Source organism: Mustela nivalis (assembly GCF_964662115.1).
Source record: "Mustela nivalis genome assembly, chromosome: 4".
Lineage (NCBI taxonomy): Eukaryota > Metazoa > Chordata > Mammalia > Carnivora > Mustelidae > Mustela > Mustela nivalis.
The window spans coordinates 58,351,038-58,460,322 of record NC_139023.1 but is presented as its reverse complement, the minus strand read 5'-3'; the positions used below and the strand labels follow the sequence as shown (position 1 = coordinate 58,460,322).

Here is a 109,285-nt window from a genome sequence, read left to right as displayed (position 1 = left end):
ATATCCTTCAGGAACACAGGCTGACAGGGCAGCCTCCCTCTCAGACATTTCTGGTGGCTGTGCCATGGGGAAAATGAGCTTAGGAGAGCCTCCGGATGACAATCAAGTGCCCTACCCCAGAAGTGACACATGTCACTTTAGTTCAAAGGTTGTTGGCCAAAACTTGTCACAGGGACCCATCCGTCAATAATGATACCATGTTCTTAGAAGAGAAGGAGGAGTAAATATTTGGGGAAATATGGATGGGGTATCACAGAGCAAGTGTGAGAATGTACTGAGGGAAAGTGCTTATCACAGTGCCTGGTACATAGAAGGCACACCACAATCTATGACTGTGACCTTAGAGTCTGGTGGGGAGGAGGTAGAGATGAAATTCATTTCATGCCCAATATATAGCTCAGTGACTAATAGGAATTTCTTTAATTAGCTGAATAGTCATTGATTAAATTCACTGAACTCTTACTATACTTCAGACAATAGATAGCTCTTGCCTTCAAGAGCTCATAGGGGAAAGGGACATAAACATGGATGATTTCAACATAGCTCCACTCCCGTGAAGGCATTATTATATGCCTTGGGGTTACAGAGTAGAACCAACGGAGAGTCTTTGCCCTCATTCAGCTTATACCCTAAGGTGGGATGAGGAGGCAGAGAGTAAAACTTAATCAAATACGTAAGATCATTTTTTAGCTTAGTATCAACAAGGGTGTTAGTTGAGGCAGTCAAGGAGACCTACCTAAAGAAAACTTAGGAATAAGAAGAAGATTGCTGCAAAGAATCCAAGCAGAGACATCAGTAAGTACAGAGAGCCAAAGGCTGGAGAGAAAGAGCTGTATCTAAGGATTAGGAGCAAAGTCAGTGTGATGGGGTCCAAGGACACAAGGTGGATGCATGGAGGAGGAAGGAATGAAGAAGGTCAACATGGTCCTGTAGGCTTATGTTAGGAATTGATATTTCATCTGAATTCTCGCAGAGAGCAAGTGCAAAGTATGTGGGATACAAATTGGGAAGCGAACAATAGTGTTTTAGCAACCTAGGTATGATTTGGCTAATATCCAAGCAGGGTCATCAAACAGCAGTTGGAAACCAAATCTGCAGTTCAGAGAAGAGATTCAGACCAGAGATACAAAGCTAACAGTCAGTAACAAGTAAAGTCAGAATATGGTATCTTTTCAGAGAACATTGACTGGCTTCTCTGGAGATGGTACTGCCAGAAAGTCAATATGTTTGAAATCAAATAATAAGAGATGTTGCCATTAAGAAGATCATTCCTGGGCATGTTACTGCCAAATCAGATGCTGCTGGTCCAAATAGTAATTGTAGAATTTTGAAGGAGTAACGTGAAAAATGATGACTACGGTCTTATTGTGAAAATATGTGAATTTCACAAAAGAGAAAATCAGTAATCTGAAAAGGCACTGTATCAGTCAAAATAAGCTAGGTTCTGCTGCTATAACCACCAACATCAAACTAATAGTGATTTAAAGCAGCAGAGATAAATTTTTTGATCACACTGTATATTCCTCAAGAATCAGCAGATGGTTTTGCTCAACAGAGCCACCCTGGAGGCCAGGCTAATGGAGAAGTTCCTATCTCAGAGTAAGAGAACATAGTAGGGGGTCTTACATAGCAATTGAATACTCCAGCCCAGAGGATATATACATCTCTTCCACTTACAACCCCAGGTCATCTTCAGTCACAAGAAGTTTAATCCTACTATGAGCCCATTTCCAGCATTTCTGCCTATTGCCTCCTCCTGCCACCATTTAGATAACCCTCAGAAATTTCAGAATGGAGCAACTAAAAAAAAAAAAAAAACTCATGATTATTTGGTTCACAACACTCTAATTCTCATTTCAGCCCCACCAATTAGTTTTTATCCTTCCCAATGAGCAGATGTGGAAATGGGGGCACAGACATATTCTGTAGCATGCAGACACCATGACGAGAAGACAAAGATTTTAGGGCAGGCACAAATGCAAAGCCACTCCCATCCTTTCCACAACCCACACTACCATTTACAGCCCTACTTTCCCTTTCAAATAAGTTGGCATTTTCATTTCGGGTCCATCCTGGCCAAACCGAAAAAGGAGAGGGCGTACTTAGCAAAATATGTTTAATCAGAGAGAAGGAATAAGGGTAGTGAATGCGGAATTGGCTCAATTTTCTTTGGCCGTCTTTGTCTTTTGTGAGTGGATGAAGAAAGGAAGGGGCATTGAACACAGAGCAGATCAGAGGCTTCTGATAATCCCAGAGAAGTGTATGCTTATTTTTAAAGATTCTACAGGGATTCAGGCATGTGTACACCAGCCCCATCTGAATCTCATGTTTCATGGAGTTGATTCCTTATGAACCATAAAACAGTTTTCACTTGTCCACAGTGTTATTTGTAGAAATATGTATCAGAGAGATCAGAAAATGATTATATAGTCTCTTTTCAAATGGCCCCAATAAGCAGCCGATTGTATTTCTCGGTTAGGACAGCGGATTCAGTTGTTACGAGTTCCTGCCATTTGGGACCGCCTTCATGCAAAGATTTGCACAAGTTTAGTTTTCAGCTAGAACACAGAATCCATGTCATTTCAAGGATCTTATTTAAACTTTCTGTAATTCAATGGGTTGAGTTTGTTGTACTTCTTTGTGAAATATCTTCTGACACCTTGTTATACCTTGTTACTTTCTACCCCCAATTACAACCTGAGTCCTAAAGGAAAAGCCTGACCCATTGGCCTGAGGCCCTGTGGAATATTCTGCTGTTTCATTAAAAAAAAAAAAAAAGCCCCATTTCTCAAGGCTCAAAGATACCACATTCTAAAACAAAAGCTACCAAGAAATGGCAAACCCTTAGACCAAAAAAGGACAGAATGTAGAAAAGAGAAACATAAGGTTATAAAGCTTTAATTCATAAAGACTTTAAACTTCCAGAATCATTCCAGAATTATTTCCAATTTACATACCAGTAGAGCAAGGCAAGAAAATGAACGAGCCTGGACTGGACCCCTCACCAAAGGCAACTGGCTTTGCATGTTCCACAAGGCAATTTATGAAACATACCTACCAGGGGGTTGAGCAGAGAGAAAGTGTCTATATAGTATGAGGGTTGATCCACATGTCTCCCTCCCATGCTAAATGGAGGTCAAATCTGAAGAGTCCACACAAGTCATCCCCATGTCAGCAATGGAAGGAGCCTTATATACTATCACATCTCACCTTTTCTGGCTACACAGAGCGAACTCGGACCCACTGACATGAAACTAAGTCTTGAGCTATGTTGGCTTGCTAATTACCCAGCTATGCCTGAATTTATGCCTTTCCTGAGGGTTTAAATGAGCCCCTACTGGTTTCAGTGTTAGTTCTCAGTTGCAACTGACTGCCAGTGTGGCCTTGGATGGTTCCCAGCTCTCTCTGAGCCTAGATCCCTCATCTGTAAAATGAGGATAGTAACATTTACCTGCAAGGAACTGATGGGAGCATTAGAGGAGGTTATATTCCCATAATAACTCCTCATATTGCTGACAGTCCACTTTGTGAGATCACAGAAAATGAATGTATTAGTCTCTGTTCCCCACTCCTGACACAGGATTCCTAAAACCTCCATAATTCCTAAATCCCTTGGAATTTCTTGAGTTTGAATGAGGTGACTCTTGGTGGGATCCTGGATGGGGGCTGGTCATTAACAAGACCAAGCCATGATTAGGAGAAGCCAGCAAGAGGAGAAGGGCTGGAAATAGAAGTTAATAATCGATCATACCTATGTGATGAAGCCTCCATAAAAATCCCAAAAGGATGGGACTGGGAGAGCTTCCAGGCTGGAGAACACGTGAAGGTGCAGGGTGAGCAGCATGCTTGGAGAAGTCATGGGAGCTTTGTGCCCTTGCTACTTACCTTGTCCTATGCATCTCTTCCATTTGGATGTTCACCTGTATCTTTTATCATAATCTTTAATAATAACCATAAACAATAGGTAAACCATTTTTCCTGAGTTCCATGAGCCCCTCTAGCAAATTAACTGAACCCAAGGAGGGGGTAGTGAGAATCTCTGATTTATATCTGCTGAGTCAGAAGCACAGATAACCAGCTGACTTGGGACTGGTGTCTGAAGTGGGAGAGGTCTTACAGGATCTGACATTTTTATCCTATGGGATCTGATGCTCTCCAGGCAGACAGTTTCTGAATGTAGTGAAATTGTAGGACACTCAATTTGGTGGGGAAAACCCCCACATCTGGGATCACAAGTATTGCCGATATCGTAGCAGTGTCAGCAGAAAGGAGAAACATGGGGGGAAGTGAGGGTTTTCCCATCACACGCTTAAAATTACATTGGTCTGTTGAGTCTCTCTACCCTACTTGACTAAGAATAAGTCTCAGAGAAAGGCCTCCGTCTTGTTCCTTTTTGTGTCCCCTGTGCCAGGTGCAATAAAATATTTGACAGATAAGTAATCCATTAATGACATGTGTAAATTGCATACTCCAGGTGTCCTCCAGCTTTTCTTCAATGCCAGCGGAAGGTCCATCGCTCTTTGCACTATATTATTCTCATACCTAGCTGGAAATTCCACCTGTATGATTGGCCAAAAGCTCTTTCCACAGTGGAAGAATAAGTTTATATTTAGTCTAGAATTAAATAAGCATTTAATATAGATAAATGTAGCATATTCTTTTAATTTAGTAACATTCAAAATAGATCAATCTAATTTATGTATTTTGAAATTACATAGCATTTACTTTCTGTCTTAACAGTAATAAATGACCACTGCATTCCTCATAGTCATCCCTGCAAAGGGCTCTTTTCTACTACAGCTTTCCCTGTCTGGGAAGTCATCTGCCCTCCTGCAATCCAAGTCCAAACCATTTAAAGATCCAAGTTAAGCCAGCCACCTAAATCCTCTAGGTCAGATGGGCTTTTTTCTGTAGGAGTATTAGCTTATGCCCCACAACTACCCAAGTCTTTATACATTCATTTTCCATTTCTTTGGATCCTACTCAACTCACATAGGCCTCATATATCAAGCCAGCTTCTAAGTTTCTCCAGGTCAAAGAAGTTTCCTCCTCTGGGGATTAAAAAAAAAAAAAAATGGGAAAAAATACTCTCAAACAAATGGTGTTGGGAAAACTAGACAGCAACATGCAAAAGAATGAAACTGGACTGCTTTCTTACACCATAAACAAAAATTATCTCAAAATGGATTAAGAACTTAAATGTGATATCTAAAACCATAAAAATCCTAGAAGAGACCACAGGCAGGTATTTCTCTGACATCAGCCATTGTAACATTTTTCTAGATATGTCTCCTGAGACAAAGGAAACAAAAACAAAAATAAACTATTAGAATTAAATCAAAATTAAAAGCTTCTTCAAAGCAAAGGAAACCACAAACAAAGCTAAAATACAACCTAGTGAACTGGAGAAGGTATCTGCAAATGATATACCCAGTAAAAGGTTAGTATCCAAAATATATAAAGAACTTATACAACTCAACACTAGAAAATCAAACAATCCAATTAAACAGCAGGCAGAAGACATGAACAGACAATCCACCAAAAAAGACATCCAGGGGCGCCAGGGGCACCTGGGTGGCTCATTTGGTTAAGCATCTGACTTCAGCTCAGGTCATGATCTCAGGGTACTGGAATCAATCCTGTGTCAGTCTCGGTGCTCAGCAGAGAGACTGCTTCTCCCTTTCCCTCTGCCCCTCTCCCACCTGTACACTTACTTCCTCACACTCTCCCTCTCAAATAAATAAATACAACCTTTAAAAAAGACATCCAGATTACCAATAGACACATGAAAAGACGCTCAACATAACTAATCATCAGGGAAATGCAAATCAAAAACCACAATGAGATATCACCTCACACCTGTCAGAATAGTTAAAATCAAAAATGCAGGGAACAACAAGTGCTAGAGAGGATGTGGAGAAAAAGGAACCCTTGTGCACTGTTGGTGGGAGTGAAAAGTGATGAGGCCACTGCAAAAAGACAGTATAGAGTTTTCTTGAAAAATTAAAAACAGAACTATCCTATGACCCAGTAACACACTGTTGGGTTCTTACCCAGAAAAAATGAAAACACTAATTTGAAAGGATATGTGCAGCCCTATGTTTGTTGCAGCATTATTTACAATAGCCAAATTATGGAATCAATCTAAGCGTTCATCAATATGCAAAAAGATAAAGAAGATGTAGCATACATACACAATGGGTCATTTCCCAGCCATAGAGAGAATCTTGCCATTTGCAACAACATAGATGGAGCTAGAGTATATTATGCTAAGCAAAATAAGCCAGTCAGAGAAAGACAAATACCATATGATTTCACTTGTATGTGGAATTTAAGAAACAAAACAAAACAAAGAAACTGAAAATCAGACTCTTAAATACAGAGAACAAACTGATGGTTACCAGATGAGAGGTGGGGAGGATGGGTGAAATAGGTGAAGGGGATTATGAGTACAGCTATCATAATGAGCACTGAGTAATATAAAGAATTGTTGAATCACTATATTGTACACTTGAAACTAATATAATGCTACATATTAGTTACACCGGAATTAATTTTTTAAAGTTCACTCAAATGGAACCAGAAGTCAAGAATATAACTCAATTATAGTCATTATCCCTTAACAACCAAGTTGGAAGCAATATTCAAAAGAAGGGAGGGGGAATCTAGTAGAATTCTTTAGTACCTGACTTTATCCAGTTAACTGTGTAAAAATATGGGAATTTTTAAAAAGCTCAAGGTTCTTGGTTTTTTTCTTCAAGAAAAGTGGCAAGAATATCCACTGGGAGAATCAAGTCCCTCAGAACTTCTCATCTTACCACACCAGTATTCTAACAGATTCCCCTCCATCCTGACAATGAATGCCTTAGTCAGCCTCCCAACAGAAAAACCAAGCAGGGAGAAGACAGAGCAGGGCAAGGACACGCTCTTGCAAGTCGAAATTTAAGCTGCTCTGAGTGTGTGCTAAGTGAGTGATCCCAGTGACGGAGCACAGAGATGGGAGCCTCATGGCCCCACCCTGGACCAGGCAGCACGCAGCCACTGTAGGCATCCAGCCCAAATCACTGGGTACTTCACTCTGTGGGTGAGACATTCCGTCTCCCCAGAATGAAGTGCTTGCTCTCAGGGGAGCCCCCAGCTCTGCCCTGCATGTAACTAGATACACTCAAATTTCAGTTCCTCGTTTTGCTGGTGCAACACTTTATACTTCAACTGTGAGAAACTGAATTATGTAAAAAGAGATTTAAAACAGGTTATTTCCTAAAGAAAAACTCAAAAGAAACAATGTCCTAAGTGAAGACTTTTCTAAACAGTCCTGGAGTTTTGTTTGTCTCCAAAGGACAAAGGGATTAACTTCAGCTATCCTAAAAGGGGGTGTAGTCAAGAGGCTTAATTAATGCGTGAATCAAAACTAAACATAACTACCATTGATTGGTCTTTCTTAGTTCCAGGCACCATGTCAAGAAGTTAATCAACATGCTTTTATTTAGGATGGCAGTCCCATGAGATAGTTCTTATTACCATCCTTTTATAGATGAAGGGTCATCTCAAAGAAGTGAGTGCTCATCCATGGTCATACACCAGGGCCAGACAAGGGTAAGGAAAGAGAGGCACCTAAATACAGTACTTAAGGAAGGTCTTACTTTCAAGCTTATATAAGTGCAGGGCTGCCACTGGAGTGTCACCTTAAATCTACATCCTACGAGCCTCCCTTGCTTCACCCTAGGCCTCTCATGTGCAACACAGCAGCAGTACACCTTGTATTCAAACTCAGGTCCATTTGGTTCCAAAGACCTGGATCACACCACTCATCCTGCTGTGGAGACGAGCAGCTCTATGCGTGATACTTTGTTCTAAAAGATGAGTCTCCACATAAAAACTGATATCACTGAAATGTGGTGTCAGCCCTAGGAACCCAGTAGAGTACCATGGGGCTGTGATATGTGCACACCTACAAATAAACACACACACTCCAGCATCACGAAAGGTCCTTGAGCACTATAAGAGAACCAGCCCCTCAGTCAAGCTGTAATCATAAAGTAACCCAATATTCTAAAAAGAAAAACCATTTGGTAGCTTTTCCCAATATGAAACAGGAGAGAACAAAAAATCTGCAATGTCTATTTGGAACCTAAATTATTGATCAATTTGTTCTGGAACAGAGGAGGTAGTGCTTATTTTTCATCAATGTAAAAACCAAAACCAAATTTATGATTAAATAACTATGGCCAACTCCCCAGGCCTGACTCTACCCTGCTCCCTGTTTAAGCCATAAAACTTCTAATTGCTCACCAGGGGGTGAATAAAACATGTTTCTGGAGGGCAGTAAGCTTGACTGCCATGAAGCTCACCGTCATCACTATGGGCTAGGAAGGGGAGAGTAGCTCAGACATTTGCTTTGTAGAAAATACTCTTTACTTCACCTGTTTTTGGTGGAGAGGATGTGTGGAAATTCTACAATGTCCAAGTTTTCAAAGTTACTTCAATTAAGACAAAAATTACTCAAAATGTTTTTTCCCTTGTCAGGCACGATTTCCCATTGTAATTTTCATTTTCCTCTGAAAAGCACTTTTTCCAAAAATAAAATGGCATATTTAGATTGAAAATGGGTATCAGGGCACCTGTGCCACTCAGTTAAGCCTCTGCTTTGAACTCAGGTCTGGATCCCAGGGTCCCCACTGAGCGGGAAGCCTGCTTCACTCTCTCTCTCTGCCATTCTTCCCTCTTGTGCTTTCTATCTCTCTCTGTCACATCAATAAATAAAATATTTTAAAATAAGAAAGGAAGGAAAATAATGGATATCATCCAGGTAGCCCACCAGACCAAAATGAGTTGGTCTGATAGGCATCTATCAGAAACCACCAGCCTCAAGACTGTAATAGGTTGTGAGGAGTTGGCCCACAAGAGACATAAGGAGAAACTAATGTTTTGATACTCCACACAACACACAACCTAGAAAGGTTTTCTTTGGAGCAGCAAAATGCCAAAGATTTAGCCTGGCAAAACTGACAGAGTATTGGCCCATCAATATCTGGTGGTATCTTTAACTTAGAGAAAACAATGAAATCATGATATTTTAATTCTGGTTTCCATCCAAAGAATCATAGTTTTATCTCCTCCAGCAAAGGAAAAGGAAATGGCGAAACTTGCACCACTTGAGATTGGGGATGAAGAGCAAAGTGGTAATAGAAGTAACAATCACTATCGTTATCACTGATGAAATGCTTCCATTAAGCCAAAGCTATGCCATGTTCTTTTCCCTATATTGTCATTGCAGTAACCCTGAAAGGAATGAATTTCACAGATAAGAAAGTTGACACTCGAGAAAAGCAAGTAACTTCTCAAAGCTCACTATTTAATCAGTGGCAGAGCCAAGTTTCTATCCCAAGTCCCTCTGACATCCAAACCAATGTGTTGCCCACTGTCTTTGGTTATACTTCAGCCTGTTCTTGTGATAAAGGACACACCAACTTTCTAGAACTCCTTGGATTCCATGATGTGGCTCCTGACCTGCAGATAAAATGTCACATCGCTTTAGGTAGTTCTGAAAACTTTCCTCTTGAACAAAAACCTTTAAAACTCCACTAGAGGTAGACAGTATTAAATAAATAAATAAATAAATAAATGTCTGCAATCCCCAAAAGTTACAAGCCAAGAACATACTCAAGATATTATAAACCATTAAATAACATTTAGTGGAGAATGAGCACTTCATTGCATTAATCCACTGAAAATTGTCCTTCTCAGCATTCCACAAAACAATGGTATCACAGTTATTATCACTGAGAAGATCTCTCATCATTAACAAGTAGAAATAAGCTCTCAAACTCTAGCCTGACCCTCAGACCATGTACTTTTCAGGTGCCTATTTTTTTCTTATTATTTCATTTTTTAGAGCAGTTTTTGATTTACAACTAAATTGAGAAAACGGTACAGAGATTTCCCGTATGCCCTTCTGACCCTACACATGCAGAGCCTTTTCCATTACCAACACCCCCACCAGAACAGTACCTGTGTTGCCACTGCTAAACCTACACTAACACATTGTAATCACCCAAAGTTCACAGTTGACCTTAGGGTTCACTCTTGGTGTTTGATATACGTGCTATAGGTTTGTAGAATGACATGTATCCACCATTAAACCACTATCATGCAGAGAAATTCCACTGCCCTAAAAACCTCCATGCTTCATCTGTTCATACTTCCCTCCCTCAACCCCTGACAACTGCTAATTTTCTCTTATTAATTCCATAGTTTTGTCTTTTCCAAAAAGTCAGGTAATTGGAGTCATACAGACTGGCTTCTTTCACTTAGTAATATGCATTTAGGTTTCCTCCTTGTCTTTTGATAGCTGGGTTGCTTATATCTTTTTCATGTTAAATAATACACCATTATCTGGATGCACTCTAGTTTATTTATCCATTCACCTACTGAAGTATATCTTGGTTCTTCCAGGTTTGGGTGACTATAAGTCAAGCTGCTCTAAACACTGTGTGCAGATTTTTGTGTGGACATAAGTTTTCAACACTTTTGGGTAAATACTAAGAAGCACGATTACTGGATTATATACTAAGAGTATGTTTAGTTTTGAACTAAACGGTCCTCCAAAATAGTGGTACCATTTTGCATTCCCATGAAGGTATCTCTTTTCATTTTATATCCCTTGTTCTTTACACCATAGCACATAGCCAACACCCAGCAAACAGCAAGTACCCAATAGATATTTGTGGAATAAACAAAGAAAGAGTTGTTGTATAGCTTTTTTTTTTTTAATCACCAAGCACTTACTTGTTCAGCAAATATTTATAAAGCACCAATAAATTCAGACTAGGGGGTAGATATTAGAGATACAAGAATGGAAGATACTAAGTTTTATCTTGTGTTTTCTAATACTCAGAATAACACAGGTTTTGGGTCATACAGATACAGAGGCTCATCCTGCCTCCGTCATCATGCCAGCCTCTACCAGTCTGTTCCATCACCTATTGAATAATGAAAAAATGAATTAATTTCTTGGGTATTGGGGTGGAATAAATGAGATAATGTATAATGTATATAAAATGACAATTACATGCTTCTCGCATAGTATAAGCTCCAAAGTAGTAGCTAGGCTCATTGTTACCATTTGTTTATGATAAAAGATTTTCCTTTTTTTTTAATCTTTAAAAAAAAAGTCCATATTCTTCACAAATCCACTCTTTTCTTGAGGTGAAGTCAGTTTCATGATGGCCTTCCCTAAAAGGAATAATTAATTGGGAACTCCAAGCAGAAGAGACAGGCATCTCAAATGCCACCCAGAAATCCTGGATTGAAAGCAGCTTTGGTAGTTTTGGGGAAGCCCAACACCAGGTTAAGTGTGGGGAGAGGAGCGTGCCCCCTTTGCTACAGGTGGAACCTCCTGCCATAGGCCTAGAGTAACAGATCTTGTCTTGTAGCCCTCACAGAGATCCACCACCTCCCAGAGAAGTAAAACTCATATTTACTATGACATTATCACAGTGGGGGAGGGAATTTTTTTTTACAACAGTTGATGGGTGTGACTCTGCAAGTGGACTACCTTACTAGACATATCTGAAATGGGAAACTAGCTAAGTCACTTGCTGAGAGAGTTCTGACATCTTCTCTATACAGCTTCCTCAAAAAGCACCAAGCAAAAATAACAACCCTAGGAATCAAGAAAAATGGCCACCAGGAAGTAGCCTCAGTCCTTCCTTGGCATGGTTTTAATATGCATGTCTGCCAGTCCCTGGGGCTTCCTGCCACCCCACACAGCTGGGCATCTCTCTGCCTTATCAATATTCACTGTTCTCAGGGCTCCCCTAAGCAAGTTTCAAGAGGCTCTGATGTAGTGCTTTTGGATTATTGTACAAATAAACCGAGACAGTTTCTTGTGCTAATTAAGAGTATGTCCTCTGGCATTATTCTGGCTGTAATTCTCATTAGCTAGGACACCTTGGGCAAATTACCTACACCTTTGTGTCTCAATTTCACCATCTGTAAAATGAGGATAATACAGTATCTAGTAATAGCATCATTTTCAAGAAGATAAAAAAAAACATAACACAAACATAGGGTGCATAGCTTCAAAGCTTTTTCTAACTCATTATTAAGTTGGGGACCAACAGGTTGTAAAAATTATTCAAAGAACATTTGAGGGATTGAGATTTTATAAACACTGAAAAAATTATATCAGAATAAGACCATTAGATTTGCTATAAAGCTGGTTAAAATACTGTAGGCAATAAATCCATTATCTTTGGAGTTATCTTGTCTATTATACATCTCTACCAAACAAAACCTACACGTTAACAGCTGATTTGAAGAGTGTGGACCCTAAGTAACAAGAAACATAAGTGAGATGACCTAGAACCACACCATCAAATATGGTAGCCACTAATCTCATATGGCTACTTAAATTCAAACTTAATTAAAAATAAATAAAATTAAAAATTCAGTATCTCAATAGCCACATTTTAAGAGCCCAATAGCCAGATATAGCTAGGGACTACCGTGTGGGAAAGGGTAGAATAGAGCATTTCCAATCATAGCTCAATGTTTTAGTGGATAGCAGCACCCTCAAAAAATCTTGGGTGGCATTGTTAGCTTCCTATGGGTGCTGAAACTAATTACCACAAACTTAGTGGCCTAAAACAATACAGGGGCTCCTGGTGACTCAGTAGGTTAAGCACCTGCCTTCGGCTGGGGTTGTGATCCCAGAGTCCCTGGATCAAGCCCTGCATCAGGCTCCCTGCTCAGTGGAGAGTCTGCTTCTCCCTTTGCCCCTCCCCCTGCTTGTGTGCTCTCTGTCTCTGTCAGATAAATAAATAAAACCTTAAAAAATAAAAAAAATGTGAAAATAAAAATTAAAAAATTAAATAACAAACTTATTATCTCATGATTCTATAAGTCTGTAAGTCTGGCTTAGCTCAACTGGTTTCTCTGTTCCAGGTTTCCAAGGCCAAACCCAAGGTGCCAGGCAGCTGGGCTCCTACTGGGGAGCTGTGGGGAGATTCTACTTCCAAGCTCCATTAGGTGGAAAGTAGGACGGAGGCCCACTCCCTTGCTAGCTGTCAGCCAGGGGCTGTGGTCCTTCTGCTGCTTTCCATGTGGCCCTCTCTAGCAACACAGGTCAAGTCCCTCGGATGTCTCCAATTCCTCTTCTGCTGTATCTCTCAAACTGACAACAGCTGGAGAGCAGTCTCTGCTTTTATTAAAGCCTCCAGTGATTAGGTCATGCTTTCCCAGACAATCCAGTAGAATATCTCTATCTGAAACCCTATAACCTTAATTACATCTGCAAAGTCCTTTTTACCACATGACATCATAAATTCACAGGATCCAGTGTGGACACCTTCAGGGAGCCAATATTCTGCCTGACACAGTGGGCTTGCTAGACAATGTTCAGTATGATCTCAAGAGAATATGAAATCCAACTTTTGTCTTGTTTCCAAGCATTGGGTGTTCCCAGAGTTCTCACTAGGATTAAATATATGACCCACCTAATGTGCCTAAAACAGGGCCTGGTGTCAAATAAGAGCTATAGAAGTGTAACATTAAACCTTCTGTGCCTCAGTTTCCTTACTTGTTAGATTTGAGTAGTAACTGTGTCTTCAGCATGAGGTTGTTGGAAGGATGCAAAGGCTAAGTTGTGTTAATAATTAAGCACAGCGCTCTGTACAGAATGCCCTTGGTCTTAGTGAAGAGACAAAGGGGACAGTGTTGGCAAACAGCAGTCTTGCTCCTGTGGGGTGGAGGAAGAAAGGTCTGGCTCCTCCCCTGCCCACGCACCCACTGCACCCTGAATTTCAGGTACAGGTGGAGGGACAGTAACCAAACCCCCAGAGGCCCAATGAGGACAGCTCTCCCCTTCAATGAGCTGTCTGTCTCAAGAAAAACACCTTAGGCTTCCTCCTGGGATCACAAGGAGAACAGGAATCTGTAGAAGTGTGGGCCAGAGAGGACACAGGGAGTGGAGACGAATGGCCAAATGCCCCCTGGGTCCCTCTGTGAAAGCCAAAGGAGCCACTGCAGGTTTGAGTCCTCCTCTCTGAAACCTTTTGGAGTGTAAAATCAATGTGAAAAGAGCAGATTTTATTGGTCTACTGTTAAAAGAAGAACTCAAGCGCTTTGGATCTTGATCTTGTGTTGTCTGTGAAACTGCTCCTGCCTCCCCACCATTGGGGGGGGGGGGGTGGTGGCACTATCCCTCCCTCTTTTGTGTCTGCATTGCACCCCAATGGGAACTTAAAGTGGCAGCAATTCTGTCACTTCCTTGTATTCATTTTTGTTTCAGGTACAAATCTCATGAGGGTCATGCACACATACACACAAGAAACGTGCCTCTCTTTTTTGGGATTCGATGCAGTGGTTATGCTGAACCCCTCTTCCCACAGGAGGCTCATGTCAGTCCATACAGGGTGTCCCCCTCCTCTGCCTGGAGCCTTACACACAGCTTGAGGCTGACATAGAACCAAGGCTGTGGAAGCCACACAGGGCAGGGAGGATGGCAGGGCAGCTGGTCGTCATAGCCATGAAGCCCCACCCTTAGTTAGCACGCCCAGCATCGGGAGGACTCTCAGTGGTCAGTTCCTACAGGACACTCCTGGGCCCATAAGAGTGGCTTTCCCATAACCCTGTGCTGTTCCACACACACAGAAGCATCTTGTGACTGCTCAGCCAGCCATACCGGCTCTACAGTCCAGAGCCATCACAGATGGATGTGCCCTGCTTGCCCTGCCGTTGACATCTGATTCATGCAGCTTTTTCCTGAAGTAATCTCCCCACACAGGTACACACCTGCAGGCAGCCCTCCTCAACTCCTGCTTCTTCTCCAATCAGGGGGTGGCCAGCTAAAGCCGCTTCCCCAGCCCCAAGGGGTGAGTGCCCCCAGACTGGTCACATGGATAATCACTTAAAACTAATTACTCACTTGTGTCAGAGAGATGGCCTCCAAACATCTGGTTTGGATAATCCTCCTCTCCTCCCCACAGCCCAGCCTGAAACGTTCTACCAAATGTTGCAGGAAAACATACAACCTGCACAGCATCCCAGGTGTCCATGGCCAACTGTGCAGGCCAACCCTTGGGAACAAATGTGTACCCGGAAGAGAGGCTCAGATTTCAGTGTGGTCATTTTCCACAATTCAGGACAGAATGCACCCATCCCTTCCCTCTCTATCACCCCAAGAGAGGAACTTCACCCTGAAATCAGACTCTAAGACACAAAGTTCCAGGGCTCTGTGATGCAGGCATTTTACACTTTCAACGCAATCCATCCATTCATTTATGTGTTTATTCAATAAACCTTTAATAGACCTAACTAGACCCAAGGTGCCAGATAGTAGGAAATCCAGAGAAAGTCTCTGAGATCACCTGTTACAAACCTCTCTTGCTAGACAGTGGTCCTGGAGAGGAGGAGGTAACACCCAGAGCCCACAGCCACTTCAGTAGGTTAGCCTGGACTACCGCCTACTGCACTGATCACAACACCCATGGGGACAATGAGGCCTGAGGCTCCTGAGCACAGCTGGTTGCAGAGGTCAGCTCAGACATGGAGACTTTCTCTCCTTCCTCTTCTCTCCATCAGCCTCCCACACCACGGAGAAAACATCAGTTTGGTTTCATGCTGTCTGCTGTTGTTGCTACAACAACTTCATTCACACCAGCAAAGAGATCCTTGTTATTCATCAGGTTGCTATACAAAGGAATTTAAAGCTTTCCAGAACCTTCAGGGCATCTACTATGTTGAGATCTGTCTAAGACATATAAGAAGCTGTCACTTCGCTTCTCTTCTGTGAGGAGTAGCTTGAAAAGTCCCTCACTGTTAGAGATGTCCCAACACTGGGGTAATTCCATGTGGCTTTTCCCAACACTAGAGTTGGTCAGCCCCCACTTCTCTGCCTGTGGACATGGAGAGCTGGCTCGAATCCCACCTCAGCCCATTTCAGCAGCTCTCCAACTGACCTCTTAGCTTCCACCCACCGCTGTCCCTGGAATGATCTCTTTAAAATACAGAGCCAATTAGGACCCTTGTCCCACCCACCCTACTAAAGTCATCTTCATGGCCTCCTAAGCCAGAAATAATTTTGAAGAACTTCATTGGCAAGACCTTACACGATCTGACAGCAACTGACCTTACCAGCCTCATCTTCCAGCACTCTCCACATCCCTCCTCCAGGCCCTGTGATCCAATGACACCAAACACTACACTGTTCCCCACTACCCTGTTTATTGTTTTCATACCATTCCACACCCTGAATGCCTTTCCCGATACCTCCACCTGGAAATCTCCAAGTCACCTTCACCCATTCAGTTGTCAACACATTGGTCAATTATTCACCATTGTCCTAACAAAGTGAATTGTGGCTTTGTCTATTCCTGTGCTACTTTCCACATTTATCTACCACGTTATACTTTGTTTGCTAAACTAAACACTGTACACTGCTTAGCACAATTATTTTAATAAATCAACATCAAGACATATTTTTAGTATCTCTATTTCTAATTCCTGATGTAGTGCCACGGCATAGAGTAAACACTCCAGTTACGTTTGACAAAGAAAGGAAAGGAAGGGAAGGGAAGGGGAGAGGAAGGGAGGGGAAGGAGAGAGTTGGAGAGGGAAGAGGAGGGTTGGGGAGGGAAGGAAAGAGGAGGGGGGATGAGGGGGAGGGAAAGGGAGGGAAGGAAGGAATGGGAAGGAAGGAAAGAAGAGGAGCGGGGAGGGGAGGCAAGGGAAGGCAAGGGGAGACTAGCGGGGAGAAAAGAGAGAAAAAGAAAGGCCGAGATGTTCCTAACCCAAGCTCACCTATACTTTGTTTTCCTCATTTTCACCCCCTACCTACATCTGACAGTAGCACTGCATATTCATCCGGCCATTTCTTAACTTTGGGGTACAGTAGATGAAGGAACTGAAGCAAGATTTGCAGTGTGAAGCAGAAATTTTTTTTTTTCCTATATACTCCCAAAGCCACCAAAAAATTAAATTAGTGGTTTTGACATTTTTCTGCCTACTTGCTGGTCTAAGCCTCAAAATAGAGCCTCTATAGTCCTTTCTTATAGCCCATCTCAGTGTTTATAAGGTGGTAGAGATTGTGGGACTTACCTGTTCCTGGGCCAAGGTCAGAGGGAGCAAAGTACGGCTTTATTAGACTTTGGAAAAGTTCCCAATAGGAGGCTCCTTCTCACATATATGTGTCATGGCTGGTAAAATACATCTAGTAGGTTCTAACCGTGCTGAAAGTGTGGGCTATGGTCAGTAACCCTCACCTAATATATCACCAGAGATCTTGCTTCTACTACCTTTTGTTCCTCACTCCTCTCTCTGCGGCTGCGCTGTGTGAGGCCACTAGGAAACTGTTAGCGTTCCCTTCCCTCAGGACAGTCTTGTTACTCAGATTCACTACAGGTGGGGGTTGGGGATTTATGCATTGTGACACAATCAGAGGCTCCTAGAAACAGGGGTACCTTAAAAAGTCATCTATCCAAGTTTCTCACTTTACAATGGAGGAAGCTGGGGGTGCACTGGGGAATGAGCCCTCTGCTATTACTAACCAGAAGTGAATGAACTAGCTAAAGAAGCATTCTGAAACCCACTTTCTACCCTGTTTGGGTCACTCTGGGCACCAGAACCCTAACTGCAATAGACAGTTCAGCTTACAGAGTTCAGGCATCTCTACCGAGTTATACCTGTGTGTGGGCAAGTGTGGGTGATTAACTCAGCACCTTACAACAACAGGGTTCATTCAAAAGCACTGATCTCATACTCTGAAAAGAAAAATAACTATATTTTCTTGACTGATAACCTAAGCTTGTGGTCACACAAAAACAGCTTCTAGTTCTTCCTTCAGTAGAAGTCCTGAGCTGCAAAAAGTAAGGAAAGACCACCTGTTCTGGTCTGCTCTGGGTACTTGTCTTCTTGCAGGCTATGATAACCCTCTCAGGGCCTTACAACTCTCCTCCCTCGTGAATGCCACTTCCTTTCCTGAGACAAAGTCATCATTTCCAGCTTCAGCTTGTGCTTTTCTCTAAGCTTCTTTGCTCTAGCAATAAAAGGCTATTTCTATATTTGACAACTTTTACAAAAAGGTTAGGTGGAGGAGGGGGAGTTCCAATGTACAAATGGATTGGCTCCATTGGCTGGAAGCAAGGTGACTTGTTATTTCCTGTGTAATATTAATAAACACTCACCCTAAGTGGAGCAGGTCAGGGTATTTCCTGCTTAACCATCTCATGCCTTAACTCCATGGACTACATTACCAGAGGAGAGTAAGGCTGTGGGGAGCTGTTGGGATTTCTTTTTTAATATAGCTTGATCTGGTGCAATAACTTTCCAGAAAATAAATTACCTAAATTCAAAGAGTGATATTTCCCTGGACAGCATTGTGGACTCCAGGCTAATGAGATTTGGACCCTTTGAAAAATACTTAATCTACCAAGTTCAGGACTCAGATAGCACTGAGCTAAAGACTTAACGTTATTTCATTTGAGTCTCATAATGGCCCTACGAGAAAAATACTATTGTCATTACCACCTTGCAAATAAAGATGCTAAGGTTTAAACTGGTTGAGCTATGCAGTATTACACACATTAAGTGGCAGGATTAGCTCCATTGGTGCTCCAGCCAAAGTAGAGCATTTAATCATTGCACCAGAAACCTACAGTAATGGACAGTGTTGTACTCCTGTGTTGAAGTGCAAGAAACTATGTTTAAATAGAAGCCGCATTTCTGCCAAGGCACTATTCCTGGACTGTCAAGTGTCATATAGTCTCATATATCTCTGCTATGGCCTATCACCTTCTTTCATCTCTGCTATCTCTCAACAATTTTTTCATCCATCTTCCAAAGTCTCAGCACTTTGGCCAGCTCATCTCTTGGCAAGTCCAGAGATGACAGTACAATGTATTAAACCTAAGGTTTACCTGTGAAGGGGAAATAGAGATCATGACTTTGAGTGACTGAGTAGGAGTTAGGTAATGATGAAAAAAATTCATGTCAGAAATCTCAGCTGAGTGTCTCTAAGGTTTGGGACACAACATGTAAATCCACTTTGTCTTTTTCATATGCCCTTAATTAAGCTCACCCTGGTTTGTAGTCTGCATTCTCTTATTATTCCCAATCCTACCTCTTTATACTCTTTATACTTCTTCTACCCAATTCCATACTTGAATTTTATTTTTATTCTGTTGTTGGGTAAAACGTTCTGTAGATATTTTTTAGGTCTAGTTGACTTAGTGTTGGTGAAACCTTCCATTTCCTTGTTATCTGCTTCCTAGCTGTTCCATTTATTATCCAAAGTGAGGCTTGTGTGGAGCTCTAAAGTTAGGTTTACTTTAATTATGTGTTTATAGTTGTATCTTTTTGGTAAGTTGATCATTTCACCAATATAAAATACCTTCGTTTGTCTCCTGTAACAGTTTTTTGTGTTTTTGCTTTACTTTAGTTATTTTATCCAGCACTAGTAGAGCCACTCAGCTCACTTTTGATTACTATTTGCACGATATGAATTTCTCAATTATTTTACTTTCAACCTGTTTGTTGAATTTAAATGTGTCTCTTTTTATTTTATTTTATTTAAATTCAATTAATTAACATAGAGTATATCACTAGTTTCAGATGTAGAGTTCAGTTATTCATCAATTGCATATAATACCCCGTGCTCATTACATCATGTGCCCTCCTTAATACTCATCACCCAGTTACCCCACTCCCTCACCCACTACTCTCCAGCAACCCTCAGTTTGTTCTCTATAGTTAAGAGTCTCTTATTGTTTGTCTCCCTCTCTGATTTTTGTCTTATTTTATTTTCCCCTCTCTTCTCCTATGGTCCTGTTTTGTTTCTTAAATTCCACATATGAGTAAAACCATATGATAATTGCTTTTCTCTGACTGAGTTATTTCACTTAGATAATACCCTACAGTTCCATCCACATCACTACAAATGGTATGATTTCATCTTTTTTAATGACTAAGTAATATTCCATTGTATATATACACTACATCTTCTTTATCCATTCATCTGTCGATGGACATCTGAGGTCTTTCTATAGTTTGTAAATGTGTCTTTTATAGACAGCATATGGTTGGATGATTTTTAAAAATCTATTCTGCTCATCTCTGCCTTTTAATTGGAGTGTTTAATACATTTGTATTTAGTGTAATTACTTATGAGGTAGGATTTGTGTCTGCTATTTTGCTATTTGTTTTCTGTATGTTTGATTTTTTTTCTTTTTCTACCCTTAAATCACAACATTTATTTGTATTAAAGAGTTATTTTTAATTTTCTTGTTTCTTTCACTATTTTTTTCATCCATTTTCTTAGTGGTTGTCAGGGAATTACAATATATATTTTAATTTATACCAACATAGCACAGATTAATACCAACTTAATTTCAATAGTGAATGAAACTCTGCTCCTTTGTGTTGTTATTTCATACAAATTATATCTTCTTACATTGTATGTCCACCAATACAAATTTGTAATTATTGCTATATGCAGCTTTCTTTTAAGTCAGGCAAGAGGGGAAAAAGTTACAAACAAAAAATACATTTATACTATTTTCTATTTACCTATGTAGTTACCTTACTGATTTTCTGTTTTCTTGTGCAGATTCAAGTTACTCTCAGGTGTCCTTTCATTTATTTTAGCCTGATTGATCCTTTTAGTATTTATAAAGGCTAGTAAAAATTTTTCTCAAGTTTTGTGTTTATCTTGGAATGTTTAAATTTCACCTTTTGAAGTATAGCTGTGTGAAATAAAGAATTCTTGGTTGATATTACTTTCTTTCAGCACCTTGAATATGGTATTCCACTGCCTTCTGGACTCCATGATTTCTGATGGAAAATCAACAGTTAATCTTAATTAAGGGTCCTTAGTACATGACTTATTAAGGGTCCTTAGTACATGAGTGATCACTGCTCTCTTGCTGCTTTTAAGAATCTCTTTGATGGTGGGGCGCCTGGGTGGCTCAGTGGGTTAAGCCGCTGCCTTCGGCTCAGGTCATGATCTCAGGGTCCTGGGATCGAGTCCCGCATCAGGCTCTCTGCTCAGCAGGGAACCTGCTTCCTCCTCTCTCTCTCTCTGCCTGCCTCTCGGCCTACTTGTGATCTCTCTCTGTCAAATAAATAAATAAAATCTTTAAAAAAAAAAAAAAGAGTCAAGATGGCGGAGAAGTAGCAGGCTGAGACTACTTCAGCTAGCCAGAGACCAGCTAGATAGCTTATCTAAAGATTGCAAACACCTGAAAATCCATCGGCAGATCGAAGAGAAGAAGAAGAGCAATTCTGGAAACAGAAAAACAACCACTTTCTGAAAGGTAGGACCAGCAGAGAAGTGAATCCAAAGCGACGAGAAGACAGACCCTGGGGGGAGGGGCCGGCTCCCGGCAAGCGGCGGAGCAACCGCGCACAAAATCAGGACTTTTAAAAGTCTGTTCCGCTGAGGGACATCGCTCCAGAGGCTAAACCCGCGGGGTCAGCGTGGCCTCAGGTCCCGCAGGGTCACAGAAGGATCGGGGGTGTCTGAGTGTCGCAGAGCTTGCGGGTATTGGAACGGGAAAGTCGGCTACAGAGACAGAGCCGACAGTAAGCTCACAGCTCGGGGTGACCTTGAACCGGTCGCAGGCTCGGTGAGCTCGGAGCGCGGCCAGAGGTCAGGCAGACGGGAGTAACTGGCGCTGTTCTCTGAGGGCGCACTGAGGAGTAGGGCCCCAGGTTCTCAGCTCCTCCTGACCGGAGACCAGGAGGCCACCATTTGTATTCCCGTCCTCCGGAACTCTACGGAAAGCGCTCAGGGAACAAAAGCTCCTGAAAGCAAACCCGAGCTGATTACTCACCCTGGCCCCGGGTAAGGGCGGAGCAATTCCGCCTGGGGCAAAGACACTTGAGAATCACTACAACAGGCCCCTCCCTCAGAAGATCAACAAGAAATCCAGCAGAGACCAAGTTCACCTACCAAGGAGTGCGGTTTCAATACCAAGGAGAGCAGCAGAATTCCGGAGGAGGAGAAAGCCAAGCACGGAACTCATGGCTTTTTCCCTGTGATTTTTTTTTTTTTTTTTTAAGTCTTGCAGTTAATTTAATTTTTTTCTTTTTCATTTTTTTTTTTTTTTTTCGCCTTCGGGTAAATTTTTTTTTTTTTTAACTGTTACCTTTTTCTTTTTAAACGATTTTTTACTAGTTTATCTAATATATATATATTTTCTTTTTCATATTTTTCTTATTTGTTTTCTTTTTATAAAATCTTTTCTTTTCTTTTTTCTTTTTTTTTCTTTCTTCCTTTTTGAACCTCTTTTTATCCCCTTTCTCCCCCCTCACGATTTTGGATCTCTTCTAATTTGGTTAAAGCATATTTTCCTGGGGTTGTTGCCACCCTTTTAGTATTTTACTTGACCCTTCATACACTCTTATCTGGACAAAATGACAAGACGGAAAAATTCAACACAAAAAAAAGAACAAGAGGCAGTACCGAAGGCTAGGGACCTAATCAATACAGACATTGGTAATATGTCAGATCTAGAGTTCAGAATGACAATTCTCAAGGTTCTAGCCGGGCTCGAAAAAGGCATGGAAGATATTAGAGAAACCCTCTCGAGAGATATAAAAGCCCTTTCTGGAGAAATAAAAGAACTAAAATCTAACCAAGTTGAAATCAAAAAAGCTATTAATGAGGTGCAATCAAAAATGGAGGCTCTCACTGCTAGGATAAATGAGGCAGAAGAAAGAATTAGTGATATAGAAGACCAAATGACAGAGAATAAAGAAGCTGAGCAAAAGACGGACAAACAGCTACTGGACCACGAGGGGAGAATTCGAGAGATAAGTGACACCATAAGACGAAACAACATTAGAATAATTGGGATTCCAGAAGAAGAAGAAAGAGACAGAGGAGCAGAAGGTATACTAGAGAGAATTATTGGGGAGAATTTCCCTAATATGGCAAAGGGAACGAGCATCAAAATTCAGGAGGTTCAGAGAACGCCCCTCAAAATCAATAAGAATAGGCCCACACCCCGTCACCTAATAGTAAAATTTACAAGTCTCAGTGACAAAGAGAAAATCCTGAAAGCAGCCCGGGAAAAGAAGTCTATAACATACAATGGTAAAAATATTAGATTGGCAGCTGACTTATCCACAGAGACCTGGCAGGCCAGAAAGAGCTGGCATGATATTTTCAGAGCACTAAACGAGAAAAACATGCAGCCCAGAATACTATATCCAGCTAGGCTATCATTGAAAATAGAAGGAGAGATTAAAAGCTTCCAGGACAAACAACAACTGAAAGAATTTGCAAACACCAAACCAGCTCTACAGGAAATCTTGAAAGGGGTCCTCTAAGCAAAGAGAGAGCCTACAAGTGGTAGATCAGAAAGGAACAGAGACCATATACAGTAACAGTCACCTTACAGGCAATACAATGGCCCTAAATTCATATCTCTCAATAGTTACCCTGAATGTTAATGGGCTTAATGCCCCTGTCAAAAGACACAGGGTATCAGAATGGATAAAAAAACAAAACCCATCTATATGTTGCCTCCAAGAAACTCATTTTAAGCCCGAAGACACCTCCAGATTTAAAGTGAGGGGGTGGAAAAGAATTTACCATGCTAATGGACATCAGAAGAAAGCAGGAGTGGCAATCCTTATATCAGATCAATTAGATTTTAAGCCAAAGACTATAATAAGAGATGAGGAAGGACACTATATCATACTCAAAGGGTCTGTCCAACAAGAAGATTTAACAATTTTAAATATCTATGGCCCCAACGTGGGAGCAGCCAACTATATAAACCAATTAATAACAAAATCAAAGAAACACATCAACAATAATACAATAATAGTAGGGGACTTTAACACTCCCCTCACTGAAATGGACAGATCATCCAAGCAAAAGATCAGCAAGGAAATAAAGGCCTTAAACGACACACTGGACCAGATGGACATCACAGATATATTCAGAACATTTCATCCCAAAGCAACAGAATACACATTCTTCTCTAGTGCACATGGAACATTCTCCAGAATAGATCATATCCTCGGTCCTAAATCAGGACTCAACCGGTATCAAAAGATTGGGATCATTCCCTGCATATTTTCAGACCACAATGCTCTAAAGCTAGAACTCAACCACAAAAGGAAGTTTGAAAAGAACCCAAATACATGGAGACTAAACAGCATCCTTCTAAAGAATGAATGGGTCAACCGGGAAATTAAAGAAGAATTGAAAAAAATCATGGAAACAAATGATAATGAAAATACAATGGTTCAAAAATCTGTGGGACACAACAAAGACAGTCCTGAGAGGAAAATATATAGCGGTACAAGCCTTTCTCAAGAAACAAGAAAGGTCTCAGGTACACAACCTAACCCTACACCTAAAGGAGCTGGAGAAAGAACAAGAAAGAAACCCTAAGCCCAGCAGGAGAAGAGAAATCATAAAGATCAGAGCAGAAATCAATGAAATAGAAACCAAAAAAACAATAGAAAAAATCAACGAAAGTAGGAGCTGGTTCTTTGAAAGAATTAATAAAATTGATAAACCCCTGGCCCGACTTATCAAAAAGAAAAGAGAAAGGACCCAAATAAATAAAATCATGAATGAAAGAGGAGAGATCACAACTAACACCAAAGAAATACAAACTATTATAAGAACATACTATGAGCAACTCTACGGCAATAAATTTGACAATCTGGAAGAAATGGATGCATTCCTAGAAACATATGAACTACCACAACTGAACCAGGAAGATATAGAAAGCCTGAACAGACCCATAACCAGTAAGGAGATTGAAACAGTCATTAAAAATCTCCAAACAAACAAAAGCCCAGGGCCAGACGGCTTCCCGGGGGAATTCTACCAAACATTTAAAGAAGAACTAATTCCTATTCTCCTGAAACTATTCCAAAAAATAGAAATGGAAGGAAAACTTCCAAACTCATTTTATGAGGCCAGCATCACCTTGATCCCAAAACCAGGCAAGGATCCCACCAAAAAAGAGAGCTATAGACCAATATCCTTGATGAACACAGATGCGAAAATACTCAACAAAATACTAGCCAATAGGATTCAACAGTACATTAAAAAGATTATTCACCACGACCAAGTGGGATTTATTCCAGGGCTGCAAGGTTGGTTCAACATCCGCAAATCAGTCAATGTGATACAACACATCAATAAAAGAAAGAACAAGAACCATATGATACTCTCAATAGATGCTGAAAAAGCATTTGACAAAGTACAGCATCCCTTCCTGATCAAAACTCTTCAAAGTGTAGGGATAGAGGGCACATACCTCAATATCATCAAAGCCATCTATGAAAAACCCACCGCAAATATCATTCTCAATGGAGAAAAACTGAAAGCTTTTCCGCTAAGGTCAGGAACATGGCAGGGATGTCCATTATCACCACTGCTATTCAACATAGTACTAGAGGTCCTAGCCTCAGCAATCAGACAACAAAAGGAAATTAAAGGCATCCAAATTGGCAAAGAAGAAGTCAAATTATCACTCTTCGCAGATGATATGATACTATATGTGGAAAACCCAAAAGACTCCACTCCAAAACTTCTAGAACTTATACAGGAATTCAGTAACGTGTCAGGATATAAAATCAATGCACAGAAATCAGTTGCATTTCTCTACACCAACAGCAAGACAGAAGAAATGGAAATTAAGGAGTCAATCCCATTTACAATTGCACCCAAAACCATAAGATACCTAGGAATAAACCTAACCAAAGAGACACAGTATCTATACTCAGAAAACTATAAAGTACTCATGAAAGAAATTGAGGAAGACACAAAGAAATGGAAAAATGTTCCATGCTCCTGGATTGGAAGAATAAATATTGTGAAAATGTCTATGCTACCTAAAGCAATCTACACATTTAATGCAATTCCTATCAAAGTACCATCCATCTTTTTCAAAGAAATGGAACAAATAATGCTAAAATTTATATGGAACCAGAAAAGACCAAGAATAGCCAAAGGGATATTGAAAAAGAAAGCCAACGTTGGTGGCATCACAATTCCGGACTTCAAGCTCTATTACAAAGCTGTCATCATCAAGACAGCATGGTACTGACACAAAAACAGACCCATAGATCAATGGAACAGAATAGAGAGCCCAGAAATAGACCCTCAACTCTATGGTCAACTAATCTTTGACAAAGCAGGAAAGAATGTCCAATGGAAAAAAGACAGCCTCTTCAATAAATGGTGCTGGGAAAATTGGACAGCCACATGCAGAAAAATGAAATTGGACCATTTCCTTACACCACACACAAAAATAGACTCAAAATGGATGAAGGACCTCAATGTGCGAAAGGAATCCATCAAAATCCTTGAGGAGAACACAGGCAGCAACCTCTTCGACCTCAGCCGCAGCAACATCTTCCTAGGAACAACGCCAAAGGCAAGGGAAGCAAGGGCAAAAATGAACTATTGGGATTTCATCAAGATCAAAAGCTTTTGCACAGCAAAGGAAACAGTTAACAAAATCAAAAGACAACTGACAGAATGGGAGAAGATATTTGCAAACGACATATCAGATAAAGGACTAGTGTCCAGAATCTATAAAGAACTTAGCAAACTCAACACCCAAAGAACAAATAATCCAATCAAGAAATGGGCAGAGGACATGAACAGACATTTCTGCAAAGAAGATATCCAGATGGCCAACAGACACATGAAAAAGTGCTCCATATCACTCAGCATCAGGGAAATACAAATCAAAACCACAATGCTGTATCACCTCACACCAGTCAGAATGGCTAAAATCAACAAGTCAGGAAATGACAGATGCTGGCGAGGATGTGGAGAAAGGGGACCCTCCTACACTGTTGGTGGGAATGCAAGCTGGTGCAGCCACTCTGGAAAACAGCATGGAGGTTCCTCAAAATGTTGAAAATAGAACTGCCCTATGACCCAGCAATTGCACTATTGGGTATTTACCCTAAAGATACAAACGTAGTGATCCAAAGGGGCACGTGTACCCGAATGTTTATAGCAGCAATGTCCACAATAGCCAAACTATGGAAAGAACCTAGATGTCCATCAACAGATGAATGGATCAAGAAGATGTGGTATATATACACAATGGAATACTATGCAGCCATCAAAAGAAATGAAATCTTGCCATTTGCGACAACATGGATGGAACTAGAGCGTATCATGCTTAGCGAAATAAGTCAAGCCGAGAAAGACAACTATCATATGATCTCCCTGATATGAGGAAGTGGTGATGCAACATGGAGGCTTAAGTGGGTAGGAGAAGAATAAATGAAACAAGATGGGATTGGGAGGGAGACAAACCATAAGTGACTCTTAATCTCACAAAACAAACTGAGGGTTGCTGGGGGGAGGGGGTTTGGGAGAAGGGGGTGGGATTATGGACATTGGGCAGGGTATGTGCTTTGGTGAGTGCTGTGAAGTATGTAAACCTGGTGATTCACAGACCTGTACCCCTGGGGATAAAATATATGTTTATAAAAAATAAAAATTATATAAAAAAAAAAGAATCTCTTTGATGGTAATGTATAAAGGTATGTATCTCTTCAAATTTAGCCTCTTTGGAGTTCAGTAAGCTTGTTACACATAGTTGTTCATTATATTGGAAGTTTTCAACCATTATTTCTTCAAATACATTTTCTAGCTCTCTAGAAAATGTCCCCCACACACCCCCACCGTTGCAGATTCCTATTATTATGTATGTTGGTATTCTTGATGATGTCCCACAGGTCTCTCGAGCTCTGTTCATTTTTCTTCATTCTGTTTTTCTTTCTTTTCCTCAGACAAAATAATTTCAATTACTTACATTCAGGCTTGCTAGATTTTTTTTTCTGCTTGCCTACTCACATGTTGGTAGCCTACAGTGAATTCTTCATTTCAGTTATTACATTTTTCAACTCCAGAATTTCTATCTGGTTCTTTTTTATAATTTTTATCTCTTTATTGATATTATGCATTGAGTGAGACATCATTATTACACTGTCTTTTAGTTCTTTAGGCATGCTTTCCTTAGCTCTTTGAACACATTTAAAATGGTTGATTTAAAGCCTTTGTCTTGTAAGTCTAACATCTACACTTCGTCACTTTCTAGTGACTTTGTTTATTCCTGTGTAAAGGTCATACTTCCTTCTTTCTTTGCATATCTCATAAATTTTTGCCAAAGCTGAACATTTAAAACTATATGGTAATTCTGGAAATAAAATTTTTTCCCCACTCTCCAACCAGGGTTTGTTGTTGCTGCTGTTTATTGTTATTGTTCTTGATGGTTTAGTGACTTTACTGAAATAATTCAGTAAGTTCTGCATTCTTTGTTATGTGTCAATACTGTTATCTCTGCTTTGTTAGCTTAGTAGTCAACTAATAATAAGCAGAGATTTCCTTAAATTCCTGGAGTCAGTAAGTCTTACAGTCTTTGTAAAAGTGTTCTGTGTGCATACTGACCATTCCATCAACACTCAATTAGGAATTTAAGGTCTTTAACAGTTCTGCTTTAGCCTTTAGTTCTTGAGAAGAGCCTCAAAGTCAGTCACAAATGAGAACTGAAAGCATTCTCAGGTCTTTTCTGAGCATTCACAGAGGCCAAAGCATATACATAGGTTTCTAGATTCTCAAGAATATGTTAAAGCTCTTCAAGGCTATGAATGGAACTATCATCTTTGAGCTTTTCCTTTTAAGAATTTTGGGTAGCCTATTATTTGGCCCAATTGTTATCCACTATCTTGAGCAGCCATAATCTTAAGCAATTGTCCTTCATGGTATTCAACAGGCACCCCCAAGGGAAAGATTTTTCACACTAGGTGAGCTCTGAATCAGTTAAATAAGAACAGTACTGAAAATGGGCTCTTCCAGAAATCCATATGGCGGATCAAATAATAACAATTCTCTGCAAATAGGGCTTTCAAAGAGTTCCAATCCTGCTCTGCTCCCTCTAGTGGATGGCAGACTGCTAGTTTTCACTGGATTACAGGCTGTTGGTTCAAGGTTACCATAGAGCTTGAAATAAAGTGATGAGAATGGGGAGAATTAAAACTCCACTGTTCATACCAACTTTTCATATGAAGATTTAGCTATTTTTTCCTTGAATAAATGATGCTCCACAGATTGCTTTGAGCCTTTGGTTAATCTCCACAATTTTGAGAGAGTTAATTCTGGCAATTTTGCTGATGTTCTTATTGCTTTTTTGTTTTTTTGTTTTTTAAAGATTTATTTATTTATTTATTTGACAGAGAGATCACAAGTAGACAGAGAGGCAGGCAGAGAGAGAGAGAGAAGCAGGCTCCCTGCTGAGCAGAGAGCCCGACATGGGACTCGATCCCAGGACCCCGAGATCATGACCTGAGCAAAGGCAGCGGCTTAACCCACTGAGCCACCCAGGGTGCCCCTGTTCTTATTGTTTTTATGGGGGAAAGGATCTTCAAAGGTTTTTGTTGTTGTTGTTGTTTGTTTGTTTGTTTTGTTTTGTTTTTCCATCATTTTCACTGAGGTCCAATCCAGATTCATTTTATATCAATGTTTCTTTGCTCTGTTTGGCCCACTTTCATTTCTGGCTGTTCTGTTTCTGTTCCTTTACATTCCAGTTTCCTTATTTCCCACTTTCAATCAATTTTTTTTTTTTTTTTTTGGTCAGACCTCAAGTCTTGCAAATATTCCTTACTTAGGGATTTTATCATCTCTCCTCCAGATTATTCCAGTAGTAACCAAATTGGCCAATTTACAGCATGTTTTATTCTAACCTTTCACCACCCCAGAACTAGATTGATCATTTAAAAATATAAACATGACCTTGTCTTCCCTTGCTTAAGCCCTTCCATAGATCCACATCACCTTCAGGATAAAGTCCAATTGTTATCATGGCAGGGTATACAATGCCCTCTTAATATGGCCCTAAATCTCCTTTTTACCCCTCCAGCTCCCACCCTAGCCCTATATAAATATGAAATTCCATGTAAATTCTGCACTCTCATTAGTATTCTTTTCCCTTGTTCTCCTAATGAATTCATTCATTCATTCACTCAATACTTATTTTCTAAATACCTACTATGTGTCAGGTACTATGTAAGGCACAGGGTAAAAGGAAGTGAACAAGACCAGCAAAGTTCTTCTCCCTGCAGATGTTACATCAGAGAAAGAAACTAGCTATGATCAAGTAAAGTAATTTTTAAAATAACTGGATGAGTACAAAATGCTGTAATTTCAATGAAGAGATTAAATGGATAATGTTAACTAAAGAAACCTTCATCAATTGGTTTAGGAAGAATAGTTCTCTCTTAAAAAAAAATAAAAACTATTTGAACTGAGACCTAAACATTGGCAAGGAGCCAGTAAGACATGAGAGGAAAAAGACTCTATGCAAAAGCCCTCAGACCAAATGAAACCCAGATAGAAATTAAAATCGAGAAAAATGTCTCCCAGACTTCCATACATTCCAGGGAACACACACACATGTTTACACATGCGCACACTTAACTTAGGTTCCTAAAGTGAGTAACTGCTGAACAGACCGGCTGACAGATGGGAAATCCTTGCACGGAGCTGTGACAAGGGGAAGTCTGTGGGAAAAGGCGCTGTTTTTTAGCTGACCCACCCTTGCTGAGGGAGTCCAAAGTTTCCCTTGGATTCATTCCCACCTGAACTTCCACCCTTATGAGCTAAAAAGACCTTTAACATTCATGTTTTATAAAAAGAAAGAGATGAGGATTAAGTAGCAGCTGCTTAGTGCTTGGGTAGAGAAGAAACATATACATGCTTGGTTGTAAAATGATTATATTTTAAAAACTTAAAACCCTCCACCCATGCTTCTCAGTCTTGTGATCCAGTTAAGGAGTGTTGTGTAAACAAAGCCCTTTAAGGTAAAGGGCAAGAGGAATGAGAAAGTGTTCCACAAAGAGGGGTGTTGACTGAGGAGGTGATAAACTCTAGCAACTAATAGAGTGTCCAGCCCACAGGGGCCCTGCTGACATTGAGGATTTCTTGTAGAAGTAGAACCACAGCCTGATGGTCCTGCAAAATTCTTCCTGATGCTGCCACTTTTTGCATTCATTTGTTTAATAAATAACTGTTGAGTACTTACAATGTGCTAGCTCCTCAAGCTCAAAGATACATCAGTGAAAGATCTCTTGTAGCATTATCCTAATGGGGAGAAAAACAGACAATGAATAAATAAATAAATAACATAAAGACTGTGTCAGATGTTACTAAGTGCCATGAAGGAAGACTAAGGTAGGAAAGGGAATTAAGCAGAGCTAAGAGGTTCTGTTTCATGCCAAGATCGAATAACGGTAACAAAATTTACCCTTCCATTTAAAACAACTGTTAAATCTGGATCAAACATATAAAACAATTGTTTCCAAGTCATCAGATATCAAGTGAATGATAGGCAGGGGCAAGAAACAAACAAAGCAAGCATGCTGCCTAGAGAAATTTTCCGGGTTGGAGTGTAGGGAGGAGCAGCACAGGCCAAGCCCAGCATATTTCCTGATTTGAGAAGATGGAACTGAGAGTCTGGGGAGACCAAGGAAGCTAGACTTTTTAGGAAAGTATACCAGCGACAGGACAGAGCCATTCAGAGAGAAAAGTCTGGGGATCTTCAAAAGGTCCACCCTTAGTATCTCAAGTACTGATCAGCACATTCATGTGAGGAAACTCCCCAAGGATGGGACAAGAATGATTGGTGGTAAAGTGTGCCTGAAGGATTTGAGGCACATCAAGAGACTTGATTTGGCTGTGGAGTTCCAGGAGAAAACAGTAGGAGGAGAAGTCAGAGAAGTAATGGCAGCAGGGGCCAGCTTAGGCAGGGACTTATAAACCACTGGAAGGACTTCTGGGTTTTGCTGCAAGTGAGATAGGAGCCATGAGAGAGTTTTAAAGAGAAAAGTGGTATATTCTGCTTATGTTTTAATTTAAAAGAATCACTCTCAAACACGGAGAATGTATTTTTGGGACAAGCAAACTCTGAAAACTTTGGAGGCTGTTTTTATAATCCAGCAGTTCATGGTGGTCAGGACCATGGAATAGAAGTGGAGGTGGTAAGACTATATCAGACCGTGGATGTATTTTGGGAGAACCAAAGGATTTGTTAATGGGTTTATTCTAGAAAGTAAGTCAGTCTTTTTCTTTTTTTTTTAAGATTTTTATTTATTTATTTGACAGAGAGAGAGAGTAAGCACAAGCAGGGGGAGTGGCAGGCAGCTGGAGAAGCAGGCTCCCTCCCAGAGCAGGGAGCCTGATGTGGGACTCAATACCAGGAGCCTGGGATCATGACCTGAGCCCATGGCAGATTCATAACCAACTGAGTCACTGAAAGTAAAGCTGTCTTAATATTAGGGAATCTTTCATATTTGACTTCTATCTTATTCCTTTCTTCTATTCATGTAGCTGATGTTGTGAGCTAACTTGGGATTTTCTCCAAGACTACCCATCCTCTCTATTTTATTTAATTTTTTTTTCAAAGAACCAGAGTGTAAAGATCTGAGACTTGGGTTGGGTTTAGGTATACTGAAATAGAAGAAATAGTTGTCTTTGCCTACTTTTGTCTGAATCCTACCTAGCTTAAGAAACATTGGTGTTCTAATGTGGCCCAGCCTTGCTTTCTAGAGTTCTTTAAATTAGAATATGATCTTATTTGTAGTTATTCCTTGTGCATATTTCCTCTTCAGGAACTTCATTAGGAGGAGTAACAGGAACTTGAGATAGGACTCAGGTATCCCTAGTTCCTCAGACTCACTGCCATAATATTATTGAGATCCACACATTATTCCTAATAGGATGTTATTAATATAACTTATCACATCAATGAATTACAGAATACAAGTCTGTATTCATTTTAACAAATTTTTAAGCTGTAAAAAATTCAAAATCTGTTCTTGTTTATTTTGAATTTTAGTAAAATTGAAGACTATTTTTTAACATGACAAAGGATATTGATCTTGAAATTAATTGACAGAAGGATCCTTAAGTGTAGCATATGAGATAAATTTGTATGAAAGTCAAAGATAAGACAAAAAAAAACAAGGTGCCCTGTACATTACTTACTATTCTTGTATTCCAAAGAACCAGCCTTTACTGAACTGAGAAACCTGAGTTTTGGGGTGGAATGAGAAAGAAAAGAGACACAAAGGATTGGATCCTGAAGGTAGGTCAAAGGTGGCAGCCAATGCTGCTTATTGGTTTACAGCTCTTTTATATGATTCAAGCACAATACAATCACAGGAGAGTCACCTTAATCATTGCAATTACAATTAAATAGAACAATCAACATAACAAACTACCTGTAAATAAGTTTTCGCCCTATTACACTACATTGTGGCAAAGCAATTAGCTTAAGAGCAAATCTCCTTTTCTAGGCCCTCTCCCTACTATGTGGTTTGCTTGCTTCTGCAAGCTGAGGTTATGGCAGTGTTTTAGAGCTGAACCATGATGGGTAGGGCTGGTCTCTGTCCTGGCCCTACAACTGCAAGGACCCTGTCAGCTTGCTCTCTGGTCACCACACTTGCATAATTTCTGGATAATACAGTAAGACAAAATAAAGAAAAAAGACTTAGACAGGTCTTGTATGCTTTATAAGTGTCTTATAAGTGAAAAGCTTTATTTATTTGGAAAGTATATCGTTATACACTTAGAAAACATACACAAAAAATATTGAATGGGGTCAGGAATGGGCAAAATAGGCAAACGGAATTAAAAGGTATAAACTTCCGGCACAGTTGGGTGGCTCAGTTCATCAAGCATCTGACTCTTGATTTCAGCTCACGTCCTGAGGATGAGCCCTGAATTGGACTTCATGCTCAGTGGGGGGGGGGGGGGGGGGGGTCTGCTAGAAATTTTCTCTCCCTCTCTCTCTACCCCCACCTCCCCTTGCGCTCTCTCTCTCTCTCATTTTCTCTTTAAAATAAATAAATAAATATATTATTTTTAAAGTTATAAACTTTCAGTTATAATTAAGTCATGAAGATAGAAAGTATAGCATAGGGAATATAGTTAATAATATTGTAATAATGTTGTGTGGTGGCAGATGGAGACTATTTACCAGGTGAGCACTGAGTAATGTATAAAATTGACAAATCACTATGCAATACATCTGAATTAATAAAACATTGTACATCAACTACACTTCAAAAAGATGTTCTTTCAAAAATAAAAATTGTAAAAAATGAATGAAAAACTTTTGAGCTAATAAGATAGTTCAGTAATGTGGCTACAAATATGTATTTTTTAAAAATTTTTTTAAATTTTTTTTAAGATTTTATTTATTTATTTGACAGAGAGAGAGATCACAAGTAGGCAGAGAGGCAGGCAGAGAGAGAGGAAGGGAAGCAGGCTCCCTGCTGAGCAGATAGCCCGGTGTGGGGCTTGATCCCAGGACCCTGGGATCATGACCTGAGCCAAATACAGAGGCTTTAACCCACTGAGCCACCCAGGTGCCCCAATTTTTTTTTTATTTTTTTTTAAATTTATTTTCAGTGTAACAGTATTCATTATTTTTGCACCACACCCAGTGCTCCATGTAATCCGTGCCCTCTCCAATACCCCCCACCTGGTTCCCCCAACCTCCCACCCCTCACCCCTTCAAAACCCTCAGATTGTTTTTCAGAGTCCATAGTCTCTCATGGTTCACCTCCCCTTCCAATTTCCCTCAACTCCCTTCTCCTCTCCATCTCCCCTTGTCCTCCATGCTATTTGTTATGCTCCACAAATAAGTGAAACCATATGATAATTGACTCTCTCTGCTTGACTTATTTCACTCAGCATAATCTCTTCCAGTCCTGTCCATGTTGCTACAAAAGTTGGGTATTCATCCTTTCTGATGGAGGCATAATACTCCATAGTGTATATGGACCACATCTTCCTTATCCATTCATCTGTTGAAGGGCATCTTGGTTCTTTCCACAGTTTGGCAACTGTGGCCATTGTTGCTATAAACATTGGGGTACAGATGGCCCTGCTTTTCACTACATATGTATCTTTGGGGTAAATACCCAGTAGTGCAATTGCAGGGATAGGGAAGCTCTATTTTTAATTTCTTGAGGAATCCCCACACTGTTTTCCAAAGAGGCTGCACCAACTTGCATTCCCACCAACAGTGTAAGACGGTTGCCCTTTCTCCACATCCTCTCCAACACATGTTGTTTCCTGTCTTGTTAATTTTGGCCATTATAAATGGTGTAAGGTGGTATCTCAATGTGGTTTTAATTTGAATCTCCCTGATGGCTAGTCATGATGAGTATTTTTTCATGTGTTTGATAGCCATTTGTATGTCTTCATTGGAGAAGTGTCTGTTCATATCTTCTGCCCATTTTTTTATATGGTTGTCTGTTTTGTGTGTGTTGAGTTTATATTTTTATTTATTTATCTGACAGAGATCACAAGTAGGCAGAGAGGTAGCCAGAGAGAGAGAGGAGGAAGCAGGCTCCCTGCCAAGCAGAGAGCCCGATGTGGGGCTCAACCCCAGGGTGCTGAGATCTTGACCTGAGATGAAGGCAGAGGCTTTAACCCACTGAGCCATCCAGGTGCCCCTACAAATATGTATTTTAAAATAGTTTTCCATATATATATATATATATATATGATAAGATATAATAAAGAAGATTATAAAAAAAGAAGATTCTTTATACAGTAAAAACATTTTAACTTCCTATGAATAGACCTAAAAAGAAATTTTCTAGATTCATATTAAGAGTACTTTTATTCTATGTATAGAACTTATAGAACTTATACTATATTGGGAAGCCTGGGTGGCTCAGTTGGTTGGGTGACTGCCTTTGGCTCAGGTCATGATCCCAGCATCATGAGATGGAGTCCCACATCAGGCTCCTTGCTCGGCAGGGAGCCTGCTTCTCCCTCTGCCTCTGCCTACCACTCTGTCTGTGCACTCTCTCTCTCTCTAACAAATAAATAAATTTTTAAAAAATCTTTAAAAAAATAAAAATAAAATAAATAATATAAAATAAGAACTTATACTATATTGACATAATACTATGTGCAAATTAACACCTTGACTGTAGGAAAATCAAAGGGACAGTATTGGAGGCTTGGAGCTCAGTTGAGAAGTCATTGATATATTCAAGGCAAGAGATGATAAGACTCTGAAGTAGGAGAGTGGCAACTGATCTGGTAAGAGGGAGAAAACTTGGTTGATATTTAAGAGCTAAAGTTTGACAGAGGGTGGTAAAGGAGTAAATGAAAGGTGGGGGGAAGAGTTCAGGATAAATCCTAGCTGTATACAAATTAACTGAATAAGCCAGGGAGTATGGGCATAAGAGCAGGAGATGGAAAGGAAAAAATGTTGAGACATGTTGTGTTTAAGTTCCTATGAGACATCAAAGTGAAAATCCAGGCCCCTTAATGTGTGATTCTTGACTTAGAAGAGATTATTTCATTTATTCTCTTGATTTAATAAAAATTTATTGAGATCTTGATCATAGATATAGACTTAAGTGTCATCAGCCTATAGAATTTCAGGAATTAGAGGTGATTACCAAGGAAGAATGGATTAAATGGGATAAGAAAGGACAAGGGATCACCAACAATTAACATCCAGCAGGAAACAAGGAACCATAAAAGAATATGAGAAGGAATCCCAAGAGGTAAATGGAAGAGCAGGTTGGCATGGTGGAGCAGAAACCAGAGATGACAATGAAGGGACTGATAATTGTACCTAAAGGCAGGGAGAAGTTAAACAACATGAGACTTTGAAAGAGCCTCAAAATCAGAAAACTACTGATGATACTCACTTGATAAATGAGTTGAAAAGTAAAAGAGATAAACAGATGAAGAAAGCAAAAGAAGAAAACTCTTTTGAAATTTGTCCATGAAGAGAAAAGGAAGTTGTGAAACTCTAATATAGGCGGTGAGAGTCAAAAGAAGGTATTTTCTTTTTTTTTTTTATTGTGTTATGTTAGTCACCATTAAATACATCATTAGTTTTTGATGTAGTGTTCCAAGAATCATTATTTATGTACAACACCTAGTGCTCCATGCAATACGTGCCCTCCTTAATACCCACAACCAGGTTCACTCATCACCCCACCCCCCCACCTCTAAAACCCTCAGTTTTTTTTCTCGGAGTCCACAGTCTCTCATGGTTCATCTCCCCCTCTGATTTCCCCTAATTCACCTTTCCTTTCCTTTTCCTAATGTCCTCTGTGTTTTTCCTTATGTTCCACAGTAAGTGAAACCATTTGATAATTGGTTCTCTGCTTGACTAATTTCTCTATGAACCAGCAATTGTACTACTGGGTATTTACCCCAAAGATACAGATATAATGAAAAGAAGGGCTATATGTATCCCAGTGTTCATAGCAGCAGTGTTCACAATAGCCAAACTATGGAAAGAGCCAAGATGCCCTTCAGTAGAAGGTATTTTCTAAGACAATTATCCTCATAGTGGTTTTAGGGGAATTCTTGTCCAAAGATCAAGGGAGATTACCTTCTCTCCACTGTGGCCCCTAATTATAAATATATATATTTTTAAATAAGGCAGTGAGTAAATCACTCAGAACTCATAAAGGCAGGCATACATTATACTGGGTTAATCAAGAAAAAATGTCCCTTTATTTCCCATTCAAGAAAACATAAGTAATACCCAAAAGTTGCCCATGCTGGCTTCTCAGACTTAAGTAAATATGTCCTATTATGATATTTTGGGCTACAAGTAACAGAAAACCTCAATTCTACTTGCTTAATTGAAAAATATTTTTATCATCTCACACAAAGGAAGCCCAGTGGTAGAAGAACTCTTGGGTTGGTTAATTCGGACAATAAAAAATCATGGATTTTGGGGGTGCCTGGGTGGTTCTGCCATTAAGTGGCTGCCTTCAGCTCAGGTCATGATACCAGGGTCCTGGGATGGAGCTCCACATAGGGCTCCCTGCCCTGTGGGACATCTGCTTCTCCCTCTGCCACTCCCTCTGCTTGTGTTCCCTCTCTTGCTGTCTGTCAAATAAATAAATAAATATTTAAATATATATTTATATATAACATATAAGTATTATATATTATATATAATAAGTATGTAATTATATATAATATAATATATATAAATCTGATATATATATCTACACACACATATATATCAGATTTTACTGGTGCAAGAACCTGGTGGGGGGAACAGTCAAGGCTGGGGGTTGCCTGTGCTGCCCATGCCTAAGAGAGTAAATTTCATTCAGAGCAGTCACGTTAGCAAGCTCATTTGACTGGCACACCCAGCTGTGTTCTCAACCACTCTATGAGAAATGAAGATGGTATGCAGATATCTTTCCTGATTTTTGCTTCCATTTCTCAGTCTGTTTACAGTTTGCTCAGAGAAGAAATATGTTATTTGCTGAACCTCATCAAATTCCAACACCAATGATGAGTATGTGACAAGATGAAATTCTGGCAATGTAACTGAGACTTTTCTGAATAAGTGGCATCTAATAGCACAGAGGTGATCAATGGTGAACAAAGATCCTAAACAATTTTTTTAATTAATTTATAACATAGAAAATGGTCTTTCCTGATGCCAAGGCTTAAAAGTGCAGTATCAAAACTTTGTTTTAGTTCTGAAAGTTTAGCTCAAATAGCAAAAGCCAGTCCCCAAAGGATTCTGTACATAACATTAATATCTATAAACCAGTATTCTTCAAACTACAGGCTGGGATTTATTAGCAGAATGTGAAATCAACATATTAAGTTGCAACTAGATTTTTTATTTTTTTAACATTTTTTAAAGATTTTATTTACTTATTTGCGAGAGAGAGAGAGAGAGAGAGAGAGAAGGAGCCCAAAGGGAGATGGAAAAGCAAGTTCCCTGCTGAGCAGCTATGCACCTCCCCATCTCCCCAACTCCAACATGGGGCTCAATCCCAGGACCTTGAGATCATGACCTGGGCCCAAGGCAGACACTTAAACTGACTAAACCATCCAGGTGCCCCAGTAACTAGATTTTTTAAATGAGAGACCAGAATAGAATAAAACATGAGAGGGCATTTACGTAGACAAGGATAATTATTGTTTTTTGAAATGTTTATTTTGCATGCACACACATGCTTGTGTGTGTATGTTGGGCCTCCGTGTAAAATATGTTTCTTACTGTGAGTTGTGTCAAATGCTTGAAAGGCACCACCATAAATGATAAATTTGGGAAAATATTGAGGAAGAGTCTGATTGCCCAGCCTCTCAATGGACTAGATAAATGAGCTCCAACTGAGAAAATGCATCAGGTCAGAGGTGACAAGAGTATGAAAGAACTGAAAGAACTGCAGTGGTCCCCTGCTTATCCTTAGTATCACTTTCTATAGTTTGTTAACTAATGGCCAACTGTGACCCAAAGGCAAATGATCCTCCTCCAGACAAAATGGGCAGAAGGTCAATAGTAGCTTAACGCTACATCACAATGCCTACATCATTCACCTCCCTCATCTCATCCTGTGACCTTTCATCGTCTCACCTCATCACCAGAAGAAGGGTGAGTATAGGACAATAAGATATCTTGAGAGGGAGAGAAAGACCACATTCACACAACTTTTATTATAGTATTTTGTTACAAATGCTGTATTTTATTTTTGTTATTAATCTGCTACTGTGCCTGCTTATAAATTAAACTTTATCATAGCTATGTATGTATAGGAAAAAACATGGTATGTACAGGGTTCAGTACTATCCATAGTATCAGGCATCCACAGGAAGTCCTGGAACACATCCCCTGTGGATGAGGGGGTATTCCTGTATATCAAAGGCGCAGCCTCAGGGTGTTTTGCATCCTGAGCCAGACATTTGGGAGAGGGAAGAGCATTGCCAGGAGGAGGGGCAGCAAATGCAAAGAATAGAAAGTGGGGAAATATAATGACTATTCAGCAGATAAAGAAGATGTTCATCTAGCTGAAGCCAAGTTAGACTGAATGGAAAGCTAAGCCAAATTGGATGTTCCTATAGTCAGAGAATTGTTCTTGATGGTCAGTGGAGTGTCATGGAATATTTTTGCTCTGGTGACTGACATGAAGATAACAGGATGGCCTGGAAGAGAAAGGAACTGAAGGTAAGAAGAATTTTTTTTAAATCTCGTGAATAGGTAGGCCCAAGGGATTACATAATATGTGTAGCAAAATTACAAATATGATTATTCCAGGGTGAAAGACTTAAAGTTCTCAGGGATGGTGAAAAGGGCACCTGGGTGGCTCAGTCAGTTAAGTGGTGAATTCTTGATTTCAGCTCAAGCCATGATCTCAGGATCCTGGGATAGAGCCCCGTGTCTGCTTCAACACCCCCTGGGGCATTCAGCCGGGAGTCTGCTTCAGGATTCTCTCTCTCCTTCTGCCCCTCCCCCTGCTTGCTCTTTCTCTCTCTCTCTCATAAATAAATTTTTAAAATAAAAATTTCTCAGGAATGAGGTACACGGAAAGGACAAAAGAAAAGAGTTCTAGGATGAAAGTCTCTTTCTCTTGGCCATTGCAAATAAGTCTACTTGTTAACATTGGTGGAATAACTAGTATTGTTAATATCATAAATGTTTCATGCTCCTATTACACCTCAAAGTGCTTTCACAACCACTAGTCCTTTGATTTTCACAATCACCTTAAGAGGCAATGAGGGGATATACCACTATCTCTGTTTTAAAGGTGGTGACACTGTATCCCAAGAGCCTTGTGACTTCCTAAAACCACACAGTTAGTGATGAGACTAACTCATCAGGCCTTCTCGCTCTTAGCCCAGGATTCTCTGTATGACAGGTCATACCTCACAGACCAAAACATTCTCAAATAATGACCCATCGATCTATTGATTAAGATTATTCCAAGAATTGAAATGGCCTAATATTTCAAGGAGAAAGCCCATGCAAAAGGCCACTGTGGCTTGGTGTAAGTTTATTTAATAAATATTTTTCTTATTTGGAGGTTTTAATTTTAAGTATGTGGTCTACTCTTTTTGTATGATTATTTGCTCAAAAAAATTTTAGTCAGCAACACACCTCATAAAAATTTAATATGTTTCAGAGCCCTTTTTACTGTTTAAAAAAGCACAAATCAGGCATTCCTGAATTTTGAATGTGGCGCCCCTGTAATTGGGCTCTCTTTCTGAGGAAGGCCCTTCCAAACCTCATAGTGAAATTGCACTTTTTAAAAGAAAACAACATTTGAACAGAGAGTTGTCTCAGACTTGTCCTCCACTCACCAAGAATCTGAACATCAACCTCTCAGATATGTCATGACTGCTCCATTCACCTGCATATTTCTTTCTTAAATCTTGAAAAAGCCCTGCTCTCAAGTCTTGCCCTGGCTTCCAGAGATACGGAGAGGGAAGATGATGACTCAGCAGCCAAAGAGCCCTGAGTTTGGATGGCAGCTCTGGCTCTCCATGGACAGATAGCTTTGACCAAGTTAACTCATCTCTCTGGCCTCATTTTCTTACCTGTATCATAAAGTGGTGATATTTCACATCACAGGGTTATGCATGGTTGTAAGAGAGCAGATTGGGAAACACTGAGCCTGAAGTGGGCCTCATGGAATATTCACCACCTAAGAGCCTCTGAAAGACAAGGTTTGTAAGAGAACAATCACTGGATTCAATAAGTTACTTAGAGAATCAGCACTTGGCCCTCCCAGCCTTGCTCTTTTATCAGGCCAAAAGATTTATACACATGGGCTCTTACCTGGTCATAGTCTATAACCATGGAGCAAAGAATTGATAAAGTTTATTCAAAGTTGGAAAGCAACAGCCCTGACTTCTTCAATTCCTTCAATCAAAAAAAATATTTATTAAACATTTACTATGTGCCAGCCAATGTTTGGGGCATTGAGAGTATAGAAATAAAGATGATGGGAAAGATTCTTCTTTCTACTGAAGAATACAGGCAATAGGTAGACAAGCAAATAAACAAGAATAATAACTGATAAAGATTGGTATAACATAGAAGATTAAGATAAGGTGGCCTGAAAGAATGTTGGGAGAAAGTCAAAGAAGTCCTTTCCAAGGAAGTGACATTTAATCTGAGAGCCAGATTAGATATTAGAACACTTAATCTGATTCGAGTGGCCTGCTCATGCAAGAATCAAAAGAAAGAACAAAAACTCTACAGTGTAAATCAACTTGGGGTTCTCATGGAAGAGAAGGAACACCAGTATGGCTGGCATGAACAAGTGCAGCTGGCATTGTAGGATGATGAGAGGTTGACCAGAGATGAATGTGAGGAAGGAAGAAACCAGATTATTCAGTACCTTATAGTCCAGGGAAAGAGGCAAGATTTTGTTCTAGGAGGAATTGAGACCATCAGTGGTTATTAAACAAGGAAGCATCATGATGTAAGGTTTTTTAAAGTTCACTTAGTCTGCTCTTTGGAGAGAAAAACTCCAGACTAAGACAAGAACAGGACATCTTGTTGAAGGTATTACAGAGGTCTAGAAAGGAAAAGGTGGTCATCAGACTATGTAGCTCATGGTGGAGATGGAGAGAACATAGAATATATTCTGGAGAGCTGAGAAAATCTGGGGGGTCAGTACCATAAAGAGAGAACCAACCTAGAATGTTGGCTTAGTCAAGTGGGTGAATTATGGTACTGTTCACTGATAAGAAAAAGATGGGGAAGGAGTGGGTGGAGGGAAGAAGAGAGGAAGAAATTTAAATGTTCTTCTTTGGCTTTATGAAAAGACTAGACCTCAGAGCAGGAGTAAAGACTAGTCTGTCCTTGGAGGAGCCTTCATATTTCCATTCCTAGGGCTCTGTGTAATGCTATACACAGCCTTATTACTTCATATGGACCAAGGTATAACATATGGACCAAAGAGCACAACTTTGAAATTCCTGATCTGTTGCTTTATCCACAAGCCCTTAATTTCTTCCCACTTTAATTTTCTATCTTATAAAATTGAAATTAAAAAGACTTATTTTGCCTATTCCATGGAATGCTGTATCAAAATTAGACATATATGAAAAAATATTTTGAAACTATAAGGCACAGGACAAACATAAGTTTTAAGGAAAGAATTAGGATCCCATGTTAGAAGGTAAGCTTTCTGTGGATAGGGATTCTGTCTGTCTCAATCATAATCTCCAGCACCTAAAACGAAAGTACACAATAAATATATGTTGAATGAATGAATAATAACAGATTCTTCTAGAATGTAGGACTAGAGGGCATTAACACCAATGATCCCCATAACATTACACTATAGTTTTTCTACACATCTGTTTCACAGGACTACCAAAGTTCAGCATACAGTAGGTGTGCAATGGACACCTAGCAAATCTGATTCTCAGCAAATGAGACTGTGAATGGCCAGCAGCCAACTCACAAGCAATGTGTCTCACTGGACAGCCACACCAATCAATGCCCTTGGACATCTCCTGCCTTAAGGGCCTCTCAAACCTGAGTGCTCATGCAAAGCAAAATGTGCCAAAGACAAAAGGGAACACAGGAAACCATGGGATCACCATGGCACCTCCTATCGAGTGCTACTTTCACTAGAAAAGTGGGTGGGAAACTGAGGATAAAAAATATCCCAACTCTTAGGTCTCAGCTGTTCCCAGTTCATGGTTATATTGAGTTTTCAAAAGGTATTTGTTGCATGAAAGAACAAATAAATTCATGCATACATATGAAGACACTTAGGGATACTCTAAAATAGAATTCCTTTTTTTATTTTAAGATTTTATTTAATTATTTATTTATTTGAGAGAAGAGACAGCAAGTGTGGGGGAAGAACAGAGTGAGAGGGACAAGCAGACTCCCCACTGAGTGCAGAGCCCAACACGGAGCTCAATCCCACGAGCTCAAGATGAGGATCTGAGCTGAAATCAAGAGTCAGACGCTCAACCAACTGAGCCACCCAGGCACCCCCAGAGTTCCTATTTTTCAGAAGACAAACAGGATTCTTAAGAATTTCAAGGTTGAAATGGATCATGCCCAGCTATGATCCCTAGATTTCAATGGTTAAAGGAGCATGAACATTCTCTGCACTTTGAGTGGCACTGATGTATACGAAATGGGATAAAAAATGGAAGGTCCCAAATGCAGGTGCTACCTCACGGCTGCAGTTGGCTCACCATCTCTCCAAACACCATCTCCAGTCCCTTAACTTTAGGAAATTTAGAGAATTCACCTTCCAAAATGTCAGTTCTTTAACTCAGCACACAACATGGTGGGAGAAAAGCGAGTCATCCTTCCAGACTCTGTCTTTAAAATAATTAGGCTGGGAGCGGTGTCTGGATGGCTCAGATAGTTGAGTGACTGACTCTTGGTTCCAGCTCAGGTCATGATCTCAGGGTCATGGGTTTGAGCCCAGAGTGGAGCTCCACACTCAGCAGGGAATCTGCTCAGGGACTATTGCCCTCTGCCCCTCCCTCAACTCGTGCATGTGCACATACACACATTCTCTCTCTCTCTAAAATAATCTTTTATAAAATTTGGCAGGGGAAAAAAAAGAAAGTAAAAGTGGAAAATTGATCATTACTGCTAATCCAGATAAAGGAAATATGAATGTGTATTTTATTATTTCTAGGTTTATATATATTTGAAATTTTTGATGATAAAAATAAAAAATCAAAATGTCAAGAAAAAGGAAAGCTATCTGGGAAGGTCACTGAAAAAATTAAATGCACACTCTGTGCTCAGTAACTATTCCACTAACTTGTGAGCTCACACATAGGCACACACTCTTAGCATCTTCTCCTTTGAGAATGTACAGAAACTCCTACTTTGGGGCAACATGATCAAACATATAACTTAATGCTGCTTCAAAGCCTCGTGTGGTAGTTTTGTGTCTAAGATCTCTTGGGCACAAAGACTGATGCCATTCATGTTGATGGGCCACTGAGTGTTTTCTATTGACTCTTTCTGGAAGGAGGGAGGAGGTAGAGAGAAGAGCTGCATCTCTGAAGTGACTCTTTTACACACACGTGATGAAAGCATGAACTTGGACAAGGTTTCTGAGCTGCACGACAAATCGCTGTGTTGTCACCGATGATGGTCTAAAGGTTGAGTGAGAGCTGGTGCATGAAGGGGCTAATAGGAACAGCATGTGGTCAGAGTGTGTAGTGCTAACTGCCTCCTGCTCCCTCCCCTCAAGAAGAAACAAAGAATGAGCAAAGGGCTTTCGGGCAGTGACTTATTCAAGAGTTTGGATTTAGGCTGTGGGTGATTATTGTATATTGACCTTTCGTTAGTGTCAATTTTTTTGCTCTTTTTGGTTTTTTTTTTTTTTTGGTTTTTTGGTTGTTTTTTTTTTTTTTTTTCTAATGAATGTATATTATGCTTTGAGGAGAAAATGGGAAATGACAAGAAAAACTTATTGCAACAAGAAGCTACTTTTAGAATACATCTTAGAAGCTGGAACAATTCAAGCCTGAACTGACATCTCACTTGGCAAGCAGAGCAGGTCTTAAGGTTCTCCTCATTGTACATTAGAGAAACTGAGTCATCAACTGGCCAGAAGGTGGGAAAATCTGACCTAGCCCTACACAGTGGGTATAGATGGAATGCAGGGGCTGTTCCCAGAGACAGGAAGGACAGGACAAAATATGCTTATTCCAGAGACAGGAAGGACAGGACAAAAACAGAGTGCATCTCCTTTCCATTGCTCCAGCCTGGAAGTGGCAAAGTCATGGCAAGGAGAACATTCCAACAACACGGATGTGAGCAGGATGACATTTCAAGTGCACAGAGCAGCTGATTAATTAGGACAGGAGATCAAGTATCAACAGTCTTCTGAAGGCCCAGAGCAGAGCAGCGAGGCCTCCCTGGGATTTGTGAGTGTTCTGAAACAGGCCTACAATAAATAAGACCCAGGAGGAAGGCCCTAGAGGGCTGAGATGCTGCTTCTCAGAGAGGCCGGGCAGAGGGGACTTTTTATTGTGGGCCTGTGGGATAGGCGATGCCCATATATGGATGTTCAGTTGACATTCCAAGTCTGCTTTCTGTAGAGGAAGGGCACTCCTGACGGGTGTGTGTTCCTGCAGCCCCCTGCATGTGCCGAGAGCCCCAAGGGCGAGGCTTCCACTAGAGCTGTCAGAAAGAGTTGACCGGGACCCAAAGAAATGTCCTTATCCCAGAACCCAGAGATGAACCCAGGTAAGGAGCATGTAACCTCCCGCACCGTGTTTGAGCCTCACAGGGGCACACGCTCATGCATTCCCTCTCTAATGCTGGCAGCAAATATCCACATAGCATAACTGCATGCCAGAAGCCATGCGAGGCCCTGGGCAATTGAATATTGCAACTAATCCCCATGCAATCATTTGTTCATTCACTCATTCATTCATCAAGCAGACATCCCAGAGCGCTGTTCACACAGTAAGTTCTAGAGTTGCAGCAGTGAGCAAGACAGACCTCATCCCTGACCTCACTGATAGCCTCATGGGTAAAGGGCATGCTGGGGTCAGATGGCCTCCGTTTAAAGCCCATGCACAGATCATTTGGCCTCCCTGAGGCTCTGTTTCTTCAACTGTAAAATGGGTATTATCCCACCTCCTCTACAGAATTGCTATGAGGTTCGGAAGTCAAAGATTGGAAAGCTGCCTCCAGTACTCACAGGTAGGTGAATATTCTATGGAGAGAGGGGCTCTTGCAAATTCACCCTAGGCTATTTACCTACAAAGAAGGCACCAAAAAGCTATATCGAGTTACTGGCTCATAAATGGGGAAAAAGGGAATTTCATAAAGAGACCACTGTGAATGCAATGACTTATTGAGTGTAGAAGGCTGTTGGGGTAGGGCAGAAATCATTTCCACTTATATTTGAAGAGCATTCTGTGGTTTACAAAGGCGTTTTTGTAAAGCATAGAGCACCTCGAAGAGGGTTAGCCTGGCTCAGGTGTGTATGTCCCAGAGCAGAAGCTGCTTACCTGGTTTGCCCACACTAGAGGCAAGAAACTGAACTCTGTTATTTAGTTACGAACTTCATAATGGATAGAATTTGAGAATTCCCTGACAATGATAGAATCCAGACTATAGAAAAAAACGAACTAAATGCAGATCTCTACAAAGGTATATATAAGCTGGTACTTCCCCTACAAACGCTGTTCTCTAGTTCTCACACTTCTCAGACACCACCACGTGCCCAGGTAGCAATTTTCAGTGATTGAAATAAGGAAAGAAGGGGGAAAAGAAGGGATATCTGGGGGATAAGTTCATTCAAATCTGCTGGGATGGACAGATTTTATTTAACAAAGCTTTCTGGAGGTTCTGCCACTTACCCCCTACTCCAAGTTGAGAGTCCCTGCAGGACAGAGTGGGGTTGGCATGAGCCCTGTCTCTCTGATGGGATCCTGTCCAGTAGCTGTACCTTTTTGGCCACCTGGATACTGCATCAGTCCCTGGTCCTCTCACGGCCCTATGATGATCAGAATTTAGCCCAACCTGCATAGGAACAGACATTTCCTCACTGTGGGACTGAATGCTTGATTGATAAGTATTCCCAGTCTGTTTACCTACAACTGTTTGTTTTTCTCAGGCTTATTTTTAAAGTTCTTACTGTTGCTTTCTAATGGTGACAGCAAAGCTCCCTGTAATGCCAAAACTTGGGAACACCTGCTGTGTTCCTAGAGACACACTACAAAGGGGCCCACTGCAGATGTCTGTAGCTGAGGGTGATATCAATCTGTCCCTGTGGTGTAGTGGTGGGAACATGATGTGAATAGCCCTTATTTTTAGCATGAGCAGAAAGTTCTGTCTCACTGTGCATACATCAACAACTCTGTGTTATTTTCTGTACTGCAAAAACAAACAAACAAATGAACAAGAGACAATCTACAGAAAGACTTCAAAGGTAACACGATGTCAATAAAAATGTATCTATGAATAAACACTCTCAATGTGAATGGCTAAATGTGCCCATAAAATAACACAGGGTTGCAGAATGAATAAAACAACAGGACCCGTCCATATGTTGTCTACAAGAGACCCTTTTTGAATCTAAAGATACACCCAGACTGAAAGTGAAGGGATGGAGAAGCATCTTTCATGCCAATGGGCCTCAAAAGAAGGCCAGGGTAGCGATTCTCATATCAGACAGATTAGATTTTAAACTAAAGGCTATAGTCAGAGATACAGAAGGACACTACATAATTCTTAAAGGGACTATCCACTAAGATGATCTAACTATTGTAAATATCTATGCCCCCAATATGGGAGCAGCCAATTACATAAGAAAACTGTTAATCAAGATAAAGAGTCATATTGGTATGAATACATTAATAGTAGGAGATCTTAACACACCTCTTGCAGAAATAGACAGATCATTGAAGCAGAAAATCAATAAAGAAACAAGAGCATTGAATGACACATTGGACCAGATGGACCTCATAGATATATACAGAACATTCTACCCTAAAACAACAGAATACTCATTCTTCTCAAGTGCACATGAAACCTTCTCAAGAATAGACCACATACTGGGTCACAAATCAGGACTCAACTGATACCAAAAGACCGAGATTATTCCCTGCATATTCTCAGATCACAATGCTTTGAAACTGGAGCTTAATCAATAGGAAAAGTTCGGAAGGAACTCCTACACCTGGAAGCTAAAGAACACCTTGCTTAAGAATGCTTAGATCAACCAGGAGATCAAAGAAGAACTGAAACAATTCATAGAAACCAATGAGAATGAAGACACTTCGGTCCAAAACCTATGGGATACAGCAAAGGCAGTCCTAAGGGGGAAATACATAGCCATCCAAGCCTAGCTCAAAAAAAAAGAAAAATCCAGAACACAAAAGCTGTCTCAACACCTTAAAAAACTGGAGAATCAACAACAAATCAAACCAATTCCACACATAAGAAGGGAAATAATCAAGATTAGAGCTGAGATCAATGAGGTAGAAACCAGAAATACAGTAGAACTTATCAATGAAACTAGAAGCTGGTTTTTAGAAAGAATCAATAGGATCGATAAACCATTGGTCACACTAATCCAAAAGAAAAGAGAGAAAGCCCAAATTAATAAAATTATGAATGAAAAGGGAGAGATCACAACTAACACCAAGGAAGTAGAAACAATCATCAGAAGTTATTATCAACAGTTATATGCTAATAAGCTAAGCAACCTAGATGAAATGGATGCATTCCTAAAAAACTATAAACTCCCAAAATTGAACCAGGAAGAAATTGACAACCTGAACAGACTGATATCTAGTACCGAGATTGAAGCAGTGATCAAAAATCTCCCAAAAAACAAGAGCCCAGAACCTGATGGATTCCCTGGAAAATTCTACCAAACTTTCAAAGAAGATGTAACACCTATTCTCCTGAAGCTGTTTCAAAAAATTGAAGCAGAAGGAAAATTTCCAGACTCTTTCTATGAAGCCAGTATTACCCTGATCCCCAAACCAGGCAAAGACCCTACCAAAAAGGAGAATTTCAGACCAATACCACTGATGAATATGGATGCTAAGATTCTCAACAAGATCCTAGCAAACAGGATACAACAGCACATTAAAAATATTATCCACCATGGGAGGAGTCAAGATGGCGGAGAAGTAGCAGGCCAAGACTACTTCAGCTAGCCGGAGATCAGCTAGATAGCTTATCTAAAGATTGCAAACACCTGCAAATCCATCAGCAGATCGAAGAGAAGAAAAACAGCAATTCTGGAAACAGAAAAACCACCACTTTCTGAAAGGTGTTTTCTTTTTTTAAAAAATTCTTTTGTTTTTTTCTCTTTTTTCTTTTTTTTTTATTGTTTCCTTTTTGAACCACCTTTTATCCCCTTTCTCCCCCCTCACAATTTTGGATCTCTTCTAATTTGGTTAAAGCATATTTTCCTGGGGTTGTTGCCACCCTTTTAGTATTTTACTTGACCCTTCATATACTCTTATCTGGACAAAATGACAAGACGGAAAAATTCAACACAAAAAAAAGAACAAGAGGCAGTACCGAAGGCTAGGGACCTAATCAATACAGACATTGGTAATATGTCAGACCTAGAGTTCAGAATGACAATTCTCAAGGTTCTAGCCGGGCTCGAAAAAGGCATGGAAGATATTAGAGAAACCCTCTCGAGAGATATAAAAGCCCTTTCTGGAGAAATAAAAGAACTAAAATCTAACCAAGTTGAAATCAAAAAAGCTATTAATGAGGTGCAATCAAAAATGGAGGCTCTCACTGCTAGGATAAATGAGGCAGAAGAAAGAATTAGTGATATAGAAGACCAAATGACAGAGAATAAAGAAGCTGAGCAAAAGAGGGACAAACAGCTACTGGACCACGAGGGGAGAATTCGAGAGATAAGTGACACCATAAGACGAAACAACATTAGAATAATTGGGATTCCAGAAGAAGAAGAAAGAGAGAGGGGAGCAGAAGGTATACTAGAGAGAATTATTGGGGAGAATTTCCCCAATATGGCAAAGGGAACAAGCATCAAAATTCAGGAGGTTCAGAGAACGCCCCTCAAAATCAATAAGAATAGGCCCACACCCCGTCACATAATAGTAAAATTTACAAGTCTCAGTGACAAAGAGAAAATCCTGAAAGCAGCCCGGGAAAAGAAGTCTATAACATACAATGGTAAAAATATTAGATTGGCAGCTGACTTATCCACAGAGACCTGGCAGGCCAGAAAGAGCTGGCATGATATTTTCAGAGCACTAAACGAGAAAAACATGCAGCCCAGAATACTATATCCAGCTAGGCTATCATTGAAAATAGAAGGAGAGATTAAAAGCTTCCAGGACAAACAACAACTGAAAGAATTTGCAAACACCAAACCAGCTCTACAGGAAATCTTGAAAGGGGTCCTCTAAACAAAGAGAGATCCTACAAGTGGTAGATCAGAAAGGAACAGAGACCATATACAGTAACAGCCACCTTACAGGCAATACAATGGCCCTAAATTCATATCTCTCAATAGTTACCCTGAATGTTAATGGGCTAAATGCCCCTGTCAAAAGACACAGGGTATCAGAATGGATAAAAAAACAAAACCCATCTATATGTTGCCTCCAAGAAACACATTTTAAGCCTGAAGACACCTCCAGATTTAAAGTGAGGGGGTGGAAAAGAATTTACCATGCTAATGGACATCAGAAGAAAGCAGGAGTGGCAATCCTTATATCAGATCAATTAGATTTTAAGCCAAAGACTATAATAAGAGATGACGAAGGACACTATATCATACTCAAAGGGTCTGTCCAACAAGAAGATTTAACAATTTTAAATATCTATGCCCCCAACGTGGGAGCAGCCAACTATATAAACCAATTAATAACAAAATCAAAGAAACACATCAACAATAATACAATAATAGTAGGGGACTTTAACACTCCCCTCACTGAAATGGACAGATCATCCAAGCAAAAGATCAGCAAGGAAATAAAGGCCTTAAACGACACACTGGACCAGATGGACATCACAGATATATTCAGAACATTTCATCCCAAAGCAACAGAATACACATTCTTCTCTAGTGCACATGGAACATTCTCCAGAATAGATCACATCCTCGGTCCTAAATCAGGACTCAACCGGTATCAAAAGATTGGGATCATTCCCTGCATATTTTCAGACCACAATGCTCTAAAGCTAGAACTCAACCACAAAAGGAAGTTTGAAAAGAACCAAAATACATGGAGACTAAACAGCATCCTTCTAAAGAATGAATGGGTCAACCGGGAAATTAAAGAAGAATTGAAAAAAATCATGGAAACAAATGATAATGAAAATACAACGGTTCAAAATCTGTGGGACACAACAAAGGCAGTCCTGAGAGGAAAATATATAGCGGTACAAGCCTTTCTCAAGAAACAAGAAAGGTCTCAGGTACACAATCTAACCCTACACCTAAAGGAGCTGGAGAAAGAACAAGAAAGAAACCCTAAGCCTAGCAGGAGAAGAGAAATCATAAAGATCAGAGCAGAAATCAATGAAATAGAAACCAAAAAAACAATAGAACAAATCAACGATAGTAGGAGCTGGTTCTTTGAAAGAATTAATAAAATTGATAAACCCCTGGCCCGACTTATCAAAAAGAAAAGAGAAAGGACCCAAATAAATAAAATCATGAATGAAAGAGGAGAGATCACAACTAACACCAAAGAAATACAAACAGTTATCAGAACATACTATGAGCAACTCTACGGCAATAAATTTGACAATCTGGAAGAAATGGATGCATTCCTAGAAACATATGAACTACCACAACTGAACCAGGAAGATATAGAAAGCCTGAACAGACCCATAACCAGTAAGGAGATTGAAACAGTCATTAAAAATCTCCAAACAAACAAAAGCCCAGGGCCAGACGGCTTCCCGGGGGAATTCTACCAAACATTTAAAGAAGAATTAATTCCTATTCTCCTGAAACTGTTCCATAAAATAGAAATGGAAGGAAAACTTCCAAACTCATTTTATGAGGCCAGCATCACCTTGATCCCAAAACCAGGCAAGGATCCCACCAAAAAAGAGAGCTATAGACCAATATCCTTGATGAACACAGATGTGAAAATACTCAACAAAATACTAGCCAATAGGATTCAACAGTACATTAAAAAGATTATTCACCACGACCAAGTGGGATTTATTCCAGGGCTGCAAGGTTGGTTCAACATCCGCAAATCAGTCAATGTGATACAACACATCAATAAAAGTAAGAACAAGAACCATATGATACTCTCAATAGATGCTGAAAAAGCATTTGACAAAGTACAGCATCCCTTCCTGATCAAAACTCTTCAAAGTGTAGGGATAGAGGGCACATACCTCAATATCATCAAAGCCATCTATGAAAAACCCACCGCAAATATCATTCTCAATGGAGAAAAACTGAAAGCTTTTCCGCTAAGGTCAGGAACACGGCAGGGATGTCCATTATCACCACTGCTATTCAACATAGTACTAGAGGTCCTAGCCTCAGCAATCAGACAACAAAAGGAAATTAAAGGCATCCAAATCGGCAAAGAAGAAGTCAAATTATCACTCTTCGCAGATGATATGATACTATATGTGGAAAACCCAAAAGACTCCACTCCAAAACTGCTAGAACTTATACAGGAATTCAGTAAAGTGTCAGGATATAAAATCAATGCACAGAAATCAGTTGCATTTCTCTACACCAACAGCAAGACAGAAGAAAGGGAAATTAAGGAGTCAATCCCATTTACAATTGCACCCAAAACCATAAGATACCTAGGAATAAACCTAACCAAAGAGACACAGAATCTATACTCAGAAAACTATAAAGTACTCATGAATGAAATTGAGGAAGACACAAAGAAATGGAAAAATGTTCCATGCTCCTGGATTGGAAGAATAAATATTGTGAAAATGTCTATGCTACCTAAAGCAATCTACACATTTAATGCAATTCCTATCAAAGTACCATCCATCTTTTTCAAAGAAATGGAACAAATAATTCTAAAATTTATATGGAACCAGAAAAGACCTCGAATAGCTAAAGGGATATTGAAAAAGAAAGCCAACGTTGGTGGCATCACAATTCCGGACTTCAAGCTCTATTACAAAGCTGTCATCATCAAGACAGCATGGTACTGGCACAAAAACAGACCCATAGATCAATGGAACAGAATAGAGAGCCCAGAAATAGACCCTCAAATCTATGGTCAACTAATCTTCGACAAAGCAGGAAAGAATGTCCAATGGAAAAAAGACAGCCTCTTCAATAAATGGTGCTGGGAAAATTGGACAGCCACATGCAGAAAAATGAAATTGGACCATTTCCTTACACCACACACGAAAATAGACTCAAAATGGATGAAGGACCTCAATGTGCGAAAGGAATCCATCAAAATCCTTGAGGAGAACACAGGCAGCAACCTCTTCGACCTCAGCCGCAGCAACATCTTCCTAGGAACAACGCAAAAGGCAAGGGAAGCAAGGGCAAAAATGAACTATTGAGATTTCATCAAGATCAAAAGCTTTTGCACAGCAAAGGAAACAGTTAACAAAATCAAAAGACAACTGACAGAATGGGAGAAGATATTTGCAAACGACATATCAGATAAAGGACTAGTGTCCAAAATCAATAAAGAACTTAGCAAACTCAACACCCAAAGAACAAATAATCCAATCAAGAAATGGGCAGAGGACATGAACAGACATTTCTGCAAAGAAGACATCCAGATGGCCAACAGACACATGAAAAACTGCTCCATATCACTCGGCATCCAGGGAAATACAAATCAAAACCACAATGAGATATCACCTCACACCAGTCAGAATGGCTAAAATCAACAAGTCAGGAAATGACAGATGCTGGCGAGGATGCGGAGAAAGGGGAACCCTCCTACACTGTTGGTGGGAATGCAAGCTGGTGCAACCTCTCTGGAAAACAGCATGGAGGTTCCTCAAAATGTTGAAAATAGAACTGCCCTATGACCCAGCAATTGCACTATTGGGTATTTACCCTAAAGATACAAACGTAGTGATCCAAAGGGGCACGTGTACTCGAATGTTTATAGCAGCAATGTCCACAATAGCCAAACTATGGAAAGAACCTAGATGTCCATCCACAGATGAATGGATCAAGAAGATGTGGTATATATACACAATGGAATACTATGCAGCCATCAAAAGAAATGAAATCTTGCCATTTGCGACAACGTGGATGGAACTAGAGCGTATCATGCTTAGCGAAATAAGTCAAGCGGAGAAAGACAACTATCAGATGATCTCCCTGATATGAGGAAGTGGTGATGCAACATGGGGGCTTAAGTGGGTACGAGAAGAATAAATGAAAGAATCTGGGATTGGGAGGGAGGCAAACCATAAGTGACTCTTAATCTCACAAAACAAACTGAGGGTTGCTGGGGGGAGGGGGTTTGGGAGAAGGGGGTGGTATTATGGACATTGGGGAGGGTATGTGTTTAGGTGAGTGCTGTGAAGTGTGTAAACCTGGTGATTCACAGACCTGTACCCCTGGGGATAAAAATATATGTTTTTAAAAAATAAAAAATTATATTAAAGTAAAAAATAAATAAATAAATAAAAAATTAAAAAAAATTAAAAAAAAAATATTATCCACCATGACCAGGTGGGATTCATCCCTGGGCAACAAGGATGGTTCAACATTCGCAAATCAATCAATGTGATAGAACAAATTAATAAGAGAAGAGAGAAGAGCCACATGGTCTTCTCAATTGATGCAGAAAAAGCATTTGACAAAATCCAGCATCCGTTCCTGATTAAAACACTTCAAAGTATAGGGATAGAGGAAACATTCCTGAACTTCATACAACCTATCTATGAAAGACCCACAGAAAATATCATCCTCAATGGGAAAAAGCTTGCAGCCTTCCTGTTGAGATCAGGAACACGACAAGGATGCCCACTCTCACCACTCTTGTTCAACATAGTATTAGAAGTCCTAGCAACAGCAATCAGACAACAAAGAGAAATAAAAGGTATCCAAATTGGCAATGAAGAAGTCAAGCTCTCTCTCCTCGTGGATGACATGATTCTTTATATGGAAAACCCAAAAAACTCCACCCCCAAACTACTAGAACTCATACAACAATTCAGCAACATGACAGGATACAAAGTCAATGTACAGAAATCAGTGGCTTTCTTACACACTAACAATGAATATACAGAAAGGGAAATTAGAGAATCGATTCCATTTACTATAGCACCAAGAACCATAAGATGCCTGGGAATAAACCTAACCAAAGAGGTAAAGGATCTGTACTCGAGGAACTACAGAACACTCATGAAAGAAATTGAAGAAGACATAAAAAGATGGAAGACCTTTCCATGCTCTTGGATCGGAAGAATAAACATTGTTAAAATGTCTATACTGCCTAGAGAAATCTATACTTTTAATGCCATTCCGATCAAAATTGCACCAGTATTTTTCAAAGAGCTGGAGCAAATAATCCAAAAATTTGTATGGAATCAGAAGAGACCCCGAATCGCTAAGGAAATGTTGAAAAACAAAAATAAAACTGGGGGCATCACGTTACCTGATTTCAAGCTTTACTACAAAGCTGTGATCACCAAGACAGCATGGTACTGGCATAAAAACAGACACATAGGCGAGTGGAACAGAGTAGAGAGCCCAGATATGGACCCTCAATTCTATGGTCAAATAATCTTCGACAAAACAGGAAAAAATATACAGTGGAAAAAAGACAGTCTTCAATAAATGGTGCTGGGAAAACTGGACAGCTATATGTAGAAGAATGAAGCTTGACCATTCTCTTACACTGTACACAAAGATAAACTCAAAATGGATAAAAGACCTCAATGTGAGACAGGAATCCATCAGAATCCTAGAGGAGAACATAGGCAGTTATCTCTTCAATATCAGCCACAGCAACTTCTTTCAAGATATATCTCCAAAGGCAAAGGAAACAAAAGTGAAAATGAACTTTTGGTACTTCATCAAGATCAAAAGCTTCTGCACAGCAAAGGAAACAGTCGACAAAACAAAGAGGCAACCCACGGAATGGGAGAAGATATTTGCAAATAACAGTTACAGACAAAAGGTTGATATCCAGGATCTATAAAGAACTCCTCAAACTCAACACACACAAAACAGACAACCATATAAAAAAATGGGCAGAAGATATGAACAGACACTTCTCCAATGAAGACATACAAATGACTATCAGACACATGAAAAAATGTTCATAATCACTAGCCATCAGGGAGATTCAAATTAAAACCACATTGAGATACCACCTTACACCAGTTAGAATGTCCAAAATTAGCAAGACAGGAAACAACATGTGTTGGAGGGGATGTGGAGAAAGGGGAACCCTCTTACACTGTTGGTGGGAATGCAAGTTGGTGCAGCCACTTTGGAGAACAGTGTGGAGATTCCTCAAGAAATTAAAAATAGAGCTTCCCCATGACCCTGCAATTGCACTACTGGGTATTTATCACAAAGATACATATATAGTGAAAAGCAGGGCCATCTGTACCCCAATGTATATAGCAACAATGGCCACGGTCGCCAAACTGTGGAAAGAACCAAGATGCCCTTCAACAGATGAATGGGAAAGGAAGATGTGGTCCATATACACTATGGAGTATTATGCCTCCATCAGAAAGGGTGAATACCCAACTTTTGTAGCAACATGGACAGGACTGGAAGAGATTATGCTGAGTGAAGTAAGTCAAGCAGAGAGAGTCAATTATCATATGGTTTGACTTATTTTGGAGCATAACAAATAGCATGGAGGACATGGGGAGTTAGGAGAAGGGAGTTGAGGGAAATTGGAAGGGGAGGTGAACCATGAGAGACTATAGACTCTGAAAAACAATATGAGGGGTTTGAAGGGGTGGGGGGTGGGAGGTTGGGGGAACCAGGTGGTGGGTATTAGGGAGGGCAGGGATTGCATGGAGCACTGGGTGTGGTGCAAAAACAATGAATACTGTTACGCTGAAAATAAATTTAAAAAAAAAAAAAAAAAAAAAAAACAGGACCACACTCTCTTTCTGAGGCAGCCTGTGGCTTTCTTGCTGACCATTTTCAGCTTGTTCATGTATTGACTACCCCATCACAGACAGTACCACATTTAAGCATCAAAACAACACTGTCATGGTCAGAACACATAAAGCCCTATCAGTTTAAAACAAATAAACAAACAAAAAAGGGACAGAATTAGGTGGTCTTGTCCCTTCATCTCCTCTATTTCCAAGCTTTCTAAGTCAATTACTTAGCATCTTTTTGGTAAGCTGTTATAAAACCTCTCTCACTCTCCATCTCTTTTTCTGTCTGTAATCTAGATGCTCATGTCATTTCTTCCATGCATTCTGTTTTCCCTTTGACTCTGGCTACAACTTGATGCAGAAATTAGCTTCTGTTTGATAGGAGTTTACATTCTGCATAAAATGTCTGCATTTTCTGAATGTTGGCACAGCTCCCTGCCATATTTCCTAAGAAATCCAGTCACAGCAAGAAGCTCATGACTTTCTAGTGATTGAATCTAAAGATTGGTCAAATCCTGGGAAGGAGGCTGGATCTTGCAAGACATAACAGCATGCCACTAAAAAGCCCGTATTCCCCAAATGTTCCATTAAGGGTTCACTTTCAGCCTTTCCCTCCCCACACAACCTTAGTGACCTCTCTGCACCCTCAGTTTCTCTCCCCAATACCTTCCATCCTCAGGAGACAGGGACCTACCTGTTCCTTCTTCCTGAGGGCATCTCTGTTCCAGCCATCTTTCCCAGGCCTCGATAAAATGTTTCTCCAAACACAGTCCTTTCTCAAAGGGAGAGTCAAGGATACGTCTCTCCTCCTCTACAAGAATGGGAAGAGCCAGGACGCCTGGGTGGCTCAGTTGGTTAAGCGGCTGCCTTTGGCTCAGGTCATGATCCCAGCATCCTGGGATCGAGTCCCACATCAGGCTCCTTGCTTGGCAGGGAGCCTGCTTCTCCTTCTCCCTCTGCCTCTGCCTGCCACTCTGTCTGCCTGTGCTTGCTCTTGCTTCTCTCTCTATGACAAATAAATAAATAAAATCTTTAAAAAAAAAAAAAAAAGAATGGGAAGAGCCGTAACATGTCCTTCCTCACCCCAGGTTCTGATGAAGGCCATATGAAGGCAAGGATGCAGACATTTTCTACAGAACATAAGGTCCTATCGAACATAGTGCTTTAAGAGAGTGGTAGCAGCAGTGTGACACTAGAGATGGGAGGACTAGTCCTGTGTTTTCCACATATTTTCTGCCACAATGAATAATAGGAAATGTATTTTATATCTAGACCTATTACACACACACACATACACACATAGACACATAACTGAAACCAAGGTCTCACAAAACAATATCCCCTTATTATGTGTCTTTCTCTCCCATTGCATCTTTACATGCTAGTGGTACCCACAAAATTCCTTTCGAAACCCACCAGTGAGGGGTGCCTGAGTGGCTTAGTAGGTTAAGCATCTCATTCTTGGTTAGGGTAGTGATCTCAGAGTCATGAAATCAACCCTGAGATCAAGTCTCACATCTGGTTCCATTCTCAGTGTGGAATCTGTTTGAGTTTCTCTCTCATGCTCTCCCTGTGCCCCCTCCCCATACTCACACATGCTTTCTCTCTCTCTTTCTCTCTCTCTCTCAATAAATAAATACAATCATAAAAAAAAAAAACACCAATGAGTCACCAATCTTACAAGAACCCTGATGTAGTCCTACTCTCATTCTAAAAAGAAGAAACCAAGGCCCACTCATCTTTTTAAACATTTACTGCCAATCTACATACTCACAATGTGCTAAATTTGGGTAGTGACAAGTTCATGGTGCCCTCAGGGATTTCATGGTCTAGCAAAGGGGTATAAAAAGACAAGTCTGTACAATGACTGGCCCATGTTTACACCATTCCAGGACAAAGACTAAAATTAATACTACACATAGTTCCTATTGTTGTTGTTGTTTTAATTTCTTGCCTATAGTTTTTATAAATAGTAAAACTTTTATTTTAATTGTATTTTTAAATGTTTCCATTTGCAAGCACAGTTGATTAAAAAAAAAAAAAAACTTTCCTATAAATGTTCATGACTTCTCTGTGTATGTTAATCTGCTTCTGCTAGAGCCTGAAGTCAAAACAAACTAGCAGCATAAGAAGGAAGGATAGGATTTCAGAAGCCAAAGAATAGAAATTCCTACTTTCTTATAGCATTTTATCATTTGACATCCTCTTCCATTAACATCAATTATTTTATTTCAATCTTCACAACAACCCCATGGTGTTGGTACTACCGTTTATGAATAGAAAGCAGAGGCACAGACTGTGACTGACCCGGGGTCACTCAATCAGCAAGTGGCAGGAATGATAAACCCTTGATGGATTGTAATGGGAAGTAAGGAGGTAGGGTAGGTTAGGACTGGATTAGAGGAGGCCTGCATTTCTCTTGAGGCAACATTTATGAAAGGCTGCAATCCCTTATAAATTTGGGAAATTTCAAGTCACTATAACGACCATCTATCCCTTTCAATATATCATCAATGGTCCTCATAAATTTTGCTATATCATCACTTTCCTGGCATAGACTTCTATTTCAGGGTAAATGCCAGAAAATGGTGTTGCAAGGCCACCCCCAGCTCCAGATCTCTGCAAGAGCCTCCAAGACATAAGCCAAACATTCATTGTCTCCACACCCCTCCTCCCAACATGGCACTGACTCATATTCTCCACTCCCAGAGCGGGTTTCCTTCTCTAAACTGTTTATTTATTTTCAGAAATTCTCACAAGGCTAATGACAAAAAAACTGACATTTGTCTAAAGAGCTCAGACTGGGAGAAAATGCACAGCCCCTGAAGGGACAGTTGTGTGAACTTGAGAGTGGGGATTTTAAACCCCCGTTGCAAGTCAGAGCAAGAGGTCACTGTAAGAACCAGACAGAAGACAAGTTCAGCTGCAGTTGATCTATTCAAGGCCTAGATCTTGCAGAGTAAATATAAATAAATGAAATATATACTTCCATTTGTTGAAGAGAAGAGTTATTTTGCCTAATTTCCTCTGTCTGTCATTAACACACACACACACACACACACATTCACACATAAATAGTACACATAGAATTTGAGATCCAGTTCATCAAGAATCGTTTATGAGTTTATAAAGTAGTTTATAAAGGATGCCTCAGACACATTAACCTGTAAATTGCCTTCCATGTAGAGGAGGTAGGTCCAAACTTACTATTATAGTATTAAATTCAAGATTATAATCATTGTTGAAGTGCCATTTTCAACATAGGATGGGAAAGAAGGCTTAAAATGCAGGCAAAAGCCAAATCAGAAAATATCTTATGTGGCACAGTGAGGAAATAATCCTGTAGGAAATAAGCAACCACCAAATAATTGTAAGTAATGGTGGTTATGTGACCCTATTTTCATTACAAAAGACAATCCTGGATGCAAAGGGAGTATGAGTGGGAAGAAAGCAAGACTAGGAGCAGGTTGGCCAATTGGGCAGCTAGTATGATAACTACAACGATAAATTATGATTGTCCAGGAATGGTGAGAGAAGACAATTCTTCCTGGACCTCTTATGTCTCTGCATATCTTATGAGTGAGGCACCGACTGCCCTCTGTTCTAGACTGTATCTTCAAGGACCTTTGCATATCCATCAGCCTTGGAAGAGAGTACCTCTCTCCAGAGCAAAGGGAAGGTTTTGTGATAGTAGAAAAGAAGAAGATAGAACAGGCATGGTTACCGCCCATTATAAAATGTTTGGGTTCCCTGAGTTCAAAGTTCCTCTCAGGCAACACAGCTCACTGTATGCAGGTGTCTTCTGGCTCTCATTGCATTATCCTGTGGTGTCAGGGGAATGACACAAAAATGCTTACACTCTGACCCTGGTTATTGCTGTGAGCAATAAATTGTCCTTTGTCTTTGACCTATGAGACCATGCCTTTCACCAGCATTCATGAAACTGGTGGGCTTGACTGTTCACCTACAATTAGGGAACAATATCCGGCCCTTTGCAATTCTTGATACTAGAATATAATTATTACAGCAGGAATTAAGAGAAAGGAATGGATAGGAAAGAAATTTAAGTGGTTTTTGGCAGTGAGAGAAGAACAAATTTCTGATTTGAAATAAATGCTTTCTCCCTCTTCTATACACTCCCTCCTTTCCAAGAACACGTCTGTGAATCTATTCAATTCCTTTTCTTTTATGGTGCTGAAAGAGGTATGAATCAGGGGGAAATCTGAGAGGTACAAACAATTATGGTATTGATTTATACAAAAAACAGTCCAGAGTAGATCTCAAAACACCAAAAGAGAAGAAGATTACAAGATCCTTAAATTTGGGGATACTAGCAGGCTGGGTTTGAAGACTTTTCGAGCTTTTCAGGGGGGAAAAAAAAAAGAAAGGAGCTACTCAGGTATAGTTAAGATAGATGATAAATAGGAGGAGAGAGAGAGAGAAACAAACGAGAAGAACAGATATCAAGGTTTGCTGTGTAAAATGAGTGTGATCTTCCTTTAGTTCCTTATAGGATTTAGGAAAAGCTAAAATTGTTTTTAAATTTTTGTTTTTTTGTTGCCAGACTCCTGGGCCTTTTATTTTTCTATGACTCTAAGCCAAGGCACACTTCCAGGCAAGAACCAGCAGGTCTGGTTATATTTGGTTTATAAGTATGACACTTATGGGACAGTGATTTATTAGATGTGTCTTTTTAAATTAAAAAAAAAAAAAAGGAATCTGTGATACCACTCTGTTTCTGACTTAAATATCTAGTTTTATAGGATGCCATTTACCACACCAAGTAATACAGGTAGAGGAGGAGGTTTGGGTGGAAATTTTAGGGTTTGGTCTTGAACGTATTGAGTTGGGAATGTCTGGCAGATGTGCAAACAGAGCGTGCTGGGCAGGAGTCAGTGGCACCTGTCACAATGGAATTGGGTGAGAGACTATGGCCAAGGATGGATCCCTGGAGCTTCAACAGAGACAGTGACAGGCCAGGGAAGGAGAAGAACAGGGGGAGACATGGTATCAGGAAAACTAAAGGAAGATGGTGTGTCAAAAAAGATGGTTACATGCTCCAGTAGGCAGGAAGTCAGATACTGGGATTGTTCCAGGACTCTCCAGCCAGAGTAAAACATGAAAATAAAAACAGAACTAAGAGATATAATGTAAAAGACTTTCTAAAAAGTGGCCCTATTTTGATACAAGGTTTGTGGCCCTGCCGCCCACACATGGAAGAGAAACACACAGCAATAAGCGAGAAGGGAAGGGAGGCCTACAGGGCTCTGGGCTAAAAGCCAGCAAGGGCAGCCAAAAGTGCACAACTGAGATGGCAAGAGGCTTATAGAGTGTGATGGGGGCCAACATCAGGCCCAATGCATGATACCCAGAGCTGAGAGGAACCTCTGACCCAGACAAGGAGGCTGAGAAAGCTGTGATGGCCTTCCAGTGCTGTAGAAGATGCCAGGCCACAACCTGGGCCAGCTGGGATGAGGGGCGGCAGAGGCCAGCTTGGCTGTTTGTACACGGCACCCTTCTCCATTCCAGCACATTCTGTCCTCCATCAGCTCAGCCTCCAGGACTCTCCTCTCTGTTCTCTCAACCCAGGCTGACCACCAGACGCTAACTGCCAGATTCTGCCCAGATTCCCCATCCCTGCACTGCATCTGGGAAATTCTCCAGGCTCTAGGCAGGGAACATTAGAGCTCACCTCATAGGTTTCCTCACACACAGGGACCACTGTCCTGCTCCATGTGGAATGTGGGAAATGGCTTTCTTCATTCTCTGTCCAGTTTTCCATGTTCTTAGATATGAGGGTCAATCTAACCCCATCTTGGCCAGAAATGGAAACAGTTCCTATGACTTGAAATGCTATCTGCCTGTGAGCTATTGACTCCCAGGATCACACTTCCAGCCCTGCCTCTTCCCCACACTCCAGCTGTTTCTCTGACACCTTCATTCAAATGCCTAATAGTTACTCAGACACGCAACACCTACAAGAGTCCCTGATTTATGGCCCAAAGTGCACACCAGTTCCCCCTCCCTTGTCCATTTCTCCTTTCCTAAGTCTGCAGAAGACACATGTTCTCACTGTGTCCTTCTCTCACTAGTCCTTCCCACCCCTCCCCAGCCACACCCCACTCATGCACACATGTGTACACATGTACACACTCACACCCAAGTGATCGCCCACTTCCGCCTTTTGCTCACCAAAATTCATACTGCATCTGTCCTCTTCTGCCTCCCAGGCCTTCAAGCAGATCCACATCACCCGCATCTCTTGCCTCCATGTCCTCCGCATCCATGTCCTCTGTTCAGTCCATGCGCCTTCTACACTACGTTCAACATAACATGAAATAATGTTTTCAAAATCTCCACATAAGATTTTGTCCCATGTGGCCCTTGTTCTCAGCTTCCCCCCTTCCCCCTACACACAGTCTGCATGGGCTTCCATTCTGTTCTGTGAACAGGCCAAGCCTGCTCATTCCCCAGGACTTTCACACATGCTGTTCCCTCCATCTGGGATTCATTCCCCAGGTGGTCAGAGACCTGGCTGCTAATCTTCCAGTCTGTTGAACTCTCCTCCTCAGGGAGGCCTTTGTTGTCCACTCCATTTGACAGAGGCCCTGCCCTTGTCCACCCCACATCACAACCCCTGTTTGTTTCTTTGACAGCACTTATCAGAGTTTACTGTCGTTCTGCTTGTATTGGTTCACAGTGTCCCATTTGTCTTTCTCCTTCAACTAGCAGCAGCTGGAGGACAGAAACACTGCTGGCCTTGATCATCACTCTCATTCCAGTCCCTAGGACAGTGTCTGGCTCTATGCACATAATGACCAAAAACATCAACCAGTCCATCAAAAACCCGGTGAACTGATGAATGAACAAGTGTGACTTCATCTCAGAGGTAGTGAGCAGCCCTTTAAGGATTTTAAGAAAGGAAGTCATATAATCAGATTCCTATTTTGGAGCCATTGATCCTTCTAGGATGTGCACAATGACGAGGGGGGCAAGCCTGGCAGCAGCTGGCCTAGAATGAAGAGGAGGAAAGGAGGCACCTAGTGCAAAACATTTAAGGAGGCACTCCCTCTCATGACCTCACAAGTGTGGAGTCAACACCTGAGGGTGGGTGTTGCCTTAAATGTTATGTCCTAGTTACTTCCATCCCTGGAAGTGCTGGTGCCAGCCCTGGGCAGCAGGGGTACTCTTTGGGAGGTTACTGAAACTCTTCAGTCAAGAGTTGACAGCCCCATAGTAATGGCCAGAGTGGGCCAATATGAGAGAAACCCAGGAGACCTAGAAACCATGGAGCCCACCCTCCAGCTCATGTTGCACACCTCTCAACCAATATGCCTAAAAACCCACTGGCTTTCCTTCCTGTTTGCTTAACCTGATTATTTATATTTTTTTCAATCCTCCAGAGCTAATTATCTTAGCCACCGATCACCCTATGAGCCAGGAGAAGCATTCTTGGCGAAAAGAGCTCCCAGAGATGTTAGGAAAGGTTTGAGGTTTACAGACTCAGAATTCAAGGGCATTATAGCAGAAGAGAAACAGGAAGCCATTAATTATTCAGCAATTCTTGAACCATGCACCCGCAGAATGCTGGTGTCTGGGAATGGGCAAGGGCTTCCAGTGAAAACAATCCAAAACTCATAAAGCCTTTCTATTTTTCAGGTAATGTGACTTGGTGAAAGGGCATAAGTAAATAGAAAATCACTCAAGTTTTACTAAAAAACATTTTCTCAACTGTTTAGTATATTTGCCTTTATCTTTTTATTTTCCCACTGATGATATTTATTTTGAAATTTCAAATAAACCTTACAGACCATGAGAAATTTTTACGTTCAGGGCACCTGGATGGTTCTATTGGTAGAGCACAGAGTTCTTGATCTCAGGATTGTGAGTTCAAACTCCACATTGGGCATGGAGCCTACATTTTAAAAAAAAGATAATAAATAATAATAATAAAATAAAATAAATTTTTATGTTCATTAATCTAGACCTGGATTTGAAAAGATAGTGAATTATTGCCAGCGTGATGTTAATAAGCATCAATATAGAAAAACATAAAAAGCACTAAGAGAGGGAAACCAACAAAATGTAGACAGTGGGGGGGCGCCTGGGTGGCTCAGTGGGTTAAGCCGCTGCCTTCGGCTCGGGTCATGATCTCAGGGTCCTGGGATCGAGTCCCGCATCGGGCTCTCTGCTCAGCAGGGAGCCTGCTTCCTCCTCTCTTTCTCTCTGCCTGCCTCTCTGCCTACTTGTAATCTCTCTGTCAAATAAATAAATAAAATCTTTAAAAAAAAAATGTAGACAGTGGGATTTATAAAGTCATCCCAAAAACCAAGTCTTTGTCTTCCTCACCCTTACCTCATCTTGTAAGTAAGAAGTGTTCAGCTGAGGGGAGAGTGTTTGGATCAGTCCCTGGCCTGGTCCCTGGTGTTCTGAGCCAGAAGATGAAGCTCCTGGCCATAGCTAGCTCTCGTTTCCCTGAGGTGAACACACAGCTGCTCAAACAGGTATGACCTGAGTGCATCTGCATTGTAAAACACAACAGCTTTGCTGCTTCTTGAAACTATAGCCCAGTGCTCCAAAGGAGTGGGTTTGCAGGCTGCTCCTTTGCAAAGGAATCCAGGTGAATTTCAAAGGAGTCCAAAGGAATTTCAGGTCTCAGCAGCTGTTTTTCTAACTTACTTGCCTCTACCTTTATCTCATTTTAGATGGTATGACACCTAGCAGAGCATAACAAACAGCTATATTTTTTAAGATTTTTTTTATTTATTTGAGAGAAAGAAAGCACGAGTGAGAAAAGCAGAGGAAGAGGGAGAAGCAGACTCCCTGCTGAGTAGGGAGCCTGACACAAGGCTCAATCCCAGGACCCTAGCATCATAATCTGAGCTGAAGGTGGGTACTTAACTGGCTGAGCTACCCAGGTGCCCCACAAACAGTTATTGTTCATGTGACTCATCAGCATTTCCTGGCAACTACAAATACCATGACTTCTGTGAGCTCCATCTCCTGAATGTGCCTGAGAAATGTGACTCTACCTCTCTTGTTTTCCAATATAGTAAACTGAGATGTCCAGGTTTACCACATAAATTGACAGCAGTATCCAAATTTGAAGACTTCCACTGACTGGTGCTATTCGTGTTATAATCTGCTCTTTTCCCTATTAGTGCTTTCCCAACAGGTTTGCTTCCCATATTAGTCAGGATGGGCTCTGTTATACTGCAGTAACAACCACCTACAAATTGCAGGGTTTAAACATGCAAGTGCATACATAGTTTACCCATATGAGCATTTCTAGTGCAGGTAGATGTGCAGGAGGTAGGGCAGGGCTCTGTGTGATCTTAATCACTCAGCACTCCAGGTGGGTGGACATTTCAGCTAGACACATGCTTCCAAAAGTGGGAAGGGAATATGGAAAATCATGCATGGATTTTTTAGTTTCTGCCCAGAAGGGACACATGCCACTTTTTTTCAAGTTTCTTTAGCCAAAACCAGTCACATGGCTGTAGCTGATTTCAAAAAAGATCAGAGGAGGAAAAATTTACCATGTAGAGAAGAATTTAGGGAATGTCCCTAAGGACTACCACACTTCTTCATACAGTTCGCATGAAGAAAAGGAAGAGGAGGAGGAGGAAGAAGAGGCAAAGAAAGGGAAGGAGAAGGAAGAGCAGGAAAAGGAGAAAAACCACAAGAAGAAGAAAGGTTAAAAACTGTTTGCACTAAGAAACAAGAAAGAAGGTTTAAGGATGCCTGGGTGCCTCAGATGGTAAGTGCCCGACTCTTGATTTCGGCTCAGGTCATGATATCAGTGTCCTGGGATCAAGCTCTCTGTCTGGCTCCGTGCTCAGCAGGAAGTCTACTGGAGATTCTCCCTCTCTCTCTCCCTCTGAGTCCCTCCGACCCTACTCGCACATGCACACTCTCATTTTGTCAAAATAAATAAATAAATCTTTAAAAAAGAAGGAGAGTTAAAGCTTGACTTTTCTTACCAAGCTGTGTGATCTTGGGTAATTTACTTTATCCCATGAAGTCTCAGTTCCCTCACCTATAAAATAAGACTAATAGTACCTGACTTGTATGGTGGAAGAAGAGATTCAATTAAATAATCTCTACAAAATGTTTCTCCCAAGCCTGGCACAAAGTAGAATTCTCAGCACATAGGTGCTGTCTGTCTCCTGTGTTAGACAGCTTTCAGAGCACCGTTGAGTCTGTCAGCACATGAGACCCACCCCCCGACAAGCCCGTAAGGTCAATAGGGGGATCATTATTATCCACATTTGCAGATGTGGAGACAGAGGCTCTTGGAAATAGAGCAGCCTGAATTTTCACACATGGTGAGGCTGGGAGGAGCACTGGGCCTGGGGCTTCAGGCTCCAACTTCATGCTCTTGTCTGCACATACTCCCTCCCCTTCTTCTCTCTTTTCTGAGGTATTATTTTTAAAACCTTACTTGTAATGGGCAACTATTTAGGTATGTATCAAAGAGAATGGCTGAAAAATAGGAATGTAAACTGATGAATTTGGCCCAGGACAGAAGACATAACACCTGTGTTATCCAAAGTCGGTAGAAAGCCTATGAACATGTTTTGGGAACATTTTTCATGCATGTCAATGAAAAAAATTCACTGTGGCTGCAAACAGAAGACAGACCAGCCCAAGGACGTTGAGGGTCCCCAAATGAGATCATACCCTCCAGGGAAGGAGGCCCAGGAGACAGGGAATCCTGCACTTGTGGTTTCCATCCAGGGCTGCATGCATTGTTGCACTGGGTAAACATTAAACCCTCAGTTGTGCAAAAGGATGAGCCATGCCAAAAGGCAGCTGGAAACACAGTCAATGCAAATAATACTTTTATGCCTCTGTCTCAGTCTGGGGAGAGGGGGTGTTCCTAGTCCTGAAAGTCGAAGAGCGAGTTCTGTCTTCTACCAAAGTGATCGCTTAAAGAAAGAACGTGGATTTTCCAGATAGACAAACATAAGGTTTGTTGCCACCTCCCACCACCCTTAGCTGACTGCTTGAGGAGAGAGTCTCTAGGTCAAGACCAAGTAGGAACTGCTGCTCTTACTCTGCAGTCAGGGGTCTAAGGGATGCAGAGAGAAATGCAGGAGTTGGGTGTTGTACCAGCAACCTGCATGTCTCCAAGGAGGACAGCCTTGTCCCAGGGCTTTGGAGCATTCCAGAAACCCATCTGTAAAGACACTGCTTCCAGTACTCTGCCCTGATAACCCTCATCCACCCTCTTTTCCTTCTGCCTTGCTAAGACCTCAAAACTGAGGCTTGGCTCTGATTTTTTTTTTTGTGCATAATAGAATCGAGAAAAATGCATGCCCCTCAACTTCAGGAACTATGGGAAAGACTAGGCAGCCAAGTGGGGCTGAACCTCAAAGGAAGGACCTTGGACTTTGTGTCCCAGAGGCCATGCATAGGGGTGTAGACATGCCTGGTGTGCAAGCTTTGGAAGACAGCAAGACTTAGGTGGGAAATCTTCAAGGTGGAAGATTCATGTCGTTCACTCTCAGATCTTTATTAAAGTTACTAAACTCACAAGATTTATCTGTATGAGTAGATTTGGGGGTGTAAATAAAATGGCAAAGGGGCCAAGTTCCATTTCCCAACTGGCCCAAAGCCAATCCAAGATGGTACACAAAGTTGCAAGAGCAGAAACAGGAGGCTATGAGGAAGAAAATGAAGAATCTGCAGAAATTGCAAGGACTCTGGGTTCTCAGCACCAAAACTCTGGGTGTTCCAGATAACTCTTCTGAAAGCCCTGAGGGATAGCCAAATTACCCTTGTGTGTTTCTATTCAATTAGCCTTCTCAATTGAAGTAGAAGCTTTTTGAGGGTATAAATCAAGTCTTGGTTGTCACTATACCATCACCATCCAATATATTTGCATAGCATTGGAGCTTAACAGCTGCTGATGCATTAAGCTGTTTTCACATTCTCCTACATACCACCAGCACAGCTCCCTGAAGCCTTGATAATGGGTCCAGGCATGTGGAATAGCCCCTCATGCCATTATCCATGCCTGGACAGTACAGATGTCAATCCCTGCTCCGCCATTTGCAAGCTATGCCATCAGGACAAGACCCTCAGCTGCTCTGGGCATCAGATCTCACACATGAAAAATGGGCATAAAAAATCAAGTCGAGGGACCATATTACTAGCTAGTTGATTGAGTGAAGGAATGGTAAAATCAAGACTATAGAAGAGATTCATAATTTATAAATTATTATACAAATGATCTTTAAATCTTTATTACTTACACTTGCTTAACACAACGGGGCAAGAAACGAGTTTCGCCATAGTTTGTGCACTCTGTGAAAACGTTCTGAGCAGGAACTATCCCTGATGCACTGCCAACACTGGTCTTCAGAGGGACCTGCCGCCAACATTCCCTGCTGGCCACCCTTCTAGCCTCTGCCTCTCCTGCCTCAGCTGCAGTCTCTGTCTCCATCTCTCTGCCTCTCTGCATCTCTGTATCATCTCTCTGTCTCTGCAGGTCTTTGTTTGCCTCTAGCTTCTGAGTCAAGTGCTCCCAGCTGCAGTATCTGCATGTGTCTCTTCGCCCTTCTGTTCCTAGGCTTTCCCATCATCTCTGGTCTCTGCCTCTTTTAGTCCTTCTGTCTTTGCCTCCCTCTCTCTGTGGTCTTGTAGTTTCTCCTCTGTCTTTCTCTGTCTCTCTTTCACTGTCTTTCTCTCTCATCCCCCACCTCATTCTGCTTCTCTCTTTGTTTCACTCCTTCATCTGTTCCTCAGGCTCCTTGCCTTGTCCCTGTATCTCCCATGCCTGAGACTCTGTCTCTGCCCATCTCTCTCTGTCTGCCTGACCATCTCTATTGGGATCCATCTGTCCCCTCTTCCATGCTTTACTCATGGTGCTCATGGAGGCAGACTCCACTGCAGTGTGACCTTTCCATCAGCTTCTCCCTGAACTCCCCACACACACCATGACCATCTCTCATCACATCCTCAGGTTGGTGTAAATCTCCTGTGTTTTCTTTAAGCGGGAGCCAGGTCTTGCATTCAGCCAAGCAGCACAGCCCAGCCCAGCCCTGTAGCAGGAAAGGCACGTGCCTGAGGGAAGAACCATGGCTCCCCTTTCCCAGGGGGAACATCAGTTCGGGGGGGTCGAAAACAAGACCACCCTGAGGCCCCACAACATATGTGGTATGAGGCCCCACAACACATGTCATATTTACCTTTCATCAACCTCAAGGTTGGAGTTTTTTCCTGTATTTTTCTGATTATTCAAACCATATGTGCTCACAGTAAAAAATTTAGACAGTATGAGAAACAGTAAAGATGCAGAAAGAGAAGATCCTCATTATCCTAACACCAAGAAGCATCTACTGTTGCCATTTTGTCATACTTTCCTCCAAGACTTCACTCATACATTTTTTTAAACTTTTTATGTATGTATGTATATAGAGGAAGGGAGAGAAAGAATTTCAAGCAGACTCCTTGCTGAGAGTGAAGCCCAACTCAAGGCTCAGTCTCACTCACAACACGAGATCATGACCTGAGTCAAAATCAAGAGGTGGCTGCTTAACAACTGAGCCACCTAGGCACCCCTTCACCCACACATTTTTGTGTGTGTGTGTGAGTCTTTACATAGATAAGATCACACTAAATACAGAATTGTGCGAACTCCTTTGTTGTTTATTATTCTATCCTTATTTTTCTTTTGTCCTTGAAAGCTTTCTGCAAGCATGGGTTTTATCCTCCTGAGAGGAAAAAAAAAGAAAAAGACATCTTGTGGCACCTGGATGGTTCAGTTGGTTAGGCAACTGACTCTTGATTTCACTTCAGGTCATGATCTCAGGGTCCTAAGATCGAGCTGCATATCAGGCTCCAAACTAGGCATGAAACTTAACATTCTCTCTCCCCACTGTCCCTTCTACCCTGTCTATGCTTTCTCTCTCTCTCTTTCTCTTTCTCAAAATTAAATAAATAAATTTTGTTAAATAAAAAAGACATGTTCAGTGGCTCTCCATTTCTCACAGGAGAAATTTAAATATTTCAATATCGCTTTCCCACTGTAGCCCCATCTCTTCCCATCACAAACCACATATTCTGAATTGCAGCCATTTAGGGATCTCCAGTTTGTCTCGTGCATAAGTTCACTTCAGCCTCTGGTCTTTATGAACACTCTTCTTCATACCTAGACCACATGTTCCTGCTTGTCCAAAGTGTAGATATATCACCTTCCTCCTGCCTTGTTGCCTCCTCCACCCTGACATCCAACAAAGGTGCCCACAACATCTCATACTTTCTCTCATGGAAAACTCGTCCCTGTATACTCGATGAGTCAATTGATGTCACCCTCACCAAACTACCAGACCCTTAAAGGTGTCTGTGCTAAGTGGTGCCTAGGACATACCTGGCATAAGTAGATCTTTAATGATTGTTGAGTATTCTGATTTACACATTAGAAATTGACCAAACCATCTCATTAAAGTTGGACTTTCATGTTGCTTTCAGTTTTTTCAAGTGGCAGATAATGCTGTTAAATGGCTTATTCACATACTGTCTTTCCACGCATTTGCATGGGGGGAACATTCTCAGATTCTATAAAATATCACATAGGTTACATATCAACATTGTTTAACATTATGAAACACTCCTTGGCAACTTGGGTTCCCCATCCTTGGGATTTCTTCCCAAAACTCTCCTGATGGATTGAAGAGATTCAAGAAAACTAAGTCAGTGGAATTGAAGATTAGAGAAGCCTTCTCAAATTTAAAACAGGTGTGGTGCATAAACAATGAATTCTGGAACACTAAAAAGGAATTTAAAAAATAAATAAAATTTTTTAAAAAATGTGTAACCCCAAAATTTATAAGCTGAGGTTTATAGTTCATATGCCTCCATATGAAAAAAATGAAGACCCGAGTTATGATAGTTACTCAAATTCACACAGCTCCTCTTCTGCTGACCCTACCTTTACACTGCTGCTCCCCACCTCAGGCATCTGTGGGACATTCAGTCAAGTGCACAAACATGATGAGTTTGGCAAACAGTGGTGGTCCAGAGAAAACACTAAGCTACATTCAGTAAAAACCAAGATAACTTCCCTGCATCCTAACTACCCTGAAATCTTAAATTAAATCCTAGATGTTGGGACCCTTAACTCAGCAAGTGCTTACTATACATCTACCAGGTGTCAGATGCTGTGCTATTTTGCTGGGAATGAAAAATTTGTAATAAGAAACAATGAATGCCTGCCTTTAGGAGTTCCCCATCCATGGGGAAGGCTGGCGGTGTCATAAAAACCATGATTGTGCAGCACCTGGGTGGCTCAGTCAGTTGAGCATCTGACTCTTGGTTTTGGCTCAGACCATGGTCTCAAGGTTGTGAGATCGAGCCCCACATCAGGCTCCACACTCAGCAGGGACTCTACGTTAGATTCTTCTCTCTCCTTCTTCTTCTGCCCAACTACCTGGTTACATGCTCAAACAAATTCTCCCTCTCTCTCTCTTTCTCTCTATTCTCTAAAATAAATAAATAAACCTTTAAACAAACAAACAAAAAAACCCTACTATGATGGCAATAAGAGTTATTCTAAGATCACAGGGCAGGACACCTAACTCAGGGAGGACGTGGGATAAGGGAGAAGCCAGGGGAAGGTGCCTGTGGATGTGTGATCAGGCTTAACACTATAGCATGACAGATAGGGATCTCTCTGGAATTTGCTCGCATTGGCTAGGCCAGGTAACATGCTAGGTGTTTGATATGCCACAGTGAACTACAGTCTTCACAACCACTCTGAAGGGGCAATCACTGCCCTTGTTTTACAGAGGAGAAAGCTCAGACTAAGAGAATTATCCAGAGATAGCTCTGAGACTGAGTAGGCACTGAGATTCAAATTCAGATGTGTCTGATCTAAGGCCCATACTACTTCCAAAAATGCCACAGTGACCCTATCCCCTCCCAGTGAGGTTGGACAAACCACAAAACATATTTTTTAACACTATGGATTCTACATGTAACATTCATGTAACATTCTAGAAGACGAAACTGCCACCGGGCACAGAGTGCCCCCAGGGGAGACACTAACTCTGTCTGAAAGTAAAGGGGAGGTGTCAAGGGGGCCTCAGAAAAGAGAGGTGACCTTTGTCTTGAGATATAGAAAATCTCTCTGCAGGGAAAGCAGAGCAGGACATTTACAGCCAAGGAAGAGCAAGTAAAAAGGACCAAAGACTGATTTAAGGACTGAAAAGGAACTCAGGGTGACTAGACTACAGGATGTGCAGAAAGCAGGAGAGGCACTAGCAGGTTTAGAGAAGGTCATTTGACCCTATTTCAGGGTCTATAACAAACCAACACAAAACAATGGTTTTAAGCAATATTGTCCCCAGTCCCATGAGACACAAGTTACTGGTGGTTATATTGCTCTGCCTTGGGCTACTTGGGCCCCTGAAGGGGCTCCAGCCATCTGGAGGATCCTGTAAAAGCTCAGCTAGGGTTAAGGGTCCCAGGTATTCTCCCAGGAGGCATCTCCACACGGTTGCTTGGCCTGCTTCACAGCACGATATCTGCATTCCAAAAAGAAGTGCCCAAGAAGAAGGATATGGCGGCTGCCAGGCCAATCAATGGTCACACTTGGAACCAGCATGGCATCACTCTGCCATATATATTCTATGGGTCAAAGCAGTCACAGACCCAGCCTGGGGCTAAGTGGGAACAGGAGAGAAACCACACAAAGGTGCAAATGCCTGCAGGTGGACTTCACTGTAGGGAGATCACTAAAGTCAAAGTACTAGCAGTAGCATTGTCTGCCAGCCCAAGGATTCTGTGCTGAGGCAGGTTGTTCTCAACCACAAGGTTACAACACACTGGTTGTGTTATGAAAAATAAAGAATAAAGAATAAAATAAAATTTTATAAAGAATAATTTTATAAAGAATAAATTTTATAAAGAATAAAAGCTTTTTTTTTTAGTGTTAGAATACATTTATGGTGATCCTATAATGTTACAGTGTTAGTTATTGTCACTCACCTTCTGATGGGCTTTTTAGTAGTCACAGAAGTTTAGCTGTTAGCCCAGCATATCTGAGCAGCAGCCCACATCACTGTCATCCATCGGGTTACCACGCTCCCACAGACGACTGAACACCAACAGAGCAGGGACCAGTGAGGTGGACTTCTGTTCTAAAAAGGTCACTTGAGATCCGAAGGGGCACATGCACCCGAATGTTTATAGCAGCAATGTCCACAACAGCCAAACCATGGAAAGAACCTAGATGTCCATCAACAAATGACTGGATAAAGAAGATGGGAGATATATGTATATATATATAAATATATATATACATATACATACACACACACACACACACACACACACTGGAATACTATTCAGCCATCAAAAGAAATGAAATCTTGCCATTTGCAATGATGTGGATGGAACTAGAGGGTATTATGCAAAATAAGTCAATCAAAGAAAAACAATTATCATATGATCTCTCTGATATGAGAAATTTGAGAGGCAGGGCAGGGGTTCGTGGGGGGTAGGGAAGGAAAAAATTAAACAAAACGGGACCACAAAGGAGGGAGACAAACCATAAGAGACTCTTAATCTCACAAAATAAACTGAGGGTTGCTGGGGGGGGGGGGGGTAGGGATAGAGTGGCTGGGTTACGGACATTGGGGAGGGTATGTGCTATGGTGAGTGCTGTTAAATGTGTAAGCCTGATGATTCACAGACCTGTACCCCTGGGGCAAATATACATTATATGTTAATTTTTTAAAAAAGAAAAAGAAAAAAGAAAGATCACTTGGCTGCTATGTGACACATGAATCCTGGAGACACAGATATCTGTTTGAAGGATCCAAGAGGGAGGTCCTTACAAGGCACAGTGAGAAGCTGCAGGAGAAACCAACTCTGATCTTGGATTTTTGGCCTCCAGAACTATGAGAAAATTAAGTTCTGTTGTTTAAGCTACCTAATCTTTGATATTGATTTGATATGAATGTATATATATATATATATATATAATATTCACATTTGACATATTCAATGTATATAAAAATATGTTAACTGATAGGGTTGTGGAATCGAAATAATGATTATTTGGCTAACTCAGATTCCCATGAAGGTCTGCCCTCTGTAAGTTCCTTAAAATAAATCTCCATCACCAGAGTAGCCTGGATGGATGTTTGTCCCCTGAAATCTCTAAAACCTGGTTAAGACTTTCATCCATCCTAGGCCTTTATCCCAGAGAGCTATGGTGGCCATGTCTCGGACTTAAGTTCAATTCTTACATTCTCTAAAGGTGGCCCAACCTAGTAGTTTTTTGTAAGAACAGGGACATCTTATCCAATATGGAGACTAAGGTTCCCACCTCAACTGGTCTATTAGACAGGAAATGGCCAATGTGAGGGCATGACCCATCTGACTCCTCAATTCACAATGATGCAGATGATGTACTTTACAAGTTGTCCAGTGTTCTCTGTCCTTTTCTTTTTCTATAACACATGACTCATCGTGTTCTGTAAAACTTTAGAAAAGTCATGTAATATCAACCCTGTCTAGGGTGAAACTATCAATAAATTTCAGATAATGATTCTTCCTAATGAATTAGTGAAGATAAGGGGAAAATTTGAGCAGATATAATAAATTACTGCACTCATTTTAACAGGTAGTATGCACTAAGTCCATACTATCTTCCAGACACTGTGTTAAATGTTATACTTAGACATTATTTCAAATAATCTTTATTCCAACCCTATAAAGTAAGTGGTGCTATTATCTCCAATTTGCAGGTAAAGAAACTGAGGCCCAAGGTCATATGATTGCTATATGAAGACACAGAATTGTTACAAGTCTCTGAGTCGAAAGCTTGGGCTTTTAAATACTTTACTATATACTGGCCTTTTTAACTGCTTTTATAATACAATCATGAGAAGCATGTTGACTTCATACAAGACCTCAGGGTCAAGTTCAGTGATTTCTCAAAAATGCTCAAGTGTTGTTGAAAAACTAAAAGTCAGTCAAGATACTAAAATGTGGTTACACAGTTAACTAGATTTTTGGAATGGGAGCAAGAACACATATGTGTCCATGACGCTGAGTCTCACCCAGAACAAGGATCCGTAGAGGAAGGGACTCACAGTGAGGGCAGGACTGGAATCCTGTGAGACTGCAATCACTTACCACCTTCTCATTTATGTTGCTGCACAAAGACTTACAGGCAGACATTCAAGGAAGCCAGCAGGGTTAGGAAAGATTGTAGAAGAAAGACATAACATTGATCAAAGTTCATTCAGCCTGGAATGAGTTCTCCTGGACTCCAGTTCTGGTTCTACTACTTCCAACTTTACTCCACAGCCCAGTTTCCTGATCTGTGAAATGGAGAGATTATTAATAAGTACTTCCCATGGTTGTTGTAAGAATTGAATAGCACATGGAATGTACCTTCATCCTAAGTAGTCAGTAAATACAGGCTATCATCCCCATCGTGATCAGTTTCCTTTTCCCATAAAACTGGAAAGTTCTGGGGGCGCCTGGGTGGCTCAGTGGGTTAAAGCCTCTGCCTTCAGCTCAGGTCATGATCCCAGGGTCCTGGGATCGAGCCCCACATCGGGCTCTCTGCTGAGCAGAGAGCCTGCTTCCTCCTCTCTCTCTCTCTGCCTGCCTCTCTGCCTACTTGTGATCTCTGTCTGTCAATAAATAAATAAAATCTTCTGGAAAGTTCTGTCATTATTCTCAGTTTGCATCTGGACAGTCTTGTTGTGCAGAAGGCACCTGAGATTATTGTTCCAGAGGCATTGACTGGACACTGATGATCTCAGGGCTGTAGGGTCCAAGAAGGGCATAGGAAGGGATCAGATATCTCTTTCAATAGTTCTATCCTTTTTGGTTTATTAAAACAGCATGTATCACAGTTGTACATTTTATAATCTAACAAAGTCAAAATCAAGTTACCATGATCTTGAAGGTCAAAAGCTGAAATCATGATTTCCTTTTCTGCTGCATTTCGTATTCAATAGAGTCAGGATTTGGATCTGTAGGGACAGAAGTGGTGATAATCACAGGAAGCAGAGCTGACACCGCACAATGCTGTGCAAAATGTGTAACAGGAACAAGCTCACTCACAGTTAAGGGATCAATTGTACATATTTCAAGATATAGAACCTGTATGTAGATTTTGAGAAAAATAAAACTAAAATTGTAACAAGAAAGCATTCCGGCCTTTCCAGCACAGGGCTCTCCTCTGGCGCTGCTCTCTGCGATGGTAAGCTTCTCCTTCAAGCGTCCCCCTCGCCCTCCCCCTGCAAACAAGCTGGTGAAGGAGGGAGGGAGCACACAGCACGTGGGAGGTGGAGGACAGAGTTCACCCTGTGAAAAATCATTAATCATCTTGAGGTCACCAGCCCTGAACACGCTTCCTTCTCCATCCTGTCCTGTGGGCGATCTGTCTCCTAACAGGTTTTGTAATGCTGAGTTGTAAAGCGTTCCTGATGAATTATTGTTGGCATTCAGTCCAAAGACTTGAAGGCTTGAGTCCACCAGAAGAAAAAGCAGACCCTCTTTCCCGCGCCTGTTGTCCATGGGGCCAGCACAGGTCTTGCATTGTGCATGAGGGTGGATAGTCTGTGGGCCCCTCATCCCAGCAGCCCCCAATTCCAGGAAGGGCCTGAGCCAGACTGGGGTTTATCACTGTGCTTCGAAACAGGAGCATTTGAGGGCAAGTCCACCCTTGGCCACACCCCTGTCCCAGCACTCCTCTGGTAAGGGCAGGACTTCTGTTCCTAGTTGACAGATAAGGAATCTGAGGCCAGGGCTATGCTATGGCACATCCAATGTGGCCCAGACGCTTTGGGGAAGACCCAGGATTAAACTCAGGTCTCCAAAACTGCCACCTCTCCTATTTCCTCCACACTGCTTATTCTAGGCTGTATGGCCCTCCAGTGATAGGAAACCACACCGTAGGACTTCATCCCACACCTCCCATGACTCACCTAAAGCTTCTGGAACAACCCTCCTGCCTCCTCATTCCCATATTGTCATCTAGGGCCAGTGTAAGGCACCCACCTCAAAGAGGCTGTCATGACCCCCCTACTCCTCAATCTCCCCCATCTAAAACAGCCGCCATTGCCCTTGATCATAACACTTACTTTACTTCTTCATAGCACTTAACACCTTCTAACTTGTCTTATTTATTCATCATTTTCTTTGTTCTCTGTGTGTTTCTACTTTCTTTGCAGCTCCAGCTCACACAGAGTGCCTGGTAGTTCTCTGCTGTTATGTCTAGCACTGAGAACTGGCACTCGCACCTTGTGGGTACTCAACAAGCTTTCAGTCAATAAATTAACAAACACTGATCATTAATAATGTCTTCCCTTCAATGCCCGCCTTTCCAAATATAAATGTGTGTATAGAGATATATAGATGATAGGTAGGTAGATAGATAGATAGATAATAGATGATGGATGGATAGATAGATAATGAGCTTTCCAAAACATTTCCACAAGTAATACTTGTCTGCCACTTGTCCCATGTAAGATAAGAAGATGAGGCTTTGTTATAACAATTTCACAGACAGAGAAATTAAAGCCCACAGAGATTTAGTGTCGTTTTCTCCTGACCCTAAAATTAGACAAAAGTTCCTCTACACGCCACTAGCTATGTAACATTAGAAAAATCATTTTTCCCCCTTTGAGACTCAGTCCCCTCACAATGGGGGACTATAAACTCAAAGATCTCTAAGATTCTTTCTGGGAATAAAATTCTAGGATGGTATTTCCCCAACTGGGAAACTCAGTATCTGACGAGATGGTAACACTATGAGTCAAGACCTCAGAAAGAATAAGAAAAGAGACAAGAATGAAATGGGGTAGGTCCCTGTGGTGTTCCAGGTGTGTGGCGAGCACTTCCCATTTCCCATCAGCACATTTAATCTTCAGAATCCACAAACTGTACAGCTGGGAAATGAAGTAAAACAGGAAATTCAGAGATGATGCATATGGCAGAGGATGGTTGCTCAACACAGTAACCTCAAAGGATTCATTTAAAAACCTTAAGAAGGCTGTAGAAAGCTTAATTGTTGCTCTGTATTTGGTTTATCATCAACTATAGGGAGCCATTGTTCCACATTCACCTTCTAAATCTCAAGCAGGTATATCTACCAACTGAACCCAAATGGGGATCTATAACTCTAGCTACAAGGGAGTCTGGGAAATGTAGTTCTCTTGGCTTTACATCCTCTGCAGTATGAGAATGGCAAACCAGAAAGAGGGTGGTAATGATGCTGAGTGCCATCGGTCATATCCATCTTTCACTCTATGGCAAATTAGGTTATCAAAGACACTGGGGGTCTGAGATGTGAGTTGGAGAACTAGGGAATGGGGAGGGAGTTGGTGTTGGGATGGAAGTGGGGTGGGGGATGGAAATCAGGGTCCAGGACGAAGACACAAAGCTCCTTCCCAGGACTACAGCAAAAGCAAAAGAGAGTTGAAAATAAAGGGGAAAAATCACAGCTGCGGTGGATGAAAGGTTTGTTTTCTCAGATTAAAGCCAACTCAAAGAATTCTACTCCTGGTCTTATCCTCTCCATGAGATCTTAAGCATCTTATCTCCCTCTCTATAAAACACTCCTCATCCGTTTTCTTTTCCCTGCAGCTTGACTATCAAATGGTTCATACTACATGGACCTGATTTACTTTCACGGTTAAGCGATGCAAAAGTGAGAGAGACTGTGATCTCCTAAACAGCAAACCCAAGTGGCTTTGCACATTCACCTTTTGAGCTTTGCCTCTTTAATCTGAAAAGTTCTGTAAGTGTCAGAGTCACCTTTCATTATAACTTCAATTCAGACAAGCAGGATTTCATATGATTTCTATTTCATACTGACTTCTTGGGTATGTTCTACTTTTGCAATCAGGAAAAAATAAGTAAAGATGTGATATTTGGGGGGAGGCAGTTAGGCAAGATGAATAGGTGGAGCACAGAGGAATTTTAGGGCAGTGAAAATACTCTGTGTAATTCTATAATGGTGGATGCATGTCTTTACACATTTGCCCAAGCTCACAGAACATACAACACCAAGAGTGGACTGTAATGTAAACTAGGGTCTCTGGGAGACAATGATTTGTTAGCGTAGGCTCCTCAGTTATAACAAAAGTACCACTCTGATGGATGCTGATAATGGGGGACAGAAGCTCTGCATGTATGGGAGCAGAAAATCTCTCTACCTTCCCTTCAATTTTGCTGTGAACCTTAAACTGCCTTAATTTTGGCTTTGTTTTATTTTTTAAGTAGGCTCCATGGCCAGCATGGAGCCCAGTGCAGGGCTTGAACTCATGACCCTGAGATCAAGACCTGAGCTGAGATCAAGAGTTGGACACATAACCAACTGAGCCACCCAGGCGCCCCATAAACTGTCTTCATTCTTAAAAATACAATGCCTTGATCAAAGTAAGATAAAATGTCCAATTGTAATCTCTCTTCTTGTACATATAAACACACATAGTTTTACACTCGTGATTGTGACCTAGCATTTACATTTCTGTTTGTGGGATCATAGAAGGTATGAGCCCAAAAAGACCTGAGAAATCATGTAGCCAAGTGGTATCAAACCACATTCTGAGGACCCTCAGGATCTACAGAGATATTTCAAGGGTTCCCAGAGCAGAGGAGATAAAGTGACCAAGACTACTGCTCCTGCGTGAACCCAAAGGCTTGGCTTTCATCTATTTTATATTTTGGATTTGCCTGTGAGATTCCATTTTAAAAAGAAATCTCACACACACACACACACACACACACACCAGAGAATGAGTTCAGAGCCACCTAGCTTCTGCCATTATTTGGATGGGAAAGCAGAGACCAAGAGAACTCAAAAGCCCACCTATAGTCCCACAGAAGCAGAAAAACAGGGTCTGGAAATAGAAATCTGACGCCTAATCTGTTTTCCCTCTGCACCACTGCAAGAATCCCAGGCTGAGTGGCCCAGACAGATGTGGCTCTGATCCAAGGGTCAGATCATTTTTGGCGCTGTTTGTTTGCACAACATAGAATATTGTTTAAGACCTGAAGCTCAGAGACCTCCCCTGGCAAGACGCTCTGATTTGGAGCCCAGAGGGGTGCGTTTCAAGAGCTTGTGGTCTGGACAGAGAGCACACCAATGAAGACAGGGTGGCTCTTCCCGGGGGTGGTGTGCTCTGCTGTTCCACGTCACATCCCTTCTCAGTACTGTAAACACAAGTCCACTGTATGTTTTTAAAACGTGAGAAGAAGCAGGATCCTGCCTGCATGTTTTGACATAGCCTGCAGGGAGGGAGAATGGGACCAGTGGATCTCGCCTATGCAGAACGTAATTGCTTCCCGCATCTGATGGTTAATCTCAGGCCAGCAGGGCTGTCGGCAGTCTCTCCTCTGAACCGTCTGCACCCACCGCATGCAGCAGAGACCTGGGACCCATGCTTGGCTTTCCTGTTCATGCACTCTGGGACTTTGGTCCTCAGTTTCCTTACTTGAAAAGTCAGAGGCTTGGCCTAGATCATGGTTTTCTACCTACCAAAGGGACTTTGTTTGGATCCATTTTACAATGGAAGATTTAGATTGAAGTTTCTGATACTAAAAGAAAGCTGGAAATCCACTGGACTAGATGTTGCTGATAACTCTTTTAGCTCTAAGATATTGCAATTCTAGATTTTACTTCTCTTTAAGGTGCTGGAAGAAGTTTGACTTCCACCCAGGAGAGGAGGCATCCTCAGTCCTTAGCAAGAAAGTTGAGCATTGCGGGGCCTAGGGAGCCCAATTCTGCTACCCCAGTTCCAAACCCTCTCAGACCCACAGGTCTAGCTGCTCCCTCTTCTGTCCCATGTAGCAGTCTGTGTCCCATAACAATCATGCTGTCATCACTGCATCACTTCTGTCCTACCAACACCACTGCTTCTACTTCCTACCTTCCCTCCCTGCTGAGCTGCCTGAAGCCTGTGGCTATCTTTTTCCCTTGTTGAAATCCTAGTGTCTGGCACCATACCTGGTATACTGTAGGTGCTTAATAAATGCATGTTGCATTTCATCACATTCTGAACAATTGGACTTGCTTTCAAACTTAGCAGTCAGTCTAAAGCTAACCTTTAAATGTAAGTAATTTCAAGAAAAATATTCTGGCCTGGTATGGACACAGTATATAGCCAGTCCGCAGATGTTGAGCATCAACCATAAGCCAAGTACCACTCCAGGACCTTCTAATACCCTCAAGGATAAATCTGATCCTGTCTCCAATGGGGAGGTACTAGAACCATAAGATAGAATTGATCATATAGTGAGGGCTGGGAGGACCTCTGTTCTCAGAGCATGAAATTTCTGGTGTCATGAGTCCCATAGAAAAGCTGAGGCTTGAAGTATGTGGGGCTCAGGGAAGGAATGGTCCACATAGCTGGTTTCTTTACTGAGATGAGAGCCCTCCAGAGAGGAGCACCAACCCACTGGTCGAGCATGGTAGAAGAGGGCACCACAGAGAAAAGACATACCACAAAAGGACAAGACTGTCCAATCCTTCCCAAATTTCCAATCCCAAAGACCAGAATGTGTGGCAGAACTAGAGTGGACTTGGACAACACTGGCTTTGACTGGGGCCACTGTGACTTGCTTGCTGTGAGATGAGAGGCAAGCTGCCTTACCCTTTCTAAGAATGTGCAAAGGAAGGACCATGAATCCAGATGGTGTCTGTTGAGTTGGAAGTAACTTTGGAATTGACAATAGAAGGGAAGGGTCCAGGAGACATGGACAAGGAGGGCTGAAGCTCTGGCAAGAGGTTTGTGCTTGGGAGAGGGATTCTGGAGTTAATTGATGTGTGTTTTTCTTGCAGCCACACTCAAAGAGAAGATGTAGAGAGAAGAGTAGAGGAGGGGTAACATCTCTGAGACCTGCATTTGCTCCTCTGTGCTCCTCTAACCTTCTATTATAGCTCCCACAAGTTTCCCCCCTTGATATTGTGAACTTTCTAAGCACAGGGCCAGGGTTAAGCCACCTTTGCCTCCCTCACATTTATCTCTGTGTTTACTGAGTGAATAAGTGAACCAATGAAGCCTAGAATTCATTTCCTTTAAGAAACAACTGAAGAACGTATAAACACTATCTTGGAAAAGATTTGGGTCAGGACACCCCAAAAGGGCTGACCCATGGAAACAGGCAGAACACCATCATATCAATTTTGGAGGAAAATTATTTCAGTTCAACATGAATGGACTGGGCCATCTGGTGAAGCAGGGAGGTCTTCAAGACTGAGAACTTGTACATGGAGATGGATGATATTCTCCCAGGACTAGGGCCCTGCATGGCAGCATAACCACACCTTCAAGAGAGGCAGCTCAAAGAATGTTCCAGCTTGGCACCCAGGCAACTCCATCACCTATACCAACTGACTTCAGAAGAGAGGAATGGAGCCCATCCTTAGCACATAAAGATGAGATCTTTGCAGGCGTGGGCTTCATTCTGTGGAACTTCTGGAAAGCCAGCTGGTCCAGCTTTTCCCTCATCATTCTGGGGCCTCAGTATCTGGTCACTACCTGACCTGTCTACCACTCTTCAGTTCCCTGCCCAGCCCTGACCTCCCTTGGGTGGGGATCCATTAAGAATAGAGACTAGGCATCATTTGTTCATGAGGCAGTTATGTTCCAATGGTTAGGAATACAAGTACCATAGTTAAACCACCTTCATTCCCTCATCTGTGATCTGAGACACTCATAGTAAGAGTGTAAGGATCAAAGGGTTAATACACATAACATGCTTAAAACAGTTCTAGCCCAGAGTTGGTTCTCAAAAGAAATTAACTTTCTTATAATAAGATCAGTTTCTCCTGTACCTGGCATGGAACAGGTAAAAAAAAAAAAAAGTTTTGCTGAATAAAAAATTAGTCAATCAATTAATAACTAAATATTGATGTTGCAATCACCAACTAGTCAATAAACATTTGTTAATTCCAAATAAGCACCCAATACTATATGCTGGGTACAGAAAAAGAAGAAGTAGAAATAAAAATACATGGTTCTTATTTCTAAGGATTTTACAATCTGATGATAAAGAGAAGTATTATTAATTTTTTAAATTAATAAACTTATAACAAAATCTAACAGCTTCAGGAGTGCACTTGCGATGAGCCCTAGTAGTGTATGTAAATGATGAATCACTACATTGTACACCTGAAACTAATATTACACTGTATGTTAACTAACTGGAATTTAAATAGAAATGTTTTTTAAAAAAATCTAACACAGCTTTATAAAGTAACATTAGGCCAGGCCCTGCTAGCTTTCAGAGGTTATTTCATTTGATCAAGCTCTAAATTGTGAGGATCCTGCAATAAATGGTTTAGGACAAAAAGGGGAAATCATGTGGGTTCTCTCAAGGGAAAGACTATTTAAAAGTGCCTTTAATTTTCTTAATAGTCTAAAAGTTTCCCAAAAATGTTCAAAAATACTAAGACAGAGAGGTGATGGAATAGGGGATAATCTGTGGCAACTTAAAGCATGTTGGATTTATGCCCTTTATCAATCTAAATTCATTTTTTCCCAACCTTAAAGCTATTAAGTATAGGTTTTTTCTGGGAAAATCCTGGAATCAGTCCTCTCTCTGTTCTCCTATGTCAGGATCCATAGAGATGCTTCCCTTGCATAGGGAAGGGTTCTGCTCTCTGACCTATCAAGGGTCAAGGAGCAAAGTGGTGTTCGGCCAGTCATACAGAATGGATCCCTTGCTGTTGGTCATGGGATTCTGTGCAAGTTCACCATCAATGTCCTCTCAAAAGAAAACATAAGCACCATTGATTACCTTCTAATAACCACTTTATTACACATTTTATATTTATAAAAGGGCACTGAGAGAACACTGTTATTATTTCTCTAATCCAAAGCAGATGGTCCTGACAGAGGTAAATGGGACTTTCTGGGTGTGGCCCTGAAAGTTTGTGTTTTCCCGGAAGGTTTTGAGCCAGAGCCAAACTAGACCCAGAAGTTCCCATCCAACCCTGTCTCAACACATGACTTTCATTAACAAAATTGCATTGCTCTTTTCTGCAGAAAGTGGTACCATTACTCTAATAAAAACATGTCCATTATGAATCAATTGCCACCTACATGATGGTGAGGAGGACTCCGAAGCAAGAGGCCGGGGATTGGTGAGAACAAAGAAGGCCGGTCTTACAGAGGGAGGCTCTAGCCACTCACTGAGCCTCCTTCCCAGGCCTGTGGCTGGACAGGAAGAAAGTGGGTCAAACTTGTACCATTAGCACGATCACCCTAGATGAATCCCCTAAATGTGGAACTTGGCCCTCAGAAGACTTCGGTTCCAATCCTTAGCCCACCCCAGCCCAGCCCACTGCATGCATCTTGTCATTGGAGACCAACACAAGCACCCCTTGGCTGCCCATCCTCCACACCCACTCTCTGGGCTCATCTAGACTCTCTCACTTTGCTCCTGACTTTGTTTTTTTTGCTCCATTCCAAGAGCTACCCCTGTAGTCTCCTGGCTCATGCTTACTTTTTCTTTTTTCTTTCTTTTTTTTTTTTTTTTTTTTAAGATTTTATTTATTTACTTGACAGAGAGATAGAGAGCACAAGTAGGCAGAGTGGCAGGCAGAGGGAGAGGGAGAAACAGGCTTCTTGCTGACCAGGGAGCCCAATATGGGACTCAATCCCAGGACCCTGGGATCATTACCTGAGCTGAAGGCAGCCACCCAACCAATTGAGCCACCCAGGCACCCCTTACTTTTTCAATTTCACTTGGACTTCTTGACTTGGTCATGGCCACAGTATGTTCCACCCACTGGCTCTACCCACTCCTAGTATCATCAGGATACACTGCCTGACCAATAGTGGAAGTGACTTTCTCAAGCTTCTAGGTGCATGAGAATCAGCTAGGGAGAATTGGGAAAACAAATTCCCGAGTCCCATCTTCAGAAATCCCAATTCTACAGGTCTGCAATGGGCTAAGAATCTGCATGTCACAGGATGGATGGTTCAAATGGAGGAAGAAGCTGAGATGCTCTTTGGACAGCACAGTCTTCCCTCACAGGCCTCTGACCAGCAGGCGAAATGACCACTTTTTATATCTGCTCAACCCTCTGACTTACACATCCATTCATCCTTCCCACCCCTCTGACTCTCTGTCTCATTAAGGGTACAACTATGTCCATTTGACAGAAGAAGAAAAGGAGGCTTGGAGTGGTGATGTGAGACCTCAGATTCCCAGGCCATGGGGCATCTCTGCTGCACATGACTCGTAGGTGTCCCAGCCTTGCATACTGACACTGGAGTTCCTAAAGTCTTCTCCATCCCACCAATGGAATCTCCACCCTTCATGTCATTGGTCCAGATCTTTGAAGCCATCCTTAATCTGCTCATTTATAATCCACAGAAATTTGTTTTCTATATATATCCTATATCAAACATCTCCCACCTCCCTTGCTATGCTGGTTCCAACATGATTCTTCTCCTTACCCCTGCCCCAGTGTCTCAGTCAGCTCTCACTGCTGTGACAGAATACCAACACACATTTCTCTCTCACGGTTTTGGAGGCTGAAAGTCCAAATTCAAGGTGCTGGCCAATTTGATCCCTGGTGGGAGCTCACTTCCTGGCTTGCAGACAGCTGCCTTCTCACTATGTGCTCACACAACAGAAAGAGAGACAGAGAAATCTCTCTTATCTTTCTTCCTCTTCTCATAAAGACACAGATTCACTCTTGAGGGCCCCACCCTCACAACCTTACCTAAACCTGATTACTTCTCAAAGGCCCCACCTCCAAATACCATTATGCTGGGGTTGGGGCTTCAACATATGTACTTGAGGGAAGATATAATTCAGACCAGAGCACTTGCTTGGGTCTGCTCTCAACACAGTGCACACAGTGAGTCTCATGACACCTAAATCACATCCAAGCACTCCAGTGACTCGCAGTCACGAGGAGTGCTGAGCTGCCCTGTGTGGTACTCACCAGAAGAGCTGCAGAGATCTGGAGAAGAGTCACAGTGGCGAAGAGCTCTTGCTGGAGGTGGCCCCTCGCTGGGCCTCAGAGGAGACACTGAAAAGCCAGGGAATGGGAGAGCCACTGGCTTGGACCACAGCAGGGCCATTTTGGGAAGTGAGTTGTTTTTGTTGTTGTTGTTGTTGTTGTTGTTGTTGTTGTTTTTAGTTTATGACTGTTTTGATCTAGAAAGGATCTGAAAAAAAAAAAGGGGGATGAGGAAAATTATATTTTTTTCAAGTAGAAGTCAGGACCAAGAGTGGGAAATAGAATCAGAATGTTTCAGGTCATGACACTTTGTCAATCTGTTTGAGCACCAAAGATTTTGCCCTGAGTGTCCTAGCAACCCAAAGGCAGAGGGAAAAAGAGCCAGTTCCATAAATCTTTCTGTCAAAGAGAAGGAGAAAACACATAATGTTCTTTAGAAAACAGACAACTTTTTCCTAGTATTGCATTGTAAAGAAAATTTCCCATTGGAGTTACTTCAAACTAAGGTTTATGTCTTGAACCTGCTTTGTTGGATATAATGAGGCCTAAAAGGCCTTGGGGAGTCCCTCTATAAAAGATGGAAGTATAAATCAAAATCCAGCCAGAGCGAGAGGATAGGATGACACTTGGGTCAGTCATCCCTGTATCCTCCCTGGTGGACATTGCTGATGTCTGGGCTTGAGTCAGCCCAGCGTAGGGGTGTCTTGACCAATACCTCAACCCCCAGGTCTGACACCAGCAACTGGCAATAAGATCTACAGTGCTCCCCACTGCTCTTCCAAGCAAGTCCTTCCAACCCCCTTACCATGACCTGCAGAGACCAGCATGATCTGGCTCCTGCCCACTTCCCAGACTCCTCCCCCCACCCACTCAGCACCACCACACTCCAGCCACACTGGCCTTTGGGAAGGGAGCCAATCTCTCTCCCACCTCCAACCCAGTGTTTTTAGTCATTCCATGGACAGGGCTCTGGAAGACTTCAGCTTTTCACATGGTGCCTGCCTCCTGATTCTTTGGGGCTCAATTCCTCCCATGGGGCTGCCCTGCCCACCCCTCGAAATGAGGCCTTGCCTATCATTCCCTGGCTCATCTCCAGTGTTTCTCCTCCGTGGTATGGATCACAATCTACGTATTTCACTCCAGCCTTTATGTGTGCATTGGTGTCTCCCCACTAGAATGTAAGAGGGTGGGGGTCTTGCCTGCCTTGCATTCATTGTGTCTCTAGGGCCCAAGGTGACCAAGTAGGTGCCCAATATATATTTCTGGAATAAGTGGGGGGGGGGGGGGAAGGAATGCTCTGTGGGGAGAGAATGGGGGGCAGGCTTCCCTACCTTGAATCCTGGCATAAAAAAATCCCACCATTTAAGAAGATGTCCTTCCAAAGAAATCAAGGAATCCAAAACAACATTCACTCCAAGGACAGCCAGCCAATTCCAGCAAAGTGATAGCTCCCGGGTCCCTGTGCAGACAAGGAGGGATTTCTCTGAAGAACTAATTCTTGGTAGAGCCATGTTTGTTCTTTGCTGCAGTGTTTGTCAGGGTAGACTGGGGAGCAGCACACGGAAGGATAGCGGGATTCCTTTCTTCTATCCCTTCCAATCCAGTCCCCAAAGACAGTTCCCTCAGTGGGGTGAAAACATACCTCCAATCCAAAGGCACCAAAGAGTACTACATGGTGTAACAAAATAAAAAAGAGACACTGTCTGGACATGAATGGAAAAAAATTTTCTTACTTGGCCCTTTTCTGGTACCAGGGTCCACTGGCATTAATATGCTAGCTAAGGGCAGGAGCCTCTCTTGAAGTGAAGCTTCCACCCTGCCCCCCGCAGAGAGAAGCTGTAACCAGAGCGAGGCCACCCACTGCTGTCGGCAGCCCGGGCTCAACTGAGGGCTTATTATCACACTCCAGCCCTCTCTGTTCCCTTTGGTTTCCTCCTCCTTTCCCACACTCTTCCATGGCTCCAAACAGGCCACCTGGTGTCCACACCCAAATTCCTACTCTCCAGTCTGTCCTTCTCTACAGCCACCTGGAGCTAAGAACGCAACATAGAAATTTCTCCAGCTGGAGACCAAGGTGGTCAGAGGCCTCATTCCTGCTTAGCCACTCTCAAGCTGTAGGACCTTGAGCAAAACTCTTCCATGCCTTGGTTTTAGTCATCGGCAAAATAAGCAAACTGTTCTTATTCATGTGCCACCTTCCCGATTTTTACCATGTCTTCATGTTATATATTCTGTTACTTAAAACATGATTATCTAATGTTTGCCTTTATACTTACTCACATGTTAAACAGTAATATCATGGGTATGCTATGTATATTTTTCTAATGTACATTTGAAACATATAACTATGAAAAACTGAGTCCATCTGCACCCTAAGTCACCTTGTGTTCAATCAGTCCAACACATGCACACTTTTGGGTATACTGGATTAATGACCTGATCTCTACAATAAGTTCCAACAGTGCATAGCTCCACAACATAGAGGAATTACTTTTCGTTCCTGATGACACAAACATTGTGGCTGGGATTTCAACACAGACTTGGTGATGAATCCTCCGATTGGTATCTGTGGAATCCCAACCCCACTGCTGATGGTAACAAACCCCAACAGTGATGGTCCTATTCTTAGCATAACTTGATTTTTCCAGCACTGAAACTCCTGTTATGTGTCATAGCTCACGCTAGGTCCTTTCCAAAGAGAAGTGGTAGAGACATAGATTTGTCCTCATGAAAGAAAGAGCTGCAGACTAGAAGCTCCGTTCCAGTGTGGTGACAAGGCCAAGCTCCAACTCGAAAGAGGAGACTGATTAGTGAGTCCTGGCACCTGGCACAGTGCCCAGCACACAGTGGAGACTTTCTTAGCTTGTCTGCTGAGGTTCAATAATGGAGGTGTTTATTTACAAGACATTGTAGAGACATAGCAGAGACCAAGATTCCTTCTACAGAAGGGACATCACAGAAGTCTCTGCTAAGCAGGTTTTCAAAAAATGAGGTGTTCTGTTGTAAGGAGGTCCCTCCAAAGGCAGACAAAATAGCCTAAGCAAAGACAAGGAGGAGAGAGCACAGAAGTGTTGAGGTCTAGGAGTCATTAAAAAGAGAATAAAGATGGTTCTTCACAGGGAGGTGATGAGGACCAGAGAGATCTAGATGACCTGAGCTGAAATCAAGAGTTGGATACTTAACTGACTGAGCCACCCAGGTGCCCCTGCCCAAAATCTTAATGCACCCATTATAAAAATGCTTTAGTGAGGAATTACGGTCTTGAAACAAATTAAAAAATACAGTGTCAGCAAAGAAATAAAGAAGAATCAATGAAAATTTTAGAACTGACAATACAATAGCAAAAAATAAAAAAGAAGGAAGCTTCAAAAGCAGCCATCTAATCTAGGAGTCAGCAAACTATAGCCCACTAGCCAAACCAGTCTGCTGTCTCTTTTTGTTAATGGTTCTACTGGAACACTCCATGCTCACTTGATTGCATACTGCCTCTCACGGCTTTGCGCTATAATGGCAGAGTTGGGTATATGCAATAAAAAATGTGTGGCCTCCAAAATGTAAAATATTTACCATTCTCCCCTTTACAGAAAATGTTAATTGACCCCTGATCTAAGCTACCACTTCTAGAAAGTACAAAAAGCGAAAATCAAACCCAAATAAAATAGAAAGAAATAATCAACATAATAAATAATAAAGGGTCATGACAAAAGTTTTCAACACTGAGCAAAATGTTCTATATCTTGACCTGAGTGATGGCTTCATCATTTTCCAAAACTTATCAAATGACACTCTTCAGATCTGTGCATTTTACTGCATGTAAAATATGCCTTCAAAAATACCTGAGTCACGGGCGCCTGGGTGGCTCAGTGGTTAAGCCGCTGCCTTCGGCTCAGGTCATGTTCTCAGGATCCTGGGATCGAGTCCCGCATCGGGCTCTCTGCTCGGCAGGGAGCCTGCTTCCCTCTCTCTCTCTCTCTCTCTGCCTGCCTCTCCGTCTACTTGTGATTTCTCTCTGTCAAATAAATGAATAAATAAAATCTTTAAAAAAAAAAAAAATACCTGAGTCAGAGCATGCCACTCTCTCACTCACAAGCTCCCTGTGGCTCCCCATGTCACTTAGACGAAAACTCAAAGATGTTTTGGTGTCCCCCACCAAGTCCCCGCATGACCCCCTACACAAGCTGCCCTCTTTGACATCACTTTCAACCCTCCCTATTCCACTCCTCTCCAACTACACTAGCCTCCTTGACGCTGCTGGAAGATTCCAGCGACTCTCCTACCTCCAAGCCATTGCACCAGCTCTTCCCCCTGCCTGGCTACTCCAGGCTTTACCTCCTATAACTCTTTCAAGGCTTTGCTCAACATCCACCTTCTCAGTAAGACCTAGCCACTTAACCTGCTCTACTTTCCTCCTTATCTACAGCATCACCTTTAACACATTATATAATTTACTTTCTTTTTTCCTTTTATTTTTTTTTTAAGCCTACAGCAGCCAGTATTCTCAGGCAGTCTCCCATCCAAGTATTAACCAGACCTAACCCTGCTCAGTTTCCAAGATTAGATATATAATTTACTCATTATGTTTGTCATCTATCTTCTCCCACTGTGCCAACACGCTAGAACAAAAACAGAAAGGAGGTAAGAATCTTTTCTGACTTAATCGTTGATGTATCACACCTACTTAAAATAGTACCACAAACACTTAGACCAAAGACACTTAATGGATGCTCAAGAAATGAGCACTAGGTAAACGTTGTGAAGACAGTTTAAGTAATGCAAAGTATATATAACCTTTATGTGAATATGGCAGAGCAAAAAACACAGGTCCTTTACGCTTGGCATTCTCTCCTTTTTCCTTGTCTCTTCCCATCTTGACCTCATACTTAAAGCACACATCCTGAAAACCTACATTCTCTGACAAAAAAAAAAAAAATTGCTAATCCTGTGACAGCAAGCACATTTGCCAGCTGGTATCCTACAGGATTCAGGGCATCTCCAAAATGGGAGAGTGACTGCCTCCTCCCAAACATGGGGGGTGACCATACATGTTATCACCTCCACTTGAATGGCCTCCACTTGAACCAGTCTTTGATTTGAACAGCTCGGTCTGCAGTAACTACTACTATTCGATCATTCATTTCCAGCACCTGATAAAAAGCAGTCAAGAATATGAGGTGTGATTAACAATGTGTACAATTCAGTACTACTTCTTCGATTACGTTGCAAAATAAGAACCAGTGGTCTCAGGTCTTGTTGTGCTGTACCTGAATCTTTCCCTGTAACTTAGAGGGTAGAAGGAGCGCTCTTCATCCTAACCAGGGGAAACTGCTATTTCTCAGTCTAGAGCGCATGTTACAGAAGGTGAGCCCAAGAGAAGACAAAAAGCTCAATGGGAAAGAACAATTACCAGCGTTGACCAGTCAGTGTTCTGGTTACATTCTGGCTGTCAATTCTGATTACAGTTTGAACTCCTGTCTGTGTTTACTGTTGGCATTAATGAAGGCATTTCTGCCTTTCGCAAATGGGACCACAGCTCAGCCAACACTTTGCCATGAGAGCAGTAGGAGTTAACTGTGGCGGCCACCATTTGTGCATCTCTCCAGGTCATAGGGAACTTCTACTTCTGGAAATTTTTCTCCCCACCCAGCTACCCTTGACACTTTTGACTCTACATCTTAGGCTGTAGCTGCTTGAACCAAAGTGGGCATCTGACCCAAACTCCTCGGTTTTTTGTTTGTTTGTTTGTTTGTTTGTTTATTATTTAAACTTTATTTTATTTTTTCAGTGTTCCAAGATTCATTTTTTTAAAGATTTTATTCTTCTCCCAATGTTCTCCATGTTATTCCTTAGGCTCCACAAGTAAGTGAAACCGTATGATAATTGACTCTCTCTGCTTGATTTATTTCACTCGTTTTCCTGTTCTCAGTTTCAGTCTTCCAGAGGCCCTTGTTCTTGGACACAATGAGCCATCTAGCTGTCTTTCTTACCATGATTCATTTTTGCTGAAGCCAGCTGAAGTTGGTTATTGTCACAAATAAAGTTTGAGCTAAGAATTAAGGGTAAAAGGGTAAAATTACGGTTAGGGTAAAATTACAGCTAAGCAAATAAGGCTACACTGCCCAAAATCATCAAAAATGAGAACCCGACTGACTGCACCTGGGTGACTCAGTTGTTTAAACAACCGATTTGTGATTTCAGCCAGGGTCATGATCTCAGAGCTGTGAGATCGAGTCCTGCATCAGGCTCAGCACGGGGCGTGGAGCCTGCTTAAGAATCTCTCCTTCCCGCTCTCTCTGGTCCTCCCACTCCTCTCCCTTTCTGAAAAAAACAAACAAACAAATTAAAAAAACCCAAAAACCAAAAAAAAAAAACCTGAATAATTTATTTACTAATTATTTTTCCCTAATTTGTATACTAGTCCTAAAAACCTTCCTAAAATTCCTCTTCAGGACTCTGATTGCATTAGCTCAATATCACTTTCCAGACTCCCTCCTGCTCACTATCCAATTCATCCTCCCCTCTCTGTTTCTTCCCACTTGTCAAGTTATTTGCCAGATCGAGAATCCTGACCAGGTCATCAGTGTCTTTTCAATATAGTTCAGTTCCTCAGGCGACATCCATTACCTGACACCCATTTCCCATCTCTCTCAGGTTCACCCACCCAGAAAATGAAGCCCTCATGATCCCCACATCACATGAGTTGATCTCACATCAACTGTGGTGTTGATGCAGGAGATCCTTGGAGCTACACCAACCAATATCACCAACAAGCACGTGGCCAGTTACATTCAAGGTAATTAAAATTAAACAATATTAGACATTCATTTCCTCAGTCACATTGGCACACTGTAATGTTTGCTGGGTACATGTGGCTATTTAGTACCATATTGAATACAGAACATTTCCAGCACTGCAGACATGGTTACTGGATGACACATGTCTAAAGTGTCCTTCTTTCTCCCTCCTCTACTTGTCCAAGCCTGCTCATCCATTCAGGTCACAATCTTCAAGGTTACAAACTTTCCACATGAAAGCCATAGAGCCAATGAAGAGAAATTCGAGCCTTTCCTTTTATCTTCTCTTGGTAATTGCTAAGACTGAATGTTTGTATCCCTCCAATGTTCATACAGCAAAATCCTAATCCCTAGTATGGTGGTCCTAGGAGGTGGGGCATTCGGGAGGTGATGAGGTCATAGAGGTAGATTCATCTCATGAATGGGATTAGCACCCTTATAAAGAGGCCTGAGAAAGTTCCTTGCCCCTCCCACCTCTTGAGGACTCAGCCAGGAGATAGCCAGATGCAAGTCAGGAAGTGGACCTCACCAGACACCAAATATGCCAACATTCTGATCTTGGACATTCCAACCTCCAGAACTCTGAGAAATAAATGTTTGTGATTTAAACTCCCCAGTCTATGGTATATAGTTACAGCAGCCCAAACAGATTAAGACAGTAGCTAAGCATCCACGTTCTAGATCCTGGCTAGAAATCTCTCCACTGTTACTAGCTTTGTGACATTGAACAATTCACTTAGACAGTTTATTTATCTGTAAAATAGAGATAAAAATACTACTTTCTAGGCTGCATTACTCTAAGTATTAAATGAGTCATCCATCTATTAATGTACAGTACTAATATATGCAAAGCTTTCCGCCAAAGCCTGACACAAAGTAAGCGCTCATTTAGTGCTGGTGGTGGCAGTGCTGGTCTGGTATCATTGTCTAGTTGGTCTCCCCTCAACTCCCCTCCAGACTCATTCCTTGAATGAAGGATGCGAGTCTAATTCATCATTGCCAGGATGCCTAGCATACTTCTCTCCAAATAAAAGATATGTGAATCTGTTTTTAATGGATGATTTTAGAAATGACTTAGTAAAGTAATGCACAGATAAAGACTTAGAATAGGAACAGAAGAATGAATGTACAGAAATAAGATAAATATTGAGAATCTAAGTCTCATCGAAGCTCAGATCTAATTTAGACAATGGCATTTAAAAAAGCTTCTTCCTGAAAGGTCCTTGCTCCTAGCACCTGACATATGTGGAAATACCACAGCTGACACCTACAGCTCTTTGGTAATTGCCAACAACCAGCAGGACTGTGTGTCTGATACCCACCAGCAGATACCTGCTTCTGCACACCGTTGCCCTCAGGAGTGGGAAGGAGATAAACTGTGTGCAGTCATGGGTGATGGGACTGGCTCGGACCAGCAGTGGCCTGCTCTCCACTCCTCTGCTTCCCACGTCTGGCTCAAGCAACTCTTCTCTTGGGTGGGCAGGAGCCACGGGTCTTCATGCCCAAGACTCAACTTGTCTCATGGCTCAGCCTTCAAAGGCATTACCTTCTAAAGAGTCCCAAACCTCTTCAGAATGAAGTCCTATTCACAAGGCATGACTGGGAAAGAGGGGAAGGGGAAGGAGGAGAAAGGGAGATGAATCCCTGGGGTCCAGATTCCCTCCCAGGCCTGTGCACCTACCAGAGTTTTCACCCCTTCAGCATATGCTCTCTTGATAACAAATCAATCGGTAAATAAACTAAGACACTCAAAAGCCCACAGAAACCCTCTTATTCTGTCCTGCCACTAGGGAGGCATGAGATGTGACTACAAGGAAATCCCAAATTGTCACTAAGATCTAGAGGTTATGAGTGGGAGTTCTGACAACATAAAAAATCTAAAGATCCCGTAGATTAATTGATTCACAAATTTGTTCGTGGAACTGTTCTAGGGGCTGGAATAATAGCAATTAATAAATGAAGGTATCTGATCCCATAGGACCAGCTCTTTCTTCCTTCCTTCCTTCCTTTCTTCCTTCCTTCCTTCCCTCCTCCCTTTCTTCTTCCTTCCCTTCCTTCCTCCCTCCTTTCCTTCTTTCCTTCCTTCCTTTCCAGAATATCTAATGATCACCTACTACATGCCAGATGTCATTCTGGGTGCCAGGAATATATCTATGAACAAAATAATCCATGAAACTTATGTTCTAATGGAAGAGTCAGACGGTAAGTAAGTGAATTCTATAATATTAGAAAATAAGTAAATAATATAATCTTGGAAAGTAATACATGTGTGGGAAAAAAAAAAACAGAGCAGATTGAGGAACAATTTGAATGACTGTGGTGGTAGGGGGCACTCACTGTGATTTAAATTAAGTGCTCAGGACCTGAAAGTGCTGAGGGAGTGAGTCATGAAAATACCTGAAATAGGAGCACAGCAGGCGGAGAGGAGAAGGCTATGCAAAGGCCCTGAGGCGCATACAAATTTGAAATACTATAACAGTGTTCTCAAAGTGTGGTTTGGTTTGTTTGTTTGTTTTTTCCTACTAAGTGTCTGCTCCAAAATTTTGATGTGGCTGCTCCCTCCATGTGGAGCTGGGGTGTTGGGCATGTCGGGTAGAGAATCTCTATTACATCTTCTTTCTTATCTAATTTTATCCTCAAAATAACCTCTCCACATGAAATCACCTACTACTTCCAAAGTGATGTTGAACCCACAGGAAACCTTGTTCATCCAGAATTCAGTACCAGTGTAGTGTGTGGTAAAACATAACCTCTGGTCCTTTCTCAGTATTCTTGATGCATAGGAAAGAAAAAGATGGATTTGTTAAAATGGCCAACACCATAATACTTTGGTAACAAACACCCATCCATCTCATTAACCTTCCCCCATCAATAAAGTTCATTGTGGATTCAGAGGACTCCAGGGTGGATGGCCTCAGACATGAATCCTGCCTCAACCTTAAGGAAGGCCCATCTCACTGGATGCTTCCAGTATGGGCACAGCTGTGGAAATGAGCACAGGAGGGTCTCACACTGTTGGCTAAATGCTTTAGCCTGGAAATAACATTCTTTTCCTGTGCTTACTAGAATGTGACTTTGTGTCTCCCCATGCCCGAGACTGGAAAGTCTGTGAACAGCAAAGTCTTCCTTGGTAGACAAGATCCCAGGAGAAACAAGTATCTCTTGACAAAACTTGCATAGACAATCATAGTGCTCAACCAGAAGACTTGGAAGGAGATTTCATTGTAAATATATGCTCTGTAAAGTGGAAGCCTGAACCCCAAGGGATGTATGCTTTTCAAGAATTCCCCAAAGTTCATGTCTTGCTGTTCACAAAGAGCCCTTTCACTTGAACACAAGTGGATCAATCTACATTTCCTGCTTTCCATCAGGCTGCTTTGAACCCTGCTGTGGTGACAGGGTAGCATGGAGGAAGACCACTGTGTTTTGGAAAACAGAGTCCTGAGCTCAAGACCAAGCGACCCATTCTAGCTGTGTGACCGGAAGATAGTGGCTTGGTTTACTTATGTATAAAACAAGGATGAAAATATTATTCATGCGAAGTTGAATGAAATGAAATGAAAAACAGAAATACCTACCGTGGTACCCAATTCCTCCCAATCCATCCAGAAAATCTCCACGCAGTGTCCCCTGTGTACCTGAGAACACAAAGATTGTTAGTTGACAACAAGGTTCTCTTGGCTGAAGGACAGTCTCTCATGTCATCTTCTTCTATACGGCCTGGTCAGGTGACATCTCTGCCAATTCCCACCCCAAAGCAGGAGACCCCTGAACTGGCCCCCTCCGGGCCTGGGAAGGTCTAAGGTAGAGGAAAATCTACCACTGACCTAGCTTTTTCTTTTTAAATGACATCTTTCAAACATTTCAGGGATGTGCAGTGAAGATTATTGTTCTGAGCTTCTGAGAGGCTCAGTCAGTCAAGCATCTGCCTTGGGCTCAGGTCATGATCTCACAGTCTTGGGATCAAGCCCCACATCAGGCTTTCCACTTCTCCCTCTCCCTCTGTCCCTCCCCACTGTTTGAGCTCTCACTCGCTCTCTCTCTCTCTCTCTCAGACAAACAAATAAAATCTTTAAAGAGAAAAAAAAAAGACTATTATTTTATTGTTACATTTTACTCCCTTCACACACCAGCAAGAGTCCGCAGCAGGAGGCAGATCCAGAAGACTAGCGAAGTGCTAGATACCATGCTCTCCTCACCTTTCCCACCACACCTAACGTCCTCAGAAAAAAATGCACATTTTCATTTTATTTTCCATTGAGATGCACTCTTTCAGGCTAAGTGGAAAAAAATAAAATAAAATAAAAGAGAAACTAAGCTCCTATAGAGAGCTATGTTAAATATATATGTAAGAAGAAAACAAGAAAATATTCCCTGTGCTTATGTGTGGGTAATGAGACTCCCTTGCTCAACAACTACCAACTGAGTGTCTTCTAGGGGCCAAGTAGAGTCCAGGAACTAAGGATACAGCCTTGAACACATTAGGCAAACCAGTCTACCTTCATGGAATTCAGTGGGGGGAGACAGTACCATGCTGTCTTGGTGATCACAGCTTTGTAGTAAAGCTTGAAATCAGGTAACGTGATGCCCCAGTTTTATTTTTGTTTTTCAACATTTCCTTAGTGATTTGGGGTCTCTTCTGATTCCATACAAATTTTTGGATTTGTATGGAATTGAAAAATACTGGTGCAATTTTGATCGGAATGGCATTAAAAGTATAGATTTCTCTAGGCAGTATAGACATTTTAACAATGTTTATTCTTCTGATCCAAGAGCATGGAAACGTCTTCCATCTTTTTATGTCTTCTTCAATTTCTTTCATGAGTGTTCTGTAGTTCCTCGAGTACAGCTAAAGCAAAACAAGTAAGATACACGGTCTATCAGATGCTGATGAGTGAATGCCATGATGACACGTGAAGCAGAGATGGGGGACAGGCAAGTCTCACAAGGTGGAGGCGAGGGCAGTTTGAAACACAGTGTTCACTCATACAGAATCCCACTGACCAGACAGCAGTTGAACACAGGCCCCAAAAGGTAAGGGAGAAGCCCAAGCCCAGTGGAGAATTTGAAACTCCTCCCTCTGGGGGCTCAGCCCTCTCTCCCTCAAATCTTTAAGAACCCCTTTTGTCTTCTAAATACTACCACCAACCAAGATTTTGTTAAGCTCCATTTTCAGGAATCACATTAACAAAACAATACCAAAGATTATTTGACCATAGAGTTGAGGGTCCGTATCTGGGCTCTCTACTCTGTTCCACTCATCTATGTGTCTGTGGGACACATATGCCAGTACCATGCTGTCTTGGTGATCACAGCTTTGTAGTAAAGCTTGAAATCAGGTAACGTGATGCCCCAGTTTTATTTTTGTTTTTCAACATTTCCTTAGTGATTTGGGGTCTCTTCTGATTCCATACAAATTTTTGGATTATTTGCTCCAGCTCTTTGAAAAATACTGGTGCAATTTTGATCGGAATGGCATTAAAAGTATAGATTTCTCTAGGCAGTATAGACATTTTAACAATGTTTATTCTTCTGATCCAAGAGCATGGAAACGTCTTCCATCTTTTTATGTCTTCTTCAATTTCTTTCATGAGTGTTCTGTAGTTCCTCGAGTACAGATCCTTTACCTCTTTGGTTAGGTTTATTCCCAGGCATCTTATGGTTCTTGGTGCTATAGTAAATGGAATCGATTCTCTAATTTCCCTTTCTGTATTTTCATTGTTAGTGTGTAAGAAAGCCACTGATTTCTGTACATTGACTTTGTATCCTGCCACGCTGCTGAATTGCTGTATGAGTTCTAATAGTTTGGGGGTGGAGTTTTTTTGATTTTCCATATAAAGAATCATGTCGTCTGTAAAGAGAGAGAGTTTGGCTTCTTCATTGCCAATTTGGATACCTTTTATTTCTCTTTGTTGTCTGATTGCTATTGCTAGGACTTCTAATACTATGTTGAACAAGAGTGGTGAGAGTGGGCATCCTTATTGTGTTCCTGATCTCAACGGGAAGGCTGCAAGCTTTTTCCCATTGAGGATGGTATTTGCTATGGGTCTTTCATAAATAGGTTTTATGAAGTTCAGGAATATTTCCTCTATCCCTATACTTTGAAGCGTTTTAATCAGAACGGATGCTGGATTTTGTCAAATGCTTTTTCTGCATCAATTGAGAGGAACATGTGGCTCTTCTCTCTTCTCTTATTAATTTGGTCTATCACATTGATTGATTTACAAATGTTGAACCATCCTTGTAACTCAGGGATGAATCCCACGTGGTCATGGTGGACAATCTTTTTAATGTGCTGTTGGATCCTGTTTGCTAGGATCTTGTTGAGAATCTTAGCATCCATATTCATCATATCCCTCAACTCTATGGTCAAATAATCTTCGACAAAATAAAAAAATATATATACAGTGGAAAAAAGACAGTCTCTTCAATACATTGTGCTGGGAAAACTGAACAGCTATATGTAGAAGAATGAGACTCGACCATTCTCTTACACCGTACACAAAGATAAACTCAAAATGCGTAAAAGACCTCAACGTGAGACAGGAATCCATCAGAATCCTAGAGGAGAATATAGGCAGTAACCTCTTTGATATCAGCCACAGCAACTTCTTTCAAGATATGTCTCCAAAGGCAAAGGAAACAAAAACGAAAATGAACTTTCAGGACTTCATCAAGATCAAAGCTTCTGCACAGCAAAGGAAACATTTAACAAAACAAAGAGGCAACCCACGGAATGGGAGAAGATATTTGCAAATGACAGTACAGACAAAAGGTCGATATCCAGGATCTATAAAGAACTCCTCAAACTCAACACACACAAAACAGACAATCATATCAAAAAACGGGCAGAAGATATGAACAGACACTTCTCCAATGAAGACATACTAATGGCTATCAGACATATAAAAAAAAATGTTCATTACTAGCCATCAGGGAGATTCAAATTAAAACCACATTGAGATATCACCTTACACCAGCCAGAATGGCCAAAATTAGCAAGACAGGAAACAACATGTGTTGGAGGGGATGTGGAGAAAGGGGAACCCTCTTACACTGTTGGTGGGAATGCAAGTTGGTGCAGCCACTTTGGAGAACAGTGTGGAGATTCCTCAAGAAATTAAAAATAGAGCTTCCCTATCCCTACAATTGCACTACTGGGCATTTACCCCAAAGATACAGATGTAGTGAAAAGAAGGACCATCTGTACCCCAATATTTATAGCAGCAATGGCCATGGTCGCCAAACTGTGGAAAGAACCAAGATGCCCTTCAATGGACGAATGGGTAAGGAAGATGTGGTCCATATACACTGAGTATTATGCCTCCATCAGAAAGGATGAATACCCAACTTTTATAGCAAGATGGATAGGACTGGAAGAGATTATGCTGAGTGAAATAAGTCAAGCAGAGAGAGTCAATTATCATACGGTTTAATTTATTTGTGGAGCATAACAAATAGCATGGAGGACAAAGGGAGTTAGGAGAAGGGAGTTGAGGGAAATTGGAAGGGGAGGTGAACCATGAGAGTCTATGGACTCTGAAAAGCAATCTGAGGGTTTTGAAGGGGTGGAGGGTGGGAGGTTGGGGAACCAGGTGGTGGGTATTAGAGAGAGCATGGATTGCATGGAGCATTGGGTGTGCTGCAAAAACAATGAATACTGTTACGCTGAAAAGAAATAAAAATTAAAAAAAAAAAAATACCCAATACGTTGTTGTTGTTTTTTTAGCGTTCCAAATATAGAAGTATGTTATAATATCAAACATCCTCTTTTAAACCTAACAATCACTGCCCAGAACTTCCCATAGACAATCAGTCCCCAGATAACTGCCTTTTGGAAGCAGCATGTACAACAGGTGATATTCCCAAGCCCACTTTGCATCACAGACACTTTGAGAATCTGGTGAATGACACAGCCAATGTTCCGTGTGCTTTCTGGTTCCCTCCTTCTGGTGCCTGTGTGGGCCTCCTCCCCCCATGTGGCTCTGTGAGACAGTGTGTACAAGATAGGGTGAAAACGGGTGACCCAGGCTGATCAGCCAAAGTGGCTCAAGACCCTAGTGCCAGGGAATGGTAAAGACATGACTGAGTGACTCACGTGGGGACTGAGAGTCAATCTCTCACCATCTGGGAGTACTAATCTGGGAGGGGTAAGTAAGCATGGAGTGCTTGATAGCTTTGTTGTCCACCATGTAGAAAGAACCCCAAATCAGAATGAAGTGACAGGCAAGCTGAGTTGAGAGATGGAAAAAGAGAAACAGAATAACCATATTCAGCCATTCTGGAAGCTATTAGTGCCCTGGGTATGAGCCCATGAAAAATAAGCCAATAAATTACCTTTATGCTCAAGGTTTCTGTCTCATACAACCGAGAGAGTCCAGGATAAACAGATCCTCTCCCTAAAGAAAACACACATACCTACCCATGCATAAAATAATTCATACAATATCAGAGTTTGAAGTCCTTCCAAGGATCCTAGGTAAAGAGCCCTGCCCACCCCGTTTTCTAGATGGTCTTAGAGTAGAGCTGATTTTACCATTAAAACCTTCTTCCTGTGCATCAAGTTTCTGCTACATGTTAAAATGTTAGACCCTGGAAAGGTAAATACCACGAGTCATTACTAGTCACTAACAACCATTTACAGACAGTCCGAGGATAATAACTGTGATTCAGAACTACCCGCATAGACTTATTTGGCCACAGATGATGGACAAGTGACATTTGGCTCTTAGGATTTGAGTTCAAGCAAGTCATTTTCCCCATTCGTGTGGTTTCCCTATTTATATAATGAAAAGTTTGGATGTGTGTCCAAAAGTCCTTTTGCTAACGGATCTGTTAAATTAACCACGAGTGTTTCTTCCATCTTTGATTATAATGCCACTTAAAGCCAGGTCAAAAAAGGAAACATTTCCTCAATGAGCCTAGCATTTTGCCTTCCCCCATCTGTGAGTCCCAATGTTACACTGCCTGGCTTTGGGCTCTTCTCCACTGGAGCTGTTTCTTAAAATCATACACAGAATAATCAGTGCATCCCATGAAACTTTAATGGCTGTTCTTTGAGTTATTCCAGGAAGACTCAAAATTCAATTAAATTCTCTAGGTTCAGTGATCTCCCTGGGAGGATTGGGAAATGAATGTATTCATCAGGATATATTTATATACTTGAAAACAGAGCCAAACATTTTAAGATACAGTGCCCAAATACATGGGAATATTCTCTTTGGAGGAATAAAATGTAGACCTTGCAATCTGAACCACGGAAGGACCTTTGTGTTAGACTCATATCCAGAGAAAATGGGTGGATGAAAAACTGTAGCTGAAATACAGTGTCTTTCTCTTCAAAATAATATACTGGAATCCTAATCTGAGCCTCCTCTGTGCTCACCCAGAGGTTTATTCACAGCTGGCAATAATGCAGGCATAGTAGGGCCACAACAGGAGATGGATATATATTTTTTATTTTTAATATAAAACTTTATAAATACATTTTATATAAATATATATTTAAAAGTGTGTGTGTGTGTGTGTGTGTGTGTGTGTGTATTTTTTTTTTAAGTAGATTCCTAGCTCAGTGTGGACCCCAACATGGGGCCTGAACTCATGACCCCAAGATCAAGATCCAAGCTGAGATCAAGAGTTGAACACTTAACCGAAAGAGCCACCCAGGCGCCCCATCAACAGGATATGTATATATGTTATAATATATATTTTTTTACTTTATACTTACACTTTACTTTTTTTAATTTTTTCCTGCTTATTTTTTTATGTTCATTTAGCCAACATATAATACATCATTAGTTTTTTTTTTATTATGTTGTGTTAGTCACCATACAGTATATCATTAGTTTCTATGTAGTGTTCCATGATTCATTGTTTGCTGTAACACCCAGTGCTCCATACAATACCTGCCCTCCTTAATACCCATCACTGGGCTAATCCATCCCTGCACCCCCTCCCCCTAAAACCCTCAGTTTATTTCCCAGAGCCCATAGTATCTCATGGTTTGTATCCCCCTCTGTTTTGCCCCCCTTCATTTTTCCCTTCCTTCTCCTAATGTCCTCCAGGAATAATATCATTAATCTTTGATGTAGTGTTCAATGATTCATTAGTTGTGTATAGCATCCAGTGCTCATATATTTTAATAAGGGAGAGAGATAAGAGTATCCTGGTAGAGAAAACCATGCACTATAAGTTCCTGCACGCAAGTCTGACCAAAGAGCAATATGTTTGCATCAGTGGGGTGGGTCTGGGTGCAGTTCATGTTGTCAGTTAGACAGAAGTCTGGAGAGGTCCTGTACACAGGGCTCAGGTCAGATTTGTGGTAAGGGGGTTGCCATGGGAAAACGTGAATCTGAGCAGGGGTTACCAATGGGCCTTGGCATGTTTAAGGCCAGTTTCAGCTGTCTTGAGCAGGGGCTAGAAGCGGGGGTTGGGGGTTAGGAGGTGTCTCGGCAGCCCTAGTGCAAACTTCAACAAGCCGTGCCCAGAAGACATACGGTTCTAGAAAACAAGAGTGGCGGAGGAACAAAGCTGAATTCTCACAATGCCAAAAGGGCATCCTAGAGGACATAAGATGTAACCATTTCTTGGGGTTCTCTGGAAGACTTTGATGGGTAATCGGAGGCTGGAGTTTCTTCTCTTTCCACTCTCACCGACCCCTGCCCCTGGCAGAAAGGCAGAGTTGCTTTATTTATTTATTTATTTATTTTTACTTTTTTTTTTTTAATTTTTTTTTAAACATTTCATGGCATTTTATTTAGAGAGCCACCCTATTTTCCCTCAAGACAGCATGGGCAGCACAAGTGCCAATGAGGTAGGCCAAATGGAGCTTTGCCCAACCTTTGGTCAAAAGATAGTTAGAACGTGGAAATCTTGGGTCAGGTTCTACCATTTTGGGCCCTCTGTCCAAGTCAACATTATAGAGTCAAAGAGACCAGCTTCCAGATTTTACCTCTCCTCTCTCTGGATTCCCTTCATTCTAAAACAATGTTATGCCATCTACATGGATAGCTTTTAACCAAATTACCCAGCGATTACCAAGGCAACAAAATGAGATTGGAATATTCCAGACAGAAGGTGTTGGAAATAAAGCTTTAAAAATCTTGACCTTGGGGCACCTGGGTGGCTCAGTGGGTTAAGCCGCTGCCTTCCACTCAGGTCATGATCTCGGAGTCCCGGGATCGAGTCCCGCATTAGGCTCTCTGCTCAGCAGGGAGCCTGCTTCCTCCTCTCTCTCTCTCTGCCTGCCTCTCTGCCTACTTGTGATCTCTCTCTGTCAAATAAATAAAATCTTTAAAAAAAAAAAAAAATCTTGACCTAAAACAAGGGAAGGGCGGGCAGGCCTGATTGCTGGTGAGTAAAGCCTCTAAATGTGACAGTTATCACTGTTCTCTGGCCTGTTTTTCAAGAATCTGTACCATATACAAATTGACAACAAGAACAGGCAACTAGTTAAAAATGAGGCAAAAGACACCAATTGACATTTGTCCAAAGAAGAGGTGCAAATGGGCAATATCCACATGAAAAGATACTCAAAGTCACTCATCTTCAGAAAAACAGAAATCAAAACCGCGAGATACCACTTCACAAGGGGATGAATGGAGAAACAAAATAGGATGTTTACATAGAGAGGAATATGATGTGGCCATAAAAAAAAAAAAAAAAAAAAGGAACGACACACTGACACACACTGTAACATGGAGGAACCTTGAAGTAAAAGGAAACAGGGACGAAGGGGGAAATACTGCACAATATACCTACAGTGACCACATTCTTAGAGACAGACAGTGGCCAGAGGTGAGGGAGTTGGGGAGAGAATGATTGCTTAATGGGAACACGTTTTCCGTTTGGGAAGCTGGGAAAGTTCTGGAGATGAAGGGTGGTGATTCTTGAACAGCAGTATGAACATACTTAACAGCACTGAACTGTATGCTTAAAAATGATTAAAATGGTAAGTGTTATGCTATATAGATTTTACCACAATTTTCTTTTTTTAAAGAGCATGTACTTTCCACATTTCCCACATGTCTTTGAACAATGATCATGTAATGAGGTTGAGCGTCTTTGGCTTTTGCTGGCCCCACACCATTTGGAAAGATGAATGCCCTTGTCACCAAGACATGCCTTAAATCACCCGGATGAATGAAGTTTACACTCCAAAGTCTCCCGTTGGCAGCCATGAGTAAGTGGATTCATGAGATCCTGTACAACCCAGGCTACCACCATGCAGCAGAGAACAGGAAGGGACGAAGAAAAATGGGACACCGATGTGAATGTGGTGGGCCCCTGCCGTGTCCCACCCATGGCTGAGGGAGCCAGCAGAGGCAAGGAGCCTGCTGCAGGGGAACCCCGGGGATTTTCAGCGAGCTTCTCAGCCTGATCAGCTGCATCTGGGAGATGCTGGCCTCATTTATTCAGCATATGCAGTTTACAAAAAGGAGAAGCAGCAGCAAAAAAAAAAAAAAAAAAACCACACCACTCCATATGCATATGAAGCCCTTGTTTAGAGAGTCTCAAAAGGGAAGTTCTTAGTCTATAATATCTCTTCCCTGAAATTCCTTCGGGCCTCCTCCGACCTCAGCACCATATAGAGACATCAAGTGTTTATCCAAATTGCCTCCTGCTTCCTGTGGCTTCTCAGTCGGCTGGCCCCCTGACTGGCTTCCCATGAACGCCCAGAGCTGATTTGCTAGCTTTCCTCTTGCTTGCCCATTCTTTTCATTTTCACACTTATTTTTATTTCACACTTATTTTTATTGGCCCACAAGGCTGGTGAAGCATATAGACACATAAAGCTTAGCAAAATAGACATAATCAGGAGTGAGAGGGGAAAGGGAGGACAAAAAAAAAAAAAAAAACTGTAAAAAACACAGCTGCTGTAGCTTAACTTCAAAGATGTACTATCACATCAGCTATCTTCATCCAAATGAAGAAGCTTAGAAATTTCCAAGCCAAACAAACCTTCCAAGGGTGGAAAATTCTGACACTTCAGGGATACTAAGTGACACAGCCGTGTTCCAACGTCTAGTACTTACCTCCTGAAGATTCACGTGAGTGACACACAAGACTGATTTTTCTTGGGTTCCGTCATCTTTGCAGTGATCAAGATGGGGATGAATGGGTCTCCCAGTTATGAACTTTTCTGACATATGTTCTGTGATGTGGAAAAATTCTGGTACTGTGATAAAGCCAATGAGAAGCCATTGTGCCCCTTACATGAAGTCCTTCCTCCCTGGAGGTAACTCTACTCTCCATGTCACCATATCTGACTACCAGAGGCCTAAGGTTATCTGACCCCTTGCCCCCCAACCGGTCCCATTACAGTGTCTAAACAACGGAAAAATGGATAGACAAGCCACGTGGGATAAATTTCCTAACAAGGCTAATGGTGGATCAGTGAAGGCAACTGGTTATAATGCTACATCCTATTACCACGTCCCTGACTTGAAGAAAAGAGTGGTCAGCCTTTCACCCACCTTGAGTAAGCCATAAACTCATCTCCATTATCTACTACATACCAAGAGACAGGCTAGAAACCTGAGTTAAGCCCACAGAGGAAGGGCGAGAAGAGAGAAAAGGAAAGGCAAGCAAGGAAATAAGCTTGAACAATGTTCATAGAGTACACCTGCCAATTACTAATTTAGGAGAGCAGCCTATTTAAAAAATAACAATAATAATTACATTGAATCAAAGAATAGATTTCTGGATAGACCTCTTTGGCTTTTCATTATTTCCCAGTGTGGCAGACAGTGTTGGTTGGTTGACCCAACCGTTATTTCCAGGTGCCACCACCTTATTCATATTTTCTGTGTTGTTCTGAAAGCTAAAACTTGGCCTGCTGGCCTGTCCTTTAATTAGGATGGCCTTGTGACAGTTCAGCTCTGATCAGTGGAAGGTACAAAATATCCCCAGGGAAAGGTATCTGTGGTGAGCAGGATGACAGCCGCCAAAGCTGTTCATATCCTAGTCTTTGGAACTTGTGAATTTTACCTTCTCTGGCAAAAGGGACTTTGCAGATAGGATGAAGGTAAGGATCTTGATATGCAGAGATTATTCTGGATTATCCAGTAGGCCCAATGTTACCACAAGGTCCTCATAGATGAAAAAGGGAGGCAGGGGATTCAAAGAAGAATGAGATGTGAAAACAAGAGCAGCGTCAGAGTGATGTGAGGAGAGAGAGAGACCCAGCTGGCTATTGCTGGCTTTGGGCACAGAACGGGACCACAAGCTACGTAACACAGTGACCCCCAAGACTGGGAAAGGAGTCTCCCCTAGAGTTTCCACAAAAGAACACAGCCCTACCGACTCCTCAACCTGAGTCAGGTGAGAATCATTAAGGACTTCTGTTCTCCAGACATATATAAATATATGACCTCCAGAACTATACAAATTTGTGTTGGTTTTAGCCACTGTTGTTTTTGTGTTAAACTTGTGATAATTTGTTACAGCAGTCAATTGAAAACTATAGTATCTCTTCCCAAATAAACACGTCACCCTTTTTCTCCTACCCCTTCTTGCTGTGGAGTCTGGATGGATACGGAGTCTGGATGGATAGCAGCTATCTCGCAGTCTTGCAGCAACACCCATGAGGATGAAGAGCACATCCTTAAGATGGCAGAGCAGAAAGAATCTAGGTCCCTGATGACTTCACTGAACCACCAGCACGCTGCCCATCCCTGAACTTCTTGTCATATGAGAGAAATAAAACATGAGTGTTGAAGTCACTAGTGTTAAGATTTGGTGCAGTGGTGTGCTGGAGCTGATGGAACCAGCTCCTGAGAGTAAACTGTTAAATTTTCAGAAACTTAGTGAGCCAGGTAAACTCAGAGATTATTAAAAATTAAGTTATATAAGGTTACATTCAAATAAATTGTTAAAAAGTAATAAATATTCAAAACTCGTCAATTCCCAAATATGTTATAAATTTTGCTATTATCTATAATTGTGAGGCTATAGACACATATTGTATGTGAATGTGGGAATAGCATGAGTCTCCCAACTCCATACTACACACCATAGTACACGCTCTACCAGATACTATATATCTTCCCAATTCCACATTTGGTGACATCACAATGGGAGCTTTAAGTCAGCCATGGTGGGAGTATTTCCACCATGAAAATCAGTAAAAACTACAAATCAGCATTTTATTTGTCCCCAGAGAGTCACTTGTTAAT

At 41.4% G+C, this 109,285-nt stretch overlaps 1 long non-coding RNA gene across 1 annotated transcript; it reads right to left on the bottom strand.

Moving 5' to 3' along the window:
• Positions 1–10,786: 10,786 nt before the first annotated feature.
• On the bottom strand, positions 10,787–108,826 carry LOC309863026. The gene is made up of 12 exons (XR_014310856.1): positions 108,617–108,826; positions 107,144–107,262; positions 97,688–97,747; positions 87,301–87,526; positions 77,283–77,362; positions 76,512–76,699; positions 74,355–74,616; positions 63,552–63,676; positions 41,387–41,503; positions 31,074–31,132; positions 20,776–20,829; positions 10,787–10,982 (listed from the first exon to the last, which is right to left on the bottom strand). It is a non-coding gene; the product is annotated as an uncharacterized lncRNA (long non-coding RNA).
• Between the last annotated feature and the right edge of the window lie 459 nt (positions 108,827–109,285).